At 44.1% G+C, this 144,179-nt stretch overlaps 1 protein-coding gene across 4 annotated transcripts; it reads left to right on the forward strand.

Annotated features, from left to right (window-relative positions):
• Positions 1 to 35,451: 35,451 nt before the first annotated feature.
• Positions 35,452 to 79,642, forward strand: LOC136455931 (inorganic pyrophosphatase TTM2-like). Of its 4 annotated transcripts, none has more exons than XM_066455656.1 (12): positions 35,452 to 35,766; positions 36,881 to 37,223; positions 37,556 to 37,670; positions 37,762 to 37,957; positions 38,076 to 38,189; positions 38,328 to 38,501; positions 38,927 to 39,121; positions 39,276 to 39,398; positions 39,496 to 39,608; positions 39,723 to 39,837; positions 39,944 to 40,204; positions 78,926 to 79,642. In XM_066455656.1, the coding sequence occupies exons 2-12, from the start codon at positions 36,887 to 36,889 to the stop codon at positions 79,133 to 79,135; spliced, it is 1,953 nt and encodes a 650-aa protein (XP_066311753.1). In that variant the 5' UTR covers positions 35,452 to 35,766; positions 36,881 to 36,886; the 3' UTR covers positions 79,136 to 79,642. The 4 variants fall into 4 exon arrangements, with proteins under 4 accessions (XP_066311753.1, XP_066311751.1, XP_066311752.1 ...); XM_066455654.1 differs by lacking the exon at positions 78,926 to 79,642 and adding an exon at positions 48,875 to 49,570; XM_066455655.1 differs by lacking the exon at positions 78,926 to 79,642 and adding an exon at positions 48,875 to 49,570 and having other exon boundaries at positions 35,452 to 35,749.
• Positions 79,643 to 144,179: the final 64,537 nt, after the last annotated feature.

Here is a 144,179-nt window from a genome sequence, read left to right on the forward strand (position 1 = left end):
AGTCTACCGAGGGGTATGCCCACGGTAGTAGATGAATCGATGGAGGTGCGCGTGATGGGAACTAGATGGTGACACAGAACACAAGAGACAACGATTAGGCAGGTTCAGGCCGTCAGCTTGACATAATACCCTACATCATGTATCTTTGGTGGATTGTATTATGAGATGAGATATGAAAACGAGGGGTCCCTACCCGCCTTATATAGCTCGAGGGTAGGGTTACATGTCGGTTGCATCTATCCTGATTGGTTACAAGATATGTGTTTACAAGGAATACGATATGTAGCATATCCGATCAAATCTTCCTTCGTCATCAAGCATGCTTTACGCAGTCTTGCAGCGCACACCGACCTGTGCCGTGCCCCGTGCGGCATGATCTTGTGGGCTGGGCCTCCCCTGACGACTCGGCCCATGTACAGCCGGTGAGTATCGGGGGTCATACCCCCACAGCTAATCCCCGAGCACCTTGTATCCACTGAGCAACACCGTCTTGAGCTTGTTCGAGCTGTCCAACTTGCTGGTGATCACTAGGAGCAAGCTTTCGACCAGTTTAACTGGGAGCCAAACTTTTGAAAGAAGCGTTCGAGCAGTTGATCTTGCGTCCGGGTAGTTGAAACCGGTGTCCGAGCAGTTCAAACCGTCGTCTGAGCAATTCAACTAGGAGCTGAACCGGGACTTGCTCGAAGTTGAGGTTTGTCAGAAGGATGTAAGGAGCTCAAGTGAAAAAATTTGAAGCATTCACCTTAGGTGAAGTGTGCCCACTTAGGTTCCGAGCAGCAAAGTTGGACGCTTAGCATCCCTGACTTAGTCAGCACGGAGGAACTTAGTCCCTCGTATGTGACGGTAGATGTTGAGCATCCATGCCTTAGGCAAAAAGGAGGCTCTTAGAGCCAAGCATAGAACTTGTCATCCATGACTTAGTCATGGAGGAAAACATTGTGTCCTAGAGATAATCACATTCACCGCGAGGTGAAGTGTGCCTACTTAGTCCCTGAGCCTAACAGTAGGTGAATTTTTCACGTGGTGCTAGGGTCTAAAACTGTAGACTCTAGATGCCAAACCAGTCCCTAGCTTAGCTGAGAAAAAATCAACATAGAAAAATAGTACAACCATCGCTAGATGACGTGTACACACATAGTCCCCGAGCCTGCTAGAAGATGAAAAAATAAATCTTATAGTAGGGTCAGAGAAAAAATATGTCCAAGATTTCCTAGATAAATCTGTGAAACAGTGCTTAGCACTTAAGTTCGCTTGGTGGCCCGCGTGCGACATGGCTTCAGCTGTGGATCCACTAGGCCCATTTAGCGGCCTAGTGGCACGTGGAGAATATGGGGATGGACATGGTGCGGTAGGCGCGGTTTTCCAAAAACCCTAGAAGACAAAGGGTCAGGGGTCGAATCACTATAAATCCACCGTGGCTTCGGGGCGCACACTCCCCATTTCTCCATCGCCTCATCGTCTTCCTTGCGCTCACACACGCACACACATCTCCCAATCTACAACTGCTCCACCACTAGGGTAGATCCAAACACCAAGCGACCTCCACTCCCAGATCTGTTCAATGTGCCAAAGAAAAGCCATGGGAGTTCGAAGAAGGCGGCCCACGAGGTCCATCAGGACGAGGAGTGGGTGCTGTCCATCAGCAATGAGATGGCATTTAACCAACTGGTGGTGCATGGTGTGCTGCCAGACTATGTGACGATGGGGTGGCACCTTGCGGCCGGTGAGGACTTTCCTACACCTTAGACCGACGAGTTGGTCGTGTTTGAGGATTACTTCTTCCGTGGATTTGGTGTTCTAATTCATCCCTTTCTTCATGAACTGATTGCCTACTACAGCATCAGCCTTTGCAATCTAGGCCCCAATTCCATCTTACATGTCACCATTTTCATCAATCTTTGTGAATCATACATTGGAATATGTCCCCATTTCAATCTGTTCCACCACTTTTCTGTCAAGTCAAGGGAGGGACTGGTTCTCGAGTGGTCAGGGGGGCTTATCTGTAGCTGTAGGATGGGATGGTGAGGTAGTACATCTCTATTCCCTTGAACATGAACGTGAAGTACTAGGCTTCGAAGTGGTTCTATATCAGGCAGGTAGAGCCATATGTGGCATGCGACATCAATCAGGTTCTGATGAGTAACTCTCGATGGTCGGATAGGCCTAGTTCTAATGGGATGGAGTAGGTGAGGGAGCTCCTAGGTTTGATAAACCACAAGAGGCTCAATGGAGTCATTGTGGCAACGAACTTCACCTTCCGACGGATCCAGCGCTGTAAAGAGAGGGCGCACCCTGAATTTGAGTTCTGGGCCGATACTAATAGGACCCATGAGGTGCCGAAGGAGATTGATCAGGACAAAGTCAAGCATTGGATCACGACATTGTTCAATCTCACTAGTCAATTGTCCATTAGGGATCAACAGAGGGCCTTTAGCATCGAAAACCTTCCGCCAGCGGTAAGAGTCTTCTTATGGTGTTTACTTGGTCTTTTTGTTATATAATATATTCATTTGCACTGTTGAAGATTCATGGGTAGGACCAGGCGGTGTACTTCTTGGTTGTGCCTGGCCAAATAGTCCCTAGTGTTAGACTAGCTCGGATGCTAACAAAGAGGGGTTGGAGCACCACAGAGTCATAGATGAAGATGAGGGGTTGTCGTACATCCATGAGAAGCTCCGAGGGAAGCGGGCAGCTAAAGAAGAGCCATCCTTAAAGAGGACAAAGATGGTGTGGTCCGCCTGGGGTGAGGAGGGGCCAGTTAGCATTAGTGGTTTCAGCCAGCCTTAGAGGCTGTAGATGGTTCTATTGGATTTGTTCGACGATGATAGACCAGCGGCTCTGCCACCTTCGAGCACCGAGGCACCTCCGCCAGATGTTCTAGCCGGTGTAGAGACGTAGGGGAGGCAGCAAACATGTGAAGCTATGGTGGCAGTCCCCAAGAGTGCTCAAACAACCCTAGCACTGATAGCCAGGACGGCCCCCACAGTCCCCGAGACTACGTGGGCGATGCCAGTGGTGGCGGTCGGGGCTAGGAGCTAGAGGGGCACGGAGATGCCATCTAGCTCTACTACTGGACAGGGTGGCTTAGGATGGGGGCGCTAGTTAAGAACCGTGTGGCAAGAGTCCGAATTGTAAGTTTCCCCTTTTTTGCGAAGTCTTTGCTTGATGAATTGTTTCCTTATTGTAGCGCGGAGTCAACTGAGGACCTACAGGCATTAGCCGCTGATGACGGGCGACATGTGGTAGAGCTAGAGGCTCATGATGCCAAGTAAGGTCAAGTAGGAATGGACCCAGTGAAAGGTCCTTGTTTGGTTTTGGTAATTGAGTGACAACCTAGGTGGACTAATTGTATTTATGTGAGATATACAGGTGATTAGTCCACATGTACATGTGTATGAGCAACATATGCCATGAAGGTGAAAATGGCTTGGAGATGTTGCAAAGCTCACACATGTGATGATGAAAGAGCTTAAATGCACATGAGACATGACATTGAGTCATGTGATCAAGGTGGAGAAGATCAAGATAAGACTTGGCTTGATGGACCGATTGCAAGCGTGAAGGGCAAGTCGAAGGCTTTGGAGTGATGGACCGCGTGGCGGTGAAGCTTGAGCAAGACTTGGTGCTGATGGACGATGGCAACGGTGAAGAGCAAGTAAAGTCAAGATCGATGAACCAATATGATCACGTGATAATATGAAGTGGATCATATCATTATTGATCGAGTTGGTGCATGTGTTGCATCGACATTGAAGGAGATGGAATGGAATGCGCAAGGCAAAGGTATAACCTAGGGCATTTCATTTCATCGGTCATAGGTGTGTAGAGAAGTTTATGACCGGGTTTAGAATAGATGGCCGTACTATCAAGAGGGTAAACTTGTTTGCATATCGGTCATCTAGTGCCACTCGAGTGATCTAACTTTGCATTGTCGCTAGGATCGAGTGGCGTGGCAAGTTGAGTGGCTAACATCCTTTGGGAAATGATTGTGAAAAGCTAACACACATACACATGGTGGTGTACACTTGGTGGTGTTGGCACATTTACAAAGGAGGTGGTGTTTGTAGGTTGAGATGGGATTTGGCGCTTTCGAGAAAATGTAATGCCTATTTTCTATTGCGCCGGATGCAAGTTCCTGTGGTTAGCACATTGGAGCAAGGGTGAAGAAGTTAGAAGTGAGAATGAGTTGATCACGAAGATGCTGGCGTCGGTCAACTGATCGGACGCTGGATCTGAATGCACCGGACACTAGCAGGCTGCGTCCGGTCAAGCTGACATACGATGACGTAGAAGCTGGAGTGTGACCGGACGCTGGCTGCGTCCGATCAAGTGTGATCAGACGCGTTCGGTCGAGGTTGGTACCTTACTGGAAACGACCGGACGCTGGGGTTTCAGTGTCCAGTCAAGTCAAGTGACCGTTGGAACTGGGACACGTGGCTGTCTGCGGGTGACCGGACGCTGAGGTCCAGCGTCCGATCAACACGATCGGAGCGTCCAGTCAGCCCGACTTTTGCCCAGTGAAGGGGTAACGGCTAGTTTAGCCCTTGGGGCTATAAATAGAAGTGGCCTTCGGCCATGGCTAGTGTGGAGCACCAAAGGGGACTTAGTGTCCATGCTTGTGAGTGCTTGGGAGCCCTCCATCACACATATACATGATAGTGATCATTCGATTGTGTGAGTGAGCGATTCTAGTGCGATTGCATCATAAGGTTGCATCGAGTGGCACTAGGTGATCGAGTTGCAAGCCGGTGGTGCTTGTTACTCTTGGAGGTTGCCACCTCCTAGATGGCTTGGTGGTGGTCTCTGTCGAAGCGCGCAAGAAGCTTGTGCGGCGCTCTAGAGAAGTGCTTGTGAGGGGCACTGTGCTCGCCTCGCAGGAGCCGCGAAGAGCAACTCTAGTAAAGCATGTCATTGAGCTACCCTCACTCAAGGGGTAGGTTCTTGCGGCACCCGACGTGCGGGCTTAGCGGGTGATGCTAATTAGCCACCGAACCACCAAGTGAGCGGTCGACACAACAGGGACTAGCGTGTTGGCAAACACGTGAACCTCGGGAGAAAAATCATTGTGTCAACCTTATTCTTCCCATTGGTTTGCATCCCCATTACACAAGCTTGCAATTACTTTTATACATATTAAGCTTGTGTAGTTGCTCTTGTAATTAGATAGCTTGTGTAGCTTGCTAATTACCTTCTTGCTTGTGTAGCATAGAAGTAGCTCCCTTGCGTGGCTAATTTGGTTTTAGTAACCTTGTTAGTCACATTGCTTAGTTTGTGTAACTAAGTATTTGCGCTCTCTAATTAGGCATTGGTTGCCTTGTTATTGAGCGTTGCTAGTGAGCTTAGTTAGCTTTGTGCTTTTGCTTACTAGCATGTGTAGGAGCTCTCTTATTGCTTAAAGTACTAGTGGCATAGGTTTGTGTAACCTTGCTCCTAGAATTGTTTAGGAGAGCTCTAGCTAGCCCGGTACCTTTGTTGCATAATTGTTATTTTTGCAAGGTGCTAGTGAACATATATAGTGGGGTGTAGTCTTGGCTAGACTAGTAGTTTTAATTCCACATTTGTATCGGTTAGCCAACGCGATTAAGTTTTAGAAAAGACCATTCACCCCCCCTCTAGTCCACCATCTCGACCCTTCACCCAGTCGCCCCCATTGTGGAGTAGTCACTTGCTGTAGATCCTGTTGGTCCCATTGTGGAGGAGCCACTGGCGATAGGGCCAACGTCACCTAGACACAGGGCATGCGATGAAGGTGACCTGGCAGACATGCCAGGCTATGAAGAGGTGTGGACCATAGCGGAGACATCAGCTGATCCTACCGGAGTAGGGACGGAGACCGTGGGGAATGCACCAAGTAGCGCTGCATAGGATCCGCCCATGGTTGCCAAGCAAGCGATGCCCGCGGCAACGCCGGTGATGGGGATGGGGCTCAGATGTCCTGTTCGAGCACAGCAGCGACCAAGGAGGTCACCTTCGAGGGCAGCTACTGCAGAAGTTGAAGAAATTGTTCGAGAGCCTGCACAGCCACCTCAGGTCCTCCGCACAGTTATCTGGCGTGGCGATGAGTTCGACATGCTAGAGGAGGAGGAGGCGAGCACGGAGACAAAGAGGTTGAGAGCTGACTTGTCAGCGATGATCAGCCAAATTGCAGTAAGCCTAAAGTAATATTGCGTTGATGTCTATTATAGAATGCAGTTCTTGAACATTTGCTTCTACAGAATGTGATGAAGGAGTCCGAGCAGCGCCGACGGCAATTGGAAGAGATGACCCTAGTGCTAGAGGAAAACAAAAACCTACAGGCATCAATGATTGACCTCCAGGCATGCCTGCTCTAAGAACACCACCATAGGGAGGATTTGGAAGTGAAGGTCCTGGTGTTGGAGAAGGATCATCAGCTAATGGAAGCGGAGAACCAGTCACTGGCCCAGTGGCTTAGTCATAGCACCGACCAAGAGAAAGGTATGACCTTGGATCTTGCTATGTTGATGCTCAGTGTTATAAAATGGTTGCCCATGGTGTGTAGCCCTAGAGATGGAGCTCGGACTCTCCCATGAGACCATTAGCCAGCTCCTTAAGGGAAAGGAGGAAGCAGAGGAGAAAGCCAGCAAGGTCACCGTGGATCTTGAACATAAGTTCATCATCTTGTCGTATCTGTTCTTGCAACGTTAGGAGCATGCTTAGCATACTATTGCTAGTGTGTTGTTGAATACCATTATTAGGTGTAGGTGCAGTTCAAGGTCTTTGGAGACCAGGTGAAAGCCTAGGATGACAAATTGGAGGCAGTAACAACAGGGATCAAACCCATGCTCGACTGCGATGGCTTTGCACCACCCGAAGGGGCAACATGGCTGCCTGGCGACTTGCCATCTTAGACGATCATGGATCAATGTTGGATGGTGTGGTCGGACTTCAAGGAGTTCACCCGCAGCGCTGCCCACGGAGCCATCGTCCATATGCTCGTGGTGCTACGGTCGCATTATCCTTCAGTTAAACCTAAAGTGATAATGACCGGCTTCGCCCGAGGGACGAATGCGCAGAAAATCACGAAGCTAGAAGATGAGGTAGAAGAAGAAATGGTGAAGCTTGCCAGAGATGTCGACCTATTCGGTGAGGGAAAAGACAATTTCTAGTAGATTAGGAAAAAACTTGCGTTTGAATGCTGTGTAAAAGTGCTTAGCAGCTTTTGGTGAACACTTAGTGTTATTATGAAGTTGGTGTTTATATTTAATATAAACCGTTCGAGCAGTAAGTTTGTACCTGAGTCTCCAGCCCTAGCTAGTCTATTAACCATGATGTGGAGCGCGGGGCCCATGTACGTGTAGGAAGAATAAAGCATCGCCAAGGAGCCGTTGTCGGCCACCCATAACGTAGAGGGTAGACGCTCGTGCACGTGTAGGGAGGAGCCGGAGACTGGGCCATCTCTGGGGACATCCGAGCATCAATATGACTATTCGGGGATTTGCCTTAGGATTAATCGTATGTCATCTTTAAGATGTTATACATGAGGAAAGATCGCGTAGCGAGTAATCATGGAGGCTAACAACATGAAGAAACATCAGAGCAAAAACTATATTTAATACTTGAATATGAAAAGGTACATATCTTTATGTGGAATGTTTCAAGGATAGAAATGCTAAAGGAGATCAATGTGCTAGGAGTTTGGGACATCTACTTCATCCATATTGCACAATCTATAAGACACTGGTCGGGTGACTGCCTTGATGATGAAGGGGCCCTCCCATGGTGACGAGAGCTTATGCATGCCTTCTGTCTTCTGCTTTCTGCGGAGTACTAGGTCTCCAACCACAAAGAATCTATCATTGATGTTGCGGTTATAGTATCTACATAAGCCATCGAGGTATTTTGTCGTCTGGACACATGTGACCAGACGCTCCTCCTCTAGGTGATTGAAATCATCGGCCCAAGCTCGATCAGAGTTCTCCTTGTCGTAGTGCTCCACCCTAGGTGCTCAGAAGGCGAAGTCAGTAGGTAGAACAACCTTGGAGTAGAAAACCATGAAGTATGGGGAGACACCGATGTTGTGACTAGGTTGGGTCCTTAGTCCCCAAACCACGGCTGGCAATTCCTTGAGCCATTTACCTAGGTGCTTCTGCTCCTTCTCATAGAGGCTTTTCTTAAATGCATCTAGAATCATGCTGTTGGTGTGTTCAACCTATCCATTTGCCCTAGGGTGTGCCACCAAAACATACTTGACTGAGATGCACCTTTCATCATAGAAGTCCTAGAAGTCGCTACGGTGAACGTGGACCCCAGGTCAGTGATGATACTGTTCGGTAAGCCAAACCTATGTATGATGTCGTTGAGTAGCTCAACTACCTTCTTTGTTGTGGCCTAGACAAGTGGTTTGTATTTGATCCACTTTTAGAACTTATCGATGTAGACGTAGACCCAGCAGAATCCTCTTGGCACAGGCTTGAACGGCCCGATCATATCCAGTCCCCAGCATGCGAAGGGCCAAGAAGCAGGAATCATCTATAGGGCCTGAGCTAGGACATAGATTTGTTTAGCGAAAAACTGGCAATTCTCACACTGGCGAATGAGTGCTTCTACATCGGCGATGGCTAAAGGCTAATAGAAACTAGCTCAGAAGGCTTTGCCAACTAGTGTTCTAGAGGCCGCATGATTGCGACAGGTGTCGACATGGATCTCCTTGAGTATCTTCTCGCCTTCTTCTGTGGAGACGCACTTTTGAAGTAGCTCCTCCTTAGCATTCTTGCAATACAACTTTCCCTCAACGAGGACGTAATGCTTGCTACGATGGGAGAGGCACTCTCTTTCTATGTTGTTAGTCAGGACATCTGTAGTGGTTAGGTATTTGATGAAAGGCACCCTCCAATCACTGCTTGGCCCAGGAACCACAGTGACTATCTACTCGGTAGGTGGCTTTTCTTCAATGCCTTCTTGCCCCTGCCTGATGGAAGGGGTTACATGGTCCTGGATAAACCCTCTGGCTGGAACTTCTACTCGGGTTGACCCTAACTTTGATAGCTCATCGGCTGCTTGATTGTCAGCCCGGACCACATGGAGGTATTTGATTCCGTAGAACTTGTCTTCAAGTTTCCTTATCACCGCACGCAGTAAGCATCCATCTTCTTGCTGGTGTAGGTCCAATCTTTGTTGAGTTGGTTGATGATGAGTGCAGAGTCACCGTACACCATGAGGCATTTAACACTAAGATCGAAGGCTATATGGAGACCATGCAGTGCCGCCTCATACTCCGCGACATTGTTGGATGCCCGAAAGTGGATCTGATGGACATAGCGAAGCTTGTCCCTGGATGGCGAGATGAAGTATATGCCTGCCTCGATGCTGTCGAGTGCTTGGGGTGATCGATTGGGACGAGAGTCTACATATCCGTCCACTCGGCTATAACACCCCTAGTGTTAAGCACCACCAAAACTTGATCCTATCATCATCATGCATAGTAAGCATCCTTAGTAGCTAACCATGCTTTGCATCCACTAAACACAATGTTATTTGGTAGGTTATGCAATGAATGTGGATGTAATGTGTTAAAACCCAAAAAAATCCTTTTAAGGTACTTTGTGACCTATTTTTGAATATCACTAAAATACTTGAAATTGTGCCCTAATAAACTTTGAGGTGTAAACTATGTACTTTACACTAGTGTCAGGTGTAGGGTATGAATTCAAGTCCGAATCATTAAAACTTGAGCTCCAAATTTGAAAGCAGGATTGAATTCCAGAACTTAGGCAGATTTGGCTAAGTCTTGGGATTTAGTGTTTAATTCAAATTTGAGGGTTTATTAAAATGAACTTCTCAAATAAACTTGCTCCAACCATTATATCATTGATTGGTACAAAGTTTGTGCTAACCAATGGGGGTATTGGTTGATAGGTTTGTTAGTCAATTAATCACTAAATAATTCACCAAAATAGCTAATTAACAATTTTGCTAACCCTAAAAATAGATTTCAAATTCTATCTCCAAAATTCAAAATCTCTTAATCCAGTGAGTTTTATGGGTTGAGCCTACTAGCAAAGTTGAAGATCTCAAAGAGCTAAGCAACTTTGAATCTTGAAGTTTTCAAGTTGCAATATGGAATCGAGAGCTATTGGATGGAAAAAGAGGAGAAGCTGTCCTGCTACAGTGCATGGCCAGCAACTAGCCTGCCTGTCTGCTTCACCGATGGCCACCCTCTCACGTCAGCTCCTCGCATGGAGACATGTAGCAGCTTGCATGGCAAGCCAGTGCAGGAGCTGGTGAAGCCTATAGTGACTCCCCCTCTCTCTTAAGCTCTAACGTCGTTGTTCTTTCCTTTGTCTTGCTTTCCTGCTCACTGCCGACCATCTCGACGTGCTGGCGAGATTCACCGCAACCACCGCACCACTGTCCAATTCCCCACGCCCATAGCTCTGCCTCACCATGGTACACCTTCCTAACCTGCTCGCCTCATCTCTAGCCACCATAGTCATCACTGGCGCTTATTGCTGCCACGACAGCCCACCATCACCACCGAGCTTCACCTCACCGTGGCCAGGCCACTCCAGTGAGCCTATCATCAAGCCATTTTGTGTACATGCCCTACCTTGTTGCGCTTTGCTCATCGGCTCGTTGGGTTTAGCTATAGGAGCCTAGACGCACCAGAATGCCATTATCTTCATCTGTTCACGTCGTCGGAGCCATCATCACTATCGATAGCGCCAATTGCTTCGTCTCTGCTTCAACTATCAGGACATGCAAGTCGCGATGAGCTCCTAGTCATGTAGACCATCTCTTTTTTATCTCTACCATGCTATCATCACCGGTCCATCGTCTTATCGCACGTCGTCGAGCCGCCATGCTATGGACAAGTTCATTTCTGACCGTAGCTCGATCAACCAGTAGCCATTTTTAGCCCGCGTGAGCACAAGGAAGCTATTGGTGGTCTCCCTATCGTTGCTAACCCCACCGTTGGGCATGTCCACCACATTGGAGCACCACCATGCCACCATGGCCAGCATTGAGCTCGTCGTGTTGCGTCCCTCATCTAGCCGATAGCTTAGATGGATGCGCGAGGTCGAGGAGATCGTGTAGGTGCAAGCCCCACCGTCGGAGACCTCGCCGGCGATGAGTTATCGCCGATCAATGGCGGTGTTCACCGCGGTCAGCGTAGGAACACCGTTTCGCTGACCTGGGTCCCACCTGTCAGCCTCTGTGGCTGACTGCGTGTGGGTATAAAATGATTTTTGATCTTTTTCGATTTTCAGAAAAAACATAAATATGTACTGATCTTGTTTAATTCATAGAAAAATATAGGAATGTGATAAAATCATGAAACTTTCTATGTAGCCTCTTCATGATGTGCTCTATCTAGGAAAAATATGAAAAGATGAAAATCAATAGTTTTTGTATGCTTAAAAATTACCACTTTTAATTAATAAATGTAACTTCCATGATTTTATAGGCCAAAACAATTATCTTTTAATCAAGAAAAAATTTGTGTATGCTTTAAATGCTTAGACCTGCCTTCAAAAAAATTTTGGTACTGTTTTGATGAATAAAAAAATTATCCACTTAATTCCATGCTTTAATAATTATTTAATAAATGCTTAAATGATTAGGGTTAATCATTAAATGACTTGAGTGCGATTTTGGATTGATTGTAGACCTTGGGACATAAACACCTCTGATGCTCCTTAGCAATTCAATTACTTATTGGTTGTGCTTATAATCAACTTGTTAATAATAATACTAAAATTTCTTTGTGAGTAATTAACTTAATTTACCTTGAAGGAAAGTTGTATTCAAGTTAATTAGTTTTGTTTAGTTATCTAAATCCATGCTTAGCATCTCATCATTCTAAAGCATGCATGTTTACCTACATTTAGTAATCGAGAGTGGAAGTCCATTGTTGAGCAAGACCCCAAAGTGGATTTCTTATCTGTGGATTTGGTATCTTATCTGTGGTTTCCTAAAGTGCCTGACAACCCCAACACTGCAGGCAAGCCCCAAAGCATAACCCTTTTTCTTGTGTTTTATAAATGTTATTCACTTAAGTCTTTTGGTTGATGCATTTAAGTAAAATAGGAGTTGTTTGATTACCAGTTGATGCATGCCTGCTTTGATATTTCCATACCTACCCTTGTCACCCTATTTATAATAATAGGTTAATGATGCTTAGATATGCTTAGTAATTAAAAGTTGAGCAACAAGTTGGTTTACAATGTTTTCCTAGGGAATGCCCTGTGGTTTAATAATGATCATGAGTTTAAAATAAGACCGGTCGAACTCTTTGCTTGCGTCAAGTTTGAGTCTTGACGTAGTTCCCCGCTGGGGTAGAACCACCTAATCTAATGCATCCCAGGAGTACTTGTCTTCCATTAGACACTAAGTACCCAAGAGAGGACACTAAACTATGCAGTTTCGTCGAGCACACCCTAAGGGAGAACTCAAAATTCATATTTTTCCATCAGGATCTTAAATTAGAGAATAAAGCTTACAACACTCTTAAGTCATTTCTTACATCACTTTATTATAGTACTAGACTATTACCTCAATTGATTATAACAACGGAATATAACCATGTTATCAGAATTATAGAGGAAGCAAGATTAATTTAATGACATGGTGGAGCATTAACATAGTGGACATTGTTATACAAGAAATGCTAGCAGACTTTACATCTTTTCTTATAAAAAACCTTTAGTGAGGGTTATGAATAAACACTACGATCGTAGCGTGAAAGGATTCCTCTCTTAGCCCACTAGAAGGTTTTCACACATAAGAGTCAGCTCTATGTATCCTCCGATCACCTACAATAGGAGGAATAAAACTATAAGTACTCAATTGTACTCAGCAAGACTTACCCGACATGAGGAAAATAAAAGACTCCAAAGATATGCAAGACTATCTGGCTTGTGGGTTATTGCATCTACAGGAAGCATTACTAAATGTGCATCCTTATAGTCAATTTTATTAGCAGTCATCATTAGTTCATTAACTAACCATTCTATATAAGCACCTATGCTACTTTCAAGCAGGTGGTGATCAATCAGAACCATTTTATCACCTTTCAAGTTCTAGTTCTTACTATGGTGCTAGACCATAGCCAAGTCATACCATCTCACAGAAATGGCGATTCGTGAACCAATATATCCCAGCTGGGTACCCTGGAACACATGCCCCGTTTGTACCCTAGGCACAAACAAGACCAACCCATTCCACTCCTGTCATGGGGTCTAGGTCTCCGTCCAAACTTGGACTCCAAGCCCCCACACTTGAGACCTAGTCTTAGTATGGTGCTTAGACCTCTAGCTTTCTCTGCCTCTAATCAGTTAGTCTGGAAAGAGCCAGAACCCACGACAAGAGTATAATGAGTCTTCCCGCTCTCATAAGCAAGTATGTGATCAGGATAATAAGTCTATGACCTGACTACCATCCACAGCAATGGACGGTCCTCAATCGACATAGGCAGAACAACTGTAATCCGAGCCTTGCTCGAATGCCTAACCAAGTCTAGATCCAAAGTATCATTCTACCCCGTCTCTAATTATCATTCATATCTATTACATGTGATAGTAATGTAATGACAACAATAATATCTTTTCTATCTCTTGCGGGTGACAAGTAATCACTCAACTTCTACCGAATCCTATAGCATAGCAATCTACACGATCTTGACATACTAGGAATCATTGGATAAGGATATATATATATATATATATGCAAGTGGTTTCATTCAACTCTTTAAAACTTAATGCATAAGTATAAATTAAAGTGCAGAATAATAGGGGTTATGCACCGAGGCTTGCCTGGGTAAGATATAACCAAAAGTAAGCATTCCATCACGGTGACATGATCATCAAGGCACCATCTTTTCTACTACCTCGATCGACTCTATGATCCATCATTGTTCCTATTATGATATACGTGGATGCAACACAGAGACATAAATAAAAACAACAACTGCAACTCTAAAATATGATTACGCTCCGCAAGCTAACGAGCTAGCTTAAATGACTAATGTACTAGTCTATGTATCCATATCGTCAAGTAAGGCTTCGCCTCTGGAAAAATGTTCTAGTTTTAAAATCCCAAGGTGCTTCGGCATTTTATTGATTAAACATATATTTTTGAACTAGGGCTTATTTAGCTACCTTAGCAAACTAATTATTATGGGGCTACAAAAATTAAATGAGCACCTAATAATGTTAGGAATTTACTGTGAAAGTTTTCGAGCCAATACTATCACTAATTTATCATAAAAATTCCTACAAGTTTATATCTTCTAGTATTAAGCATCTTAAATTAATTAGATAACTCCTGAAAATATTATAAAACTATGTGAACAAAATATACTAGGAGATAGATCATGATTTTAGGAACCTAACAAAATTGGTTTCACAATTTTATATTGAATTTATAAGTTTACCTTAGAAATTAAATTAGAAAATACATTAGAAAAAGGAAAGGGCCGGCAGCAACACCATCTGGCCGGACCGCCCAGCGTGGCGTGGCTACACGCGTGTCGCGGCGGCCTAGTACAACCCAAGGCCGGGGGCACCCGTGCGCGTTGGCTATTTTGCTGAAAGGCCTAGAGCTTTTAGAGATTAATACGAGTACTATGCGCACTATTCCTACCATTAGTAACTTTGCAACTAAACGCTCGGATGTTTTCACCTTTACCACGGGGAGATCCCTAGAAACCCCGCACGTGCCGACGTAGCGGCTGACAGCATAAGGAGGTTACGTCAGGCAAACTAGGCTCTCTATGATGGAATTAAGGGGCCGACCACCATCTACATCTAAACACCCAAGGATGGGTGGCAGTTAGGGACTCGGAGGCGCATTGTCGTGGGCTGCAGCGGCGAGTAGCTATCCGTGATGGCGGCACGACTGTTCTGGCAAGCCTACATACGCTCGGCAGAGTAGAAGTGGTGGATAAGCATAAGCCATGGTGCATGCTCCACTGATGGTTGAAAGCAGGGGAGTGCTGTGGTGGTCTGGCCACATGCGCCCACACCATGCGGCGGCGCTCCGAGCGCGGCACCGATGCGTCCACACTCCATCGACGAGCACCCTAGCCAAAGTAGCATGAGCACCGGATGAAGGGAGTCAAGGCGAGCTTAGGGTTATGAGCAATTGAACTGCTATCACTCCTACATGCCTTACCTCTCATCCTACCGATTTGGCGGCGCCCACTGCCGGCAGCGAGCAAAATGCCAAACTACCGGTTGGTAGTGATCGGACGGGCTTGAGGAAAATAGGGCACCTAGCTGACTACCTATGCTACCCACTAATGTGGGGAATTGTGCTGCGAAGCCCAAGCTGGGGATTTAGAAGGGGATGGTGCGCTACCGCTGCAACATCATGGCCCATGGCCCTGACTTAGTGTGGACCGGCCAAGACATGACGAGGGCATAGCCATGTGGGGACATGATCATGGAGGCAGTAACAGAGGCACATTGGTGAGTGAGGGGATAAATACAGAAACGGAACAAGCAAAAGCGTCAGGCGCAGCGCCCCATGGCGACAATGGCATGTGTACGGCAAGGCAGTGGGGGTGAGATCACAGCGCTACAAGACAACCGAGGCAGGTAGTGACTCAGCGGGTAGGTGAATTGAGCAGCGAGATGAGCGCCACGATAGCCAGATAGTGACTGTCACAGTGTTAGCTTGGCCCTGTGCATGGCTAGGCCAGCAGCGCACATGTGGCAAAGATAGTGCCACCGGACAGGGCCAAGCAGCGGCGTATGATTGTAGAGAGCGTGAACGCGGCGGTGACGCGATAGCGCCGGTAGTAGGGGCACGCCCACACGTATGATGGTGAGAAGGACAACAGCAGCACCACAACACGAGGTAGGAAAGGCGGCAGCGGGGGCAGTAGCGTGGTGACCAGTCGCTGCAAGGCGATGACAGCAGCCAACCAGGGCCGGTCATGGGCAAAAATGGCCAGACAGGCCGACCGAGCTCGGCACGGTGGCGCACAGAACATGGCCGACCACGTGACACCGAGAGGCCACGCGCGGTGACCACACGCACATGCCAAACATATGATGTGCTTGAATTTTAAAGCGCATCTAAAAACTAACCTAACACAGTTGAAGCAAAACTACCTCGACCATGCTAACGAGGGTACATCAGTCTACCATAAGGAGCAAAAACACAACCTTGACCTTTAGCTAGATTTTTTGAAATTAATTCACCAACATGGCATTGTCACACTGTTTTCAACTTAAAATGTCTTCCAAGTCTTGAGCTAAATCTGACTTCAAGTTCCATTTCCAAGCCATTAAAAATACTAGCTAGTCATATTATTTTTCTACAGCAAGAGTTGCGTTGTCATCTACAAAGTTTGTACTTCAAACCTTATTTAGGTGTCATACACATGTTCTATAATACTTTTGCTTAATAAAAATTGGTTTTCCACCCTACTTGACATAACATAAGTTATCGAATAAATTTCCATTTAACATTCTTATTGGTCATTTTAGGCTACAAGAAATTTATCAACACCTTCTATCACATGCATTACTACATAAACATGATGCTCACGTACTCACTTTGATGTAATCAACAATACCAAAACTTGCAGCTAGTGTTTAAACATTTTAGCTAGAATTTAAATGTCAAAATAGCATTGTTTTACTACTTTTCCATACTTAGAAAAGTTAAGGATTTCAGTTGTGGCTAAGTAACCATTAACTCTTTTGTTGCAATTTTTTATAGGTCTAAACCTTGTTAACTTTAACCAACAAATACTTCATGCAATAGTCCATACCTTATACTAACCCATAGGAGCAAAATATTTAAGCACCATTTAACTATTTTACTCAATATAAATCACCAAAAATGGTATTATAACAATAATTCAAGTGTTTGCCGACTTAACGAAAAGAGCTTATCTTAACGTCAAATTTGATTTTTTTGAGCTCCCAAGAGCATTAGTTAACAATATTTATTTTAATTTTTCTCAACCACGGAAGTGAGTCACATAGGATTCGCTTATCATTTCACGTGTGTTATAAATTTTTAAAACTCAAAAACTTCTTTGGCTAATCCCTCTCAGACCTAAATCTCGGTGCTAAGCAAGCTCGTAACACTAGGGATGTAACAATCTTCCCCTCTTAAAAGAATCTTGTCCCGAGATTCGAAGAATCAGAAAGGAGAAAATGCGATTACACTTTGTAGATCTGAAATTACACAGAAGGTTACACGACGTCAAACACTAAACCACGCAGGGATTTAGAGATACATGGTTAAGAGAAACCTAGTACAACCAAGGCTTAATCCAGAAGTTGAGATAGATGAGGACAATGGAGAAACAACAAGAAAATCATTATCCAAAATATGGCATATGTCCAATAGATCTAGAAATAGGAGACTGAGATCTCAAACATCGTGAAGCCTAAGACCACACTAACCAGAGATGGACTTGAACTCCTTTGACAAAAAATCTAGATCCCTTCTTCTTCTTAGATTACACAATCACCTCTAACTGGCGATCCTAGTTCCACGAATGGTGACTGGATCTCATAGCACTGCTTTGGATTTGAGGGGATGAGGATGAAGGAGAGAATAAGGGCATCTTATAGTGGCAAATGAAGGTGGGGGTGCCACGCACTAGGAGCAGAGACGGCATGGATGGGAGACACTGATGGTTTATGAGGTGAGGAAGAGGTCAGCCATGGTGCGCTCCCTACACAAGCTTGAGTGGAGGGAGGAAAAAGGAGAGGAGAGGGGGTTCGCTCGATGAGGGAGGCATGCGGACAGCCGTGTCCCCAACAGAGAAAAATAGGAGAGGGGGGTCCGGTACGAGGACGAGGGCGAGGATCGAGAGCCAACAGGATGCTGAGAAAAAGGGAAACACACAGCGCATGAGTATGGTGTGTAACACCCCAGGTGTTTGGCTTCCACATTTGCACTTGCATTTCATAAACATGAGCATCATTCATCCATTCTTGAGTTTAGAATTTGTATGAAACATGCTTTTGAAACATTGCAACATATGGTTACATTCTATGTGTGATTGTTTTAGGAAATGCATAGTGTGTAACACTCAAGTGCAACATGTGCAACACACTTTAGTGAGACATGGTTAGCTAGTACAATGCCACAAACTCATGAAACACATGAAACATGGTTTCGAAACAGAAGTAACAAAGTCACTTATTTTTCCTTGTTTCAATACATGTGATGCTTGATTTTGGTGTGATCAATGTGTGGTGTGGCTAATTATCCTCTTAAGCAACTTAGTTATACTTAGAATGTCATTAGGAACAATGTTCATGTTGATCATTTTGCCTAATTAGGTTACCAAGTCATGGTTTGACTATTGTGGACCCCTAGAGCTCCTGAGTTTGACTATTTAAAAAGTATAGCTTAGAGTATTTGCATGTCTAAGAAACCTAAAGAAAGGTTGTAGCAAATTGTATAAGGAACAAACTTTGTTTAGGAGCCAATTCATGAAAATGTGCAGAACATGCTCTAAAGGGACCCACAAGTCAGTTTTGGGGTTCAATTTGAGACTCTGAAATATTCTAAGTCATAAAATTGAGTTTCAGTTTTCTGTACCCAACTTGTGAGCATTGTAGCTCCCTAACCAAGCCGAATCAGCTCAAGCTCCAATTGGCAAAGTTATAGCCCTCGTGTAGATCTCCCACTTTGTCAATTGCACCGTAGCCTAGATCTTCACGGTTTGGAAGTTGTGGTTCAGGGAAATGGCGCTGTGAGTAGGCACATTTGATAACTGAATCAAAATTTCTGACCTGCTATAGTGTCAATCGGCAGCAGAGCTCTACCACTGTGTGGCTGCCACACGCCGTAGCTGGCCTAGCACCACTGCCCGGTGTCCTCCGCTTGAAGCCATGTCCCTCTGCCCTCCCTGCTTGCTCTCATTTACTCTCCTTCGCCTCCTCCGCTCACAGCAGCAGCACGCCGGCTCCGCCATCGACGCCGAGCAAGCGTTGTCGCCTATCTCACTTGCCACCGCGTAATCACCATCTCCAGTTAGCCCACAGCTCCACCATCACCTCCCCTAGCTCGTCCATCACACCGTTGGGCCGGTGAACTGAGGTAGTGGTCACATTTCGCCTTCCGCCGCCGTCCGAACCTCACTAGAGTGGCGCTCTCCATGGCCAGCACTGCACTGCTCTCCTTTTCCTTCCCTAGCTTCTGTCTTGTCTTCTCTATCACTCACTGATGCTTGTGTGATGATGTCACCATCCCCGTTGGTCCAGTTGGGCCAGAATGTGGCCGCGCGTCGCCATGCGCCATGGCCAAGCCACCGAGCTCTGTGGTTGGGGTGCTTAGGGGTCGGTAGAGAGTGAGGTTAGGGTACCAATCGACGCGGGAGGTCGAGGCGGTCACGTTGGTGCCATCATCATTGCCGGAGACGCTGTCGTCGGTGAGCTTCGCCGGTCCCCATCGAGCTAACCGCCGTGCTCTGTTTTATGTATCGCTGACGCATGGGCCAGCTGACATGTGGACCCCGCCTATCAGTCACTATGAATAGAAAGCCAGTTCAATTATTTCCAGTTTTGGTGTTGTTTTGTAAAATCTATATCTAGAGTTTGGTAGATCCAAATTGGGTGGTTCCAATTTTGTTAGGATCATAGTGAAGTGTAGTATTTAGGAAAAATATAACATGAACACTTGTAGTGAAAGTTTTGGATGAATTAAATAGAAACTTGAAATGTGTTTTTAAATGCATGCAAACTTGTTCAAATTTTATCTTGAGTTCCTATGCTCGAAAAATTATGAAATTTTTAGTAAGCTCTTCGTGCTTAGTAGAAGCTCTAGTAAAAATTTGAGAGTCATTGCATTTATGGTTTTTGAGTTATAGATTTTTCTTTTATCATTGAATGATCCTTGTGTGAATTTTTGTAATTTATCTATGAATCCAATGACCATAAAATTTTGTGGGGGATGTCCTAGTACCTTAAGAATGCTAGGGAAAAATATAAAATCTGTTGCTTGACACTTTTCATGAGGGTTTCCTAATTATGTTATTTTAAGCCTTTATGTCTTGTCATTTTTGTGTAGGATGTTATACTTCCTCAAATGATGTGAAATTTTTATAGTAGTCTACTTGGAGCATGTAGTACCTACTGTAATTTTTGTAGATTAAATGGTGTAGTTCTCATATATGTTTATTATTTCCCTTAATTAATTAATTAAATTAAGAAAGGCATTAAAAGAAATAAATTGGTGGTGAACACTTTACTTTCTGGTGTTCTTGTGATATGTGTGATAAGTAAGTAAAGTTGGTTTTGTCCAATTATTTGTTTGCAACATAAGTTAATAAATATTTCCTCGCATTATGTCTTTCTGGACAGTTCTCGGGACTTTACAAAGTTCTCTATGATATTTTGGTTTGCTAGAAATGTGGTGAATATAAAAGTTGTAGATAACTTATGTATCTAGCTCCTGTCAAAATTTGGTGGCAATTGGCCTAGTAGTTTAGGAGCTACAGTCATTCAAAGTTAGATCATAGTTTTGCTTGCTCTCTGTCTTGTTGGACCTGATTATGTGGTTCTGTAAATTCAACCTGGTAAAAGTTGGAATCATGCCATGAGGTCTGAAAATGAATTGTAGGCAATTTCATAAGCTTTCCAAATTGTCTTGTTGCCTATCATTTCGATTTGTAGATCTCTAGTTTTGGTCAGTTTACTATACCACTATATAAGTTCCTGTTTTGCTAAAATACGAATGATTGTGTGTGCTTAGTTGCGATGTTCTTGTTGATTGTTTAGGTGCTAGCCTAACTTGAGAACATGCTTAGGTGCAGGTGCTAGGTACTTAACTAAAGATGAGCAATTGTACATTAGGCTGTATAAACTTGGTAAGTTAAAGTGATTTGAATAGAGCTTAAGTCGGAAAATACAGATTGCAGTAAGCATGTGCATTCCCCGAGCATTTCTAACTTTGTTCATATGCATCCATGATATTTATCTTGCACATACATACAATAGGTGTGCCAGAGGGAGTGATGCTTCTGGAGTTTGAGGGAGGGAGCCAGGAGGAGGAGCCCTAGGTGCAAGCAATCGACGAAGCAGCCGCCGAGGAGGAGTTGCCCGAGTGCCCTGACCACCGTCCTTCCTCTTTCCTAAAAGGCAAGCCCCGAAGCATATTAAGTCTCCTATGTTTTTACAAATATCTTGAGTATCTTTTATCGTTGATGATGCATTAAGTATAGGAATTGGTTGAAACCAATTGTTGCATTATATATCTATCCTTGTCCAGATATCGCACTTGAATCATATTTAAGTTCAGGAACGGATTACATGCTTAGCCATGCTTAGTGCGGTAGAAGTCAGGTGATTTCCTATCACCTACGAGGTTTAGGATGAGGTGGGTCACGGTTGGCTATATTTGCTATCGTGGAAAAGAATCATGTTAATAATGAATTAAGACCGGGTGTAGTCTTGTGTAGGGTTGGACATAGTGACTCTGTCTGTGTCATTTAAGGACAGATACACTGTACGTCCTCATGTCATGTTGAACGCGGCCTAACACTTAGCTGGCCAGATAACTCATTCCGACCGCAAAGCCTAGTAGCTCGACTCAGGCTAGGAACACGAGCAGTGGCGTGCATTCTGGAGGTAGTAAGGATGTGTAGAGAGCCATTAGCATAAGTCCAAGACGGGTTAGAGTCCCGAGCAACCTTGGTAGAGTGGTTCTAAAAAGAATGCCGATCTGTTCGAACTCGTGACTCCTGAATTGTGCCAAAGGTAACTTGTTTGCGACCCTAACGGGGGAAGAAGGGTTTATGTTTAGGAATACCCCTCCAGCTGGATAGGAATCAATTCGAATCGCCGTCTCTCCTAGATAGTGAGAACTTGACTGAGCAGCGGCAACGTAGATTCAATTAATTTAACGATATGGTTAAATGGATGATGATGATAATGTTGCCACGATTTATACCTGCTATAGTTATTAATGTTTGCATCTTAATCAAATGATTGCTTAGTACAGGTGCTAATATAGATGACTTGATAATGGCTAAAAGTCACTGCTAGTTCAGGTTAAGAGTTGATCATTATTACTTATGCTTTTCCGCAAAAAGAAAGTGTCAGCTAGATCCACTTAATTAAGCTATGCATGATCCTTAGTGTCATTTGTTTTGGTTTCCGACGGGTAAGTCTAGCTGAGTACATTCTCGTACTCAGGGTTTATTCCCTCTTGTTGTAGATGACCTTCTATATCAGGGCTCCTATAAGTATTGTCTCCACTCGGTGGGTGATGAAGACTAGATCATGGGAATGATCTCTGTTTCTCTTATCAGAATGCTTTTGCGGGTTGTGATCAGCAAACTGGTATTTGTATTTGAACTCAGGTGTGTAAGTTAAACTATTTGCTTTCGCATACTTTACAAGACTTGTTTTGTAATAACGATGACTCTGAGGTGTTGTAACCTAATTGCAAACCGTCTGTGAAATATTGTAATAGATGATATGTTATGTTGAATTACTGTGATCTTGGTTGTATGCAAGTTGGTTTGAAATCCTTCATGGTTTCAGTTGACTACCGGGTTTATATGGGCTTAAGTGCGAGAATTTGATCGTTTCAGCGATTGTTTTTGTATTTGTGCTCTTATAAATTGGTCGGTTCTGTGACATGGTGGAGGCGGCATAATGCCATGGTTACACGAGAATGGGGTACTAGTGGACCCTAACACTGATGGCGTCCATAGGGCACACGGCAAGAGTGACTGGTGTGCGTAGTGTGGTCGAGCTAGACATAGGGCTTGAGACATGACATGCACTCAGGCTTTTCCAATCACTCACTACTATCCGGGGGCTAACTTTTCCTTGTTGTTCATCTTTTCCTTCCCTTTCATGTTCACAATATGCGCCAACCTTTTGTATGAAGTGAGATCGTGACATACATGCTTCCTCCAAAACCACCTTCTCTTGTTTACTTGAGGAGACACTATTTCATCAACCCAATGTGGATTTCCCGTTCGAACACCCAAATATTTCCAAGAAGAATATTTTGTATCAAGAGCGGTATGGCGGTGTAACTTGGCAAAGGTACTTGATCAACAACCTTGATACCAGCGCGTGTTGAGCAGCATCACCATGTGGTAGCTATTCCATAGGGCCCCTAGTTTCATCGTGGCACCATAAGCTATTAACCAGGCAACTATTATAACTTACATGCAATGAAGGCGGTGGGGTCATAGATCACAGAATTAGAGGAGTATTTCAAGGAAAGATTCAGACAATAAGAGTTCCTTTCGCAACAAGGGACATGGAATTTGAATCGCACAACGGATTTGATTTAAAGAGATTCAAGTGTCCTGTTGGGACATCCACAATTAGTCAATACAGTGTCCTATGTTATCCAATCACGGCTGGTCTACTCGGAATAGTAACTTCTCTTGTAACCCACTTAACGTTGCCCTTGGAAACCCTAAGCACATCTAACGAGACCTAAGGGTAGATGGAGGCAGTAAGCATAGCAAATAAATAAAATGCACATTCCAAACATCCTTATGTTGATACAACATACAGGCACTCACTCTTCCATTGTCGACACATCATTCACCTTCCTTATGACCAGACGATCTCAACAACTACGGATGAAATACAATGAAAAGATTACAATACTTGAGGACAACGACAAAAAATACCACTAACTACGAGTACATCTTCCCAAGGCAACTAATCTACTTTGTTGGACCACACATCTTCATTCTTGGGCTTGGTGTATTCTTTTACTACCCTAGCTATGGATCTGCCTCCTCTCTTGGCAGTGGCTAAGTGAGGGGAAGTAAGGGCTCTACTTCTGATACCTCTAAGGGTGGAGGTGCTGGCGATACTACAACACTAGTCCTCCTTCTTTTAGGTGGGTGGATAGGGATTCCCTCCAAGACCAAGGGATCCTGCCTTTCAGCAGCCAACGTCCTATGCTTAGCCCTGGTGATAAGGTAGGCCTCTCCTAGCTGATGGGCATGCCGATCTTTAGCCTGCTTTAGGGCTTCCAACATGGTAGTCTCATGACTCTCTGTGGTTGCCACACTGGCATGTGCTTCAGCAAGCTATACCTAGAGCATCCTAGAGAAGATCTTGGCTTCCTCGGCTTGCTAGAGGCACTTCCTCAGCTCCAAGGCTTGCCGGTCATACTGCTCATCTAGAGCAAGCAGGTACATGGTCAAGTGCACCACGGTTGGACTGTCTTCTTGTGCATCCCTCCCTTGCAAGGCCTCCATACGAGCCCTCCATACTCGTCGATCCTTTTCTAAAGGTGGAAAGAACCTCATAGGGGTACGAGCAATCGGCTCTTCATAGATCTGACAAAGGTGCCACAAGGCTTTGCGGGCCATAACTTGGTAGGTGTCGACGAAGCAAAACCTGGTTGCAGTCACATTCCAGGCTTCAGTGATGTTGGGAAGCTCCTCACTCTTTCCAATATAGATAGTAACTTCACACCACTTAGTGCCATGCTTTTCATACTCACGGCCCTCATACTCGAGATGATCTTTGACCTCGAGTTTTTGCAGGGTGGTATAAAGGATTTTGGGGAAATCCTCAGTGTTCAAGCAGTAACTGCTAACCCAGGCTCCTGCCATCCCTGGTGGGTGGTTGCAAGGGAGGATTGAGCAAAAAGCTTGTTTAAAAGGAAAAGCTAGGTGAGCTGGAGTGCACCGAGTGGTGGTATAATGGCTAGGCCAGGCCCTGCTTATTATGGCAGAGTGGTCAGTGGTCTTGGCATAGTCCACCTTCAGTTCCTACATAGAGCCGCTACAAATGAATCGATTGAATTTTTCACGCGCTCGAGGCAAGTGATGTCTGAGGCCATTAATGACTAGTATGGTTGTAGGGCAAGATCTGACAAGAACGCAAAAAGGAGTATGGGGAGACATGGGTCACGACAGGCATGAACCACAGGCGAACGCGAAGCATGAAGCCACAGTTCAACATTAATTCCCAAACAAGGGCCAGTCAGTCATGCACAATACAACTCGTGTGACAGCTATGAAGGGCACATCTAACAGCAATACAGTCACGATGACTAAGGCATTACTAGCACGACTGACTTAAATATCGTATACTATGCGAGAGTCAGTCCACTAGAGAAAACCTAGTTAAACCTATTCTGAATACTTAACCATAACAATAGGGCTACTTATATATTTCATAGTTAAACGCCCTAACTTTTTGCAAAAATAAGTTGTCAAATTTTAGTTTAGAAAAGGATTAAGCTTTATTTCCTCATTTATGCTCTAATACCACCTATGGCAAAACCATCTAATCTAATGCCTCCCAGGAGTACTTATCTTCCATTAGACACTAAGTACCCAAGAGAGGACACTAAACTACGCAGTTCCGTCGAGCACAACCCAAGAGAGACTCAAAAATCCATATTTTTCCATCAGGATAATAAATGAGAGAATAAAGCTTACAACACTCTTAAGTCATTTCTTACATCACTTTATTACAGTACCTCGATCGACTCTATGATCCATCGTTGTTCCTATTATGATATACGTGGATGCAACACAGAGATGTAAATAAAAACGGCAACTGCAACTCTAAAATACGATTATGCTCCACAAGCTAACGAGCTAGCTTAAATGACTAACATACTAGTCTACGTATCCATGTCGTCCAATAAGACTTCGCCTCTAGAAAAATGTTCTAGTTTTAAAATCCCAAGGTGTTTCGGCATTTTATTGATTAAACATATATTTTCGAACTAGTGCTCATTTAGCTACCTTAGCAAACCAATTATTATGGACCTACAAAAATTACAATGAGCACCTAATAATATTAGAAATTTACTATGAAAGTTTTAGAGCCAACACTATCACCAATTTATCATAAAAATTCCCACAAGTTTATATCTTATAATATTAAGCATCTTAAATTAATTAGATAACTCCTAAAAATATTATAAAACTATGTGAACAAAATATACTAGCAGATAGATCATATTTTTAAAAACCTAACAAAATTGGTTTCACAAGTTTTGGTTAACTACACAATTTTATATTGAATTTACAACTTTACCTTAGAAATTAAATTAGAAAATGCATTAGAAAAAGGAAAGGGCCGGCAGCAACACCATCTGGCCTGACCGCCCAGCACGACATGGCTACGCGTGTGTCACGGTGGCCCAGTACGGCCCAAGGTCAGGGCGCCCGCACGCGTTGGCTATTTTGCAGAAAGGCCCCAGAGCTTTCAGAGATTAATACGAGTACTATGCACACTATTCCTACCATCAGTGACTTTGCAACCAAACCCTTGTATGTTTTTACCTTTACCACGAGGAGATCCCTACAAACCCCGCGTGCGCCGACGCGGCGGTCGACAACATAAGGAGGTTACGCTAGGCAAACTAGGCTCTCTACGACAGAATTAAGGGGCTGACCACCATCTACAGCTAAACACACAAGGATGGGTGGCGGTTAGGGACTTGGAGGCGCATTGTCGTGGGCTGCAGCGGCGAGCAGCTATCCGTGGTGGTGGCGTGACTGTTCCAGCAAGCCTATGTACGCTCGACAGAGTAGAAGTGGCGAATAAGCATAAGTGGCTCACCGTGGTGCACGCCCCACTAACGGTTGAAAGCAGGGGAACGCTGTGGTGGTCTGGCCACATGCGCCCACACTACGCGGTGGCACTCTAAGCGCAGCATCGATGTGTCCACACTCTGTCGACGAGCACCCTAGCCAAAGTAGCGTGAGCAATGGATGGAGAGAGTCAAGGCGAGCTCAGGGTTATAAGCAATCAAACTACTATCACTCCTACATGCCTTACCTCCCATCCTACTGATTCAGCGGCGCCCATGGTCGGCGGCGAGCAAAATGCCAAACTGCCGATTGGTAGTGATCGGACGAACTTGAGGAAAATAGGGCGCCTAGCTAACTACCTATGCCACCCACTAATGCAGGGAATTGTGTTGCGAAGCCTGAGCTAGGGATTTAGAAGGGGATGGTGTGCTACCACTGCAACATCGTGGCCCATGGCCCGTGGCCCTAACTTAGTGTGGACCGGCCAAGACATGATGAGTGCATAGCCGCATGGGAACATGATCATGGAGGCGGTAATAGAGGTGCGTCAGTGAGTGAGGGGATAAATACAGAAATGGAACAAGCAAAAGCTCCAAGCGCAAGCGCGCCAAGGCAACAACGACGCGTGTATAGCAGGGCAGTGGGGGCGAGATTGCAGCGCTACAAGATAGCCGAGGTAGGCAGTGACTCGATGGGTAGGTGAATTGAGCGGTGAGACGAGCGCTATGACAGCCAGACGGCGACTGCCGTGGCATTAGCTTGGCGGCGCATGGCCAGGTGAAAGGACCTAGGATGCCGCCTAGAGGGGGGTGAATAGGCGTTTCTGAAAATTAACACCTTTAAATGTGGAAATGATTAGTAAAGGGAGTTTCCAAAATGGAAACTCCAAATAAAGAGTAGTACCACCCCTCACAAGTTAGCCATAGAGTATACAAGGTATACAGAATATATCTAGAAGCTACAACCCTACAACACAAAGTTAGGTCACTCTAGCCAGAGTCTTTTCCAACTCCTTTTCCTCCTTCCACTAGATGATTCCGAGGCGGCGGAATCGACCATTACAAACTTTTCGAGGCATACCACAATCTCTTGGGTGCTCTCCGATGATGCTTAACCATCTAGGACCGAAGAGTCCAAGAGTAACAAATGTGAATCACGAGATTGATAATATGCACAAGTGCTCAAGTGGTTGGATTGCTCTCTTTTTGAATTTTACTCAACCCACAATTTGATTTGGCAAATTTGATCAATCACTCACTAAGAGAGGGTTGGGAGAGTTGGCAAGGCTCAAAAACATATGTGTGTATTAGCAGAATCAACAGCCTCCAAAGGTGGAGGCTTGGGGGTATTTATAACCCCCTTGGAAAAACTAGCCATTTTATAGCCGTTGCAATACCGGACACATCCGGTATGACTTACACTGCGCCAACGGTAACTAAGTTACAGTGAAGTTGTGAGGCATCAGAACTCCCGATGAATGTGGGAACTCCAGACTCATGTTGGAACTCCTGACCCTCAGCAAATTTGAAAAACATGTAACTCAGTTAAAGTATGTGAGGTGTCGGGACTCCCGACTCATGCCAGAACTTCCGATGGTCGGAACTCCCGACCCTCAAGGCTTTTGAAAACTAGCCGTTGGTCTCTAGTCATGCATACCAGACACGTCTGGTATAAATACCGGACACGTTCGGTATGACCAGGATAGCAAACCCTCCAAGTCAGAACTCCTAACCATTGCTGGGACTCCCGACCATCGAAACTCCCGACTTACGTCAGAACTCCTAACGAACCAACCCGAGAACAATAATTTTACCACTGCTGGGTAAATACCGGACACGTCCGGTATCTGTCAGACCAGCAAAAATAAAGTTAGCTCTTTTGTCGCTCAAATACTCAAAACTCACATGGGTTGGCTTGAGCACTTATGAAACATTATCTATCAACATGATGCATCCCTCTTAATAGTACGACATACCTATTAAACTCAAGATCAAAGGAAAAATGAATTTATACCACTTGAGTTGATCTCTTTTGAATTGATGCCATCCCTTCCAATCTTCATCAAGTAAGGGTGCTAACATGTTGATGTTGATCTTTTCACTTGAGTATAGCCATCTTGAGCATGTGACTTGATTCCATTCATCAAATTTGAATAATCCCAAATGTATCAAGTCACTTCCATCAAACACTCCAATAGTGATTTGATCCTCCACATAAACGTGGCCATCATAGCTTGATTAGTACCTCAACTAAATGTAAGTACTTCTTTCTTCACCCTAGCTAGGTTCTTCAGCCGCCAAACCATCGCTTGCCCTTCATCCTTGCTTAGTACCTCGAAGCCTTTCCTTGCTATCTTCACCATCTCAAGCTATCAAGTCACATCTTGTGTTGAATCATCCATTCATGTATTGTTATCTTTTTCATTTCAATTTAGCAAGCTTCAATATGAGACCAATCCATATGCAATCTCTTATGTCTCATTAATTAATTCTTATAAGCTTCCTTTCACATAGAACATGGAAATCCCACAATAAATAAGCCTTTGCATGAATTCCATTTGCATTATTGTCTTGTGTTTGAACTAGATTGTTTACACAACAACACATCATTTTGGCTTTCATTAAGTACCTATGAGATAACCTATTACCTGTCCACACTTAGCAAATAGGTTAGTCCTTTAATCACATTGTCATTCAATCATCCAAAACCCACTAAAGGGCTATATACACTTTCACTAGGCCGACAGCGCACATGTGGCAAAGACAGTGCCACCGGGTAGGGCCAAGCAGCGACGTAGGATTGCAGAGAGCGCGGGCGCGATAACGACGTGATAGCGCCGACAGTAGGGGAATGCCCATGCGTTTGATGGCGAGAAGGACAACAACAATAACACAGCGCGAGGTAGGAAAGGCGGTAGTAGGGGCAGTAGCGCGTTGGCCAGCCGCTGCAGGGCGATGACAGTAGCTCGCTAGGGTCGGTCATGGCCAAAAATGGCTAGACAGGGTGACCGAGCTTGGCATCACGACGTGCGGGACACGGCCAGTCGTGCGACGCCGAGCGGCCGTGCGCATGGGCCAAACATATGACGTGCACGAATTTTAAAGCATGTTTAAAAACTAACCTAACACAGTTGAAGCTAAACTTCCTCGACCATGCTAACAAGGGTACATCAGTCTACCATAAGGAGGAAAAACATAGCCTTGACCTTTAGCTAGATTTTCTAGAATTAATTCACCAACATGGTATTGTCACACTGTTTTCAACTTAAAATTTCTTCCAAGTCTTGAGCTGAATCTGACTTCAAGTTCCATTTCCAAGCCATTAAAAATACTAGGTAGTCATATTATTTTTCTACAACAAGAGTTGCATTGTCATCTACAAAGTTTGTACTTCAAACCTTATTTAGGTGTCATACACATGTTCTATAATACTTTTGCTCAATAAAAATTGATTTTCCACCCTACTTGACATAACATAAGTTATCAAATAAATTTCTATTTAACATTCTTATTGGTTATTTTAGGCTATAAGAAATTTATCAACACCTTCTATCACATGCATTACAACATAAACATGATGCTTATGTACTCACTTTGATGCAATCAACAATACCAAAATATGCAGCTAGAGTTTAAATATTTTAGCTAGAATTTAAATGTCAAAATAGCATTGTCTTACTACTTTTCCATACTTAGAAAAGTTAAGGATTTTAGTTGGGGCTAAGTAACCATTAACTCTTTTGTTGCAATTTTTTATGGGTCTAAACCTTGTTAACTTCAACCAACAAATACTTCATGCAATAGTCTATACCTTATACTAACCTATACACGCAAAATATTGAAGCACCATTTAACTATTTTGCTCAATATAAATCACCAAAAATGATATTTTAACAATAGTTCAAGTGTTTGCTGACTTAACAAAAAGAGCTTATCTTAACGTCAAATTTGATTTTTTAGCTCCCAAGAGCACTAGTTAACACTATTTTTTGATTTTTTCTCAACCACAAAAGTGAGTGACATAGGATTCGCTTATCATTTGTCGTGCGTTATAAATTTCTAAAACTCAAAAACTTGTTTGGCTAATCCCTCTCAGACATAAATCTCGGTGCTAAGCAACTCGTAACACCAGGGGTGTTACACCCACCTGTGTTGAGACTTTCTAGTACTAGCCACATACTCCGGTAAGCCTAATACCTTGGCTATTCCATTATGTGAAAAGACAACTATGCATTGGGAGTGGGAGATGGCGAGAGTAGCATCTACCCATCCTGTGAATCTATCTAGGACAGCGCAGGGAGGTGGAGTACTGTATTCTTGGGTAGCATAGACCGGTTCACATTCTAGAGGATCCAAGTGAGGGTTGATATACGTAGGTTTGGGACCTGCGTATGTCGTGTGGTAAGGAAACCCTAGCTGGGACAAATCGATTCGAATCACCACTGCTTTTTGGAGAAGAAGACTCGATCCTCTACCCTGCATCGTAGTTAATAAATGAAACAATGATACTGATGATCTTGAGTTGCGATGAGTAAAGAAGTGGTTGCTTTAGATTAGGTGCAAACTAGAGACTGATAATGATTTAACTTGAGTTAAAACATTGAAAGTAAGGATCAATCATTAGTAAGCTTTTCTGCAAAAGTTAGTCTTGATTCTTGCTACAGACTTACCTTGATTCTCGTAAAGCCTACATATCCTTGGAGTATTTCCTTTTAGTCGGTTAAGTCTTGTTGAGTACCTTTGTACTTAGGGTTTGTTAACCCTTGTTGCAGGAGGAGAGCCATTAGTAGAGAAGTTTGTTGTGCACCCTTGGGTAGGGTGAATATCTCTTGTGTGTATTAATGTGGTACCTATCATGCTACCCTACTGCCTGGTTAGCTAAACTTATAGTTTGTAACAACTAAATGAATGATTTGTAAACTTATGGTTATAAGTCTTCCGTTGTTTACTCCAATGTAATCTATTTGTTTAAACTGTTGTAATACTGCAATGTCTTCTATAATGTGTCCTGCTCAAAAAGAAAAAGTGGATGATTCAGGTTTCCTGAGGACACCTGACAGACTACCAGAATTGTGTGGCTTACGTGTGCTTTAGTCAGAGGTTTGTGAGACAATGACAGGCACATGTGGGCCATATAATTTAGATATTTTTGCCACATCAGCAATAAAATCGATGTGCACCTATGACATGATCGTCTGTGGGGCCAAAAGTCAAGGGTGTAGGCGCCAAGCTCGATCATCCATGTAATGATGCGGCTGTTGGCTTCCTTGTTGTGGAGGATGTCGCCGAGTGGGTACTCTATAACCACTGCTATGGGGTAGGCCTCGAAGTAGTGGTGGAGCTTCTAGGATGTGATCAAAATGGTGTAGAGCAGCTTCTGGACCTAAGGATAGCGAGCCTTAGACTCATTCAGGACTCCGCTGATGAATAGACTGAGTGTTGGACTTTGTAGGCATGTTCAGCCTCTTCACGCTCGATAACAATGGCCATACTGACCACCCGGTTGGTCACCGCAATGTCGTTGAAGACGTTGGCACAATCGACGTAGGGTGATTCTGCACCGTCTCTACGATTTTCTCGACGTCGTTGGTGCCGATGACCCAGGTGATAGATTCGATCGTGAAGGTCTGGCCTGACTTGGAAAGGATCATGGAGCTTAGGAAGTGGACAATCTGGCTCGTCATGGAATCACCACACACACCCCCTACCTGGCGCGCCACTGTCAATGAAGTATGGTTGGTAGTATACCAAGGGGTATGCCCACGGTAGTAGATAAATCGATGGAGGTGCGTGTGATGGGAACTACATGGTGACACAGAACGCAAGAGACAACGATTAGACAGGTTCAGGTCGTCAGCTTGACGTAATACCCTATGTCCTGTGTCTTTGGTGGATTATATTATGAGATGAGATATGAAAATGAGGGAGGTCCCTACCTGCCTTATATAGCTCGGGGGTAGGGTTACAGGTCGGTTGTATCTATCCTAATCGGTTACAAGATATGTGTTTACAATGAATACGATATCTAGCATATCCGATCAGATCTTCCTTCATCATCAAGGATGCTTTATGCAGTCTTGCGATGCACGTCGACCTGTGTCGTGCCCCACATGGCTTGATCTTGTGGGCTAGGCCTCCCCTAGCGGCTCGGCCCATGTACAACCTGTGAGTATCGAGGGTCATACCCCCACAGTAGGTTCCACCACAAGGAACCTAACCAACTGATCTATTATCAGTTCGCCACATGCCCACATGTTGACTAAGCAAAGTGTTACTAGCTCTGTTTAGTAATGGTTATGTGCTTAACATATTGTTGAAGCTTGCACTTGTATGTTTAAATGTAAAATTGTTATTTTTATAGTTTGTGTTATGATTGTTAACAACCACCAATACCTGTGTGCTCCATTAAACATGAAAAGCGGGAGAGTATCCCTCTTTACACCCTTTTTGACTTACACTATGCTTGTGTCGCACACTAACTTGTTAGTAAAGCTTAATAATCAACTCATAAGAAAGTCATTGTCAGAGAAGATGAGAGTTGAACCTAAGAACGGTTAGTTATCCTGGTTCATCATTATGACATCTTATTCTTGTCATCTTTAAAATATCTTATTTATGCATAATTCATTGAAGCATGCATCTGCATCGATGCATGTTACTTAGGTACGATTGAGAATGGATGGATAAGCACGCGGGAGCCAAAACCAAAGAAGGTGTAACGGTGGCCCAATCCTAAAGATGGTTTGATGGGGATAATGTACTGAAGATGCTGGGTGATCACGTCCTGAAGATGAAGCAATGCTAACTTGATATAATGATGGTTTACCAAGCCCTGGTGCATGACCCCTATTTTACAAGCATTTTTTATTATGTTGGTTGTGCATTAACTTATAGAAGTTGGTTGGAAACCACCTGCACAAATGTTCTTATCCTATAGGTCTTACTAGTATGATAGGATTTGTGTAGGCCCTATGTTTAAGGATTCTAGTAGTACATGAGTAACCTGCTATTACTCAATAGGTATTATACTAATTTTACTATCATATAGTTTGGAGATGGATAATAACTGGAGACCGAGTGGGAAGTTGGTGGTTGGTGAGGCAACAAGACATGGAGGTCTTGGGTGCACTTTTAGTCCCGCCTATGTCAATTAAGGACCATTCGTTGTTGGCTATATTGGACATGTCGAATAGTGCCAAACACATATTTGGTATTATGAAGGACCAAAAAAGCCAACATACCTTTTTTGCCCTAAGTTTTGGGTTTACACTGGGCAATGAGGTAGGGCAGCAAGGTAGGTAGAGATCAGCAAACTTACGGCAGGGCCATAGTGTTTTAGGCTTGGCTCTCTCGGTTGACCGGATAGGTTCAGTCTTAGTTAGCAAATTAGAGAATGATCTACCTAATTAATGTGACCCCGACAAGGTTTGTATGGGCATATGTTTGGAATACTCTAGTTTTGGATGTACATCGATTCGAATCGCAGCAAGTATCTCTCGGTTATGAGTACCTTGATCCTTCCCCTAACATCATAGTAACAACTGAAACATGGAGATGATGATGAGGATACTAATGGAACATGATATACTCTAATTGCTTACCACATGCTTGAAAGTAGTACAGGTGCTTACCTAGACTGGTTAGTTAATGAACTTAATCATTGTGAAAACATGAAACACAACGACACACTATTAGTAACCTTCTTTACAAGAACAACTAAATAGCTAGAAAGAAAGTCCCTTGCATATCATTGAGAGTCAAGAAGTTATTCCCACTTAATCGGGTAAGTTTTGTTGAGTATATTGTGTACTCCGGATTTTATTTCTACTATTGTAAGCAATAAGTGGATGTTAGACCTAATTGATGGCGTGTGTGTATGTACCTTCTGGTGGGCTCAGTAAGGCCCGATCGTAGGCTTTAAAATTGAAAATTAGTTTAATATTTGCTGCTTTTATGAAAACTTGTTTTGTAATAACTCTGATTTGAAAACTATGAGATGTTAGAAACAGTTAAGATGTTGTAAGCTTTTTCACTTATTTATGATTCTGATGAAAACGTGGATTGTTTCGAGTTCTTCCTTTGAGTGTGTTCGACAGACTACCGAGTTTAACTTGGTCTCTCGTGTACTTAGTGTTAAATGGCTGACAAGTACACTTAGGATTAGATTAAATTGGACAGTTTTGGCACATTAAGTGTCTAAATAAAATAAATATGATGTGGGTTTCTTTTTTATTTTTAATTTAGACACATTTAGGATTTATCTAAGATGATGAGATTAAAGATGATTTATTATACTTTTTTTAGCCAACATCAAAGTTGATATTTTTTAAGCCAACGTCAAGATATGGCATTGGTATCATATAATTCTTTTGGCACGTGGTGAGCAAGCCCCCATATGTCTGAATCCTAGCTCCGTCCCTGTGCATGTCCTAATTAAACATGTACTATATGCACTAACCGCATACTAGTAAGGGGTGTTATGAACATGCACATTACAATAATATATTTGCTATGTTGGAGAAGAGGATAGTCAATAGATTCTAATTATGTTTCTCCAATAACAATTATGAAGTCCATTTAAAACTTGGTGTAGACCAATATCATCATGAAATCCATTTTTCACCTATAAAAGATAAAAACCATCTATGATCAAGTGCTCTTCTTTTGTCGTGGTTGGTTGTAATTCTTGGTTGAATACAAGTGTTGAAATATACCACATACAAGAATATCACTTGTTAGTTAAAAGAAGGTAAATCAGGCTCACACGATAGTGGTTTTGTGTGTGTATGTGAATGGCTCACACGATAGTTGAGGAAGTCAAAATGGCCCAATTCCTCCTCTCACGAAAAGATGTGTATGGGCCGCACCGTTGGCCATTCTAATTAGGGCCTCTTTGTATAGATTGCCTTTCTGGTTGGATTTCTGCAGGCTCTCACCGGGTCGTATAGCCGCTTGGTAGGCCCAAAGCGGCCCAAGGGGGCCACTCGCGGACGCCGCCCACCTCTCCCCACATCACCCTCCCCGGCACGTCGCAAACCTCGACACCACCGCCTCACGCCGCGTCTCCCCTCCTAGCGCGGCCGCTGCGGCTCCCCTCTTTGCTCGGCCGCGGGCCACCGCCGGCGTCTCTCGTCCGGTCGGTCCTCTGAGTCTCGGTTACCTGCTCCCTCTGCCGAATCCTCGGGGCCCTGCTGTCGCCACCGCGGAATCCTGCTGCACTGGCCGCAGCCGGGGAACGCGGCCTGTTGCGGGAGCCGGCGCCACCTCCTTCTCGGTGCGTCGTCACGGAGGGTATTTTCCCTTTTATTATCTCCATCTCCCTAAGGATCGGTCATGGTCATACTCGGCTTCTTTGGGATTTGGACCGTTGAGCATTCTACCGAATCTAGGTCCCCAATCCATAACCGAAACCGCCTCATGGATTCTAATCCATGGTTGCGTCGAACACCTACGGGGTTTTTGTTTTCGCTGGCGCAATTTTGCTGCACATTGAATATTTTTACTGGCGCAATTTTACTCCACATTGAAACAGGCCGATAGGGTCTTATGATACAGGTATTTAGTGGCCCTGGTATCCGTACGAAAATGCCACAACATTTGTGCAGTTTGCATGCTACCATATGACATACCCTCCTGTTGAAATTTTGCTGTAGCTAGACCAGAAAAAAAAAAGGAGAGCCGCACTGCAATTTCATGCATGTAATTCAAATGAACTTTACTTGCATGGTACTAGTAAAAATGTGGCATATTCGTTAATTTAGGGCCTGTTTGGATCACTGGACTAAAGTTTAGTCCGTCGTTGGATAATAGGCTAAACATGGACTAATTAAAATTTTCTTTTTTCTAATGAGTTCTACTCATCAATTAGCCTCTATTAGTTTTTGTTAGACCATGGTCAGTTCATTTTTAGGCCTTCTATTTGGCATCCAAAACATGAACTATATCTTATTCTCCTACTGCGTGTTTGTTACTAGTCTGTATTTGTGTGACAGTGCTGTCATACATGACCATTTATTTATTATGTGATGCCAACTGTTGCTGGGTGTAGGAGTATGTACAAGTGCACACCCATGTCCTTTACTGGGTCTGCCCCTGTTCTTCATTGGAGCTCAATTAATGCTATGCACCGAATAGCTGACCTTTCTCCCTGCATTATAGAATTTACGCTAAAAGTAAAGAAAGTAGAGAGTTACTTGAAAGTATGGTACAAAAGTTGGGGAAAGGAAAACAGTGAAAGAAATAGTGACAAGGGGCTCAGAAGTAGGAAGTATAATATCATTGGATTCCGCAGCTAGGTGATACCGACCTTAAAGCCAATCAATCTATGTTTTGAGCCTCTTAGGGAATCCCTAAATTTCCATAGCTCTTTTATATCTTTAATTTTCTCATTCCATCTGTTGTGCAGACTACAATGGATCAACATGATTCCATGGCTGACTCACCAAGGAGGCGTCATAACCTTCTGCGTGACAAGGTCCAGCTGGTGAAAAGGAAGGACTCAGATCGCTATGAGATTGTCCGCTTCCATGATCCATTGTCTTTTGAGAAAGGCTTCTTTGTTGTGATCCGTGCCTGCCAGCTTTTGGCGCAGCACAATGACGGATTAATATTTGTTGGTGTTGCTGGCCCCTCTGGTGCTGGGAAGACGGTGTTTACTGAGAAGGTGGTCAATTTCATGCCCGATGTTGCTGTTATATCAATGGACAACTATAATGACGCAACTCGCATAGTCGATGGCAATTTTGATGGTAGTCCTAATCATCAAACATTTTGCATATTGTCTTATAGTATATTTAATATGTATATGCCACTTCCTTTGCATCAACAAAATTTCTGAAAAAAAAATAAGGGATAGTTATGTTACGTATATGTTGAGCTGTGTCTCTTGCACATTTGCTCATTTGGAAACTGCATACCACTGCATTGAGGCATTGATAATGGCATGGTTATTATCTTATACTATAAGATTTATGAAGCAATGTTAGTATCAGAGCGCTCTATTATTACAAGCTGCATTCTCTAAGGTGATAATGTTTACAGCCAGAGAAATTGATATTTTAACCTCTTAAAACCTGCTCAGATCCACGTCTAACAGACTATGACACACTGCTGGAAAATATTCATGGTCTGAAGGAAGGACGATCGGTTCAAGTTCCAATATATGATTTCAAGTCGAGCTGCCGGATTGGTTATAGGTAAATAATCACTGCCATCTTTCAATATTAGAAGCTAAGGTCCGCATTTTCATCTTTCATTTTAATATCATAATTTCTTATGTGCAAACAGAACAGTTGATGTCCCTAGCTCCCGAATTGTTATCATTGAAGGTATTTATGCACTGAGTGAGAAGTTACGGCCTGTGATAGACTTGCGTGTTTCTGTCACTGGTGGTGTTCATTTTGACCTAGTGAAGAGGGTTTTAAGGGATATACAACGAGCTGGCCAGGAGCCTGAAGAAATAATTCATCAGATCTCTGAAACGGTAGGTTGAATTTTTCAACTTTAACTATAGATTTTATGAGCAGTCTTGTGGTTCATGTTAGCATGTGAATTACCTCTTACTGTAATTGGTGAGGTTTATTGAAAGATGGCATTTTCAGGTTTATCCAATGTACAAGGCTTTCATCGAACCAGATTTGGAGACCGCACATATTAAAATCGTCAACAAGTTCAACCCATTCTCAGGGTTCCAAAATCCTATGTACATTCTAAAGGTAGGCATCTCAAGATTCAAGAAAGTTCTAGAATTGTGCACCAATGACATAGTTTCAAGGACAAACTTTTTTTATGATTAACCAAGAAAATTGTTGAATTGTGCACTGCCTGTTGGTTATACTCATACATACTTGCAGTCAACAAGATCTCTAGCACCTGAGAAAATCAAGTCCGTACTTGGTGATGGTCATACGGAAAGCAACGAAGAAACTTATGATATATATCTACTTCCACCTGGTGAAGACCCAGAAGCATGCCAATCTTATTTGAGAATGCGGAATAGGGAAGGGAAATATAATCTAATGTTTGAGGTATATTGGTTTATGTTTTTTCCTATCTTACCAATGGAATTTCAGTTTTATGTTTAGTGGCTACGAATTGTACTTTTGAGTGATATTGTTGGTTGATCATGCTATGATACTACTATTGTATAAGGTTATTTGGATTAAGTCCACTCCTTAGCTGCCATGTAATTTTATTCCATACACATACTTTCCCCTGGAATCTTTGTTAGAACTTGAAATACTAGTTCAGTTCAATTTTCATTATAGTGAGATTCTAAATTTTACTTCTTTTATATTTACTTAGTCTGCTTAGTTTAACAAATGTGATCAGTCTTCTGCTGTTGGCTTAGATTTACCTGTATTTGTTTTCTATTGACCGTTGCTACGTGCAATAAACAAACTCTTGCTGGCAGCCCTAGTGTTCGCTGTCTTATGTTACTTTATGCTCAAAGGAATGGGTGACCGACAATTCATTTATCATATCACCAAGGATCACTTTTGAAGTCGGTGTACGTCTTCTTGGTGGTTTGATGGCATTGGGATATACTATAGCAGCTATACTGAAGAGAAGCAGTCGTGTTTTTTCTGATGGCAAGGCAACTGTTAAAATTGATTGGCTGGAACAACTCAACCGACACTATATACAAGTGAGTATAATTTTTGTTGTTTGGTTGATGTAGTTTCTGTCAATGTCATTGTTATCTCAATTTCTTGAGCACTATTTATTTCATTATTACTTTTTTTTTGGTCTCAATGACTATTTAAGACATGCAAATGTTATGACCTTGCTTCTTTCTTTAGGTGCAAGGAAGAGATCGGGTTTATGTTAAATTTGTAGCGGATCAGTTAGGTTTGGATGGTTCTTATATACCACGCACATATATTGAACAAATTCAGCTGGAGAAATTGATTAATGATGTTATGGTATGTATATTTTGTTAGTTATATTGCTTACATTGTATTTTCACATGTCTTCTCGTTGTTTCGCTTAGTTCATTCATTGGATCTCACTGCTATGCAGGCATTACCAGAAGATTTGAAGACAAAGCTCAGCATTGATGATGAGCTTGTCTCAAGTCCAAAGGAAGCCTTTTCCCGTGTTTCTGCTGATCGGAGAAACAAACTTATGAAAAGGTTTCATACTAACATCCTTGTTTTGAGTTTGAACAGTTGCTCCTGGAAAGTTGAATACTTGGAACTTTGGAACCTGAATAAAGTTAGCTGACTTTTTCTTGTCATGTTGTCCAGTGGCCTATCTCAATCATATTCAACGCATAGAGACAAAAGTGTTGTGAAATTGAGTAAACTGACAGACAGGAGGTTTGGTGGAGGGCAAGACCTTGAACCTCCTGCTATCGACCAGGTGACTTTTGTAAAGAGTTATAACTAGCATGACAGTTGAAAGCCTAAATGAAAACATATGTGATCGTTGACATGCAAATGTTCTGGTTTCCACTTCTATTTTATAGGGTGCTATCACCCAGCTTTCAGAACAGATATCAACATTGAATGAAAGGATGGATGAATTTACCTCTCGAGTTGAAGAACTCAATTCAAAATTTTCATTGAAGAAACATTTGCCCAGTCAGCAGAACTTAACTCTTCCAAATGATGCTTGTAGTGGTTCCACACCTACAAATCTCTTTGTCTCTCAGTTAGGCAATGGTACTCTGATACCTCATTCTTCATCGTCAAACCAACTTTCAAAGGATTCCCCGATGATAGAAGAGGTATCTCTCTCTGCCTCCTCCCTACCTTTTTTATAGCTTGTTGGAAATAGATGTAGCTGTCAACATTGTTTGAACATTAGTTTATCAAACAATTTTTAGATCAGTGTGAATTTTTAGACCTCAAATAGATCCTAATAATTTGATAAAAATAGCAAAGGGTCAGGGCTTTCATTAGTGTCCTCAAGTTAAGTGGATAAGTGGGTCACAAATTAAATCCTATTCGAGTTTATCTAGTCTGAAATAAATAAAAAAGAAGTTTTTCATTTCCAGCACAGGTAGTGTAGCAATACCGCAATGGCCAAAAACTATGTAACTATACATCTATGAATGTGAAATCATATCTGGGTTGCCAAATACACATTGTGTGAGAACAATAATTTTGGATGGTTTCATAACATAGTTTGATGTAATATTAGTATTCATGCACAGACTAACAAAATCAATGAAACTAAATATCATCTACTGCAGCAACTAGTAGATAATTGAGACTCGTATGCACCTTCTGCAACATTCAGCTGTATTGCAAGAAACAATCCCATTTTGTGGGCTCTTTCTGTGGGTCTCATTGCTGAATTCTTGGAGCTTTGGGCTGTTATATCAGAAGTAGTTCTTCGTCCCGGAGTGGAGGACCTGCATTCTTGGCGTTTTTCCAGCTATCTGCATATATTGAGTTGTTTCAAGGCGCTGTCCTTTTTGGTCCCTGGGAGAGAATTTGGAGATCATGGGCACCGGGCAAATGTCATTTTTTTATGTGGCTCGTGGGTGGTGGCTCACAACAAATGTTGGGCAGCGGATAGACTTGAAAACAGAGGTTTGCGACACCCAACCTGCTGCCCCCTCTGTGCCCAGGAGCCTGAAACGATCAACCATTTGCTGGTTGGTTGCGTGTTTGCCCAATAATTCTGGTTCTTGTTGCTCCAAAGGGTTAGGTTGGGGTTAGGTTGTAGAGCCGTTCTCCGCAGCCTATGGTCCCATCCTTTGATGATTGGTGGTCTGATGCAAGTTCCAAGGTTGATGGGGAGGTCAGACAGGACCTCAATTCAATGATCATTTTGGGAGCTTGGTCTATTTGGAACCTCCGCAACCGGTGTGTTTTTGATGGAATATCACCGAGTTTATCCTTGATCGTGGTCTAGGTTAGAGATGAGTTGAAAGTTTGGGATTTAGCTGGTGCATGTGGTATTTCCTACCCCACTGCCCTAGCTAAAAAATGTGGCACTAATATTCATGTGGCAAAGGTTCTTAATGACAGGACTCTTAGAAGCTTCCAACGAGCATATTTTTTTTTCTTCCCCGTAGATAGTGATGTCGTTGGGTACCTATACCCATTACCCAGATCCACACCCATGACAAACGGACAGGGTACGGTTGTACCCATTTGAAGCGGGTAGGGGATGGATGTACCCGTTCATGAATAGGGTACAGTGTAGGGGACCGTGACGCCTAAGAGGGGGGGGGGGGGGGTTGAATTAGGCAAATTAAAATTCCAATTCTAAGCTATGACCTCTTTTTCTAACCTTATCAAAACATATGTCAAAGATAAACTATCTAAATGTGCAACTATGGTTTTGCTAGTGTGTTGCTATCTCTACCGCAAAAGGAGTAATGTAAACAATGTAAATGCGAAAGCTAAAGAGTAAGGTAGAGATATGCAAACTCCCGTTGACGACTCTGGTATTTTTATCGAGTTATCGAGAAGCGCGCAAGCTTTCACCTAGTCCTCGTTGGAGCCCCTCGTAAGGAATCCCTCGCAAGGGCCAAGCTCTCGGTCAGGTAACTCCGTGGATAGCCCCGGGCCTTTCCCACGCGCAAGTGGGTCTCCGGTGTGCCTTCCGGCAAGCCTCTCCTGGACTGCACCCCGCCGTCTTCACTATCAAGCTTCTGATCGAAACGCCGCGGGTCTTGTTCTCTCCGGTGCACTGTGGCGGCCATACCACAAACGAGGTTGGTGTGATCTCCCAAGACTACAAACCCCTCCGATATACAACAATGGTGCGCGCAAGCACCGGGTTGTAAGAGGTATGTAAACCTCACTAAACACTAGGCCTAAACCTAGAGCAAGCGCATAAGCGGTGGTCTAATCAACTTAAGCACTTCGCAAAGTATCTACGCTAATCACCTAATGAATCACTAAGCACTATGCAAGTGGAGATCACTAAGATGGTGTATCAACACCCTAGATATGTTTCCTCATCTCCACACATTTCAAATGGCCGGTTGGGGGTCTATTTATAAGCTCCACTGAGAAAGTAGCCATTGGGGACAAAATCTCGCTTTTCTGCTACTGACCGGACGCTGCTGTCGTCCTGACCGGACGCGTCTGGTCATCCCGACCGTTGGAGCACGCGATCAACTGATTGGACGCCGATGGCGTCCGGTCACATGCCATCGAACGCGTCCGGTCGCAATTTCGCTGCTCTTGAAACCTCTCTGTACTCGATCGGACGCTGCAGTTTCTGCGTTCGGTCGATTAGCCGCCAGCGTCCGGTCAGTGCTGAGTGTGTTGCTGGGATGATGAACAGTGCCATCGGTGTGTTCGGCCACTTTCAGTCCTCAGCGTCCGGTCGCTGCTGCTGACGTCTGCTGTTACCGAGCCTTTTGATCGGAGCGTCCGGTCGCTATGGCGCCAGCATCCGGTCAGTGCTGTGAAGCTCGTTTCTTCACGATCTTGCGTCCGGTTTGGTTCTATGTTCGTGCTTGGACTTTGCTTGATATCTTGGGTCTTCTCTTGTGCTTCTAAGGTCTTACTTATGGTGTTGATCATCGGATCATCACGTCGCCTTCGTTCAAGTCACGTCTTGCATCCTATTGAACTACAAAACAATTACTTGCATATTCATTAGTCCAATTTGGTTGTGTTAGTCATCAAACACCAAAATCCAAAGTAAATTAGCCTAGGTCCATTTATCTTACAATTTTCCTCTTTTTGGTGATTGATGACAACACGACCAAAATAAGCAAATAATAAAAGTTTTGAAATTTAAAAATTATTTACTTGCTAGGATGCCACTATAAAAATACCACTTGTAAGACTAAAAGATACCAATTGAAGATACCAATTGTAAAGCTAAAAGGTACCACATGTAAACATCTTTGAAAAATTATTTTGCCCTTACAAATGTCCCCATGTGGCATTATGGATTTAAGTCTTGTTTTTTTGGTCCTACAAATTTTCCTCATTATATAGACTAATCTATAATCTACTATCCTCCATTTCTCGGATCATTACCACTTGTAAATTATTATGATCTTGCTTTTGGTCCTACAAATTCTCCCCCTTTGGAATCAAACACCAAAAAGAGAGACATTAATAGCACAAGGGAGGGTCAAACTTTGTGATCCTTTATATGTGGAGTGGAATATGTTATAAAATTTGACTCTCACATTACATAGACTAAGCTCCCCCTAAATATATGCATACATATGATGGAGAATATAGTTTATGCATAATTGGCAAATTAATGCTAAAGGTAGTGTAATCTATGTAATGCATGGAGAAAACATATAAATATCAAAGTGAAATCAACATGATGATATCGGTTTAGAAATACCACATGTGGAAACCAATTTGATTTCTACCACTTGCAATAGGTGGTGAATATTTGAAGTATGATGCTTAATTTCGGGGACTCCATTTTTCTTGCAATGAGACTACTACACATGATAAGCTTAAAATATGTTAGTCTCAAAGCATCCAACTTGTAGAGTAACCTCTCCCTAAATTTATGCACACAAGTATGAAATACTTGTAGGATACATGCACATTGATTTTAGAATCAACCATACCACTTGAAAGATGACATCATATGAATGTAAGAATCAATTTCGAAGATGATATTCGGGAGAAATTATCCATAATTTGGACTTTGGCACATAAGATATACCATGATACTTCGCTGAAAAAACAAGCCGAAACACTGTTCCGGCTGATTTATTGTGAGAGAAAAACATTGTTCCAGCTGAAAAAACAAGCTGAAAAAGACGGATTATAAGATAAGCGAACAGGACCATTAGATGAACAATTGTAAAACAAGTTATGTACCGTGCTCCTAAACAATTTAAACCATGTAGGTTTGCTCCAGGGGTTAAGAGTGAAACCAAGCAATCCTACCATAAGATATACCTACTGTATACATGGCTAAAGATATAAGCATGTAAATGTAAACCTAGGCATGAAAAGCAACTAAATGTTAATTATAAGAATTTTAATCTAGATACCAATTGTAAGAAATACCAATTGAAATAAATTACATCTAGTTACCTAATATGGGAAGGGGAATTTAGGTCCTTAGTATTCACTAACCCACTTGGCAATGATTTTGTCCATAATGATGCACTTCATAAAATGCACCCATACTTTTTCAAGTCTCCAAATTTTCTGAAGTCCATTGGACTTCTCACTTCTCTTTCGGGATCCAAACCTTTTTGGTGCTCTTCATGTTGGAAATGATTATCTTTGGCACCCAAATGCGTTTGGCCCCAATGTTGGCTTGCTTGTTCACCCTGATGGCCACTACCTTGTCATTTTTCTTCTTCAAAAGATAAGGTGTAGAGGCTTTTTTGTCCACCTTGTTGGTGTAGGTGTTGGAGAACTTGCTTATTTGTTTTTTCTCTTTCTTCTTTGCTCCTCCCCCATTTTTCACCTTGCACTCATAGGACTTATGGCCTTCCTTGTGGCATACGTAGCAAACCCCAGTTTGTCCTTCATTAAGTTTCTTCACTCCCTTAACGGTGTTATCTTGATAAAGTTGGGCTTGCTTTGTCTTGCCTTTCACTTGAGTCAAGTACTTGGTGAGGCGAGCCACTTCTTGCTTGAGTTGCCCATTCTCCATTGCAACCTCTTGTGTGCATGTATCTACAACAACTTTCTCAACACAAACTTGGTTGTACAAGGGTAAGTCTAAACATAAATCATTGCAAAAAGTAGAGGCATCCTTTTTAGCCATGTCAAAAATAGAACCTTTCTTTTTAGGTGTCTCGGTGGGGGTTGTACCGACGGCTTTAAGATTAGCAACTTTATTAGTTAGCTCATCACAATGTTTGCATATGGTTTTCATGTTAGCAAGCAAACATTATAAGCATCTTTTGAACTAGCTAACTTTTTCTTTAATTTTTTATTTTTCTTTACAAGTTGCTCATCATTAATTGTGCATTCACTTGTTGTTGCACTAGCCTCAAGGTGCTCAATTTTAGTAGATAGCTCCATATTAAGATTGGCAAAACTTTTATATTGTTCAAGCAAAGTAGCATAAGCTTGTTGTGAGCTATCTAGTTTTTCTTTTCTTTTTTAAGCTTCTTTTGTTGACTATTGCAAACTTTAGCAAAGTTAAGATTTTCTTGCATAATTTCATCATAAGAAGGCAGCACATCATCACTATCACTATCATGGTCGCTATCACTAGGGATAGATTTTTTGTTACCTCGTGTCATAAGGCACACATGTGAGGGGTTTGATGATGAGTGCTTGTGCCCTCGTCTCTTGTGATGGTCTTCTTCTTTACTTGAAGAATTATCCTATGACCTTATTGATGTCAGGGCTTTGTCTTTGCACGTCGTCTTCTTTGTCTTGGGTGTAGGCTTGTTTGGACAAACTTTCACAAAGTGTCTCAACTCGGCGCATCCATAGCATTCTGTCTTTCTTTGCTCATTTCTTTGATTGCTGAAGATGAAATCTTGAATTTGGATGGGTACACCTTTGACATTGAATATTCGAATCATCTTCTCTACCTTGTTGATAAGCTTTGTTAATCCTATTGAATGGAGCTCTTTGATAATTAGATTCAAACAAGAATACATATCACGAATAAACTTACCATCATTTATTTCAAAGGAATCATAATTTTGTTTAGCTAGACAATGTTTTTGCTCACGAACATTAGTTGTGCCGTTATGGAGCTCTTGGAGTTTTAACCAAATTTCATGTGCCATATTTAAAGTGAACACTTGGTTAAATACATCCATGCTAAAAGATTCAAATAAGTAATTTTTAGCTCTAGCATTGAAATGAATTTCTTTTTCTTCACTCTTTGTGGGTTTATCAGGATTCTTAATGGGTTTCATCCCATCACGAGTGACTCTCCAAACACCCAAATCAAATGCCTTAAGGTAACGAGCCATTATAGCTTTATAGTAGGGGAAGTTAGTACCGTCAAAGTGCGGAGGCCTAGAGGTATCCATCCCAACCACTCTAAATAGCGTCGGCTCAACGGCAGTTAAGCCAAAGATCCAAATTGAGCCAATCGGGCTCTAATACAACTTGTAGGGGACTGTGATGCCTAAGAGGGAGGGGGGGGGGGGGTGAATTAGGCAACTTAAAATTTCAATTCTAAGCTATGGTCTCTTTTTCTAACCTTAGCAAAACATATGTAAAAAGATAAACTATCTAAATGCGTAACTACAGTTTTGCTAGTGTGTTATCTCTACTACAAAAGGAGTAATGTAAACAATGTAAATGCGGAAGCTAAAGAGCAAGGTAGAGATATGCAAACTCCCGTCGACGACTCTGGTATTTTTACCGAGGTATCGAGAAACACGCTAGCTTCCCTCTAGTCCTTGTTGGAGCCCCTCGCAAGGAATCCCTCGCAAGGGCCAAGCTCCCGGTCGGGTAACTCCGTGGATAGCCTCGGGTCTTCCCCACACGCAAGTGGGTCTTCGGTGTGTGTTCCGACAATCCTCTCTCGGACCACTCCCCGCTGTCTTCACTATCAAGCTTCGGCCAAAATGCCGCGGGCTTTGTTCCCTCCGGTACACGGTGGCGGCCACACCACAAACGTGGTTGGTGTGATCTCGCAAGACTACAAGCTCCTCCGATGTACAACAATGGTGCGCGCAAGCACCGAGTGGTAAGAGGTATGCAAATCTCATGAAACACTAGGGCTAAGAGCAAGCGCATAAGCGGTGGTCTAATCAACCTAAGCACTTCGCAAAGTACCTACGCTAATCACCTAATGAATCACTAAGCACTATGCAAGTGGAGATCACTAAGATGGTGTATCAACACCCTAGATATGTTTCCTCATCTCCACACATCTCAAATGGACGGTTGGGGGTCTATTTATAAGCCTACTGGGAAAGTAGCCGTTGGTGATAAAATCTAGCTTTTCTGCTACTGACCGGACGCTGGTGTCGTCCTGACCGGACGCGTCCGGTCGTCCTGACCGTTGGAGCATGCGATCATCTGATCGGACGCTGATGGCGTCCGGTCACATGCCTTCGGACGCGTCCGCTCGCAATTTCGCCGCTCTGGAACCTCTCTGTACTCGATCGGACGCTGCAGTTCCTGCGTCCGGTCAATGCTGAGTGTGTTGCCGAGATGATGAACAGTGTCATCGGTGCGTCCGGTCACTTTCAGTCCTCAGCGTCCGGTCGCTGCTGCTGACGCCTGCTGTTGCCGAGCCTCTTGATCGGAGCGTCCGGTCACTATGCCGCCAGCGTCCGGTCAGTGCCGTGAAGCTCGTTTCTTCGCGATCTTGCGTCCGGCTTGGTTCCTATCTTCGTGCTTGGACTTTACTTGATATCTTGGGTCTTCTCTTGTGCTTCTAGGGTCTTGCTTGTGGTGTTGATCATCGGATCATCACGTTGCCTTCGTCCAAGTCACGTCTTGCACCCTATTGAACTACAAAACAATCACTTGCAAATTCATTAGTCCAATTTAGTTGTATTGGTCATCGAACACCAAAATCCAAAGTAAATTAGCCTAGGGTCCATTTTCCTTACATACAGGTTGGGTATTAACGTGGTTACCTGTTCATACCCATGGGCAATCTCCAGTCTACGGAGCGTGGGAGGCCTCCGCCGCCGATGGTGCCCGGGTGAGGCGTCTGCCCCGACAGTGACCAGCCAAGGCCTCCCACCGGTGGCTCCGTGCGGCGTCTCCTCGCCGGCTGACGTGCCCCGACGGCTCCGCATGATTCATCTTTGTTTTCTTCCCCCAAAACATCAAGCGCTAGGATAGCTCGGTCCGATAGGAGCTCAATCCGAGAGTATGGGAGTCTAATCTGGGGAGAAGATGCCAATTTGGTCTGGGAGAAGTTTGATCTGTGGTATGGGAGTCCAGTTTGGTCTAGGAAAAGTTCAATCTGTGAGTATGGAGTCCAATCCTTGATCTTCTTGAACATGTGTCTTCTTCCCCATGACCTGGACGAGCAACATGATCACAAAAATGACACGTGCGCTTCCTGTGTGGTTACAAATACTTCCTGTGAGTACGTGATGCCACCAAGCATATCATTAGCTATTATCCGTTATCCATTAGGTATGGGTAATTAAAATTTTATTGGGTATGGAGAGGGTGTGGATTGGAGAGACACCTTTTGGATGTGTATTGGGGAAAGCGCTGGCGTGCCCAGATTTTGTCCAACGGCATCGCTACCCGTAGATATGTATTGTGCAAAGCGTAGATTGAATGAATATGTACTCTTGACATTGCATAATTTTTTATGCAAGTTGTTCGGTTGTTCAATATGTTGCTATTTCGATTAGTATCTATTGTAAACCTCACCATAAAAGCATGTGTTGGTTGTGCGTATCTTAATGTAACACATTCTTTTGTACATATCCTGATTTGACATTTCAAGTTTGGTGCTTGGTTGTGCGTATCTTAATGTAACACATTCTTTTGTACATATCTTGATTTGACATTTCAAGTTTGGTGCTTTGTCTCCTATGCAGGTTATGAACATATCAAGAGGTCAGCGCCAGGTTATACATCAGCTCGACAATCTGACCAATCTGCTTCATGAGCATTTGGTCTTAACACGCCAAGCAAATACTGCCAGCAGGAACCGGGTACTGGATATTGACATGGTCATCTGTCCACTTATTTGCCTGACTGTTGCCAGTATTGGGTACTTCATGTTTAAAGGTCTCAACCGAGGCTGACCAAAGTGAGTCGGCTCAAACATGTGCTCTGAGGCTCACCATCTAGTCTAGTTTTGGCGAAACTGGAGGAAGTCAATTGTCACAACTCACAACTGATCTGCAATATCCCTGAGTCCAGATTTCATACTGATGTTCTCTCTTCTACAAGCTAAAAGGAAGACAGTTCTCAAAACTTTTTACATCAGGAAGGACATATAATAATACAGATAAACTCATATACCAGCACAAGCAACAAGGCCTTTGTTTTTTAGGGTATTACTTCCAAAAGCAGAAAATGGTGTACCAGGAGCATATACTTGTGTAACGGGTACTGGCAGTCCCCAATACCAATAAATTTTGGAGATGATAGTAAATGATGTCTGGAGAAATTATGAGAGATCGACAAGTTTTACAGAATGCCACTGTTTGTCTCGTGATTTCAGTGTAAACATTATTGTCCTGTTTGCAATGTCGTCTTTATTTATTCTCTTTGAAATGCACCACACAAGCTCCCATTCATGTTGTGCGAAATCGATCACCCGAAGCCTAACTTAATCTACTTTGGCTATTTGGTATTCGGATCTGATCTAATTACAAGTGTAGACATGCCTACTAACTTGCATTCTTGTTGCAAAAATTAATTGTGTGTGTACAGGTGTACACTACACCCATGTCCTTTGCTGGGCCCGCATTTGTTCTTCAATTAGAGCTCAATTAAAGATTCTGTGCTGAATAGCCGACCGTTCTCCCTGCATTATAGAATTTGGGCTAAAAGTAAACATCAATAACAAGTTACATGGAAGTATGGTACAAAAGTTGGAGAAAGGAAAACAGTAAAAGCAATAGTGACAAGGGGCCTGAAGCACAAAGTACAGTATAATTGGATTTGGCAGTTACTCCCTCTGTCCCATTAAAAATGTTGTTTTTTTACTTTTAGACTTCTTATTTGACTGTTTATCTTATTCAAAATTTTAGTATAAATATTATTTATTTTATTATCACTTATTTTATCATTAGAGATATTTTAATAATAATTTATTTATTTTATTATTTGCATAAAATTTTTAAATAAGATAAACGGTCAAACAAAAAGTCTAAAGTCAAAAACGATACCGAGGGAGTGGTGAGATCGGCGTCCAGCCGTGTCGTGCACGCGTCGGTGTGCATGGCCCTAGGGCTTCCCGTCCTGTTGGTGTCGGATACATGTGAGGAAGCTGGTGGTAGTATCGGCTGTCATGCCGAGCACAAGGAGAGCCAGCAAGTTGGTTGCAACCAAAGTAGATGCCGCTGTAGCTGCCCAGGCCCCGGTGCTTCTGCTCGTGTGGCTTATGAATGGGTGGAACCCCAAAAAAAAATGGGTCGGCTCAACGGAGTTGTTACACTGTTTTTTTATGTTTTAATATTGGATAGTTAACCCAACCGGTGACTCGTCATTATACACTATACATGGACGATGCTGCAGTGTTCCTCTCCCCAATATAGGAAGATGTATCGATCTTCAGAGGAATTTTACATCGATTTAGCCTAGTCACTGGTCCGGTACTCTGGTCACAAACCTTGAGAAGAGTGTGGTTGCAGCCATGCATGGGCGTTAACTTACAATAGGTATTGGCAGGCTTCCTGACAACTAGAGAAACCTTCCCTTTAAACCTTGGCTTGCCACTCACCTTAGCTCGGCTAAGGAAAATTGACCATCAATCGTGCATTGACAAGACGACCTCCAACCATGCACATTGGCAGACGAAGGTACTCACCCGAGCTGGCCAAAGCACTCGTCAAATCAGTCCTTTCTTGGCAGCAAATTGATTTTCTCACTTCGCTCGAACCACCCAACGGCATCCTCGTCGAGTAAGATAGTACTTTTGGTCAGGCTAGCGCCCGAAAGTTCGGTCAGACACACACGTCCAAACGCCCACACCGCACCTGCGCATATGAATGCTTCCGCCCGTGCCACACTCGGGCATATGCATGCTGCTGTGCCAGCCAGTACACCTACGCCTGCTTCACGTGAGGACCACGCTGCCCCTGCGCACGCCCATGTGGGAGCCACGTCTCCATCTATGCCCGCTCCGTTTCCGACATCTGCCGCTCGCACCCCCTTTTCTCCCATGCGCATGCACGCGGGTCCAGTAGCTATAGCATGTTGCTGCAGTAGGTGGGTCCCACTGCAACATGTGCAACACCAGATCTACTTTTGCAACATCTAGATAAATACTTGCAACATACGTCCCAAATAGTTGAAACACTTGCAACATACATCTGAAACACTAGGAAAACACGTGTGTAGCCAATGCAAAACATATGTAACATCTAGATGAAACACTTGCAACATACATATGAAACACATGAAACACTTGAAACATTCGCTTGCAACATATGCATGTATATGGAACATTCAGATCTACTTTTGCAACATCTAGATAAAACACTTGCAACATATGTCTGAAAATAGATGAAACATTTCGAACATACACTTGAAACACAATTGCAACATGTGCAACATCCCGATCTACTTTGCAACATCAATATAAAACACCTGCAATATACCTATGAAACATTACAAACACTTGAAACATATGCTCGCAACATGAGCACAACATCTCCTTGTGCTTGGGAGAATGGAGACTCGTCGACATGTGGAGTTCACTGGTGTAGAGCTCACCCGTGGCGCGGAGATCGCCGCTCCGATGGAGAAGGTCACGGTAGGTTTGGTGCAGAAGGTCGCGGCGGGTCTTCACACTGTGTGGGTGGAGCGTGAGCTGTGCGTGGGGGTAAGCTCTGCTACGAGTTGTGCTTGGGCGAGTTCCATCCCGGCCGTCATGAGTTGCGCGCGGGCGAGATCCACCCCGCCCACGGTGAACTGGGCAGGCGGAGCGCGAGATGTGCGCGGGCGGACTCCGCTTGGGCTACCATGAGCTGCACGTGGGTGGACTCCACCCCCGGCCACGGCGAGCTAGGTAGGCGTAGCACAAGAAGTGCGTGGGCGGCCTCCACCCCGGTCGGTCGCCGTGAGCAGTGTGGGTGTTGCACTGCGAGCTATGCGTCGGCCAAGCTCCGCCGGTGTTTGTTTTTTTTGAGAAACTGTGGTGTCTGGAGAGTTGGACGAGCGGATAGGAGGGGATCGTTTAGGCTTACGTCGCTGCTCACGAATGAATGGATGAATGGTGAATGCCCAAAGGACTTGGCACCCTAATTTTTAAAATTGGTAAAAGAAGAACAGAACCGTGCAACAAGCTTTATCCAAAAATAATTAGGTGAGAAATATTAATCCTTAACATTTACTAGCCTGCACCACTTGACTCAATTTATTCGGTTTTGGCAAAGAGCATAGAGTGTGGAATTAAACTCGACAACCCAGGACCAAATTACATAGAAGCTCACTGCATCTGGAGAATACATAGCTTGCTCATCATACTTAGCACAATTCATATGCCGTAAACACAAACTTCAACAAATTAATTAGAAAACTTGGGCACCTCTAACTTGCAAGTTCTTTGAATGGTTAGCGATACAAAATCGACTTCGGGCAGCTCATCCATCATACACCTTTTTGCCCATTGCAGATAATCAAAATGGATTTGGGATGCAATACATTCATGTACCAATGGAAATTTTCCTAGCTCTGAAGATTGGTCCAACATGGTGGCACTCGGTGGGGACATCCATAGGTTTTTCAAGTAAAACGGTAAGATTGTTGTCACTTCTTGTCACGTGACTCCTTGGTCAATGCGGTTCTCCTCGGCACAAGACTCGAACGAAAGCCTTGCTAAGCTCCACGCTTGGCTGATGATGATTACGTTCTGGCATCATTTACCTCCTTGGAGGCATCGTCGAAGAGCTCTTGTGCCATGGTGTTCTTGTTTTCTCCTTGTTTTGCTATATTTGTGGTTGTGCCACCTTTCTCCCTTACGCTGGGGCGTGTTGTTGTTTTTCATACTCGTGGATAGGCCACAAACTCGCCTATGTGCTGGGGCTGGTGTACTGGTTTTAGTCCGGTTTTTCAAAATTAACCAGACGAAAGGGGTTTGCCTCATTTTCCCAAAGAACGATGCTGTTGATTTCATATTAATGTATATTCAGGTGGGGATTATCTCTCCCCCCCCATGGCAGTTCAAAAAAAACTTCTTGGCACCGACTTTCAAGCATCAACACAAATCTCCGACGATGCTGATTACAAAGATTAAGGAAGGGGCCAGACTATAGAGTGGTGCGGGAGTCAAGCGGCTTAGAGAAAATTTTCTTCTGGCTTAGACTGTTTGCCTCTTTTGCTTTGAGGGCCTAAACCCCTCATTTAGACCTTTGTTGTATTGACTTCTTTTTCCTTTGGTACTTTTCTCTTCTCCATTAATATGTCAGTGATTTAAAAAAACTATAAAAACCTACGTCCCTAGCTCTAGATAATAAGATCATAAACATAAAAATCATGGAAACGTATGCTCTACTTGAAGATTCTGTTAATCAAATCCTAGCTCTAGATATAATCAAATCCCTTAATGAAAGATTTTGTTATACATGAAGAGCTGTCTGGGCAGCATGGAGGAGCCAACTGCCCAACTTGAACTTCTTGGGCTATGTTTTCGTCAGTATGACGTATCCACCGTGTCACAGCATGTGCTCTCATATCTTCTGAATGACGCTCTTTCTAGAGATATGAAAATGAAAAAAAAGAAAGACATGCCCGTTCGCTTGAACTTATCAGCCTGACATATCAGACATGAAATAGTGTTTTTCTCTTACAACAAATCAGCTTATCAGCCTACAACTATGGTCAATTGGCTTAAACACAATAGGCTCCAGGTTCCCTACAATCAAATATTCAGATCGCGATGCATCTAGCATAACCAAACACCAAATCAATGTCGTCCAGAAAGAGAGCTGCAATGGACTAAAGGGCATGGTTCCATAAACCATATTCAGATCCACATCTTTGGGTCAAGCGCTAATGAGATTGAATTATTCATGTGGGCGAGAGCCCCGACAGCCCAGGCATAACAACGCAATTATCAGGGACGCGCTCTACCACTGAGCTAATAGCTCGTCGCACGGGTCTCTCAAAGGGAGGTCTGCTACACCAACAAGAGAAAAACTTCACTCCTTTTTCTTTTCACATTCGATAATGATACGGTGAGAGCGTATGTCCATCCGGACACACTCATCTAGACTGCGAGACCAGCCCAGCTTGCTCCTCCTCACGGACCATCTAAAAACAAATAACTTTCTCCTCACCTCATTGCACATTTTCTTCTTATCACTGCAGCTTTGATGCCCACACCGACCGCTGAGCCGGTGCTTCCTTTGCATCCCATCCTTGCTCCTCTCCACGCCGCTCCCCAACGCCCACTTTCCACCTCCCCCACGCCCTCCTCCATCTCTATCGCATCCGAGCACCGGCGGCCGCCTTCCACCCTCTCCACCACGCTCACCGACCGCCGTGCAGGAGAGGGGGTCATCACTGGCCGGGCCTAGGCCAGGCACAAGTGTAATTGGTGTAGGATCTCTGGTTAGCCTAGAGGGGGGTGAATAGGCCTATTAAAACAAAAACTTGAACAAATGTCAAATTCGACCCGCGACACTACCGCTCCAACCTCGTGGCACTGCCGCACCTGCAGACAACTTCGAACCACAGTTTAAAAATTTATGAATAAAAAATCAGATCGGAGAAATTACTGAGCTTCCTACAGGTGTATAGGCCACAGATCGACAGCTAAAGGTTGTAGGAGAAGCACATACATGTAGATCAGCCACAAACCCTAGAAATCACCTCAACAACAATATGAAATGCAAGTGAAGTAAATCAAGCACACATTGACACAACGATTTATCCCATGGTTCAGCTCACCACTAAGGCTTGCCTAAGTCCATGTTGTTGAGGTTAGCCACTAAGGCTTAGGGCTTTGTAACCCATCCTCGTTCTCAAGTCAAGAGACTCAACTCTTGAGATGAGGGATGAGTTTACTAGCTTCAAGAGATAGTTACAAACCTCCGACGGCTGCCACATAAGTTGTCAAGCTCTAAGGGCGACGCTTTAGCCAGCTAGGAGCCAATCTCTAAGAGTACCAAACATGACTATCGGCCAAAACATGAACCAAGTGCTCTTTATAGTTGGGAAAATAGTGGATCTGCTCTCTAATCGAGTTTGGAGCCTCTTTCTCACAAGGAATGATGGGGGAAATCAAAGGGAAAGCTTGAGAGCTTGAGGGCACCAATGGAGAAGAGAGAGAGTGAGCACTGAGCAGCTTTTCGTCGGTCTGAGATGCTAGGCGCGGAAGAAGACCGTTGTGAGGGAGAGGGAGAGGGAGAGGTATAAATACCACCCTAAGCCCCAATGGTCAGATAAGTCATGGCAGTACCACGGCCTATCTGCGGCAGTGCCATTCTATGGCATAGCCGCGCTTCAGGTGCGGCACTACCGCACCAAGCCAGACAACAAAGGGTGAAAGAGTGTTGAGCTAGCTATCTTGGCTAATCTCTGAGGATGCTTTAGTGTAAGATTGAGCACTTGATTGCACATGTTAGCATAAGCATTGTGTCCCCCTTTATAGTATGGCTTTTCCTATACTCAAATTCAAAATATAAAAAGAAATAAACATTCTTCGAACTCGAAGCCGTCATCTTTTGTAATTGGGGGCTTCTTCATTATGTAGAACATCCTCATTAGTGAATCTCCTGCTTGTCATCTTGATAAATCTCATTAGTCCTCAAATTGCGTGGTCATTTTCACCAAAACCCACAATTAGGGCTTGATTGCACTTACAATCTCCCCCTTTTTGATGATTAATGACAACCCAATTAGAGCTTAAAAAAGATATGGAATATAACTAAGATTTTTTGAGCCATGGGTGTAGAGATTCCCCTTAAATGTGTGAATTGAGAGTTGAATTCTCAATTTGGCATTAGAGGCCAAGATTCACACTTTAGTCAAAGTGATGGGGCTCCCCCTATAACCATGCTCCTGTGGGGTGCTGCACACTATGTCATGTATATGAACATGATGCTAATGATAGGTTATGCACACAAGGGTTTGCTGATGCACCAAGGTGTGGCACTACCGCTCTTTAGCCGTGGCACTACCGCATAGCGGCACTGCCGGCCTTGAAGTGCGACACTGCCGTACTATCTACAATAGCATAGTTTTAAACATGCACCACACAGCAGTTTATATAAAACAAGATAATCATCCTAGCACAAATATAAGACAAGATACATCAAACAACGATACATGTCCATATCCTATACAATATAGAGTACTTAGGTAGCAAAATTACAATAAAATAGAGTTTTGAGTGACTCTTAAACTCACTTCCTAACTAACCAACTCTCAATGAATATGACATGAAGCTTCAGCAGCTGCAACACATGGCGTCAAAAAAGAATTGACCCCTCTAATTTCTCCCCCTTTGGCATAAAGCACCAAAAAGAGAAGAAAAGAGAGAAGTCAACCAACTCACTCATCTTCTTTGATGTTGTCCCAATCAACATCATCATCTCCACATGTAGCACGACCATCACCACCATCATCATCATCGTCATCGTCCGAGGACACCACAACCCTCCCTTGTCGATGGGTGGTCGAAGTGTGATGTGAGCAGTGCATAGAGCGCAAAGTAGAGCCCAAGGTCGTCTGATAGTCAAACTCCTCCTTGGTCTCCTCATCCTCCTCGGAATCTAAGAAACTAGGCAAGTCATACTGTGGAGGAGGTGGAGGTGGAGGAAGAGGTGGTAGATTTGTAGCTACACCATCTCACACTACTCCATCCGTGTCTCGTAGGCTCTGTCAGCTGCATAGGTACACCTACCAAAGATGGCCTTGATCCACTGCACCATCTTGTGCTTCTTCTTCTTCTTCCTTCCACTGCGAGAGGATTTAGGCACATCTACAGGAGAGGCAATGGTCTCACTAGCCTTAGCATGTCTAGCCTTCTCAATCTTGTACTACTCATGTAATCTATCCATGACAAACCTATAGCTAGTGACTCTCTCAATCACAAACATAAGGTAGGGAGCATAGGGCAGCCCCTTCCTTGCATCATCCATTACCACTCTAATCTCTTGCCACTTGAAGCGAGGAACATTAAATCTATCTCCACCTAGAGCAAATCTAGCAAGCATATTCCTCACATATCCATTAAGATTAGATGCAGCTCCATCCTTGGGGTATATTGTGTGCCTGATCAAATTGTTGAGAATGCAATAAAGGCTCTTCAGGCCCTTTACCTTCCCATCTGTAGCTCTACCATCAAGATACATGAATGCAATCTCTCTAACCTCAGCCCTTCTTTCATCATGAATGTATGAGAAGCCACGATGCTCCTCATCAAAACCAAGAATCTAGCAGAAGGTGATGAAGTCAACATGGTAGTGTCGACCCTCTATCATCCAATGTATCTCATCGGTGTCATACTTGTAGAAATAGGTGGCATGGAATTGAGCTAGCACCTCTATGTTCTAGTTGTACTTGAAAGCCATGATGTCTGTCAATCCAAAGTTCTTGCAAGCCTAGATTGCCCTATTGAAATCAGGATCACTCTTCTCTCAACTCCTCCCAGTCAATGTACTGCATCTTCACAATTGTTGACTTCTTGCTATTGAAGATGACTGAGGTATAGAAATTAGAATAGAAGACATTCTAAAACCTATTGTCAACACCAAGTTCCTTTGCCACCTTATATGGGTTTTCCATTCTAGCCTCTTCCACCATCTTCTACCTACCCATATAATCAATGACTGGATGCTAATGAGTGTCATTAGCCCTCTTTTCAACCACATCCTCATCATAGTCTCTGAGATAGGATGGATCAAACTCATCAAGATGTGGTGTTGTTTCCGAACATCCATTAGGAGGGATGACACGCCTAGCCCTCTCCAAAGCTTCCTCTTGCTAGATTTGCTCATCTCTACTCCCCCTGTCTCTAGCAACTCCACTAGAGCCTACTGTTCCTCTGCCATAATGAGAAAGTGGCTTTTCTCTTGGAGCATCATGCTTCCTCTTGACCCTCTACTCATCATCTCCTCTGGAGGACATCTATGCATAAGTGTAGACCCAAATAAGAAACTATATAAATGGATAGCAGAAGAACACTTGTGAAATAGTTTGAATAAGCAAGATGATTCAAATCTTGAGCTAGGGAAGCAACCTGAACAGACTTGTTTTGGGTGGTGCGGCACTACCGCACCTGGTGTTTCACCCAGATCATGACTAGTTTCTTCTTGCTTACTCAAACCACTTCTCAAATGCTCTTCTAGACCATCACACAATCTCAGAGTATTTAGGTTTAACAAATTATGGAGTCATGCTATAGATAGGTGAGGTAGCACCAAGATTAAATCAGTAATAGATATGGTGAATGAACCCAATAACTATAGAGAGTCATTGATGAAAAGCCATTTCCATTTGCAGGAAAAATCAACAGCACGCGACACTACCGCACCTAGCATGCAGCATTGCCACATAGGCTGGTGACATTTGAAAGGTCCTAATGGCTAGAGGGGGGTGAATAGCCTATTAAAAATTTCTACAACAACACTTAACAAACCGGTTAGACAATTATGAGGCGAAACAAGTGTTGTGCTAGCCTACTAAAATAGCAAGCCACCTACCACAATTCTAGTTTATATAGTTTCTATCCACACAATAGCTATGACACTACACTAAGTTAGTGTGATCTCAAAAGCTAACTAAAGAGCCACACTAACTAAACTAATAAGCTCTCACAACTAGCTACACTAAAGAGCTTGACAACTAGTTTGTGGTAATGTAAAGAGAGTGAGCAAGAATGTTATACCGCCATGTCAAGGAGTGAACCAATCAATCACAAGGATAAATACCAATGAAAACCAATCACCTCAGAATCAAATGATGAACACAATGATTTTTTATCGAGGTTCACTTGCTTGCCGGCAAGCTAGTCCTCGTTGTGGCGATTCACTCACTTAGAGGTTCACGGGCTAATTGGCATCACACGCCAAACCCTCAATAGGGTGCCACACAACCAACACAAGATGAGGATCACACAAGCCACGAGCAATCCACTAAAGTACCTTTTGGCTCTCTGCCAGGGAAAGGTCAAGAACCCCTCACAATCACCATGATCGGAGCCGGAGACAATCACCAACCTCCACTCGATGATCCTTGCTGCTCCAAGACATCTAGGTGGTGGCAACCACCAAGAGTAACTAGCGAATCTCACAGCGAAACACGAACACCAAGTGCCTCTAGATACAAACACTCAAGCAATGCACTTGGATTCTCTCCCAATCTCACAAAGATGATGAATCAATGATGGTGATGAGTGGGAGGGCTTTGGCTAAGCTCACAAGGTTGCTATGTCAATGCAAATGGCCAAGAGAGTGAGCTTGAGCCAACCAAGGGACTTAAATAGAAGCCCCCATGAAATAGAGCCGTTGTACCCCTTCACTGGGCACAACACGGGGTGACCAGACGCTGCGGTCATATCGACCGGACAAAGGACCCCAGCGTCCAGTCATGTGATGCACGTCACATGTCCCCTCTCTTTAAATACTGAGTGCCTGATCCCAACGGTCAAGTGATGACTAGACGTGCTGCTGCAAAGTGACCGAACGCTGAACCTCAGCATCCGGTCGTTTCCAGTAAGCATCCAAAACGGACACACCTAGCGTCTGGTCACTCTACGTCATCATATGTCAGACTAATCGGACTTAGGCCCTAAGCATTCGGTCAGTTTACATGCCAGCGTTCGGTCATGAGACCAAAACTACACGCCCTCTGCTACCACTGACTGGACGTGCTGGTCTAACCGAGACCAGCATCCGATCACTTACAGTGGCATCCATCTTTTCTATATAGGGTGCCGGTGGCACCGTTGGATTGTCCGCACTCAATGGGCAGACACTCCTCCGGTGAAGTTCCTAACCCTTGCTCAAATGTGCCAACCACCAAGTGTATCACCTTATGCACATGTGTTAGCATATTTTCACAAATATTTTCAAGGGTGTTAGCACTCCACTAGATCCTAAAATGCATATGCAATGAGTTAGAGCATCTAGTGGCACTTTGATAACCGCATTTCGATATGAGTTTCACCCCTCTTAATAGTACAGCTATCGATCCTAAATGTGATCACACTCACTAAGTGTCTCAATCACCAAAATAAAATGGCTCCTACCATTTATACCTTTGCCTTGAGCCTTTTGTTTTTCTCTTTCTTCTTTTCAAGTCCAAGCATTTGATCATCACCATGGCATCACCATCATCATGTCATGATCTTCATTTGCTTTACCACTTGGAGTAGTGCTACCTATCTCATGATCACTTTGATAAACTAGGTTAGCATCAATTCAACAAAACCAAACTAGAGCTTTCAATCTCCCCATTTTTGGTAATTGATGACAACCCTTTCACAAAGATATGAATTTGAAATTCAATTGAATCCATGTTGATTGTCCAAGCATATTTACTATGTGTAAAAGGATATGGACAAGTTTCATGAACCCCATATGGTAGCAATTGCTCCCCCTACATATGTACTAAGAGTTTGGATTGAAGCTTGCACATATGCTTAGATAGGATATATAGGAGACAATGTCACCAGATGATGCTAAGGTATAAAAGATGAACCTTTGAAGCATGATACCGATCGGAGTGCACCATTATACCATCCTTAGCACCATGGTTAGCTTGATACTACTTGGAAACACTTGGAAATAAAATCACTAGATAACCTATGCATGCTAGATTTTCATTTCATCATTCAAACCTATAACTAGCATACACCACACAAGCATGAATATTGAAATTTAAAACTTGTGCCATGCAAGCAAACATATGAAATGCACATTCAAATGCATTATACAAGTTCATGAGCTTGCTCCCCCTACTTGTGTGCTCAAAATTTTAATTTAATTGATCCCTTTCCTTTGTCATATCTCTCCCCCTATGTCAAATTCTCCTCCTTTGTTGTCTTTTCATCATCTTAGCACACTTAATATCTTTGTTTTTCTCACCATAGTACTAATATCTTTGTCTTTCTCCCCATAGTACTAATATCTTTGTCTTTCTCCCCCTTTGTCATCAATGACCATAAAGGTTCAAAATGTAGATAGGTTGAGATTATCAATGTCAATCAATAGGGTGAGGATCATATTCCTAAATTTGGTCCAATCTAGAATACTTGCCAAAGACATTTAACTCGGTTTGATCTAAGGACAAGCTTCTTTACATATCCAAATAAGGGTTATCTTGTACCATATTGAGTTAAACACTTAGAGCTCATTTTCTAGATCAAACACTAGGTTTACAAGCCCACAAACATGTCATATGCTACCACTAGATTAAAATAAGCATAGAAGCAATAGTGGTACCATACAATCATCAAATTCATTTGATTTTCATGAATGAGCCTATTGAATGTGAAAAGATGTCTAGATGCACTAAACATGTCCTTAGCAAGGATGTATGCCATGCCAATCAACTTTTACCTTGGATAGCTCGAAGGAGAGGCATGTCATATAAATGGGGGGTGCATCAACACATATTTGAGAAATCCAATATGTTCAACTCATTCCTTAGCTTGCAAAACCTTTTCTCATCAAATGGCTTGGTGAATATATTGGCAAGTTGATCTTTGGTGCCTACACTCTCAATGAAAATGTCTCCTTTTTGTTGGTGCTCTTATGAAATGGTGGTGGACATCAATGTGCTTTGTTCTTGCATATTGAACCAGATTGTTGGTCAACTTGATTGCACTCTCATTGTCACATAGCAATGGCACTTTCTTGAACTTGATTCCAAAGTCCCTCAAAGTGGCCTTCATCCAAAGTACTTGTACACAACAACTATCGGTGAATATGTATTCGGCTTCGGTGGTTGATAATGCAACACTATTTTGCTTCTTTGATGACTATGAAACAAGTGATCTTCCCAACAATTGACATGTGCCCGAGATGCTCTTTCTTTCAACTTTGCATCCCGCATAATCCGAGTCAGAGTAACCAACTAGCTCAAACTTTGCTCCTTTGGAATACCACAAACCAATATTTTGTGTATGCTTCAAGTACCTTAATATTCTCTTTGTAGCCTTCAAATTACTTTCTCTTGGTGATGCTTGAAATCTTGCACATATGCATACACTAAACATGACATCCGGTCTTGATGCGGTCACATAGAGTAGGCTTCCAATCATAGACCGATATAATTTTTGATCCACCATGTTGTCACTTGCATCACTATCCAAGTTACCATTTATTCCCATTGGTGTGCTAATGACTTTGCTATCACTCATGCCAAACTTCTTGATCGTGTCCTTGATATACTTGCCTTGACTCACAAATGTATCATTCTTCAATTGCTTGATTTGAAGACCAAGGAAGTAACTTAACTCTCCAATCATGGACATCTCAAACTCATTTGCCATCATCTTTCCAAACTCATCACAAAAGTCTTGATTGGTTGATCCAAATATGATGTCATCAACATAGATTTGCAATACAAATAAATCTTTTCCAATCTTCTTGATGAAAAGAGTGGTATCAACCTTGCCCATCATAAACCCTTTAGAGAGTAGGAAATCTCTCAATCTCTCATACCATGCTCTAGGTGCTTGCTTCAAGCCATACAATGCCTTCTTCAACTTGTACACATGGTCGGGCTTCTTGTCATCTTCAAAACCGGGAGGTTGCTCAACATATACTTCTTCATTGATGTAACCATTGAGAAATGCACCCTTCACATTCATTTGATAGAGTTTGATGTTGTGGACACAAGCATAGGCTAGCAATATTCTAATTGCTTCCAATCTAGCAACCGGAGCATATGTTTCTCCAAAGTCAAGACCTTCAACTTGTGTATAGCCTTGTGCTACCAATCTTGCTTTGTTCCTTACTACTATCCCATCTTGATCTTGCTTGTTTCTAAAGACCCATTTGGTTCCAATCATATTGTGTCCCTTTGGTCTCTCTACTAATTCCCATACTTGATTTCTTATAAATTTATTCAATTCTTCATGCATAGCATTCACCCAATCAACATCCTTCAATGCTTCATCTATCTTCTTTAGTTCAATGGATGACACAAATGAGAAGTGCTCACAAAATAAAGCCAATCTTGATCTAGTTTGCACACCTCTTGAAATATCACCAATGATAGTGTCCAATGGATGATCCCTTGCAACATTGGTTGGTTGGGGGATTGGAACTTGATTGTTTGCACTTGCTTGATCATTAGGTTGAGATGATGTACTAGCCACTTGATCTTGTTCATTATCATGAGAGTCACTTGCACTAGCTTGATTTGTATCATCTTGCACATTTGAGTTGGAGAGCACTTGCACTTGATTATCTTCATCATCATTCACTTGCCTAGGCCTCAATTCACCAACATCCATGTTCTTCATGGCATTTGAAAGTTGAATGCCTCTAACATCTTCTAAGTTCTGATTCTCTACTTGTGAACCCTTGGTTTCATCAAATTCAACATCATAAACTTCCTCAAGAGTACCACTATCAAAATTCCAAACTCTATATGCTTTGCTTGTAGTGGAGTAACCAAGTAGGAATCCTTCATCACATTTCTTATCAAACTTGCCCAATCTAGTGCCTTTCTTCAAGATATAACATTTGCAACCAAAGACCCAAAATATGCAATGTTGGGCTTTCTACCATTCAAGAGCTCATATGGTGTCTTCTCTTTCAATGGGTGACAATAGAGGCGGTTGCTACAATAGCAAGTCGTGTTGATAGTTTTGGCCCAAAAAGATTGACTCACATTGCACTCACTAAGTGTGGGGGTATTAACCCCTATACCCTTACGGCTAGGCTTGGGCCGGCCCGGATCAGTGGGTTCAGTCCACCAAAAGATGATGTGTGGCCCAGCCAACCTGTTCGGAGTCCCGTGTAAGGAGTCAAAACAGATTTGGCGACCAAGCAAGATCCTAGTCGGTTAGAATAGGAATCCTTATCCAGCCATGTATGGCAATTGTAACTGGCTAGGATTAGTTTCCAGATCTATAACCCTGCCTTCTGGACTATATAAGGCGGGCAGGGGACCCCTCTAAAAAACATCCCCCATTGACATACAACAATACAATCAGACGCAGGACGTAGGTATTATGCCTTCTTGGTGGCCGAACCTGGATAAAACCTCATGTCTGTCTTGCATCACCGTCTTGTTTGTGGCTTACGCATCTGTCTACCAACAATCTACTACCTTGGGCATACCCCTAGATAGACTGCCGACCATATTTCGTTGACAGTGGCTTGCCAGGTAGGGGGTATGCGTACTGCTCTCTAAGCGAACAAGACGGTCATCACCTCCGGCCCCATGGCTATGCCAAGTGGACTCATGTTCACCGTCAGCCAGATCACCTGGACCACCGGCTCCGATGACTTCATCGCCATGGCCATGGAGGAGGCATGGATTCAATCTGTGTCAACCACTACCTCACCTGCATCGGCTACGGCTCCGACCACGGTGGATACGGCTCCGACCACGATAGATCTAGCTCCGACCATGGTACATCTAGCTCTGATCATGCCCACATCATCTTCAGCCACACCGACAACCTATCATCCGCCTCCCCGCTACAAAGAGAAGCAGATCGACAACACCGACCTACTCGATTCCATTGATCGGGTCGGCACCAAACTCGCTGAAACCCTAGCTCTGGTAAGTATGATTCAAAGTCAACCTAATGAGCAGGTAACTGCTCCCCACAATAGATCTACCTGACCAGTTCAGGCCAGCCGCCCTACATGGCTTGGTACAGATCTTGTGGTCATATCTACTCTCGAAGGGCGCTCCGCTCGTCACCGTCCAGCCTCCGTGACGGGCCTCCGGCTCTCCAAGTATGAAGCCTCAATGGAGAACCACTAGGCCTAGCCCTACGGCCTGTGAAACGCTGCCTCCAGCTATGCGTATAACCTACAACGCTGCTTGAATCTGTGTTTTATGCACCGACCTCGGCCGAAGCCACGCAACTTCATCAACATGATCTAGATCGAAGATTATCAAGAAGGATCCATCCACACAGTCCAAGAGGGTGACTCCAGCTCCTCATCTAGCATCGTATCTAATACCTCCGTCCACACTGAGCTCTAGCATCACAATGATGAAGGCGTTGAATATGATCTGGATATGCCAGACCACGCCCCGTGGGCCCCACAATTCCCGTCTTTCCCGCCAAGGCGAGGGGATTTGATCAACATTGTCAGCAATGACGAACCACCAGCAGTTGGCAAAATGGAACAAGAAAGGACTGTGCGTGAGGCATGCAATATTGACCAGTTTAATCGCCGGCAAATCAAAGCTGAAGCAGAAGAGGAGGCACGACACATAAGGGTCCAGCCATGTGACCTCAACAATGCCTTCGACAGGGTGGGGGACAAACAAGTCTTCAAGACTCCAAGCGCCAATGTAGCCATCGCCATGGCGACAATGCAGTGGCTACCCAACACTCCCGAAACCCAAGCAGTTCGCGATGATATACAAGCTTATCTGACGACTGCTATGGCTCAGACCGCAGAGATGGTGAATCAAGCCTGGGCTCCATCTGTTTCAATCGAATCAAGCCATAGCCACTAATACTCAAGTCACTCACAGCCACTCAACCAACATGGCTCATGCAACAACAACCCATCAGACAACCGTCAAGGTGGAACGGTGGTCATGATGGTGGTCGGGACGACAACTGCTATCGGGAGGATAACCGCCGTGACGTTTGGGATGATAACCGCCATGATAACTGCGACAATCACCGCAATAACCATGGTCACAAGGCTAATCCAGATGGCAATCGAGATCGCCACGATGGCAATAACGATCTCTGCCATTACCTTAGTGGACGTACGTGATCTACGCGCTCGCATCAACCAAAGAGCCAACGATCGTGCATCACATGAAAGCTATCGCCGTATGGAATATGACATTGCCCACGGCCCACCGGGTTTGAAGCAGTTTACTCCACACCTTTGCCAAGTCATATGGCCCAAGAATTTCAAGCTTGAGAAACTTTAGAAGTATGACGGCAAGGAAAACCCAGAATTATGGGTCATGCTCTACGAAACTGCATGCAGATCAGCCATGGCTGACGAGCACATCATGTCTAACTACTTCCCAGTCGCTGTTGGCCATGCAGGTCACCAATGGCTGGTTAGCTTGCCGGCGAACTACTTTGATTCTTGGTAGGAGCTCAAGCAAGCCTTCATCGACAATTTTATCACTACTTGTGAACAACCGGGCAACAAGTACGATCTGTAATGGATCCGAGATCGGAAAGATGAGCCACTGTGCAAGTATGTCTGGCGTTTCTTGGAGATGCGCATCAAGGTCCCATCAATCTTCGACAACAAGGCAATCGAGGCTTTCATCACTGGCCTTCGCTTCCACGACGCCCTAAGAGACAAGCTCCTCTAGAAGAGACCTGAATCGGTCACAGCGCTCCTGGCCACCGCCAAGAAATATGCAGACGCCAACGACGCTAAGAAGATAATTATTGAAGAAGCAGCAAGGGTTCCATGCTCCGACCACCCCCCACACCACGATGATTATCGCGGCAACCATGGTCGGAACGACAATTTTGATCACCGCAACCAGCGCAATGACTCCCGCGACCACCACGACCAACGTAATCAGTGGCGTAGCCACCGTGATGATTACAGGAGCAAGCGTGCTCAGGAAGACGACGGCGAGGTCAATACCGTTAAAAAGGGTGGCAGACGTCGTAATTACGAAGACGACTATGCCAAAGCATTAAAAGGGCCCTTCCAGCTCCATCCTAAGTCAAACCGTACCATGGAGAATTGCCGCGTTCTCAAGTCTACCTATACGCTTCAATAGGCTCTGGATACATCCGACAAGCCTAACGACGCAGGAGAACAGCGCAACAAGGATAACAACGACGACGATGCAGACCCTCGTCATAAGTACGTCAAGCCAACCGATCGCGTGCACACCATCATCGGAGGCAAAGTGTCCATCAAGACCAAGCAGGAACGCAAGCTACTCGCCCGTGCTTGCTTGAATGTGGCCAACGCCGACAACCTCCTCACCGATCCATGGCTCCCTCTGTGGTCTCGCCGCAAAATCTCTTTCAGCAGAAAGGACCAATGGGCCGCAATACCTGAGCCAGGACGTTTTCCCCTAGTCCTCGATCCTTGTATCAACAAGGTCCAGTTTGATAGAGTACTGATCGACGGTGGCAGCTCCATCGATATACTATTCAAGAACAGTCTACCCGCCCTGAAGATAGCTCAGGCGGATCTCAAGCCATACGAGGCACAGTTCTAGGGTGTTCTCCCCAGACAGAGCTCTACACCTCTCGGGCAGATCACGCTACCTATACAGTTTGGGACCCCAGACCACTTCTGCACCGACTATGTCAACTTTGTGGTCGCTGACTTCGACGGCACCTACCATGCTATTCTTGGTTGACCGTCGCTCACCAAGTTCATGGCCATACCTCATTACAGGTATCTGGTGCTCAAGATGCCTACCGAGAAAGGAGTTCTAACCCTCCGAGGCAATGTGTATGTAGCTTATACCTGCGAGGATGACAGTTTCAAAATAGCAGAGGCTCACGACCTCTCTATTCGCATGGCCGAAACCATGCTCGATGCCAAGAAGACCTCGGCCGACCACCTTGGAGATCCTAGACCTCAAGGCTCCTCACAAGAACATCAAGTCCAAGGAGCACAAGGTGATCTAGCTAGTCGATGGCGATCCTAGCAGAACGGCCCTTATCGGGGCCAACTTGGATCCCAAATAGGAAGACACGCTCATCAGGTTCCTGAGGAGCAACGTGGATGTGTTCGCATGGAAACCTACTACATGCCTGGTGTACCTCGGAACTTGATCGAGCACTCCTTGAATGTCAATGGCAAGGCCAAACCTATCAAGCAGAAGCTATGACAGGTTCACTCATGACTAAAAAGGAGGCGATTAGGGTAGAAGTTACACGGCTTTTGGCAGCCGGATTTATCAAAGAAGTGTATCATCCGGAGTGGTTAGCCAACCCGGTTCTTGTACGCAAAAAGAATAATGAATGGAGAATGTGCGTTGATTACACTGATCTCAACAAACACTACCCTAAGGACCCCTTCGGCTTACCTCGCATAGACGAGGTCATAGATTCAACCGCCGATTGCGAGCTCCTTTCCTTTCTCGATTGCTACTCTGGTTATCACCAGATCGCTCTCAAAAAGGATGACCAGATCAAGACATCTTTTATCATGCCTTTCGGCGCCTACTGCTACACGACCATGTCGTTCGGGCTTAAGAATGCCTGGAGCTACCTACCAACGCGCTATACAAGCTTGCCTCAAAGACGAGATAAAAGACGACCTCGTCGAGGCTTATGTTGATGATATAGTCGTCAAAACCAAGGAAGCACATACCCTTGTTGACAACCTGGAACGCACCTTTGCAGCCCTTAACACATTCTAGTGGAAATTAAACCCAAAGAAGTGCATCTTTGGTGTTCCTTCTGGCATACTACTTGGCAACATCGTCAGTCACGACGGCATACGCCCTAACCTGGAGAAAGTCAAAGCTGTCTTGGACATGAAGCCGCCCAAGAAGGTGAAGGATGTTCAGAAGCTCACCGGGTGTATGGCCGCCCTCAGCCGTTTCATATCAAGATTAGGCGAAAAAGGATTACCGTTCTTCAAACTACTCAAAGCATCCAAAAATTTGAGTGGTCGGAGGAAGTAGACGCTGCCTTCACACAGCTGAAACAATACCTTACGTCACCTCCGGTCCTCACTGCTCCAAGAGAAGACAAAACACTGCTGCTTTACATTGCGGCTACTAATCGAGTAGTCTCCACGGCCATGGTGGTCGAGCGAGACGAGCCCGGCCACGTCTACAAGGTACAACAACCAATCTATTTCATTAGTGAGGTACTCGATGAGTCCAAGACCAGGTACCCATAGATTAGAAGTTGATCTACGCCATACTGATAACATCCCGAAAGTTGAAACACTACTTCGACGGATATCGTGTGGTGGTCATGACTGAGTACCCTCTGCGAGACATCATTAGCAACAAGGATGCGAACGGGTGCATCGTCAAATGGGCAATGGAGCTATGCCCCTTTTCCTTGGAGTTTGCAAGCCAGCACTACTAATCAAGTCTCAGGCACTTGTCGATTTCATCAGTCGAATGGATAGACTTAAGCACGCCTACCTCTACTGGAACCGATGAGTATTGGACTGATGTACTTTGACGGCTCTCTCAACATTGACTGGTGCAGGAGCAGGAGTCCTTTTCATGTCACCATCCAAGGAGCAGCTCCGTTATGTCCTCAGGATTTATTTCCCAGCATCTAATAATGCCACCGAGTACGAAGCATGCCTACATGGTTTGCGCATTGCGGTTGAGCTTGGCAGTTAAACGTCTCTACGTCTACGGAGACTCTACTCTGGTCATCAACCAACTCAACAAGGACTGGGACACAACCAGTGAGAAGATGGATGCATACTGCAAATTGATCAGAAAGCTGGAAGGCAGGTTCTATGGCATCAAGTACATACACGTGGTCTGGGACAAGAATCAAGCAGCGGATGCACTATCAAAGTTAGGATCATCCTGAGCAAAAATCCCACATGGTGTATTCGTCCAAGATCTGCTCACGCCTTCCATCGAAGAGGAAGATTCCATGCCAGACAAGCTTCTAGACCCGCAATTGGTGGCTATGGTTCTGGTGTCAAGCACCACCGAGCCCCCTCCGACCACTCGTGAGCCCAACTGGAGAATACCTTTCATCAAGTATCTAACAAATGGTAGTGGTTACACTGATCAGACAGAGAACAAGCACCTAATGCGTCGTAGTAAGTAGTACCTACTCGTCGATGGCAAGCTATGGCGCAAGAACGCAAAGGAGGAAATCTTGATGAAGTGTATAACCTAGGAGGATGGCAAACATCTCCTGGACCAAATCCACTCTGGCTCCTATGGCAATCCACACGGCCTCAAGAACGCTGGTCGGCAAGGCTTTCCGAGTAGGGTTCTATTGGCCGTCAGCAGTAGCCGACGCAGAGAAGCTAGTCCACCACTGTGAGGGTTGTTAGTTCTTCGCCAAGAGGATCCACATACCAGCACATGAGATCTAGACAATACCAGCCTCTTGGCCTTTTGCATGCTGGGGACTGGATATGATCAGGCCCTTCAAACCGGCTCCAGGGAAATTTACATGCGTCTTCATGCTGATCGATAAATTTTCTAAGTGGATAGAATACATGCCTCTAGTATAGGCATCCTTAGAAAAGGCTGTCATGTTCCTCGACTAGGTCATCCACCATTTTGGCATACCCAATAGCATCATCACTGATCTGGGTACTCAGTTCACCGAGAATGCTTTTTGGGACTTCTGCGATGAAAGGAGCATAGTAGTAAAATACAGTCTCGGTAGCACACCCTAGAGCTAATGGACAAGTCGAGCGAGGCCAATGGCATGATCTTAGATGCATTGAAGAAGAGGATGTATAGAGAAAATGACAAAGCTCCTAGAAGATGGCTCAAAGAGTTACCAGCCGTGGTCTAGGGCCTCAGAACTCAGCCTAGTCATAACACCGATGTCTCACCGTACTTTATGGTTTATGGCGCTGAGGCAGTCCTTCCAGCAGATATAGCTTTCAGATCAGCACAGGTAGAGAACTTTGATGAAGGAAGGGTCAATGAAGTACGAGAACTAGAACTAAACAGCATAGAAGAGAAGCGGCTTAATTCTTGTGTACGTATGGCCAAATACCTTGCTGTTTTGTGCAGGTATTACAACAAGAATGTTAAAGAGCGGTTCTTCGTGGTCGGGGACCTGGTCCTAAAGTGGAAGATGAACCAGGCTGGTGTCCATAAACTCGCAACCCCATGGGAGGGTCCTTTCATGATCAAGGAGGTCACACGACCAACGTCTTACAGGTTAGCTCACCTAGATGGTACTGACGTACCAAACTCATGGCACATCGACAAGCTTAGACATTTCTATGCTTAACTACTGAGATATGTACCTCTCTTGTACTTTCGATTTACTTCAATAAAGCTATTATGATTTCTCCGACCACTCTAATGTGTCACTTCGAATTTTATGGTTATTCTAACTTAGCCAGTAAAAGCCGACCACCACTCCTTCTACGGTTTTCAGAGCAGGCCCTGTCTCCTGGTTCCTCTCAACATGTGCATGGGATCCGCTCTCTACGTTATGGGTGATCAGTAGGTCCCCCTTGGTTTGACTTATCCACGTCTACGTGTGCACAGGTCATGAACCTCACACTCCGACCACATGGCAAACTAGGGCCGCACAAACTTTTTGGGATGATGTGTCGAGCAAAATGGTACAACTAAACAGAACAGTTAACATGTTCTCACTTAGTTACACCAACATAAGTTTCAAGCTTAAAAACATTTTATACAAAGCAAACAAGCTTATAATGATATACAGTTACGTTATTACAAGCTTGCCTGAAGAGGCCCAAGTTTACAATAACACAACTATTCCCTCCTTCTACTAGCTCTAAGCCTATTACATTGGCTAGGTCGGGGCACGCGGCACCTACTGCTCGCTGCTTCCGATACCCTACTCAGGGTCTTGGGGACTCTTGTGCTAGTCGAGCTGAAGGGGATGGCCCCGCTGATGCCTGGCTAGTCGAGACCGCAGGCTTCGTCGGTTGGCTTGCAACTGATGGCGTTTCCAGCTGACTTGTCGATGGCGTCCCCTATACAGGTGTTGTCCCACCTCCACACAGGTTAATGTCGCCAATTATCTTTGACTGACAGGTCTAGCTAGGCCATCCGAAGCTCCTCCGCCTTGTCTGGGTCTACCTCCTTCGGGTATCCAGCTTCTAGGCGCTTGAGATCGATCAGGGGGTAGTGGGCATGCACCATGCTTAGCACATGGGCACCCATGTACTCACCCGCCTCCTTCACGAACTCTTGGAACCATCCCCATGCTTGTCTGCATCTCTCGACCAGTCCGAGCTGGGGCGTCCTTGGCTCTTCCTCTGTGAGCGCCGGGTCGATAAGGTCGAGGACGGGCACAATGCCAGTTGCCACTTCCTGGCACCGGTTCTTCCATGTGTCCCGATCCTCGGTGGCCTCGAGGCATCTTGCTTTCCAGCCGTCACGCTCTTTGATCACGGCTTCTAGATGCCTCTTGGCATTGACTTTTAAAACTAAACACCGTACAAGACATCAAATGTAATGGCACGACAAGACAAGGCGGGCAACAGAATGAGAAAGGTGGTCTGGAATACTTACTTTTCAGTTCCTCCTTCATTTTGGTGGTGTGGTCCTAGAGTTGAGACTGGTTGCGTGCCAGTTTCTCAGTTGTCCTCCTTCAGACGACCACACTCTGCGGTCACGTGGCTATTCCCCTCTTGGAGGCGGGTTATTTCAGCTTCTAAGCCTGCATTACAGCTGTCACTACCAACAACGCAACAACACGTGTTACACACTTGCTGTGATAAAATGACAACTTACTTGTTTTTTCCCGCTCTTTGTTATTGAGCTGGCCGACCAGGTTCTGGTTCTAGTGCCTCTAGCTCTGTCCTCTCCTGGTCGGCGGCTTCAAGTTGGCGGCGCAAGTGTTCCACCTCGGCCGCCAGTTCTTTATTGTTCGCCGTGATTCCCTCAATCTGGTCGAAGCACCTCTTTCGGTACTTCGCGGTCTTCATCAAGTCCTGCATATAAACAAGCTAAGTCAGACAGATCGACTACATAACAGGGTCAAGTGGTCAAGCCAAACATACCTGGACTTCTGTCACCAGACGCTTTGCCGCCCGTTCAACTCTTAGGGTCTCTTCGACCTCTGGGATTTCTTCGTGCATAACCCACTCGTCGTTCCGCCAGCGCGACACATATACATGTTGTCGTTTATCTTGGGGATGGCCCAGGATTTCTTCTACTTCGTCCTCTTCGGCCTCTTGTTCAGGGGGCGGCGCTGGTCTAGAGTCTGCAGTCTCCGCGACCACCATGGCTTTCCCACGAGCCGTAGCATCGGCTAGCGTGCTCTGTGCCAACCCCGGTTGCTGCTCCTCGGCTTGGACTGGTTCCCTTGGCACCAAGGTACCTGCTTCAGCAGGGTTTGTGCTCGGAGCACTTGTACTTTGCTCGGCTGTCTTCTCGACCAGCTGCTCGGGACTGACGTCTGGTCGCCCGTCTGCTGAGGTTCCGGTGGAATTTCTTCTTCAGGTTCCTCCACAACTGGCCGCTGAGCAGCTCTTTCCGCCAGTACTGGCGAAGCCATGCCGCATCCGGCTAGCTGGTCGGGATTTTCGGTGGACGCCGACCTGATACACCAGGGAAAAGTTCAGAAGACAATAATATTCAATACAAATTATAAGCTTACATCAAAGTTACAGATACTTACAGCTTGGAAGCACTGGAATGACGTGGCGAAGGAGCGTCTCTTCGATCGCGCCTGCTCCACGTGCTCGGTGGGTTCCACCGGGTCTTTTCCGATGACCGGTACTGGCGCCGGGGTTTGATGCTCGACACTTCCCTCGCTAGTCCTCTGTGTTGCAGTGGTCGGTGATGCGATCACTGCTGGCACAGAGGAGCCACCCTGCTCCGTCGACCCCATTTGTCTCCTCCTCTTTCGAGGGACGAGCCGGAAGATGTCCGCATCCTCTGCTTCGTCGTCTGAAAGGGGGAAGATGGCTTGGCGCCGTTTGTTGGCAGCCAGGCCGCTTGCCAGCAGCTCTGGTCGATGCATCCTCCACAACCTCGAGTGCCGCCCAGTGGACGTCTTCGGTCCTGGCGCTGGTCTGGGCGGCTGGGCCGGCAACTTGCGGCCAATCCACACCAGGGGGCGGAGACACGAACACTGCTGCCCGGTCACGACCATTACTCTGAGAAACATAAAGGAGACAACAGTCAATTTCTTGTTACAACATGATTCTACAGGTACAAGGAAGTATCATTTACCTTTGGGGGAGGTCGGGCCAGCTTGAAGGCGTGCTCGATGTCGTTTAACCTGACATAATTGGGATCGGCCAGGTTGAATAGCTCCCCAATCCTGGCCTTGACTTCTATCTTGTCGAGCGCCTCTTTCCTGGTCCTCGTTGGATCTGCGCTTCCCTGGTACTCGAAGCCAGGATGTACCCTCTTCTGGCAGGGCTGGATCCTTCGGCTGATGAAGTTCCCGACCATGCTTGGACCATCCAGCCTTCCCCACGGGATCATCCCGAGCAGTTCTGCGATCTGCTCCAAGTTCTCGGGCTTCTCCGACCAGCTGTTCTTCTTCTCCGGAATCAACCCCACGTCGCACAGGGTGATTGTGTTCGGCTCTTCGCGGATGTAGAACCACTTCTTGTACCATTCGTCCAGCGAGGTGTTCCTAGGGGCAGTGCAAGTACTGGGCTTTCATACCGTCACGCAGATTGAGGTAGACGCCTCCGGCTATCTTCGAGCCGCCGCTCCCTTTCTTCCGCAGACAGAACAGGTGGCGAAAGAGGTCGAAATGGGGCTGGAAGCCACCATAGGCCTCGCAGAGATGGATGAAGGTGGAGACAAGAAGAATCGAGTTGGGATGCAGATTGCAAATCCCAATCTCGTAATACAAGCAGAGACCCTGAAGGAAAGGGTGCACTGGAACCCCAAAACCCCAGTTTGAAGAAATCCTCGAAAACCACAATCTCACCTGGTTGTGGATCGGGGAAGCTTTCTCCTTCCGGCGCACGCCATCCCGCGAGTGCCTTGTTGTGGAGCACTCCCATGGCGACGAGGTCTTCGATGGTCTGCTCATTGCTCCGCGACTTCCACCACTCCTTCGCCATGACTCCGCCTTTCTTCTGGGCGTCTCTCTTCGCCATTAATCTGTCCTTACTAAGGGGGTGGATGCGGTGGCGGGGGGATTGGTGATGATTTTCGGAGGAATAGGGTTCGGCGAGGAGAAGAAGAAGGTTGCGGCGGCGAATGACAATGGGGATCGGTACAAGTAACTTACCAGGTCTATATTATAAATAACAAAGAGCTCCGTCGTTTCGTCCGCCCGAGATTCTTGGGAGACGTGCGCACGCGCCGCAGACAGTTGTTCACACAACCTCGAGATCTACGCCAATAAACGCGCCCCTTCGTTACCAGTGTACGCGCCTCTTCGTTGATAGTGTAAGAGGGCCCACACTGACGCACCTCCATACAGGTGCCAAGCGACTGTTTGCTAGAAAAGAGCAAGAAGACAGGGTGCCGCACTATACCCGTCTGCTTTTTTGACCAGACGTGTCAGACTGGACTTGACAGAGAAAGGAGATAAATAAATACACCAAATAATAATACAAGCGGCGTTCGTATTTTCGCTGCATGTCTTGTGCTCAAGGATGGATCAGACTACTACAATGCTCGGGGACTACCCAGACCACTGCCGTGCTCGGGGACTAGCCTAGACCACTGCCGTGTTCGGGGACTGCCCAGACCACTGCCGTGCTCGGGGATTGCTTCGACCACTGCCGTGCTCGGGGACTGCTCCGACTACTAATGTGCTCGGGGACTGTCCCGACCACTGCTCGGAGAATGGTTCTCCTCGGCTACATGTGATTTGTACTCACATACAGTTGAGAGACATTTATTTAGACCTTGCTACAAGGCTCCTACTTCGCCTTCCAGCAAGCTCGGGGACTACATCGGTACGATGCACCTGCCGGTGCATCTCGTTTTGCTTGCACGACGATTGGATTCTTAACTTCAGTAGAAATTCTTTTTTAGACCCTGGCACCACGTGCCTGCGTCACCTACTACCAGGCTCGGGGACTAAGTGGGCACACTTCACCTTGCGGTGAATGTGTTTATTTAATCGACCCCTATGCTTTGAATGATTGTAAGGATTACTAAAGTGCTCGGGGACTATCCCGACCACTGCTCGGAGAATGGTTCTTCTCGGCTACATGTGATTTGTACTCACATACAGTTGAGAGACATTTATTTAGACCTTGCTACAAGGCTCATACTTCGCCTTCCAGCAAGCTCGGGGACTACATCGGTACGATGCACCTGCCGGTGCATCTCGTATTGTCTGTACAGCAATTGGGTTTTCAACTTAACTGGGAATTCTATTTAGACCCTAGGCACCACGTGACTACGTCACCTACTACCAGGCTCGGGGACTAAGTGGGCACACTTCACCTTGCGGTGAATGTGTTTGTTTTTCGACCCCTACGCCTCTGATGTTCAAGGACGCTACGCTTCAAGACCACTTACATTTCTTTTCAGAAATACAAGTGGGCACACTTCCTAGGACGGAAATCTTTTTCTTTTTTCTTAAGAGCACCATACATTCTTCGGACAACCTATTTCTCCGGCGACGACGGTGGTCAGAGATGTCAAGGACTCGAGCCTTACTTGTCGGAGAAGGTTAAAATGGCGTGTCGCAGCATAATACATGGTGCTCGGGGACTAGCTGTGGGGGTATTAACCCCTATACCCTTACTGGCTAGGCTTGGGCCGGCCCGGATCAGTGGGTTCGGTCCACCAAAAGATGACGCGCGGCCCGGCCAACCTGTTCGGAGTCCCGCGTAAGGAGTCAAAACAGATTTGGCGACCAAGCAAGATCCTGGTCGGTTAGAATAGGAATCCTTATCCGGCCATGTATGGCAATTGTAACTGGCTAGGATTAGTTTCCAGATCTGTAACCCTGCCTTCCGGACTATATAAGGCGGGCAGGGGACCCCTCTAAAAAACATCTCTCATTGACATACAGCAATACAATCAGACGCAGGACGTAGGTATTACGCCTTCTTGGCGGCCGAACCTAGGATAAAACCTCGTGTCTGTCTTGCGTCACCGTCTTGTTTGTGGCTTGCGCATCTGTCTGCCGACAATCTACTACCTTGGGCATACCCCTAGGTAGACTGCCGACCATATTTCATCGACACTAAGCATAGACCTTGCCATATCAATGAGTGTTCTATTCTTCCTCTCAACAAGGCCATTTGATTGTAGAGTGTACTTGGCCAAGAATTGATGCCTAATTCCAAATTCATCACACAACTAGTCATCCACTATCACAAAACCATATTTGTTACCACCAATGCTAGTGTATTGTGTTGGCCCAAACAAGTCCATGTGCAATAACTCAAATGCTTTACTAGTGCTCATCATGCTTTTCTTAGGATGGGTGTTTCAAACTTGTTTTCTGGCTTGACAAGAGCTACAAAGCTTATCCTTTTCCAACACATCTTTCAAGCCTCTAACCAAGTCATGCTTAATTAATCAATTCAATTGTTTCATTCCAACATGACCAAGACTCTATACCATAACCAACCCATGCTAGACTTAGTGAACAAGCATGTAGATAATTTAGCTTCACTAGCATTGAAATCAACCAAGTATAGATTCTCGTATCTAAAGCCTTTGAAGATCAAATTAGAGCCATCTACACTTATGATCTCTACCATCATCTACCCCAAATATACATTTGAATCCAAGATCACATAATTGAGCCATGGATAGCAAATTGAAGTTCAAACTCTCTACTAGCAACATGTTAGATATGCTCATGTCATTGGATATTGCAATCTTTACCAAGCCCTTTGACCTTGCCTTTGCCATTGTCACCAAATGTGATACTATCATAACCATCATTGCCATTGGTGTTGATTGAGTTGAACATTCTTGTATCACCGGTCATGTGTTGAGTGCACCCACTATCAAGAATCAAATGCCTTCCTCTGGCTTTGTAATTGACCTATAAAAGAAGATCAATTCTTTTAGGTACCCAAACTTACTTTGGGTCTTGAAGGTTAGTCACTAAGCTCTTTGGTATCAAATGGCTTTCTTCTTTGAGCCCATCCATAGTTTACCAATGAACTTAGCCTTTACACCCTTTGCACCCTTAGTAAGCATATAAAAAGAATCAAGCTTAATGGTGGATACATTAGCATTTTTGCTCTTGTTTTTGCATTCATGCTCTTTATGACCAACTTGCTTGCAACTAGTGCAAAACCGACCATGTTTCTTCACAAAACTAGTCTTGTGAGGAGCAAAAGCGCCTTGCCTTTCTTGGGGTATAGCCTAATCCCTCTTTGTAGAGAGAAGCTCTTTTGGCTACCCAAGCACATAAGCAAGTGGTCCTCACCACCATAGGCCTTAGCCAAGGTGTGAGTTAGCTTATTGACCTCCTTGAGGGTCTCATTTTCAACCATTAGTGAGGCATCATAAGTGAAACCATCACTACTAGATAAGGTGGAAGTAGAAGTACTACAAGAAGGATTAGTGAGAGCAATAATGATAGGCATAGATAATGATTCATCAATTATATCACAGGTTAAGCCTACATTGCAAGTTTCAACATGCTTCTTTTTATTTTGCTCATCAAGAAAAAAGGAATGAGCCTTTTCAAGCTTTTTGTGAGCCTTGCCAAGCTTCTCATGGGCTTCCTCTAGCCTCTCATGAGATGCATTGAGCTCATCAAAGGCTTGCTTAAGGGCTTTTAGTTCCTTACGCAAGCTTTTGCATTCCCTTCTCTTGATGTCAAAGTGTTCTTTAGCATCTTCTAGCATGTCAAATAGTTCATCCTTAGTAGGTTCATCATCATCACTATCACTATCACTTTCATTTCATTTTCATTATCATGTTCCTCATCACAAGTTTGTACCTTAGTGGCCTTAGCCATGAAGCATGATGGAGTGTCGAAGAGAGAAGGCTTCTCATTGATTGCAATGCTTGCAAGTGCCTTCTTCTTGGTGGTCTTGTCATCATCACTATCATCATCATCACTTGAGGAATCATCACTACCATAAAAGCATGTGTTGGTTGTGCGTATCTTAATGTAACACATTCTTTTGTACATATCCTGATTTGACATTTCAAGTTTGGTGCTTGGTTGTGCGTATCTTAATGTAACACATTCTTTTGTACATATCTTGATTTGACATTTCAAGTTTGGTGCTTTGTCTCCTATGCAGGTTATGAACATATCAAGAGGTCAGCGCCAGGTTATACATCAGCTCGACAATTTGACCAATCTGCTTCATGAGCATTTGGTCTTAACACGCCAAGCAAATACTGCCAGCAGGAACCGGGTACTGGATATTGACATGGTCATCTGTCCACTTATTTGCCTGACTGTTGCCAGTATTGGGTACTTCATGTTTAAAGGTCTCAACCGAGGCTGACCAAAGTGAGTCGGCTCAAACATGTGCTCTGAGGCTCACCATCTAGTCTAGTTTTGGCGAAACTGGAGGAAGTCAATTGTCACAACTCACAACTGATCTGCAATATCCCTGAGTCCAGATTTCATACTGATGTTCTCTCTTCTACAAGCTAAAAGGAAGACAGTTCTCAAACTTTTTACATCAGGAAGGACATATCTACCAGCTTACAAAGTACTAATAATACAGATAAACTCATATACCAGCACAAGCAACAAGGCCTTTGTTTTTTAGGGTATTACTTCCAAAAGCAGAAAATGGTGTACCAGGAGCATATACTTGTGTAACGGGTACTGGCAGTCCCCAATACCAATAAATTTTGGAGATGATAGTAAATGATGTCTGGAGAAATTATGAGAGATCGACAAGTTTTACAGAATGCCACTGTTTGTCTCGTGATTTCAGTGTAAACATTATTGTCCTGTTTGCAATGTCGTCTTTATTTATTCTCTTTGAAATGCACCACACAAGCTCCCATTCATGTTGTGCGAAATCGATCACCCGAAGCCTAACTTAATCTACTTTGGCTATTTGGTATTCGGATCTGATCTAATTGCAAGTGTAGACATGCCTGCTAACTTGCATTCTTGTTGCAAAAATTAATTGTGTGTACAGGTGTACACTACACCCATGTCCTTTGCTGGGCCCGCATTTGTTCTTCAATTAGAGCTCAATTAAAGATTCTGCGCTGAATAGCCGACCGTTCTCCCTGCATTATAGAATTTGGGCTAAAAGTAAACATCAATAACAAGTTACATGGAAGTATGGTACAAAAGTTGGAGAAAGGAAAACAGTAAAAGCAATAGTGACAAGGGGCCCTGAAGCACAAAGTATAGTATAATTGGATTTGGCAGTTACTCCCTTTGTCCCATTAAAAATGTTGTTTTTTACTTTTAGACTTCTTGTTTGACTGTTTGTCTTATTCAAAATTTTAGTATAAATATTATTTATTTTATTATCACTTATTTTATCATTAGAGATATTTTAATAATAATTTATTTATTTTATTATTTACATAAAATTTTTGAATAAGATAAACGGTCAAACAAAAAGTCTAAAGTCAAAAACGATACCGAGGGAGTGGTGAGATCGGCGTCCAGCCGTGTCGTGCACGCGTCGGTGTGCATGGCCCTAGGGCTTCCCGTCCTCTTGGTGTTGGATACATGTGAGGAAGCTGGTGGTAGCATCGGCTGTCATGCCGAGCACAAGGAGAGCCAGCAAGTTGGTTGCAACCAAAGTAGATGCCGCCGTGGCTGCCCAGGCCCCGGTGCTTCTGCTCGTGTGGCTTATGAATGGGTGGAACCCCCCCAAAAAAAATGGGTCGGCTCAACGGAGTTGTTACACTGTTTTTTATGTTTTAATATTGGATAGTTAACCCAACCGGTGACTCGTCATTATACACTATACATGGACGATGCTGCAGTGTTCCTCTCGCCAATATAGGAAGATGTATCGATCTTCAGAGGAATTTTACATCGATTTAGCCTAGTCACTGGTCCGGTACTCTGGTCACAAACCTTGAGAAGAGTGTGGTTGCAGCCATGCATGGGCGTTAACTTACAATAGGTATTGGCAGGCTTCCTGACAACTAGAGAAACCTTCCCTTTAAACCTTGGCTTACCACTCACCTTAGCTCGGCTAAGGAAAATTGACCATCAATCGTGCATTGACAAGACGACCTCCAACCATGCACATTGGCAAACGAAGGTACTCACCCGAGCTGGCCAAAACACTCGTCAAATCAGTCCTTTCTTGGCAGCAAATTGATTTTCTCACTTCGCTCGAACCACCCAACGGCATCCTCGTCGAGTAAGATAGTACTTTTGGTCAGCCTAGCGCCCAAAAGTTCGGACAGACACACACGTCCAAACGCCCACACCGCACCTGCACATATGAATGCTTCCGCCCGTGCCACACTCGGGCATATGCATGCTGCTGTGCCAGCCAGTACACCTACGCTTGCTTCACGTGAGGACCACGCTGCCCCTGCGCACGCCCATGTGGGAGCCACGTCTCCATCTATGCCCGCTCCGTTTCCAACATCTGCCGCTCGCACCCCCTTTTCTCCCATGCACATGCACGCGGGCCTAGTAGCTATAGCATGTTGCTGCAGTAGGTGGGTCCCACTGCAACATGTGCAACACCAGATCTACTTTTGCAACATCTAGATAAATACTTGCAACATACGTCCCAAATAGTTGAAACACTTGCAACATACATCTGAAACACTAGGAAAACACGTGTGTAGCCAATGCAAAACATATGTAACATCTAGATGAAACACTTGCAACATACATATGAAACACCTGAAATATTCGCTTGCAACATATGCATGTATATGGAACATTCAGATCTACTTTTGCAACATCTAGATAAAACACTTGCAACATATGTCTGAAAATAGATGAAACATTTCGAACATACACTTGAAACACAATTGCAACATGTGCAACATCCCGATCTACTTTGCAACATCAATATAAAACACCTGCAATATACCTATGAAACATTACAAACACTTGAAACATACGCTCGCAACATGAGCACAACATCTCCTTGTGCTTGGGAGAATGGAGGCTCGTCGACATGTGGAGTTCACTGGTGTAGAGCTCACCCGTGGCACGGAGATCGCCGCTCTGGTGGAGAAGGTCGCGGTAGGTTTGGTGTAACACCTCGGGTGTTTAAATATTAAAATCTGACATGTCATCATATGCATTGCAAAGCATTTGGCATTTGGTGAAACTTTGAGATGCATACACTGATACAAGTTTATATTTATGTGGTATGTGTTGCAATGTATTGCTTGACTTAAGTTCAATGTTTGTTTGGATTTGGAATTTTTCCAGAAAACCCCGCTTTTCAACATTTAAACCCTACCCTGAAAATCCATTTTAAAATCTAAGCATATTTTGGGGTTGGGCCCAAAAGCAAAAGTGTAGAGCTTGGCAAGTTATACAAAGTTTGTTTTTGGAGTTTTTCAAGTTGTTTAGAAAATTTTTGAGTAAATCAAAAAGGCGTAATTCGGTAAATTTCCCTATTCAAATTCAAAAGTTCATTTCAAAATCTAGACCGAATTAGGAGATGGTTATAAAAGCAAAGTTGTAGAACTTTTGATTTTGAACAACTTTTATTTTTGGAGATTTTTAAGTTGTTATGAAAATTTGGGAGTAATTTGTGAATTTTGGCGAATGGCAAACTTGTAATTTCGATGATCAGTGTTCACCGCTCAAAGCTACACCGGCGGCGACCTTCGGTTTGCTTCCAGGCATGGTCGTGGCCGTCTTTGGCGTCGCGCTGGCACGGTGAAGGCCACAGCGCAGCTTCCTTGCGCTTCTGAGCTGCTCTATTTAGCCCAGGCCGTCGCCGTTGGCCCCGTTCTCTTGCTCTGTTTTCCCGACGCCACCGCCATAGCTCCGGTGAGCCCGCACCGTCTCCCTAGCGCCGCAGTCGTCTTGGTAAAGGCCATTCCAGTTCCATCTTTCTCCTGCGCATCCACCCAGCCAACTGTGGTCGGCTGATTTTGCCAGGAACTCGCTGACCACGCTCTTCTTCCTCGCGGCCGACAGAGTCCCCGTCGAGCGAGCGCCGTCGTGGCCAGTACTCTACGGTGAGCTTCTGATCTCGGGAAGCATTGTTTCAGCTTCTCCGTGATGTCGTGGTGCTTAATATCTTGTTGATTGCTCGTTTTGTCCACCACAGCCACTGGAACACCGCCGTCGCCATTGCTCGCACCGCCGTGATCGCTGTGAACGCCGCCCCACTTCACCGTTGCTTCTCCGGCCTTAATTCTTGCTTGAACGTGTTCGTGGTGAGCTACTGAATCTTCCCATGCCCTCTGTTTCCCCGTTTTCAGCTTCGTTTCACCGGCGTAACGTCGCCGAGCCACCGCATCCTCCATGGCCGACGCCAAGCTCGTAACTCGTAGTAATTCGTCTAGCTAGCGCCTTCAGTCGATGCGCTGGGATGTTGTAATACTGCAATGACTCTGTAACGTGATCCTACTCGGAAATCATGGATGATTCGGGGTTCCTCGAGGACACCCGACAGTCTTTTTAAGTTATTGGAAACATATGCATAAATGTCAAAGGTCGTCGGACAGTGACATGTGCATGTGGGCCCTATAACTTAGGAGGTTCTACCACAGAATGGTATCAGAGCGATCGTTACAAGGTTTTGTTGTATTGTTTTACAAAAACTTCAAAATGATTTGGATGACTAAATTTAACTTGGTAATTTAGTCCAAATTGCTTCTGGCTTATCTTATTTTTTTCTCACCATTCCCTATTTGATTAAAAAGGTTTTTGTGTGGTGGAGTAGTAATTATACTATGCCCTATATAAAAATAAATGTTGTTTATGTGCATTATAAATTTTGATGTTTTTGTTCGTAAGAACGATTCATGCATCAGGAATAATTCACTTGTTACTTCCTTCACCTCTTAGTCTGGAGTTAAGCAGTGAGTCTGGTTTGAGGAATGTAATCCATCTTAGCTACTTTCTAGATTTTGATCAATGGTCTTACTTGGATTAAACTGGCTTCCTACAGTATGGCTCGTGCCAAGATGACGCCCCGTAAGTCAACCAGACCCAAAGGAGTTCCTCGTCACCAACTTGCCCCTAGAAATGATGGTGCTAGCAGTAGCAGTTCTAGGCCTGATCCCCAGGCAGAGATACAGAGGATTTCTGCAGAGTTAGCACAATCTACTAGAGATAGGGCTTTGGATGTTATACAAATAGGTGAATTACAGGGTCAATTGAGGCAGCTCACCACCGCGCATAGGAACTACGAAAGTATGTTAGTTCATACGGTGGAGGGAAGAAATGAAGCTTGGCACAGGGAAAATGTAGCTAGAGCTAGAACTCATGAGCTAGAATTCTATGTAGAAGATTTAGAAGAACATAATACATATCTACATGAGGAAGTTCATAGGCTTAGCAATCTACTGAATCCGAATCATGAGCCTCAAGCTGATGCCATGGACCCCGGTGTCATCCTTGCTGATGATGATGCATCGGGAGAGGAAGAAGAAGAAGATCCTGAAGAATTAGTAATGATCAATGAAAGCGATGATGAAGGCGGTAATAATTCCGGAATGGATACCGAGCCTGAAGTTTGAAGAAATTGAGGAAAAGAGTAGAGTTGTATAATAGTAGCTCTAGTTAAGTTAAGTAGTTTTGTTCTCGTACTCGTGGGTTTGTTTGTACATTAGTAAACTCCTTGTAATGTGTCTAGAGTAAGCTTGGTACAATTCAATAAAGACATGTGAATAAAGTTTGATTTGTTATGACCAGATGCGTCGTACGCGGGGTTCGTATATTCCTGGAACTTCACAAGATGAGGATGGTATTCCAGATCCGCCACCAGTTCCAACCAATTTAGCTGATGCTATAACCGCACTTGTCAATGTGATGGCTGAAAATTCTTGTTTGCTTCATGAGATGGCCCAGAGTAATTAGAATCATATGTACGGAAACCGTGGATGCCACCATAACCGACAAGAGGCTACATATGTTGATTTCACAGACACAAGACCCCAAGTGTTCACCAAGGCAGATGAACCATTGGAGGCTGATGACTGGCTTCGAACCATGGAGCAGAAATTTGACCTTATCCCATGCACGGAGTATCAGAAACCTACGTTTGCCGCCCAACAACTTAGAGGAGCAGCAAGTGCTTGGTGGGCAAACTTAGTGGCTATGCAACCTGCTAGTATTCCAATAACTTGGGCTGAGTTTCGTACTGCCTTCAGAGCCCATTATATCCCTGAAGGAGTGATGGCTATGAAGCTAGATGAATTCCTTGCTTTGAAACAAGGAGATCAAACCGTGATGCAGTATGTGGGAAGATTTAATCATCTGTCCCAATATGCATCCGAACATGTCAATACTGATGCCAAGAAGAAGAGGTGGTTTATGAGAGGCCTGAATACCAAGTTGCAGACTATGATGACCACTTGCACCAATGTTACTTACCATGAGGCAGTAAATATTGCAATTGCTTCAGAATCAAAGTATCGGCAACATAAGGAGCTCAAAAAGAAAAAGAGTGTGCCGTCTGGATCTTTTTGTGGAAATCAGAAGAGGCAGAGGGTGATTTATCATCCAGTACATCATAATCATCCTCCTTATCGTCCGCCGCAGTTTCAAGCTAGGCAACAGTCAAATGTCCGTCCTGCTATAACCTATCCGAGTTCACAGTCAACCAATGCTCCTGGTGGCAATGCTCCAACATCCCAGGGTCACAACTATCCGTGTTACAATTGTGGAAGAACTGGTCATTTCTCTAGGGAATGTCCATATCCTAAGCAGGCTAATCAAAATTATCAGAAGGCCCCTGCTAATCAACAACAGGGTCAGGCACCAAACAAGAACCTTAATCAGAATACTCAGAAGGGCAAAGATGAGAGAAAGATAGGACGGGTGTTCTCTATTCAAGCTGGAGAAATTCCGGAAGGGGAGCCAGTGATGATGGGTATGTTTCCTATTGCCAATCACCCTGCAGTTATACTTTTTCATTCTGGCGCATCGCATTCATTCATCAATAGAACATTTGTCGTGAAGCATGAAATTGCAATTGGGGCAACTAAGGAAAGTTTCTTTATACAGTCACCCGGGGGACGTCTGTGTACTAAGAAAATGGTATACCAGGTACCCGTAAAACTGGGTGGGCATATTTTTCCCACTACCATGATTATCCTTAAGGATCAGGATATAGATGTAATTTTGGGAATGAATTGGATGTATCAGCATAAGGCTGTTATAGATGCTTTGAATAGGACCTTATGAGTGAATTTGCCTGATAGTAATTCTCAACTTCTTATCCAACTTCCAACCCTAAGAAGATCAGTGGGCAAGATTTGTGCAACTACTATCAAAGAGATTAGAGATATTCCGGTGGTGTGTGAATTTCCGGATGTGTTTCCTGAAGATTTACCCAGTCTACCACCTGATAGGGATGTACAGTTTAATATAGAGTTACAACCTGGAACAGCTCTGATTTCTCGGAGAGCTTATAGGATGCCACCTAAGGAATTGGCCGAGTTGAAGACTCAGTTACAAGAATTGATTGAGAAAGGGTTTATCCAACCTAGTTCCTCACCTTGGGGATGTCCGGCAATTTTTGTGAAAAAGAAAGATAAGACCCTGAGGTTATGTGTTGACTATCATCCGTTGAATGAAGTGACCATCAAGAATAAATATCCATTACCTCGGATAGATCTGCTTTTTGATCAATTGGCCGGAGCCAAAGTTTTCTCCAAGATAGATTTAAGATTAGGATATCACCAAATCAAGATAAAGCCTGAGGATATTCCCAAAACGGCGTTTACCACAAGATATGGATTATATGAATACTTGGTAATGTCTTTTGGTTTGACAAATGCTCCAGCTCATTTTATGTATCTAATGAACTTAGTATTCATGCCTGAGCTAGACAGGTTTGTAGTGGTGTTTATTGATGACATTTTAGTATATTCCAAGAATAAGAAAGAACATGCGGAACATCTCAGAATTGTTCTGACCCGTTTGAGAGAACATCAACTATATGCCAAGTTCAGCAAGTGTGATTTTTGGCTTAAAGAAGTTCAATTTCTTGGACATGTCTTATCAGTCGAAGGAGTTGCAGTTGATCCAAGCAAAGTGAAGGATGTGCTTAATTGGAAATCGCCAACCACAGTTCATCAAGTTTGGAGTTTTCTGGGTTTGGTGGGATATTACCGCCGGTTTATTCTAGATTTCTCAAAAATATCAAAGTCCATAACTAAATTGTTGAAGAACCAAGTTAAGTTTGTCTGGTCATCAGATTGTGAGGAGGCTTTCCAGACTTTGAAGAGACTGTTAACCACTGCACCAGTATTAGCCCAACCTGACATCGAGAAGCTGTTTGATGTTTATTGTGATGCTTCAGGTATTGGTATCGGATGTGTATTGATGCAAGAAGGTCGAGTCATTGCTTATGCATCCCGGCAACTTAAGCAACATGAAGAACATTATCCGACTCATGACTTGGAGTTAGCAGCTGTGGTTCATGCTCTAAAGATTTGGCGGCATTACCTACTTGGTAATACATGTCATATGTATACAGACCACAAAAGCCTAAAGTATATCTTTACTCAGTCAGAGTTGAACATGCGACAGAGAAGATGGTTAGAATTGATTAAGGATTATGACTTGGAAGTACATTATCACCCCGGTAAAGCAAATGTAGTTGCAGATGCCCTCAGTCGCAAAGGTTATTGCAATTGTCTGACAGTGAGAACAATGGGTTTGAATTTATGTCAAGAAATAGAAAAGTTGAATGTAGAAGTAATTCAACAAGGAAGTTTGACCAACATAATTGTTGAAGCCACTATTCGAGATCAAGTTATTGCTGCTCAGAAGGAAAACAAGGGTATAGCCCATATCAAGGAAAGAGTCAAGAATGGAAAAGCGGAATGCTTTAGTATTGACAATGAAGATGTGTTGTGGTTCAAGGATCGCCTGGTGGTACCAAAAGTTCCTGAGTTGCGGCAGTCAATTCTAGATGAGGCACATGCTACTAGGTTATCTATCCATCTGGGAAGCAACAAGATGTACCATGACTTGAAGCAAAGATTTTGGTGGACTAAAATGAAAATAGAGATTGCCAGATATATAGCAAAGTGTGATACTTGTCAAAAGGTGAAAGCTATACATTTGAGGTCTGCTGGTGAATTACAACCATTACCTATTCCATCTTGGAAGTGGGAGGACATAAGTATGGATTTTATTGTTGGTCTACCCAAGACATCAAAAGGATTTGACTCAGTATGGGTTATTGTAGATCGACTCACTAAGTCAGCACATTTTCTTCCAGTTAAGATAATATATCCTACGATCCAATATGCCAAGATGTACTTAGCAAGAATCATGAGTTTGCATGGAATACCCAAGACTATTGTGTCAGATAGAGGTACACAGTTTGTCTCCAACTTTTGGAAACAATTGCATTCTTCATTGGGTACTAAACTTCTGTATAGTATAGCTTATCATCCGTAGACTGATGGACAGACGGAAAGAGTCAATCAAGTACTTGAAGATATGTTAAGGTGTTGTGTCCTTAACTATTTCAATAAGTGGGATGAATGCTTACCTTTGGCTGAGTTCTCATACAACAATAGTTATCAGGAAAGTATTAGAATGGCTCCATTTGAAGCACTCTATGGTCGTAGATGTAGGACATCATTGAGTTGGTCGGAACCTGGAGAAAAAAGATTCTTTGGAGTTGACCTTGTGAAAGAAACAGAAGACAAGGTTAGACAAATACAGAGTAATTTAAAGATAGCTCAGTCCCGCCAAAAGAGTTATGCAGATAGACGACAGAGACCATTGGTATTCAACAAAGGAGATTTTGTATATCTGAAAGTATCACCAATGAAGGGAGTTAACCGTTTTGGTGTTAAAGGAAAGTTGGCACCCCGATACATTGGACCATATCAAATTTTGGAAAGGTATGGAAAAGTGGCATATCGCTTGCAATTACCTGAACATCTTACAGCTGTGCATGATGTGTTCCATGTTTCTCAATTGAAGAAGTGTCTCCGAGTGCCTGAACAGAATATTGAAGTTGAAGGAGTGGAACTAGAACCGGATTTAACTTATTCCGAATATCCTATCCGAGTGTTAGATCAGAAAGATCGTGTTACTCAAAGATGAACAATCAAGTTCTATAAAATACAATGGAATCAACATTCAGAAGAGGAAGCTACTTGGGAATCAGAAGACTACTTGTTAGAAAAGTTTCCAGAATTTCTAGCATCAATATAGAATAGACTAATGTTAGTTGAGCTCGGTTGCTACAAGTTGTGTTTTGTAAAGTAACCTCAGCTGTTTTATGGACAGAGTTTGTATGTGTTCTCGCGACACATTTCCTTTTCCATTACTTACCCTATGGCTTTGAATCTCGGGGTGAGATTTTTTTTAGGGGGAAGGATTGTAACACCTCGGGTGTTTAAATATTAAAATCTGACATGTCATCATATGCATTGCAAAGCATTTGGCATTTGGTGAAACTTTGAGATGCATATACTAATACAAGTTTATATTTATGTGGTATGTGTTACAATGTATTGCTTGACTTAAGTTCAATGTTTGTTTGGATTTGGAATTTTTCCAGAAAACCTCGCTTTTCAACATTTAAACCCTACCCTGAAAATCCATTTTAAAATCTAAGCATATTTTGGGGTTGGGCCCAAAAGCAAAAGTGTAGAGCTTGGCAAGTTATACAAAGTTTGTTTTTGGAGTTTTTCAAGTTGTTTAGAAAATTTTTGAGTAAATCAAAAAGGCGTAATTCGGTAAATTTTCCTATTCAAATTCAAAAGTTCATTTCAAAATCTAGACCGAATTAGGAGATGGTTATAAAAGCAAAGTTGTAGAACTTTTGATTTTGAACAACTTTTATTTTTGGAGATTTTTGAGTTGTTATGAAAATTTGGGAGTAATTTGTGAATTTTGGCGAATGGCAAACTTGTAATTTCGATGAACAGTGTTCACCGCTCAAAGCTACACCGGCGGCGACCTTCGGTTTGCTTCCAGGCATGGTCGTGGCCGTCTTTGGCGTCGCGCTGGCACGGTGAAGGCCACAGCGCAGCTTCCTTGCGCTTCTGAGCTGCTCTATTTAGCCCAGGCCATCGCTGTTGGCCCCGTTCTCTTGCTCTGTTTTCCCGACGCCGTTGATCTCACCGTCGGTGAGTTTGCGCCGGTCAGCGCCGTCGTCGTCGTAGTCAACATGCGGGAGGTAGAAGATGACAGGTGGGGTCACCATGTCAGTGACTCAACGTTCAAAATGAATTTTTCTATTTTCAGATTTGAATGAATAGTGTCTGTTTTTGTTATTTTTGTGTAGATTTATTTAGAGCTCCAAAAATTATAAAATTTTTTTGAGTGACTTCTCTGTGAGGTATAGTATTTAAGAAAAATATGAAATAATGTTTTTCAGTAATTTTTAAATGTGATAAAAATTGCTCAATTTATTCATAAATGGATTTCCATGATTTTTCTAGGCTTATTTATTTATCCAAAAATTATGAAATTTGTTTTGCCACTTAGTTAACATGTAATGAACATGTAATAAAATTTTGAGCTCAAATAGAATAAGTTGATTTATTTCATAATTTTGAATTAAATAATTAATTCATAAAAGCAAATAGTAACCTTTAATGATTTAGGTTTTTGTTTGGACTTTTGGATTGAGTAATGACCTCGGGTCATTTGTTGTTAATGATCCTTGGCAGTTGATGTATGTGTTACGAAAAAGATTTAGTTTGTTTGACTTGCAACTGTACCGCGAAGGAAAGTTGTATTCAAATTATTAACTTTGCATCCATCATCGAGCATCATATTTCGTATTCCGCATCATGTTAAACATGGCATTGCTATTACGTGTAGTGAACGAAGGTGAACACGTGGTAGTTAATCAAGTCGTGGAAGAAGTTTATCCGTCTGTTGAGGTCGGATCGAATACTTGTGAACCGTCGCAGGAATCAGACTTTTCCGTCAACGAAGGCAAGCCCCGGATGCATACAACCCTACCTTGTGTTTTACAAATTAATTTTGCTTTTGCTTTCTGTTACTGCATTAAGTGATTAAGAGTTAAGTAAAAGCCTAATTGGTGCATTACCACCCTTGTTATTCCATATTTACCATATTACCTGTTTTAAACTCGTATATGTCTAGTTTTGCTTAGCTATGCGTAGAACGATGAAAGTCGGGTGACTACCTGCCACCTGCTAGTTTTAAATGGAACATTGGTCAATATTGTTAGCATGTGATATGGGAATGTGGAGTAATAAATCTAGACCGGGCGGACTCGGTGTGTGTGAGCCACAAGACATGGAGGTCTTGTGAGCGGGTTCTTTCCGCTTGTGTCGATTAAGGCACGTCCGTTGTTGAATTGTATGAGGTGAGAATTTGTAGTACTAACCACATACTTCGGTAAGCCTGAACTTGGCAATTCTATTACGAGAATGGCTACTCACGCACTGGGAGTGGAGAGATGGCGGGAATAGCGTGTACCCTCGTGGCTGGAATGTGGCCGGATTTGAGGTGTGCTGTATTCTCGGGTGGCGCGGACCCGTTCTTGTTTTAGAGGATCCGAGGGTAGGTTGATATATGTGAGTCGGGGACCTGCATATGTCGTGTGGTCTGGAATCCCCAGCTGGGCTTAATCGGTTTGAATCGTCGTTGCTCCTCGGTTATGGAGACTCAACTCACTGTTCATCATCGTAGAATTAATAACCGGAACTTGAATAAGGCTTGTGAAGGTGCTGAATATGAAGTTTCATGATCTCAGTGCGGATCGTGTCAGCTTTGTATATAATCCTTGAGAAGTTTTCTATATAAAGAATGTTGTTAAAAGAGCTTTTACGCAAAAGAACTTTGATCATTGTTAAAGCTATACCTTGAATCCCTGAGCCTGCATTACTGAGTTTATCAGTTAATATTTCGGATAAGTCTTGTTGAGTACTTTCGTACTCAGGGTTCGTTGACCCCTTGTTGCAGGTGAGCCTCATGAGCAGATCTGTTTTGGATCGTGCTGCATGACTATCGTTCGTTCTGACGATGAGAAGTAATGTGTGATCCTTGGGCAGGATGTTTATTTTGTGTGTTATGTATATATTAATTATGCCACTCCACTACTACTATGGTTTGTAATAATTAAAGAACTTAGTTTGTAAGGTTTGAAATAACTGGTTTGTAAACTATGTTATCGTAAGACTTCCGCTGTTTTTACTCTGGTTTTGATATTTGAATAAATGTTGTAATACTGCAATGACTCTGTAACGTGATCCTGCTCGGAAATCGTGGATGATTTGGGGTTCCCCGAGGACACCCGACAGTCTTTTTAAGTTATTGGAAACATATGCATAAATGTCAAAGGTCGTCGGACAGTGACAGGTGCATGTGGGCCCTATAACTTAGGAGGTTCTGCCACATTTGGTGCAGAAGGCCGCGGCGGGTCTTCACACTGTGTGGGTGGAGCGTGAGCTATGCGTGGGGGTAAGCTCTGCTACAAGTTGTGCTTGGGCGAGTTCCATCCCGGCCGTCGTGAGTTGCGCGCGGGCGAGATCCACCCCGCCCACGGTGAACTGGGCAGGCGGAGCGTGAGATGTGCGCGGGCGGACTCCGCTTGGGCTGCCGTGAGCTGCACGTGGGCGGACTCCACCCCCGGCCATGGCGAGCTAGGTAGGCGTAGCACAAGAAGTGCGTGGGCGGCCTCCACCCCGGTCGGTCGCCGTGAGCAGTGCGGGTGTTGCACTGCGAGCTGTGCGTCAGCCAAGCTCCGCCGGTGTTTGTTTTTTTTGAGAAACTGTGGTGTCTGGAGAGTTGGACGAGCGGATAGGAGGGGATCGTTTAGGCTTACGTCGCTGCTCACGAATGAATGGATGAATGGTGAATGCCCAAAGGACTTGGCACCCTGATTTTTAAAATTGGTAAAAGAAGAACAGAACCGTGCAACAAGCTTTATCCAAAAATAATTAGGTGAGAAATATTGATCCTTAACATTTACTAGCCTACACCACTTGACTCAATTTATTCGGTTTTGGCAAAGAGCACAGAGTGTGGAATTAAACTCGACAACCTAGGACCAAATTACATAGAAGCTCACTGCATCTGGAGAATACATAGCTTGCTCATCATACTTAGCACAATTCATATGCCGTAAACACAAACTTCAACAAATTAATTAGAAAACTTGGGCACCTCTAACTTGCAAGTTCTTTGAATGGTTAGTGATACAAAATCAACTTCGGGCAGCTCATCCATCATACACCTTTTTGCCCATTGCAGATAATCAAAATGGATTTGGGATGCAATACATTCACGGACCAATGGAAATTTTCCTAGCTCTGAAGATTGGTCCAACATGGTGGCACTCGGTGGGGACGTCCATAGGTTTTTCAAGTAAAACGGTAAGATTGTTGTCACTTCTTGTCACGTGACTCCTTGGTCAATGCGGTTCTCCTCGGCACAAGACTCGGACGAAAGCCTTGCTAAGCTCCACGCTTGGCTGATGATGATTACGTTCTGGCATCATTTACCTCCTTGGAGGCATCGTCGAAGAGCTCTTGTGCCATGGTGTTCTTGTTTTCTCCTTGTTTTGGTATATTTGTGGTTGTGCCACCTTTCTCCCTTACGCTAGGGCGTGTTGTTGTTTTTCATACTCGTGGATAGGCCACAAACTCGCCTATGTGCTGGGGCTGTTGTACTAGTTTTAGTTCGGTTTTTCAAAATTAACCAGACAAAAGGGGTTTGCCTCATTTTCCCAAAGAACGATGCTATTGATTTCATATTAATGCATATTCAGGTGGGGATTATCTCTCCCCCCATGGCAGTTCAAAAAAAACTTCTTGGCACCGACTTTCAAGCGGCTTAGAGAAAATTTTCTTCTGGCTTAGACTGTTTGCCTCTTTTGCTTTGAGGGCCTAAACCCCTCATTTAGACCTTTGTTGTATTGACTTCTTTTTCCTTTGGTACTTTTCTCTTCTCCATTAATATGTCAGTGATTTAAAAAAAACTATAAAAACCTACATCCCTAGCTCTAGATAATAAGATCATAAACATTAAAATCATGGAAACGTATGCTCTACTTGAAGATTCTGTTAATCAAATCCTAGCTCTAGATATAATCAAATCCCTTAATGAAAGATTTTGTTATACATGAAGAGCTGTCTGGGCAGCATGGAGGAGCCAACTGCCCAACTTGAACTTCTTGGGCTATGTTTTCGTCAGTATGACGTATCCACCGTGTCACAGCATGTGCTCTCATATCTTCTGAATGACGCTCTTTCTAGAGATATGAAAATGAAAAAAAGAAAGACATGCCCATTCGCTTGAACTTATCAGCCTGACATATCAGACATAAAATAGTATTTTTCTCTCACAACAAATCAGCTTATCAGCCTACAACTATGGTCAATTGGCTTAAACACAATAGGCTCCAGGTTCCCTACAATCAAATATTCAGATCGCGATGCATCTAGCATAACCAAACACCAAATCGATGTCATCTAGAAAGAGAGCTGTAATGGACTAAAGGGCATGGTTCCATAAACCATATTCAGATCCACATCTTTGGGTCAAGCGCTAATGAGATTGAATTATTCATGTGGGCGAGAGCCCCAACAGCCCAGGCATAACAACGCAATTATCAGGGACGCGCTCTACCACTGAGCTAATAGCTCGTCGCACGGGTCTCTCAAAGGGAGGTCTGCTACACCAACAAGAGAAAAACTTCACTCCTTTTTCTTTTCACATTCGATAATGATACGGTGAGAGCGTATGTCCATCCGAACACACTCATCTAGACTACGAGACCAGCCCAGCTTGCTCCTCCTCACGGACCATCTAAAAACAAATAACTTTCTCCTCACCTCATTGCACATTTTCTTCTTATCGCTGCAGCTGTGATGCCCACACCGACCACTGAGCCGGTGCTTCCTTTGCATCCCATCCTTGCTCCTCTCCACGCCGCTCCCCAACGCCCACTTTCCACCTCCCCCACGCCCTCCTCCATCTCTATCGCATCCGAGCACCGACAGCCGCCTTCCACCCTCTCCACCACGCTCACCGACCACCGTGTAGGAGAGGGGGTCGTCACTGGCCGGGCCTAGGCCAGGCACAAGTGTAATTGGTGTAGGATCTCTGGTTAGCCTAGAGGGGGGTGAATATGCCTATTAAAACAAAAACTTGAACAAATGTCAAATTCGACCCGCGGCACTACCGCTCCAACCTCGTGGCACTGCTGCACCTGTAGACAACTTCGAACCACAGTTCAAAAATTTATGAATAAAAAATCAGATCGGAGAAATTACTGAGCTTCCTACAGGTGTATAGGCCACAGTTCGATAGCTAAAGGTTGTAGGAGAAGCACATACATGTAGATCGGCCACAAACCCTAGAAATCACCTCAACAACAATATGAAATGCAAGTGAAGTAAATCAAGCACACGTTGATACAACGATTTATCCCATGGTTCAGCTCACCACTAAGGCTTGCCTAAGTCCATGTTGTTGAGGTTAGCCACTAAGGCTTAGGGCTTTGTAACCCATCCTCGTTCTCAAGTCAAGAGACTCAACTCTTGAGATGAGGGATGAGTTTACTAGCTTCAAGAGATGGTTACAAACCTCCGACGGCTGTCACATAAGTTGGCAAGCTCTAAGGGCGACGCTTTAGCCATCTAGGAGCAAAGCTCTAAGAGTACCAAACACGACTATCGGCCAAAACATGAACCAAGTGCTCTTTATAGTTGGGAAAATAGTGGATCTGCTCTCTAATCGAGTTTGGAGCCTCTTTCTCACAAGGAATGATGGGGGAAATCAAAGGGAAAGCTTGAGAGCTTGAGGGCACCAATGGAGGAGAGAGAGAGTGAGCACTGAGCAGCTTTTCAGTCGGTCTGAGATGCTAGGCGAGGAAGAAGACCGTTGTGAGGGAGAGGGAGAGAGAGAGGTATAAATACCACCCTAAGCCCCAATGGTCAGATAAGTCATGGCAGTACCACGGCCTATCTGCGGCAGTGCCATTCTATGGCATAGCCGCGCTTCAGGTGCGGACACTACCGCACCAAGCCAGACAACAAAGGGTGAAAGAGTGTTGAGCTAGCTATCTTGGCTGATCTTGAGGATGCTTTAGTGTAAGATTGAGCACTTGATTGCACATGTTAGCATAAGCATTGTGTCCCCCTTTATAGTATGACTTTTCCTATACTCAAATTCGAAATATAAAAAGAAATAAACATTCTTCGAACTCGAAGCCGTCATCTTTTGTAATTGGGGGCTTCTTCATTATGTATAACATCCTCATTAGTGAATCTCCTGCTTGTCATCTTGATAAATCTCATTAGTCCTCAAATTGCGTGGTCATTTTCACCAAAACCCACAATTAGGGCTTGATTGCACTTACAATCTCCCCCTTTTTGATGATTAATGACAACCCAATTAGAGCTTAAAAAAGATATGGAATATAACTAAGATTTTTTGAGCCATGGGTGTAGAGATTCCCCTTAAATGTGTGAATTGAGAGTTGAATTCTCAATTTGGCATTAGAGGCCAAGATTCACACTTTAGTCAAAGTGATGGGGCTCCCCCTACAACCATGCTCCTGTGGGGTGCTGCACACTATGTCATGTATATGAACATGATGCTAATGACAGGTTATGCACACAAGGGTTTGCTGATGCACCAAGGTGTGGCACTACCGCTCCTTAGCCATGGCACTACCGCATAGCGGCACTGCTGGCCTTGAAGTGCGACACTGCCGTACTATCTACAATAGCATAGTTTTAAACATGCACCACACAACAGTTTATATAAAACAAGATAATCATCCTAGCACAAATATAAGACAAGATACATCAAACAACGATACATGTCCATATCCTATACAATATAGAGTACTTAGGTAGCAAAATTACAATAAAATAGAGTTTTGAGTGACTCTCAAACTCACTTCCTAACTAACCAACTCTCAATGAATATGACATGAAGCTTCAGCAGCTGCAACACATGGCGTCAAAAAAGAATTGACCCCTCTAATTTCTCCCCCTTTAGCATAAAGCATCAAAAAGAGAAGAAAAGAGAGAAGTCAACCAACTCACTCATCTTCTTTGATGTTGTCCCAATCAACATCATCATCTCCACGTGTAGCATGACCATCACCACCATCATCATCATCATCATCGTCCGAGGACACCACAACCCTCCCTTGTCGATGGGTGGTCGAAGTGTGATGTGAGCGGTGCATAGAGCGCAAAGTAGAGCCCAAGGTCGTCTGATAGTCAAACTCCTCCTTGGTCTCCTCATCCTCCTTAGAATCTAAGAAACTAGGCAAGTCATACTGTGGAGGAGGTGGAGGTGGAGGAAGAGGTGGTAGATTTGTAGCTACACCATCTCACACTACTCCATCCGTGTCTCGTAGGCTCTGTCAGCTGCATAGGTACACCTACCAAAGATGGCCTTGATCCACTACACCATCTTGTGCTTCTTCTTCTTCTTCCTTCCACTACGAGAGGATTCAGGCACATCTGCAGGAGAGGCAATGGTCTCACTAGCCTTAGCATGTCTAGCCTTCTCAATCTTGTACTACTCATGTAATCTATCCATGACAAACCTATAGCCTAGTGACTCTCTCAATCACAAACATAAGGTAGGGAGCATAGGGCAGCCCCTTCCTTGCATCATCCATTACCACTCTAATCTCTTGCCACTTGAAGTGAGGAACATTAAATCTATCTCCACCTAGAGCAAATCTAGCAAGCATATTCCTCACATATCCATTAAGATCAGATGCAGCTCCATCCTTAGGGTATATTGTGTGCCTGATCAAATTGTTGAGAATGCAATAAAAGCTCTTTAGGCCCTTTACCTTCCCATCTATAGCTCTACCATCAAGATACATGAATGCAATCTCTCTAACCTCAGCCCTTCTTTCATCATGAATGTATGAGAAGCCATGATGCTCCTCATCAAAACCAAGAATCTAGCAGAAGGTGATGAAGTCAACATGGTAGTGTCGACCCTCTGTCATCCAATGTATCTCATCGGTGTCATACTTGTAGAAATAGGTGGCATGGAATTGAGCTAGCACCTCTATGTTCTAGTTGTACTTGAAAGCCATGATGTCTGTCAATCCAAAGTTCTTGCAAGCCTAGATTGCCCTATTGAAATCAGGATCACTCTTCTCTTAACTCCTCCCAGTTAATGTACTGCATCTTCACAATTGTTGACTTCTTGCTATTGAAGATGACTGAGGTATAGAAATTAGAATAGAAGACATTCTAAAACCTATTGTCAACACCAAGTTCCTTTGCCACCTTATATGGGTTTTCCATTCTAGCCTCTTCCACCATCTTCTGCCTACCCATATAATCAATGACTAGATGCTAATGAGTGCCATTAGCCCTCTTTTCAACCACATCCTCATCATAGTCTCTGAGATAGGATGGATCAAACTCATCAAGATGTGGTGTTGTTTCCGAACATCCATTAGGAGGGATGACACGCCTAGGCCCTCTCCAAAGCTTCCTCTTGCTGGATTTGCTCATCTCTACTCCCCCTGTCTCTAGGCAACTCCACTAGAGCCTACTGTTCCTCTGCCATAATGAGAAAGTGGCTTTTCTCTTGGAGCATCATGCTTCCTCTTGACCCTCTACTCATCATCTCCTCTGGAGGACATCTATGCATAAGTGTAGACCCAAATAAGAAACTATATAAATGGATAGCAGAAGAACACTTGTGAAATAGTTTGAATAAGCAAGATGATTCAAATCTTGAGCTAGGGAAGCAACCTGAACAGACTTGTTTTGGGTGGTGTAGCACTGCCGCACCTGGTGTTTCACCCAGATCATGACTAGTTTCTTCTTGCTTACTCAAACCACTTCTCAAATGCTCTTCTAGACCATCACACAATCTTAGAGTATTTAGGTTTAACAGATTATGGAGTCATGCTATAGATAGGTGAGGTAGCACCATGATTAAATCAGTAATAGATATGGTGAATGAACCCAATAACTATAGAGAGTCATTGATGAAAAGCCATTTCCATTTGCAGGAAAAATCGACAGCACGCGACACTACCACGCCTAGCATGCGGCATTGCCACATAGGCTGGTGACATTTGAAAGGTCCTAATGGCTAGAGGGGGGTGAATAGCCTATTAAAATTTTCTACAACAACACTTAACAAACCGGTTAGACAATTATGAGGCGAAACAAGTGTTGTGCTAGCCTACTAAAATAGCAAGCCACCTACCACAATTCTAGTTTATATAGTTTCTATCCACACAATAGCTATGACACTACACTAAGTTAGTGTGATCTCAAAAGCTAACTAAAGAGCCACACTAACTAAACTAATAAGCTCTCACAACTAGCTACACTAAAGAGCTTGACAATTAGTTTGTGGTAATGTAAAGAGAGTGAGCAAGAATGTTATACCACCGTGTCGAGGAGTGAACCAATCAATCACAAGGATGAATACCAATGAAAACCAATCACCTCAGAATCAAATGATGAACACAATGATTTTTTATCGAGGTTCACTTGCTTGCCGGCAAGCTAGTCCTCGTTGTGGCGATTCACTCACTTGGAGGTTCACAGGCTAATTGGCATCACACGCCAAACTCTCAATAGGGTGCCACACAACCAACACAAGATGAGGATCACACAAGCCACGAGCAATCCACTAAAGTACCTTTTGGCTCTCTGTCGGGGAAAGGTCAAGAACCCCTCACAATCACCATGATCGGAGCCAGGAGACAATCACCAACCTCCACTCGATGATCCTTGCTGCTCCAAGACATCTAGGTGGCTGGCAACCACCAAGAGTAACTAGCGAATCTCACAGCGAAACACGAACACCAAGTGCCTCTAGATGCAAACACTCAAGCAATGCACTTGGATTCTCTCCCAATCTCACAAAGATGATGAATCAATGATGGTGATGAGTGGGAGGGCTTTGGCTAAGCTCACAAGGTTGCTATGTCAATGCAAATGGCCAAGAGAGTGAGCTTGAGCCAACCAAGGGACTTAAATAGAAGCCCCCATGAAATAGAGCCATTATACCCCTTCACTGGGCACAACACAGGGTGACCAGACGCTGCGGTCATATCGACCGGACAAAGGACCCCAGCGTCCAGGTCAGTGTGATGCACGTCACATGTCCCCTCTCTTCAAATACTGAGTGCCCGATCCCAACAATCAAGTGATGACTAGACGCTGCTGCTGCAAAGTGACCGAACGCTGGACCTCAGCAGTCCGGTCATTTCCAGTAAGCATCCAAAATGGATACACCTAGCATCCTGGTCACTCTACGTCATCATATGTTAGACTAATCGGACTTAGGCCCTAAGCATTCGGTCAGTTTACATGCCAGCGTTCAGGTCATGAGACCAAAACTACACGCCCTCTGCTGCCACTGACCGGACGCTGCTGGTCTAACCGAGACCAGCATCCGGATCACTTACAGTGGCATCCATCATTTCTATATAGGGCGCCGGTGGCACCGTTGGATTGTCCGCACTCAACTGAGCGGGACACTCCTCCGGTGAAGTTCCTAACCCTTGCTCAAATGTGCCAACCACCAAGTGTATCACCTTATGCACATGTGTTAGCATATTTTCACAAATATTTTCAAGGGTGTTAGCACTCCACTAGATCCTAAAATGCATATGCAATGAGTTAGAGCATCTAGTGGCACTTTGATAACCGCATTTCGATATGAGTTTCACCCCTCTTAATAGTACGGCTATCGATCCTAAATGTGATCACACTCACTAAGTGTCTTAATCACCAAAATAAAATGGCTCCTACCATTTATACCTTTGCCTTGAGCCTTTTGTTTTTCTCTTTCTTCTTTTCAAGTCCAAGCATTTGATCATCACCATGGCATCACCATCATCATGTCATGATCTTCATTTGCTTCACCACTTGGAGTAGTGCTACCTATCTCATAATCACTTTGATAAACTAGGTTAGCATCAATTCAACAAAACCAAACTAGAGCTTTCAATCTCTCCATTTTTGGTAATTGATGACAATCCCTTTCACAAAGATATGAATTTGAAATTCAATTGAATCCATGTTGATTGTCCAAGCATATTTACTATGTGTAAAAGGATATGGACAAGTTTCATGAACCCCATATGGTAGCAATTGCTCCCCCTACATATGTACTAAGAGTTTGGATTGAAGCTTGCACATATGCTTAGATAGGATATATAGGAGACAATGTCACCAGATGATGCTAAGGTATAAAAGATGAACCTTTGAAGCATGATACCGATCAGGAGTGCACCATTATACCATCCTTAGCACCATGGTTAGCTTGATACTACTTGGAAACACTTGGAAATAAAATCACTAGATAACCTATGCATGCTAGATTTTCATTTCATCATTCAAACCTATAACTAGCATACACCACACAAGCATGAATATTGAAATTTAAAACTTGTGCCATGCAAGCAAACATATGAAATGCACATTCAAATGCATTATACAAGTTCATGAGCTTGCTCCCCTACTTGTGTGCTCAAAATTTTAATTTAATTGATCCCTTTCCTTTGTCATATCTCTCCCCCTATGTCAAATTCTCCTCCTTTGTTGTCTTTTCATCATCTTAGCACACTTAATATCTTTGTTTTTCTTACCATAGTACTAATATCTTTGTCTTTCTCCCTATAGTACTAATATCTTTGTCTTTCTCCCCCTTTGTCATCAATGACCATAAAGGTTCAAAATGTAGATAGGTTGAGATTATCAATGTCAATCAATAGGGTGAGGATCATATTCCTAGATTTGGTCCAATCTAGAATACTTGCCAAAGACATTTAACTCGGTTTGATCTAAAGGACAAGCTTCTTTACATATCCAAATAAGGGTTATCTTGTACCATAGTTGAGTTAAACACTTAGAGCTCATTTTCTAGATCAAACACTAGGTTTACAAGCCCACAAACATGTCATATGCTACCACTAGATTAAAATAAGCATAGAAGCAATAGTGGTACCATACAATCATCAAATTCATTTGATTTTCATGAATGAGCCTATTGAATGTGAAAAGATGTCTAGATGCACTAAACATGTCCTTAGCAAGGATGTATGCCATGCCAATCAACTTTTACCTTGGATAGCTCGAAGGAGAGGCATGTCATATAAATGGGGGGGGGGGGTGCATCAACACATATTTGAGAAATCCAATATGTTCAACTCATTCCTTAGCTTGCAAAACCTTTTCTCATCAAATGGCTTGGTGAATATATCGGCAAGTTGATCTTTGGTGCCTACACTCTCAATGCAAATGTCTCCTTTTTGTTGGTGCTCTTATGAAATGGTGGCGGACATCAATGTGCTTTGTTCTTGCATAGTTGAACCAGATTGTTGGTCAACTTGATTGTACTCTCATTGTCACATAGCAATGGCACTTTCTTGAACTTGATTCCAAAGTCCCTCAAAGTGGCCTTCATCCAAAGTACTTGTACACAACAACTATCGGCGAATATGTATTCGGCTTCGGTGGTTGATAATGCAACACTATTTTGCTTCTTTGATGACCTATGAAACAAGTGATCTTCCCAACAATTGACATGTGCCCGAGGTGCTCTTTCTTTCAACTTTGCATCCCGCATAATCCGAGTCGGAGTAACCAACTAGCTCAAACTTTGCTCCTTTGGAATACCACAAACCAACATTTTGTGTATGCTTCAAGTACCTCAATATTCTCTTTGTAGCCTTCAAATTACTTTCTCTTGGTGATGCTTGAAATCTTGCACACTATGCATACACTAAACATGACATCCGGTCTTGATGCGGTCACATAGAGTAGGCTTCCAATCATAGACCGATATAATTTTTGATCCACCATGTTGCCACTTGCATCACTATCCAAGTTACCATTTGTTCCCATTGGTGTGCTAATGACTTTGCTATCACTCATGCCAAACTTCTTGATCATGTCCTTGATATACTTGCCTTGACTCACAAATGTATCATTCTTCAATTGCTTGATTTGAAGACCAAGGAAGTAACTTAACTCTCCAATCATGGACATCTCAAACTCATTTGCCATCATCTTTCCAAACTCATCACAAAAGTCTTGATTGGTTGATCCAAATATGATGTCATCAACATAGATTTGCAATACAAATAAATCTTTTCCAATCTTCTTGATGAAAAGAGTGGTGTCAACCTTGCCCATCATGAACCCTTTAGAGAGTAGGAAATCCCTCAATCTCTCATACCATGCTCTAGGTGCTTGCTTCAAGCCATACAATGCCTTCTTCGACTTGTACACATGGTCGGGCTTCTTGTCATCTTCAAAACCGGGAGGTTGCTCAACATATACTTCTTCATTGATGTAACCATTGAGAAATGCACCCTTCACATTCATTTGATAGAGTTTGATGTTGTGGACACAATCATAGGCTAGCAAGATTCTAATTGCTTCCAATCTAGCAACCAGAGCATATGTTTCTCCAAAGTCAAGACCTTCAACTTGTGTATAGCCTTGTGCTACCAATCTTGCTTTGTTCCTTACTACTATCCCATCTTGATCTTGCTTGTTTCTAAAGACCCATTTGGTTCCAATCACATTGTGTCCCTTTGGTCTCTCTACTAATTCCCATACTTGATTTCTTATAAATTTATTCAATTCTTCATGCATAGCATTCACCCAATCAACATCCTTCAATGCTTCATCTATCTTCTTTAGTTCAATGGATGACACAAATGAGAAGTGCTCACAAAATAAAGCCAATCTTGATCTAGTTTGCACACCTCTTGAAATATCACCAATGATAGTGTCCAATGGATGATCCCTTATAACATTGGTTGGTTGGGGGATTGGAACTTGATTGTTTGCACTTGCTTGATCATTAGGTTGAGATGATGTACTAGCCACTTGATCTTGTTCATTATCATGAGAGTCACTTGCACTAGCTTGATTTGTATCATCTTGCACATTTGAGTTGGAGAGCACTTGCACTTGATTCATCTTCATCATCATTCACTTGCCTAGGCCTCAATTCACCAACATCTATGTTCTTCATGGCATTTGAAAGTTGAATGCCTCTAACATCTTCTAAGTTCTAATTCTCTACTTGTGAACCCTTGGTTTCATCAAATTCAACATCATAAACTTCCTCAAGAGTACCACTATCAAAATTCCAAACTCTATATGCTTTGCTTGTAGTGGAGTAACCAAGTAGGAATCCTTCATCACATTTCTTAGTCAAACTTGCCCAATCTAGTGCCTTTCTTCAAGATATAACATTTGCAACCAAAGACCCAAAATATGCAATGTTGGGCTTTCTACCATTCAAGAGCTCATATGGTGTATTCTCTTTCAATGGGTGACAATAGAGGCGGTTGCTACAATAGCAAGTCGTGTTGATAGTTTTGGCCCAAAAAGATTGACTCACATTGCACTCACTAAGTGTGGGGGTATTAACCCCTATACCCTTACGGCTAGGCTTGGGCCAGCCTAGATCAGTGGGTTCGGTCCACCAAAAGACGATGTGTGGCCCGGCCAACCTATTCGGAGTCCCATGTAAGGAGTCAAAACAGATTTGACGACCAAGCAAGATCCTGGTCGGTTAGAATAGGAATCCTTATCTAGCCATGTATGGCAATTGTAACTGGCTAGGATTAGTTTCTAGATCTGTAACCCTGCCTTCTGGACTATATAAGGCAGGCAGGGGACCCCTCTAAAAAACATCTCTCATTAACATACAATAATATAATCAGACGCAGGACATAGGTATTATGCCTTCTTGGCGGTCGAACCTAGATAAAACCTCGTGTCTGTCTTGCATCACTGTCTTGTTTGTGGCTTGTGCATCTGTCTGCCAACAATCTACTACCTTGGGCATACCCCTAGATAGACTGCTGACCATATTTCGTCGACAGTGGTGTGCCAGGTAGGGGGTATGCGTATTGCTCTCTAAGCGAACAAGACAGTCATCACCTCCGGCCCCATGGCTACGCCAAGCGGACTCATGTTCACCGTCGGCCAGATCACCTGGACCACCGGCTCCGACGACTTCATCGCCATGGCCATGGAGGAGGCGTGGATTCAATCTGCGTCAACCACTACCTCACCTGCATCGGCTATGGCTCTGACCACGGTGGATGCGGCTCCGACCATGGTGGATACGGCTCTGACCACGATAGATCTGGCTCTGACCATGGTACATCTGGCTCTGATCATGCCCGCATCATCTTCAGCCACACCAACAACCTGTCATCCGCCTCCCTACTATAAAGAGAAGCAGATCGACAACACCGACCTGCTCGATTCCATTGATTGGGTCGGCACCAAACTCACTAAAACCCTAGCTCTGGTAAGTACGATTCAAAGTCAACCTAATGAGCAGGTAACCGCTCCCCACAATAGATCTACCTGACCAGTTTAGGCCAGCCGCCCTACACGGCTTGGTACAGATCTCGTGGTCATATCTACTCTCGAAGGGCGCTCCGCTCATCACCGTCCAGCCTCCGTGACAGGCCTCCGGCTCTCCAAGTATGAAGCCTCAATGGAGAACCACCAGGCCTAGCCCTACGGCCTACAAAATGCTGCCTCCAGCTATGCGTATAACCTACAATGCTGCTTGAATCTGTGTTTTATGCACCGACCTCGGCCGAAGCCACGCAACTTCGTCAACATGATCCAGATCGAAGATTATCAAGAAGGATCCATCCACACAGTTCAAGAGGGCAACTCCAGCTCCTCGTCTGGCATCGTATCTAATACCTCCATCCACACTGAGCTCCAGCATCACAACGATGAAGGCATTGAATACGATCTGGATATGCCAGACCACGCCCCGCGGGCCCCACAATTCCCGTCTTTCCTGCCAAGGCGAGGGGATTTGATCAACGTTGTCAGCAATGATGAACCACCAGTAGTTGGCAAAATGGAACAAGAAAGGACTGTGCGTGAGGCACGCAATATTGACTAGTTTAATCGCCGGCAAATCAAAGCTGAAGCAGAAGAGGAGGCACGACGCATAAGGGTCCAGCCACGTGACCTCAACAATGCCTTCGATAGGGTGGGGGACAAACAAGTCTTCAAGACTCCAAGCACCAATGTAGCCATCGCCATGGCGACAATGCAGCGGCTACCCAACACTCCTAAAAACCTAGGCAGTTCACGATGATATACAAGCTTATCTGATGACTGCTATGGCTTAGACCGTAGAGATGGTGAATCAAGCCTAGGCTCCATCCATTTCAATCGAATCAAGCCACAGCCACCAATACTCAAGTCACTCACAGTCACTCAACCAATGTGGCTCGTGCAACAATGACCCATCAGACAACCGTCAAGGCAGAAACAGTGGTCATGATGGTGGTCGGGACGACAACTGCTGTCGAGAGGATAACCATCATGACGTTTGGGATGATAACCGCCATGATAACTGTGACAATCATCGCGATAACCATGGTCGCAAGGCTAATCCAGATGGCAATCGAGATCGTCACGATGGCAATAACGATCTTCGCCATTACCTCGGTGGACGTGATCTGCGCGCTCACATCAACCAAAGAGCCAACGATCGTGCATCCCATGAAAGCTATCGCCGTATGGAATATGACACTTGCCCATGGCCCACCTGGGTTTGAAGCAGTTTACTCCACACCTTTGCTAAGTCATATGGCCCAAGAATTTCAAGCTCGAGAAACTTTAGAAGTACGATGGCAAGGAAAACCCAGAATTATGGGTCATGCTCTACGAAACTGCATGCAGATTAGCCATGGCTGACGAAGCACAGTCATGTCTAACTACTTCCCAGTCGCTGTTGGCCATGCAGGTCACCAATGGCTGGTTAGCTTGCCGGCGAACTACTTTGATTCTTGGTAGGAGCTCAAGCAAGCCTTCATCGACAATTTTATCACTACTTGTGAACAACCGGGCAACAAGTACGATCTGTAATGGATCCGAGATCAGAAAGATGAGCCACTGTACACAAGTATGTCTGGCGTTTCTTGGAGATGCGCATCAAGGTCCCATCAATCTTCGACAACAAGGCAATCGAGGCTTTCATCACTGGCCTTCGCTTCCACTGACTGCCCTAAGAGACAAGCTCCTCTAGAAGAGACCTGAATCGGTCACAGCGCTCCTGGCCACCGCCTAAGAAATATGCAGACGCCAACTGACGCTAAGAAGATAATTATTGAAGAAGCAGCTAAGGGTTCCATGCTCCGACCACCCCCCACACCACAACGATTATCGCGGCAACCATGGTCGGAACGACAATTTTGATCCATCGCAACCAGCGCAATGACTCTCGCTGACCACCACGACCAACGTAATCAGCGGCGTAGCCAGCCGTGATGATCACAGGAGCAAGCGTGCTCAGGAAGACGACGGCGAGGTCAATATCGTTAAAAAGGGTGGCAGGACAGTCGTAATTACGAAGACTGACTATGCCAAAGCATTGAAAGGGCCCTTCCAGCTCCTATCCTAAGTCAAACCAGTACCATGGAGAATTGCCGCATTCTCAAGTCTATCTATACGCGTCAATAGGCTCTGGATACATTCGACAAGCCTAACGACGTAGGAGAACAGCGCAACAAGGATAACAACGATGACGATGCAGACCCTCGTCATAAGTACGTCACGCCAACCGATCGCGTGCACACCATCATCGGAGGCAAAGTGTCCATCGAGACCAAGTAGGAACGCAAGCTGCTCGCCCGTGCTTGCTTGAACTGTGGCCAACGCCGACAACCTCCTCACCGATCCACTGGCTCCCTCTGTGGTCTCGCCGCAAAATCTCTTTCAGCAGAAAGGACCAATGGGCCGCAATACCTGAGCCAGGACGTTTTCCCCTAGTCCTCGATCCTTGTATCAACAAGGTCCAGTTTGATAGAGTACTGATCGACGGTGGCAGCTCCATCGATATACTATTCAAGAACAGTCTACCCACCCTGAAGATAGCTCAGGCGGATCTCAAGCCATACGAGGCACAGTTCTAGGGTGTTCTCCCCAGACAGAGCTCTACACCTCTCGAGCAGATCACGCTACCTATACAGTTTGGGACCCCAGACCACTTCTGCACCGACTATGTCAACTTTGTGGTCGCTTGACTTCGACGGCACCTACCATGCTATTCTTGGTTGACCGTCGCTCACCAAGTTCATGGCCATACCTCATTACAGGTATCTGGTGCTCAAGATGCCTACCGAGAAAGGAGTTCTAACCCTCCGAGGCAATGTGTATGTAGCTTATACCTGCGAGGATGACAGTTTCAAAATAGCAGAGGCTCACGACCTCTCTATTCGCATGGCCGAAACCATGCTCGACTGCCAAGAAGACCTCAGGCCGACCACCTAGAGATCCTAGACCTCGAGGCTCCTCGCAAGAACATCAAGTCCAAGGAGCACAAGGTGATCTAGCTAGTCGATGGCGATCCTAGCAGAACGGCCCTTATTGGGGCCAACTTGGATCCCAAATAGGAAGACACGCTCATCAGGTTCCTGAGGAGCAACGTGGATGTGTTCGCATGGAAACCTACTGACATGCCCTGGTGTACCTTAGAACTTGATCGAGCACTACTTGAATGTCAACGGCAAGGCCAAACCTATCAAGCAGAAGCTACTGACAGGTTCACTCGCGATAAAAAGGAGGCGATTAGGGTAGAAGTTACACTGGCTTTTAGTAGCCGGATTTATCAAAGAAGTGTATCATCCGGAGTGGTTAGCCAACCCGGTTCTTGTACGCAAAAAGAATAATGAATGGAGAATGTGCGTTGATTACACTAATCTCAACAAACACTACCCTAAGGACCCCTTCGGCTTACCTCGCATAGACGAGGTCATTAGATTCAACCGCCGATTGCGAGCTCCTTTCCTTTCTCGATTGCTACTCTGGTTATCACCAAATCGCTCTCAAAAAGGATGACCAGATCAAGACATCTTTTATCATGCCTTTCGGCTGCCTACTGCTACACGACCATGTCGTTTGGGCTTAAGAATGCCTGGAGCTACCTACCAACGCTGCTATACAAGCTTGCCTCAAAGACGAGATAAAAGACGACCTCGTCGAGGCTTATGTTGATGATATAGTCGTCAAAACCAAGGAAGCACATACCCTTGTTGACAACCTGGAACTGCACCTTTGCAGCCCTTAACACATTCTAGTGGAAATTAAACCCAAAGAAGTGCATCTTTGGTGTTCCTTCTGGCATACTACTTGGCAACATCGTCAGTCACGACGGCATACGCCCTAACCTAGGAGAAAGTCAAAGCTGTCTTGGACATGAAGCCGCCCAAGAAGGTGAAGGATGTTCAGAAGCTCACCGGGTGTATGGCCTGCCCTCAGCCGTTTCATATCAAGATTAGGCGAAAAAGGATTACCGTTCTTCAAACTACTCAAAGCATCCAAAAAATTGAGTGGTCGGAGGAAGTAGACGCTGCCTTCACACAGCTGAAACAATACCTTACAGTCACCTTCCGGTCCTCACTGCTCCAAGAGAAGACAAAACACTGCTGCTTTACATTGCGGCTACTAATCGAGTAGTCTCCACGGCCATGGTGGTCGAGCGAGACGAGCCCGGCCACTGTCTACAAGGTACAACAACCAATCTATTTCATTAGTGAGGTACTCGATGAGTCCAAGACCAGGTACCCATGCAGATTTAGAAGTTGATCTACGCCATACTGATAACATCCCGAAAGTTGAAACACTACTTCAACGGATATCGTATGGTGGTCATGACTGAGTACCCTCTACGAGACATCATTAGCAACAAGGATGCGAACTGGGTGCATTCATCAAATGGGCAATGGAGCTATGCCCCTTTTCCTTGGAGTTTGCAAGCCACACTATAATCAAGTCTCAGGCACTTGTCGATTTCATCATCGAATGGATAGACTTAAGCACGCCTACCTCTACCTGGAACCGATGAGTATTGGACTGATGTACTTCGACGGCTCTCTCAACATTGATGGTGCAGGGAGCAGGAGTCCTTTTCATGTCACCATCCAAGGAGCAGATCCGTTATGTCCTCAGGATTTATTTCCCTAGCATCTAACAATGCTGCACCGAGTACGAAGCATGCCTACATGGTTTGCGCATTGCGGTTGAGCTTGGCATTAAACGTCTCTACGTCTACGGAGACTCTACTCTGGTCATCAACCAACTCAACAAGGACTGGGACACAACCAGTGAGAAGATGGATGCATACTGCAAATTGATCAGAAAGCTAGAAGGCAGGTTCTATGGCATCAAGTACATACACGTGGTCTGGGACAAGAATCAAGCAGCGGATGCACTATCAAAGTTAGGATCATCCTGAGCAAAAATCCCACATGGTGTATTCGTCCAAGATCTGCTCACGCCTTCCATCGAAGAGGAAGATTCCATGCCAGACAAGCTTCTAGACCCGCAATTGGTGGCTATGGTTCTGGTGTCAAGCACCACCGAGCCCCCTCCGACCACTCGTGAGCCCAACTGGAGAATACCTTTCATCAAGTATCTAACAAATGGTAGTGGTTACACTGATCAGACAGAGAACAAGCACCTAATGCGTCGTAGTAAGTAGTACCTACTCGTCGATGGCAAGCTATGGCGCAAGAACGCAAAGGAGGAAATCTTGATGAAGTGTATAACCTAGGAGGATGGCAAACATCTCCTGGACCAAATCCACTCTGGCTCCTATGGCATCCACACGGCCTCAAGAACGCTGGTTGGCAAGGCTTTCCGAGTAGGGTTCTATTGGCCGTCAGCAGTAGCCGACGCAGAGAAGCTAGTCCACCACTGTGAGGGTTGTTAGTTCTTCGCCAAGAGGATCCACATACCAGCACATGAGATCTAGACAATACCAGCCTCTTGGCCTTTTGCATGCTGGGGACTGGATATGATCAGGCCCTTCAAACCGGCTCCAGGGAAATTTACATGCGTCTTCATGCTGATCGATAAATTTTCTAAGTGGATAGAATACATGCCTCTAGTATAGGCATCCTTAGAAAAGGCTGTCATGTTCCTCGACTAGGTCATCCACCATTTTGGCATACCCAATAGCATCATCACTGATCTGGGTACTCAGTTCACCGAGAATGCTTTTTGGGACTTCTGCGATGAAAGGAGCATAGTAGTAAAATACATCTCGATAGCACACCCTAGAGCTAATGGACAAGTCGAGCGAGCCAATGGCATGATCTTAGATGCATTGAAGAAGAGGATGTATAGAGAAAATGACAAAGCTCCTAGAAGATGGCTCAAAGAGTTACCAGCCGTGGTCTAGGGCCTCAGAACTCAGCCTAGTCATAACACCGATGTCTCACCGTACTTTATGGTTTATGGCGCTGAGGCAGTCCTTCCAGCAGATATAGCTTTCAGATCAGCACAGGTAGAGAACTTTGATGAAGGAAGGGTCAATGAAGTACGAGAACTAGAACTAAACAGCATAGAAGAGAAGCGGCTTAATTCTTGTGTACGTATGGCCAAATACCTTGCTGTTTTGTGCAGGTATTACAACAAGAATGTTAAAGAGCGGTTCTTCGTGGTCGGGGACCTGGTCCTAAAGTGGAAGATGAACCAGGCTGGTGTCCATAAACTCGCAACCCCATGGGAGGGTCCTTTCATGATCAAGGAGGTCACACGACCAACGTCTTACAGGTTAGCTCACCTAGATGGTACTGACGTACCAAACTCATGGCACATCGACAAGCTTAGACATTTCTATGCTTAACTACTGAGATATGTACCTCTCTTGTACTTTCGATTTACTTCAATAAAGCTATTATGATTTCTCCGACCACTCTAATGTGTCACTTCGAATTTTATGGTTATTCTAACTTAGCCAGTAAAAGCCAACCACCACTCCTTCTACGGTTTTCAGAGCAGGCCCTGTCTCTGGTTCCTCTCAACATGTGCATGGGATCCGCTCTCTACGTTATGGGTGATCAGTAGGTCCCCCTTGGTTTGACTTATCCACGTCTACGTGTGCACAGGTCATGAACCTCACACTCCGACCACATGGCAAACTAGGGCCGCACAAACTTTTTGGGATGATGTGTCGAGCAAAATGGTACAACTAAACAGAACATTAACATGTTCTCACTTAGTTACTCCAACATAAGTTTCAAGCTTAAAAACATTTTATACAAAGAAAACAAGCTTATAATGATATACAGTTACGTTATTACAAGCTTGCCTGAAGAGGCCCAAGTTTACAATAACACAACTATTCCCTCCTTCTATAGCTCTAAGCCTATTACATTGGCTAGTCGGGGCACGCGGCACCTACTGCTTGCTGCTTCCGATACCCTACTCAGGTCTTGGGGACTCTTGTGCTAGTTGAGCTGAAGGGGATGGCCCCGTTGATGCCTGGCTAGTCGAGACCGCAGGCTTCGTCGGTTGGCTTGCAACTAATGGCGTTTCCAGCTGACTTGTCGATGGCGTCCCCTATACAGGTGTTGTCCCACCTCCACATAGGTTAATGCCGCCAATTATCTTTGATGACAGGTCTAGCTAGGCCATCCGAAGCTCCTCCGCCTTGTCTAGGGTCTACCTCCTTCGGGTATCCAGCTTCTAGGCGCTTGAGATCGATCAAGGGGTAGTGGGCACTGCACCATGCTTAGCACATGGGCACCCAGTGTACTCACCCGCCTCCTTCACTGAACTCTTGGAACCATCCCCATGCTTGTCTGCATCTCTCGACCAGTCCTGAGCTAGGGGTGTCCTTGGCTCTCCCTCTGTGAGCACCGGGTCGATAAGGTCGAGGACGGGCACAATGCCAGTTGCCACTTCCTGGCACCAGGTTCTTCCATGTGTCCCGATCCTCGGTGGCCTCGAGGCATCTTGCTTTCCAGCCGTCATGCTCTTTGATCACGGCTTCTAGATGCCTCTTGGCATTGACTTTTAAAACTAAACACCATACAAGACATCAAATGTAATGGCACGACAAGACAAGGAGGGCAACAGAATGAGAAAGGTGGTCTGGAATACTTACTTTTTAGTTCCTCCATTTTGGTGGTGTGGTCCTAGAGTTGAGACTGGTTGCGTGCCAGTTTCTCATTGTCCTCCTTTAGACGACCACACTCTACGGTCATGTGGCTATTCCCCTCTTGGAGGCGGGTTATTTCAGCTTCTAAGCCTACATTACAGCTATCACTACCAACAACGCAACAACACGTGTTACACACTTGCTGTGATAAAATGACAACTTACTTGTTTTTCCCGCTCTTTGTTATTGAGCTGGCCGACCAGGTTCTGGTTCTATGCCTCTAGCTCTGTCCTCTCCTGGTCGGCGGCTTCAAGTTGGCGGCGCAAGTGTTCCACCTCGGCCGCCAGTTCTTTATTGTTCGCCGTGATTCCCTCAATCTGGTCGAAGCACCTCTTTCGATACTTCGCGGTCTTCATCAAGTCCTGCATATAAACAAGCTAAGTCAGACAGATCGACTACATAACAGGGTCAAGTGGTCAAGCCAAACATACCTGGACTTCTATCACCAGATGCTTTGCCGCCCGTTCAACTCTTAGGGTCTCTTCGACCTCTGGGATTTCTTCGTGCATAACCCACTCATCATTCCGCCAGCACGACACATATACATGTTGTCATTTATCTTGGGGACGGCCTAGGATTTCTTCTACTTTGTCCTCTTTAGCCTCTTGTTTAGGGGGCGGCACTGGTCTAGAGTCGCAGTCTCCACGACCACCATGGCTTTCCCACAAGCCATAGCATCGGCTAGCGTGCTCTATGCCAACCCTGGTTGCTGCTCCTCGGCTTGGACTGGTTCCCTTGACGCCAAGGTACCTGCTTCAGTAGGGTTTGTGCTCAGAGCACTTGTTCTTTGCTCGGTTGTCTTCTCGACCAGCTGCTCGAGGACTGACGTCTGGTCGCCCGTCTGCTGAGGTTCCGATGGAATTTCTTCTTTAGGTTCCTCCACAACTAGGCCGCTGAGTAGCTCTTTCCACCAGTACTGGCGAAGCCATGCTGCATTCGGCTAGCTGGTCAGAATTTTCGGTGGACCCTGACCTGATACACCAGGGAAAAGTTCAAAAGACAATAATATTCAATACAAATTATAAGCTTACATCAAAGTTACAGATACTTACAGCTTGGAAGCACAGAATGACATGGCGAAGGAGCGTCTCTTCGATCGTGCCTGCTCCACTGTGCTTGGCGGGTTCCACCGGGTCTTTTCCGATGACTGGTACTGGCGCCGGGGTTTGATGCTCGACACTTCCCTCGCTAGTCCTTTGTGTTGCAGTGGTCAGTGATGCGATCACTGCTGGCATAGAGGAGCCACCCAGCTCTGTCAACCCCATTTATCTCCTCCTCTTTTGAGGGACGAGCCAGAAGATGTCCGCATCCTCTGCTTCGTCGTCTGAAAGGGGGAAGATGGCTTGGCGCCGTTTGTTGGCAGCCGACCGCTTTCCAGCAGCTCTAGTCGATGCATCCTCCACAACCTCGAGTGTCGCCCAGTGGACGTCTTCGGTCCTAGCGCTGGTCTGGGCGGCTGGGCCTGGCAACTTGCGGCCAATCCACGCCAGGGGGTGGAGACACTGAACACCGCTGCCCAGTCACGACCATTACTCTGAGAAACATAAAGGAGACAACAGTCAATTTCTTGTTACAACATGATTCTATAGGTACAAGGAAGTATCATTTACCTTTGGGGGAGGTCGAGCCAGCTTGAAGGCATGCTCGATGTCATTTAACCTAACATAATTGGGATTGGCCAGGTTGAATAGCTCCCTAATCCTAGCCTTGACTTCTATCTTGTCAAGCAGCCTCTTTCCTGGTCCTCAGTTGGATCTACGCTTCCCTGGTACTCGAAGCTAGGATGTACCCTCTTCTAGCAGGGCTGGATCCTTCGGCTAATGAAGTTCCTAACCACGCTTGGACCATCCAGCCTTCCCCATGGGATCATCCCGAGCAGTTCTGCAATCTGCTCCAAGTTCTCGAGCTTCTCCGACCAGCTGTTCTTCTTCTTCGGAATCAACCCCACATCGCACAGGGTGATTGTGTTCGGCTCTTCACGGATGTAGAACCACTTCTTGTACCATTCGTCTAGCGAGGTGTTCCAGGGGCAGTGCAAGTATTGAGCTTTCATACCATCATGCAGATTGAGGTAGACGCCTTTGGCTATCTTCAAGCCACCGCTCCCTTTCTTCCGCAGATAGAACAGGTGGCGAAAGAGGTTGAAATGGGGCTGGAAGCCACCATAGGCCTCGCAGAGATGGATGAAGGTGGAGACAAGAAGAATCGAGTTGGGATGCAGATTGCAAATCTCAATCTCGTAATACAAGCAAGACCCTAAGGAAAGGGTGCACTGGAACCCCAAAACCCCGTTTGAAGAAATCCTCGAAAACCACAATCTCACCTGGTTGTGGATCGAGGGAAGCTTTCTCCTTCCGGCGCACATGCCATCCCGCGAGTGCCTTGTTGTGGAGCACTCCCATGGCGACGAGGTCTTCGATGGTCTGCTCATTGCTCCGCGACTTCCACCAATCCTTCGCCATGACTCCACCTTTCTTCTAGGTGTCTCTCTTCACCATTAATCTGTCCTTACTAAGGGGGTGGATGCAGGTGGTGGGGGGATTGGTGATGATTTTTGGAGGAATAGGGTTCGGCAAGGAGAAGAAGAAGGTTGCGGCGGCGAATGACAATGGGGATCAGTACAAGTAACTTACTAGGTCTATATTATAAATAACAAAGAGCTCTATCATTTCATCCGCCTGAGATTCTTGGGAGACGTGCGCATGTGCCACAGACAGTTGTTCACACAACCTTGAGATCTACGCCAATAAACGCGCCCCTTCATTACCAGTGTACACGCCTCTTCATTGATAGTGTAAGAGGGCCCACACTGACACACCTCCATACAGGTGCCAAGCGACTATTTGCTAGAAAAGAGCAAGAAGACAGGGTGCCGCACTATACCCGTCTGCTTTTTTGACCAGACGTGTCAAACTGGACTTGATAGAGAAAGGAGATAAATAAATACACCAAATAATAATACAAGCGGCGTTCGTATTTTCGCTGCATGTCTTGTGCTCAAGGATGGATCAGACTACTATAATGCTCGGGGACTACCCAGACCACTGCCGTGCTCGGGGATAGCCTAGACCACTGCTGTGTTCGGGGACTGCCCAGACCACTGCCATGCTCGGGGATTGCTTCGACCACTGCTGTGCTCGGGGACTGCTCTGACTACTAATGTGCTCGGGGACTGTCCCGACCACTGCTCGGAGAATGGTTCTCCTCGGCTACATGTGATTTGTACTCACATACAGTTGAGAGACATTTATTTAGACCTTGCTACAAGGCTCCTACTTCACCTTCTAGCAAGCTCGGGGACTACATTGGTACGATGCACCTACCGGTGCATCTCGTTTTGCTTGCACGACGATTGGATTCTTAACTTCAGTAGAAATTCTTTTTTAGACCCTGGCACCATGTGCCTGCATCACCTACTACTAGGCTCGGGGACTAAGTGGGCACACTTCACCTTGCGGTGAATGTGTTTATTTAATCGACCCCTATGCTTTGAATGATTGTAAGGATTACTAAAGTGCTCAGGGACTATCCCGACCACTGCTCAGAGAATGGTTCTTCTCGGCTACATGTGATTTGTACTCACATATAGTTGAGAGACATTTATTTAGACCTTGCTACAAGGCTCATACTTTGCTTTCCAGCAAGCTCGGGGACTACATCGGTACGATGCACCTGCCGATGCATCTCGTATTGTTTGTACAGCAATTGGGTTTTCAACTTAACTGGGAATTCTATTTAGACCCTAGCACCACGTGACTACGTCACCTACTACCAGGCTCGGGGACTAAGTGGGCACACTTCACCTTGTGGTGAATGTGTTTGTTTTCGACCCCTACGCCACTGATGTTCAAGGACGCTACGCTTCAAGACCACTTACATTTCTTTTCAGAAATACAAGTGGGCACACTTCCTAGGATGGAAATCTTTTTCTTTTTTCTTAAGAGCACCATACATTCTTCGGACAACCTATTTCTCTGGTGACGACGGTGGTCAAAGATGTCAAGGACTCAAGCCTTACTTGTCGGAGAAGGTTAAAATGGCATGTCGCAGCATAATACATGGTGTTCGGGGACTAGTTGTGGGGGTATTAACCCCTATACCCTTATGGCTAGACTTGGGCCGGCCCGGATCAGTGGGTTCGGTCCACTAAAAGATGACGTGTGGCCCGGCCAACCTGTTCGGAGTCCCGCGTAAGGAGTCAAAACAGATTTGGCGACCAAGCAAGATCCTGGTCGGTTAGAATAGGAATCCTTATCCGACCATGTATGGCAATTGTAACTGGCTAGGATTAGTTTCCAAATCTGTAACCCTACCTTTCAGACTATATAAGGTGGGTAGGGGACCCCTCTAAAAAACATCTCTCATTGACATACAACAATACAATCAGACGCAGGATGTAGGTATTACGCCTTCTTGGCGGCCGAACCTAGATAAAACCTCGTGTCTGTCTTGCGTCACCATCTTGTTTGTGGCTTGTGCATCTGTCTGCCGACAATCTACTACCTTGGGCATACCCCTAGGTAGACTGCCGACCATATTTCATCGACACTAAGCATAGACCTTGCCATATCAATGAGTGTTCTATTCTTCCTCTCAACAAGGCCATTTGATTGTAGAGTGTACTTGGCCAAGAATTGATGCCTAATTCCAAATTCATCACACAACTAGTCATCCACTATCACAAAACCATATTTGTTACCACCAATGCTAGTGTATTGTGTTGGCCCAAACAAGTCCATGTGCAATAACTCAAATGCTTTACTAGTGCTCATCATGCTTTTCTTAGGATGGGTGTTTCAAACTTGTTTTCTGGCTTGACAAGAGCTACAAAGCTTATCCTTTTCCAACACATCTTTCAAGCCTCTAACCAAGTCATGCTTAATTAATCTATTCAATTGTTTCATTCCAACATGACCAAGACTTCTATACCATAACCAACCCATGCTAGACTTAGTGAACAAGCATGTAGATAATTTAGCTTCACTAGCATTGAAATCAACCAAGTATAGATTCTCGTATCTAAAGCCTTTGAAGATCAAATTAGAGCCATCTACACTTATGATCTCTACATCATCTACCCCAAATATACATTTGAATCCAAGATCACATAATTGAGCCATGGATAGCAAATTGAAGTTCAAACTCTCTACTAGCAACATGTTAGATATGCTCATGTCATTGGATATTGCAATCTTACCAAGCCCTTTGACCTTGCCTTTGCCATTGTCACCAAATGTGATACTATCATAACCATCATTGCCATTGGTGTTGATTGAGTTGAACATTCTTGTATCACCAGGTCATGTGTTGAGTGCACCCACTATCAAGAATCCAATGCCTTCCTCTGGCTTTGTAATTGACCTATAAAAGAAGATCAATTCTTTTTAGGTACCCAAACTTACTTGGGTCCTTGAAGGTTAGTCACTAAGCTCTTTGGTATCCAAATGGCTTTCTTCTTTGAGCCCATCCATAGTTTACCAATGAACTTAGCCTTTACACCCTTTGCACCCTTAGTAAGCATATAAAAAGAATCAAGCTTAATGGTGGATACATTAGCATTTTTGCTCTTGTTTTTGCATTCATGCTCTTTATGACCAACTTGCTTGCAACTAGTGCAAAACCGACCATTGTTCTTCACAAAACTAGTCTTGTGAGGAGCAAAAGCCGCCTTGCCTTTCTTGGGGGTATAGCCTAATCCCTCTTTGTAGAGAGAAGCTCTTTTGGCTACCCAAGCACATAAGCAAGTGGTCCTCACCACCATAGGCCTTAGCCAAGGTGTGAGTTAGCTTATTGACCTCCTTGAGGGTCTCATTTTCAACCATTAGTGAGGCATCATAAGTGAAACCATCACTACTAGATAAGGTGGAAGTAGAAGTACTACAAGAAGGATTAGTGAGAGCAATAATGATAGGCATAGATAATGATTCATCAATTATATCACAGGTTAAGCCTACATTGCAAGTTTCAACATGCTTCTTTTTATTTTGCTCATCAAGAAAAGAGGAATGAGCCTTTTCAAGCTTTTTGTGAGCCTTGCCAAGCTTCTCATGGGCTTCCTCTAGCCTCTCATGAGATGCATTGAGCTCATCAAAGGCTTGCTTAAGGGCTTTTAGTTCCTTACGCAAGCTTTTGCATTCCCTTCTCTTGATGTCAAAGTGTTCTTTAGCATCTTCTAGCATGTCAAATAGTTCATCCTTAGTAGGTTCATCATCATCACTATCACTATCACTTTCATTTTCATTTTCATTATCATGTTCCTCATCACAAGTTTGTACCTTAGTGGCCTTAGCCATGAAGCATGATGGAGTGTCGAAGAGAGAAGGCTTCTCATTGATTGCAATGCTTGCAAGTGCCTTCTTCTTGGTGGTCTTGTCATCATCACTATCATCATCATCACTTGAGGAATCATCACTATCCCAAGTGACCACATATGAACCACCCTTCTTCTTCTTGAAGGTCATCTTATCCTTCTTCTCTTTCTTTTCCTTCTTGTCCTTCTTCTTGTTCTTCTTGTTGTCATCATCGTTGTCGTTATTGTATGGACATTGAGCAACAAGATGATATTTGCTTCCACATTTGAAGCACCATATTGACTCTTTCTTGTTCTTGGATGTAGATTTCTTTCTTCTAGCATGGTACCCTTTCTTCATCATGACCTTGCCAAATTTCTTGACAAAGAGAGCCATCTTCTCATCATCATCATCATCCCATGAACCATCATCTTCACTTGATGTTTCTTGCTTTGCCTTGCCCTTGGATGATGTGGCCTTGAATGCCACACTCTTCTTCTTCTCATCTTTCTTCTCCTTCTTTTCTTCCTTCTCATCATCATCTCTATATGTATCATCGGTCATTATATCTCCCAACACTTGGTTTGGTGTCATGGTGTCCAAACCACTCCTCTCTAGAATAGTGACCAATGTGCCAAATCTTGAAGGCAAACATCTCAAGAACTTGTGGGAGAAGTCCTTTGTCCTTCACCTCTTCTCCAAGTGCTTTGAGATCATTGACAAGCACTTGAAGCCTATAGAACATCTCTGGCACACTCTCATCCTCCTTCATCTTGAAGCTTGCAAACTTCTCTTTGAGAATGTATGCCTTTGCACCCTTCACGGCTTGAGTGTCCTCAAATGATTCTTCCAACTTCTTCCAAGCCTCATGAGCCATCTCAATATTCTTGATTTGCTCAATTGTTCTCTCATCAATTGCATCATGAATGGCACTTAGAGCAATGTCATTGCTTTGGAGAAGTACTTCTTCGGCCACGGTGGCATTGTCTAGATCATTAATCTCAATTTTGGTTTCTACCACCTTCCACACTTTTCTATTGATTGACTTGATATGTGTGGTCATCTTTGATTTCCAATATGGATAATTTGTGCCATCAAATTGGGGGTGGATTCTTGGTGTTGTTGATTTAAGCTATTTTTACATAGAAGGTTGTTAAGCCTCAAAACACGGTGACCTCAGCTCCGATACCACTTGAAAGGTCCTAATGGCTAGAGGGGGGGTGAATAGCCTATTAAAAATTTCTACAACAACACTTAACAAACCGGTTAGACAATTATGAGGTGAAGCAAGTGTTGCGCTAGCCTACTAAAATAGCAAGCCACCTACCACAATTCTAGTTTATATAGTTTCTATCCACACAATAGCTATGACACTACACTAAGTTAGTGTGCTCTCAAAAGCTAACTAAAGAGCCACACTAACCAAACTAACAAGCTCTCACAACTAGCTACACTAAAGAGCTTGACAACTAGTTTGTGGTAATGTAAAGAGAGTGAGCAAGAAGGTTATACCACCATGTCGAGGAGTGAACTAATCAATCACAAGGATGAATACCAATGAAAACCAATCACCTCAGAATCAAATGATGAACACAATGATTTTTTACCGAGGTTCACTTGCTTACCGGCAAGCTAGTCCTTGTTGTGGTGATTCAATCACTTGGAGGTTCACGCGCTAATTGGCATCACATGCCAAACCCTCAATAGGGTGCCGCACAACCAACACAAGATGAGGATCACACAAGCCATGAGCAATCCACTAAAGTATCTTTTGGTTCTCCACTAAGGAAAGGTCAAGAACCCCTCACAATCACCATGATCGGAGCCAGAGACAATCACCAACCTCTGCTCGATGATCCTCGCTGACTCCAAGCCATCTAGGTGGTGGCAACCACCAAGAGTAACTAGCGAATCTCCATAGCTAAACACGAACACCAAGTGCCTCTAGATGCAAACACTCAAGCAATGCACTTGGATTCTCTCCCAATCTCATAAAGATGATGAATCAATGATGGAGATAAGTGGGAGAGCTTTGGCTAAGCTCACAAGGTTGCTATGTCAATGCAAATGGCCAAGAGAGTGAGCTTGAGCCAGCCATGGGACTTACATAGAAGCCCCCAAGAAATAGAGCCATTGTACCCCTTCACTAGGCACAACATGGGGTGACCGGACACTCCGGTCATATCGACCAGACATAGGACCCCAGCGTCTGGTCGTGCGATGCACTGCCACGTGTCCCCTCTCTTCAAATACTAAGCGCCCGATCCCAACAGTCAAGTGATGACTGGACAGCGCTGCTGTGAAGTGACAGGACACTAGGACCTCAGTGTCTGGTCATTTCTAGTAAGCATCCATAAACTGAAAAGTCATGATGCTTTGACCTGGACACACCCAACATCCGGTCACTCTATGTCATCATATGTTAGACTGACCGGACTTAGGCCCTCAGCGTCTGGTCAGGTTTACGCGCCAACATCCGGTCATGAGACCAAAACTAGCATGCCCTCTGCTGCCACTGACTGAACGCACCGGTCCAACTGAAGACCAGTGTCCGGTCACTTATAGTGACATCCATCTTTTCTATATAGGGTGCCAGTGAAGTTCCTAACCCTTACTCAAATGTGCCAACCACCAAGTGTATCACCTTGTGCACATGTGTTAGCATATTTTCACAAATATTTTCAAGGGGTTAGCACTCCACTAGATCCTAAATGCCTATGCAATGAGTTAGAGCATCTAGTGGCACTTTGATAACCGCATTTCGATATGAGTTTCATCCCTCTTAATAGTACAGCTATCGATCCTAAATGTGATCACACTCACTAAGTGTCTCAATCACCAAAACAAAATGGCTCCTACCATTTATACCTTTGCCTTAAGCCTTTTGTTTTTCTCTTTCTTCTTTTCAAGTCCAAGCACTTGATCATCACCATGGCATCACCATCAACATGTCATGATCTTCATTTGCTTCACCACTTAGAGTAGTGCTACCTATCTCATGATCACTTTGATAAACTAGGTTAGCACATAGGGTTTCATCAATTCATCCAAAACAAAACTAGAGCTTTCAACATTCCACCCATGAATCTTTGTTTTGATTCAATACATCCATCACACCCACTTCTAATCTAATCATGCTATCACTAGAAGCCAATATCCAACACCAAATGAACTCCATTGCATAGATCAAGGAAGGTTTAGGGTTTCACCTTTCTAATCGTGGATTGGAGAGGAAATAGATGAAACCGCTCCACCCAAGAGTAGCAGCGGTGGCCGGATGAAGCATAGGAGGTCTAGCAGCCGGTGCGGCACCTGCCGGGGCATGGCAAACAACCAAGGTGATGGCGTAGCGATGCGAGTGTGTGAGGAGAGGAGAGAGTGGTGCATCGAGGTGAAAGGGGAGAGAGAGGAGTTACAACAGCCTAGATGGGGATAAGAAAGAGAAATGGGCCCTGCAGTAACTGGCCAGTTGCGGCCCAAAATGCTAGGTGCATTTCAAAATGTGGCATTGCCGTGGCCTATACGCGGCACTACCGCTAGAGCGGCAGCTGCCATGGTGAAAGCTCTAGTTTGGTTTTGGTGAATTGATGAAACCCTAAGTGCTAACCTAGTTTATCAAGTGATTATGAGATAGGTAGCACACTTCAAGTGGAGAAGCTAATGAAGATCATAACATGACAATGGTGATGGCATGGCGATGATCAAGGGCTTAAACTTGAAAAGAAGAAAGAGAAAAACAAAAAGCTCAAGGCAAAGGTATAGTTTGTAGGAGCTATTTTATTTTGGTGATCAAGACACTTAGAGAGTGTGATCACATTTAGGTTTGATAGCCATACTATTAAGAGGAGTGAAACTCGTATCAGAATGCGGTTATCAAAGTGCCACTAGATGCTCTAACTCATTGCATATGCATTTAGGACCTAGTGGAGTACTAACACCCTTGAAAACATTTGTGAAAATATGCTAACACATGTGCACAAGGTGATACACTTGGTAGTTAGCACATTTGAGCAAGGGTGAAGAAGACAGAGGAGATGCCAGCGTCGATCAAGTGACCAGACACTGGATCTAAATGCACCAGACGCTGACTGCCTACGTTCGGTCATGCTGACTTAGCGGTACAGTAGCTAGGGTATATCACCGGATGCTAGGCTGTGTCTGGTCAAGGTGGACCGGAACGTGTCTAGATGAAGAAAAACGGATTTAGACCCTTATTGTACTCGACCGGATGCTGAGGCTCCAGCGTCCGGTCAGTTTTGCCAGAGCATCCGGTCAGCACTTAGCCGTTGTGATCTGACGATTTAGTTTTAACTCAGAGTGACACGTGGCATAAATCAGTGGACCAGACGCTGAGTCCAGGGTCTGGTCAGTATGACTGGAGCGTCCGATCAGAGCGTAGTGTACCCAGTGAAGGGGTACAACGGCTCTATTTCATGGGGGCTTCTATTTAAGCCCCATGACCGGCTATGGCTCATATCTTTGGCCATTTTCATTGACATAGCAACCTTGTGAGCCTAGCCAAAGTCCTCCCATTCATCTCCATCATTGATTCATCATCATAGTGAGATTGGGAGTGATCCATGTGCATTGCTTGAGTGATTGCATCTAGAGGCACTTGGTGTTCTATTTTGTTGTGGATTTCGCTTGTTACTCTTGGTGGTTGCCACCACCTAGATGGCTTGGAGCAGCGAGGATCGTTGAATGGAGGGTGGTGATTGTCTTTGGCTCCGATCATGGTGATTGTGAGGGGTTCTTGACCTTTCTCCGGTGGAGCACCAAAAGGTACTCTAGTGGATTGCTCGTGGCTTGTGTGATCCTCATCTTGTGTTGGTTGTATGGCACCCTATTGAGGGTTTGGCATATGAAGCTAATTAGCGCATGAACCTCCAAGTGAGTGAATCGCCACAACAAGGACTAGCTTGCCAACAAGCAAGTGAACCTCGGTAAAAAATCATTGTGTTCATCATTGATTCTGAGGTGATTGGTCTTCATTGTTATTCATCCTTGTGATTGATTGGTTCCTTCATCTACACGGCGGTATAATCTTCTTGATCACTCTCTTTACATTACCGCAAACTAATTGTCAAGCTCTTTAGTGTAGCTAGTTGTGAGAGCTTGCTTGCTTGGTTAGTGTGGCTCTTTAGTTAGCCTTTGAGAGCACACTAACATAGAGTAGTATCATAGCTATTATGTGAATAGATACTATCTAAACTCAAATTGTAGTAGGTGGCTTACATTTTGAGTAGGCTAGCGCAACACTTGCTTTGCCTCATAATTGTCTAACTATTTTGTTAAGTGTTATTGTAGAAATTTTTATTAGGCTATTCACCCCCCCTCTAGCCATTAGGACCTTTCAAGTGGTATCAGAGCCAAGGTCACTGTTATTTGAGGCTTAACAACCTTCGGTGTTAAAATGGCTCAAATCAACAACACCAAGAAGCCGCTCCAATTTGATGGCTCCAACTATCCCTATTGTAAGGCCAAGATGACAACTTATATCAAGTCAATCAATAGGAAGGTTTGGAAGGTGGTAGAAACAAAAATTGAGATTGAAGATCCGAAGAATCCCACCATGGCCGAAGAAGTACTTCTCCAAAACAATGACATTGCTCTAAGTGCTATTCATGATGCAATTGATGAAAGAACATTTGAGCAAGTCAAAAATATTGAGATGGCTCATGAGGCATGGAAGAAGTTGGAAGAATCATTTGAGGGCACTCAAGCCATGAAGGGTGCAAAGGCTTACATTCTCAAAGAAAAGTTTGCAAGCTTCAAGATGAAGGATGATGAGAGTGTGCCGAAGATGTTCCATAGGCTTCAAGTGCTTATCAATGATCTCAAACCACTTGGAGAAGAAGTGAAGGATAAAGACTTCTCCCACAAGTCCTTTAGATGCTTACCCTCAAGATTTGGTACATTGGTCACTATTCTAGTGAGGAGTGGTTTGGACACCATGACACCAAACCAAGTGTTGGGAGATATAATGACCGATGATACTTATAGAGATGATGATGAGAAGGAAGAAAAGAAGGAGAAGAAAGATAAGAAGAAGGATGAGAAGAAGAAGAGCATGGCATTCAAAGCCACATCATCCAAGGGCAAAGCAAAGCAAGAAACATCAAGTGAAGAAGATGAATCATGGGATGATGATGATGATGAGAAGATGGCTCTCTTTGTCAAGAGATTTGGCAAGTTCATGGTGAAGAAGGGCTACCATGCTAGAAGAAAGAAGTCTTCATCCAAGAATAAAGAAGAGTCAAGAAGGTGCTTCAAGTGTGGAAGCAAAGATCATCTTGTTGCTCAATGCCCATACAATAGTGACAATGATGATGACAACAAGAAGAACAAGAAGAAGGATAAGAAGGAAAAGAAAGAGAAGAAGGACAAGATGGCATTCAAGAAGAAGAAGGGTGGTTCATATGTAGTCACTTAGGATAGTGATGCTTCCTCAAGTGATGATGATGATGATAGTGATGATCACAAGACCACCAAGAAGAAGGTTCTTGCAAGTATTGCCATCAATGAGAAGCCTTCTCTCTTCGAATCTTCATCATGCTTCATGGCTAAGGCCACTAAGGTACAATCTTGTGATGAAGAACATGTTGATGATAACATGAAAATGAAAATGATAGTGATAGTGATGATGATGAACCTACTAAGGATGAATTATTTGACATGCTAGAAGATGCTAAAGAACACTTTGACATTAAGAGAAGGGAATGCAAGAGCTTGAATAAGGAGGTAAAAGCCCTTAAGCAAGCCCTTGATGAGTTCAAAGCAACTCATGAGAAGCTAAAGGAAGCCCATGAGAAGCTTGGTAAGGCTCACAAAAAGCTTGAAAAAGCTCATTCCACTTTGCTTAATGAACAAGATAAAAAGAAGCATGTTGAAACTTGTGATGTAGGTGTAACTAGTGATTTAATTGATACATCACTATCTATGCCTATCGTTGTTACTACTACTAACCCTTCTTGTAGCACTTCCACTTCTACCTCATCTAGTAGTGACGGTCTCACTTGTGATGCCTCACTAGTGGTTGAGAATGAGAACCTTAAGAATGAGGTCAACAAGCTCACTCACACCTTAGCTAAGGCTTATGGTGGTGAGGACCGCTTGCTTATGTGCTTGGATAGCCAAAGAGCTTCTCTCTACAAAGAGGGATTGGGCTACACCCCCAAGAAAGTCAAGGCGGTCTTTGCTCCTCACAAGACTAGTTTTGTAAAGAACAATGGTCGGTTTTGCACTAGTTGCAAGCAAGTGGGTCATAAAGAGCAAGAATGCAACAACAAGAGCAAAAATGCTAATGTATCCTCCATAAAGCTTGATTCATGCTATATGCTTACTAAGAGTACAAATGGTGTGAAGGCTAAGTTCATTGGTAAACCATAGATGGGCTCAAAGAAGAAAGCCATTTGGGTACCAAAGAGCTTAGTAACTAACCTTCAAGGACCCAAGCAAGTTTGGGTACCTAAAAAGAATTGATCTTCTTTTATAGGTTAATTACAAAGCTAGAGGAAGGCATTGGGTTCTTGATAGTGGGTGCACTCAACACATGACCGGTGATGCAAGAATGTTCAACTCAATCAACACCAATGGCAATGATGGCTATGATAGTATCACATTTGGTGACAATGGCAAAGGCAAGGTCAAAGGGCTTGGTAAGATTGCAATATCCAATGACATGAGCATATCAAATGTGTTGCTAGTAGAGAGCTTGAATTTCAACTTGCTATCCATGGCTCAATTGTGTGACCTTGGATTTAAATACATATTTGGGGTAGATGATGTAGAGATCATAAGTGTAGATGGCTCTAACTTGATCTTCAAAGGTTTTAGATATGAGAATCTATACTTGGTTGATTTCAATACTAGTGAAGCTAGATTATCTACATGCTTGTTCACTAAGTCTAGCATGGGTTGGTTATGGCATAGAAGGCTTGGTCATGTTGGAATGAAACAATTGAATAGATTGGTTAAGCATGACTTAGTTAAAGGCTTGAAAGATGTTGTGTTTGAAAAGGATAAGCTTTGTAGCTCTTGTTAAGCTAGCAAACAAGTTGGAAACACCCATCCTAAGAAAACCATGATGAGCACTAGTAAAGCATTTGAGTTATTGCATATGGATTTGTTTGGGCCAACACAATACACTAGTATCGGTGGAAACAAATATGGTTTTGTGATAGTGGATGACTACACTAGATACACATGGGTATTCTTTCTAGTGGACAAAAGTGTTATATTTGCAACATTCAAATCATTTGTCAAAGGCATTCACAATGAGTTTGAAACAACCATCAAGAGAGTTAGAAGTGACAATGGTAGTGAGTTTAAGAACACTAGAATTGATGAGTTATGTGATGAATTTGGAATTAGACATTAATTCTCGGCCAAGTACACTCCACAATCAAATGGCCTTGTTGAGAGGAAGAATAGAACACTTATTGATATGGCAAGGTCTATGCTTAGTGAGTACAATGTAAGTCAATCTTTTTGGGCCGAAGCTATCAACACGACTTGCTATTGTAGCAACCGCCTCTATTGTCACTAATTGAAAGAGAAGACACCCTATGAGCTCTTGAATGGTAGAAAGCCCAACATTGCATATTTTTGGGTCTTTGGATGCAAATGCTATATCTTGAAGAAAGGCACTAGATTGGGCAATTTTGACAAGAAATATGATGAAGGATTCCTACTTGGCTATTCCACCACAAGCAAAGCATATAGAGTTTGGAATTTGGATAGTGGTACTCTTGAGGAAGTTCATGATGTTGAATTTGATGAAACCAAGGGTTCATAAGTAGAGAATGAGAACTTGGAAGATGTTAGAGGCATTCAACTTTCAAATGCCATGAAGAACATAGATAAATTGAGGCCTAGGCAAGTGAATGATGATGAAGATGATCAAGTGCAAGTGCTCTCCAACTCAAATGTGCAAGATGATACAAATCAAGTTAGTGCAAGTGGCTCTCATGACAATGAACAAGATCAAGTGGCTAGTAATCATCTCAACCCAATGATCAAGCAAGTGCAAGCAATCAAGTTCCAATCCTCCAACCAACCAATGTTGTAAGAGATCATCCATTGGACACTATCATTGGTGATATTTTAAGAGGTGTACAAACAAGATCAAGATTGGCATCATTTTGTGAACACTTCTCATTTATGTCATCCATTGAACCAAAGAAGATAGATGAAGCTTTGAAGGATGTTGATTGGGTGAATGCTATGCATGAAGAATTGAATAACTTCACAAGAAATCAAGTATAGGAGTTGGTAGAAAGACCAAAGGGACACAATGTAATTAGAACCAAATGGGTCTTTAGAAATAAGCTAGATCAAGATGGGATAGTAGTAAGGAACAAAGCAAGATTGGTAGCACAAGGCTATACACAAGTTGAAGGTCTTGACTTTGGAGAAACATATGCCCCGGTTGCTAAATTGAAAGCAATAAGAATCTTGCTAGCCTATGCTTATGCTCACAACATCAAGCTCTATCAAATGGATGTCAAGAGTGCATTTCTCAATGGTTATGTCAATGAAGAAGTATACATTGAGCAACCTCCCGGTTTTGAAGATGATAAGAAGCCCAATCATGTGTACAAGTTGAAAAAGGCATTGTATGGCTTGAAGCAAGCACCTAGAGCATGGTATGAGAGATTGAGGGACTTCCTCCTCTCTAAAGGGTTCACAATGGGCAAGGTTGACACCACTCTTTTCATCAAGAAGATTGGAAAAGATCTATTTGTTTTGCAAATCTATGTTGATGACATCATATTTGGATCAACCAATCAAGACTTTTGTGATGAATTTGGAAAGATGATGGCTAATGAGTTTGAGATGTCCATGATTGGAGAATTGAGTTACTTCCTTGGTCTTCAAATCAAGCAATTGAAGAATGGTACATTTGTGAGTCAAGGCAAGTATATCAAGGACATGATCAAGAAGTTTGGCATGATTGATAGCAAAGTCATTAGCACACCAATGGGAACCAATGGAAACTTGGATAGTGATGCAAGTGGAAATATAGTGGATCAAAAGTTGTATTAGTCTATGATTGGAAGCCTACTCTATGTGACCGCATCAAGGCCAGATGTCATGTTTAGTGTATGCATGTGTGCAAGATTTCAAGCCTCACCAAGAGAAAGTCATTTGAAGACTACAAAGAGAATATTGAGGTACTTGAAGCATACACCAAATGTTGGTTTGTAGTATCCCAAAGGAGCAAAGTTTGAGCTAGTTGGTTACTTTGACTCGGATTATGCAGGATGCAAGGTTGAAAGGAAGAGCACATCGGGCACATGTCAATTGTTGGGAAGATCACTTGTTTCATGGTTATCAAAGAAGCAAAATAGTGTTGCATTATCAACCGCCGAAGCTGAATACATATCCGCCGGTAGTTGTTGTGCACAAGTACTTTGGATGAAGGCCACCTTGAGTGACTTTGGAATCAAGTTCAAGAAAGTGCCATTGCTATGTGACAATGAGAGTGCAATCAAGCTAACCAACAATCCGGTTCAATATGCAAGAACAAAGCACATTGATGTCCGCCACCATTTCATAAGAGATCACCAACAAAAAGGGGACATTTGCATTGAGAGTGTAGGCACCAAAGATCAACTTGCTGATATATTCACCAAGCCATTGGATGAGAAAAGGTTTTGCAAGCTAAGAAATGAGTTGAACATATTGGATTTTTCAAATATGTGTTGATGCACCCCCCCCCACTCATATAACATGCCTCTCCTTCGAGCAATCCAAGATAAAAGTTGATTGGCATGGCATCCATCCTTGCTAAGCACATGTTTAGTGCATCTAGTCATATTTTCAATCTTATTAGGACCTTTCAAGTGGTTCTATTTTATTAGGCTCATTCATGAAAATCAAATGATTTTGATGTCCATATGGTATCACTATTGCTTCTATGCTTGACTTGATCTAGTGATGGCATATGACATGTTTATGGGCTTGTAAACCTAGTGTTTAATCTAGAAAATGAACTATAAGTGTTTAACTCAACATGGTACAAGATAACCCTTATTTGGAGGTGTGAAGAAGCTTGTCCTTGGATCAAACCGAGTTAAATATCTTTGGCAAATGATCTAGATTAGACCAAATTTGGGAAAATGATCCTCACCCCATTGATTGACATTGATAATCTTGACCCTATAAGTAATACTATCTATATTTAGAACCTTTGTGGTCATTGATGACAAAGGGGAGAGAAACAAAGATAGTAGCAAAATAGTGAAAAAGGGGGAGAAATATCATAAAAGGAGAGAAACATAAAGATATCTTGATATATGACATCGGGGGAGAGATGTGACAAAGGAAAGGGATCAATTAAAATTTTGAGCACACAAGTAGGGGGAGCAAGCTCATGAACTTGTATGGTGCATTTGTATGTGCATTTCATATGTTTGCTTGCATGGCATAAGTTTTAAATTCAAAATATCCATGCTTGTGTGATGTATGTTAGTTGAAAGATTGAATGATAAAATGAAATCACTAGATAACTTTCATTTCCAAGAAAGTCTTTACAAGTGGTATCTTTCCAAAGTATGTTTCCAAGTGATATTGAGCTAACAATGGTGCTAAGCATGGTATATTGGTGCACTCCAATTGGTATCACGCTTCAAAGGTCCATCTCTTGTACCTTAGCATCATTTGGTAGACATTGACTCATATATTTCCTATCTATGCATATGTGCAAGCTATAATCCAAACTCTTAGCACATATGTAGGGGGAGCAATTGCTACCATTTGGGGTTCATGAAACTTGTCCATATCCTTTTACATATGGTAAATATGCTTGGGCAAGCAACATAGATTCAATTGAATTTCAATTCATATCTTTGTATAAGGGTTATCATCAATTACCAAAAAGGGGGAGATTGAAAGCTCTAGTTTGGTTTTGGTGAATTGATGAAACCCTAAGTGCTAACCTAGTTTATCAAGTGATCATTAGATAGGTAGCATACTTCAAGTGGAGAAGCTAATGAAGATCATAACATGACAATGGTGATGGCATGGCGATGATCAAGGGCTTAAACTTGAAAAGAAGAAAGAGAAAAACAAAAAGCTCAAGGCAAAGGTATAGTTTGTAGGAGCTATTTTGTTTTGGTGATCAAGACACTTAGAGAGTGTGATCACATTTAAGTTTGATAGCCGTACTATTAAGAGGAGTGAAACTCGTATCAGAATGCAGTTATCAAAGTGCCACTAGATGCTCTAACTCATTGCATATGCATTTAGGATCTAGTGGAGTACTAACACCCTTGAAAACATTTGTGAAAATATGCTAACACATGTGCACAAGGTGATACACTTGGTAGTTAGCACATTTGAGTAAGGGTGAAGAAGACAGAGGAGATGCCAGCGTCGATCAAGTGATCGGACGCTGGATCTGAATACACCGGACGCTGACTGCCTGCGTCCGGTCACGCTGACTTGGTAGTACAGTAGCTAGGGTATATCACCGGATGCTGGGCTATGTCCAGTCAAGGTGGACCAGATGCGTTCCGGACAAAGAAAAACGGATTTGGACCCTTACTGTACTCGACCGGACACTAAGGCTCCAGCGTCCGGTCAGTTTTGCCAGAGCATCCGGCCAGCACTTAGCCGTTGTGATCTGATGATTTAGTTTTAACTCAGAGTGACACGTGGCATAAATCAGTGGACCGGACGCTGAGTCCAGGGTCCGGTTAGTATGACCGGAGCCTTCGATCAGAGCATAGTGTGCCCAGTGAAGGGGTACAATGGCTCTATTTCATGGGGGCTTCTATTTAAGCCCCATGGCCGGCTATGGCTCATATCTTTGGCCATTTTCATTGACATAGCAACCTTGTGAGCCTAGCCAAAGTCCTCCCACTCATTTCCATCATTGATTCATCATCATAGTGAGATTGAGAGTGATCCAAGTGCATTGCTTGAGTGATTGCATCTAGAGGCACTTGGTGTTCGCGTTTCGTTGTGGATTTTGCTTGTTACTCTTGGTGGTTGCCGCCACCTAGATGGCTTGGAGTAGTGAGGATCATTGAGCGGAGGGTGGTGCTTGTCTTCGGCTCTGATCGTGGTGATTGTGAGGGGTTCTTGACCTTTCCCCAGTGGAGCGCCAAAAGGTATGGATTGCTCGTGGCTTGTGTGATCCTCATCTTGTGTTGGTTGTGCAGCACCCTATTGAGGGTTTGGCATGTGAAGCCAATTAGCGTGTGAACCTCCAAGTGAGTGAATCACCACAACGAGGACTAGCTTGCCGGCAAGCAAGTGAACCTCGGTAAAAAATCATTGTGTTCATCATTGATTTCGAGGTGATTGGTCTTCATTGTTATTCATCCTTGTGATTGATTGGTTCCTTCATCTACATGGCGGTATAATCTTCTTGATCACTCTCTTTACATTACTGCAAACTAATTGTCAAGCTCTTTAGTGTAGCTAGTTGTGAGAGCTTGCTTGCTTGGTTAGTGTGGCTCTTTAGTTAGCCTTTGAGAGCACACTAACATAGAGTAGTATCATAGCTATTGTGTGAATAGATACTATCTAAACTAGAATTGTGGTAGGTGGCTTGCATTTTGAGTAGGCTAGCACAACACTTGCTTCGCCTCATAATTGTCTAACCATTTTGTTAAGTGTTGTTGTAGAAATTTTTATTAGGCTATTCACCCCCCGCCCTCTAGCCATTAGGACCTTTCACGCGGCACAGGCGCGGTACTACCACATCCCGCAACAGTGAAAATTTAGCTGCAACTAAATAGCTCTATATATATAGGATATGGACACATATCACTAGCATATTATGATCATCAATAGATAAACATTACAAGCAATGATCATAGCATGCTAGTTCTTTTCATAAATCATTTTCAAGCACTAGAATTTAAACATTTGCAAACCTTTTACTTATATACTAGATGATCAAGCAAAGGTGTGCTACAATTCAAACCATGTTACAAGAATCAAGTTTATTTAGCTCACTATGCAAAGCAGAAAACCTTGACTCATCAAGAGGCTTAGTGAAGACATCGGCTAGTTGTTTTTTGGTGCTCACATGGCGAATTTTGATATCTCCTTTGGTTTCGTGGTCTCTCAAGAAATGATGTTGGATGTGTATATGTTTGGTTCTTGAGTGGCTTACGGGATTGTTTGCAAGCTTTATGGGACTTTCATTATCACACAATAATGGGATTTTCACTTCTAGAAATATCCACTTCTATGACAAAAATCTTAATGAAGAATCCGAAACCACCATAGAAGAGCGCTTTTTATGATGAATATTTCTGTTTCATCATAGATCAGTGGTGATGATCCTGCAACCCTCCCTTTCTATGATGAAATTAGGCATCATCACAAAAAACATCATAGAAGAGCGTAGGGTTTCATCATAGATCACTCGCGTGACTTATCTGTGATGATCTCCTTTAAAACTATGATGAACATGGCTTCGTCATTGAACTAATTACATATTTGTGATGAACAATATTTGATCTATAATGAATAGCTTTGTCATAGATCTCCACATGGTACTTTCTCCATCCAACGTGTACCTATGAAACCTATAGTTACTCATCCATGACGCTTGCAATTCATCATAAAAGTCTCCCGCTCAATCATATCTCCATATGATGTGTACCTATGGGACCCTTCTCCATCCGACAGTGTACCTATGGGACCTGCAGTTACTCATCTATGATGCTTGCAATTTGTCATAAAAGTCTCCACTTGGTCCTTTCTCCATCTGACGTGTAGCTATAGGACCCTTTAGCATCCGACCTATGGGACCCGATAGCTTATGTGTCACGTGTACCTATGGGACCAGTTCTCCATCTCTATCTGACCTATGGGACCTGACGGCTTTGCATGTCACATGTACCAGTGGGACTTGATGGCTCATGTGTCACGTGTACCTATGGGACCTTTCTCCATCTCTATCTGACCTGTGGGACCCGACTAGCTTGCGTGTCACTAGTACCTTTTATGCTGCCGGGGTCAAATAAATTCAAAAAAAAACTTAATGCCTAGGAGTCAAACCTGGGACCTAAACAAAGGAATGCACTGGTCTTTACCATTGCGCTAGATGCCTGGTTATATTGACATGTCTTTGGAGTCATTATAGTATTACATTCTCTGTGTGGATGCCCTATAGGTTGACCTATATTGGATATTTCCCCTTCAAGTGGAAACAAATATGTGCTCGTTAAACTAGCGGCGGTGGCGGCGAAGGATCCTCGATATGCTATGGTGGCTCTGATGTCCTTTTGGAGGCTAGGTGGTGGGGCTTGTCAGTGGAGCGTGGTGGCATTGGTGTTAGTGTCCGTTGTGTGCTGCGGCAGAGGCGATAGATTCGATCCATGGGTCTCCTTTCTCGCCTTTTCCTATTCGCTTCACTGTTTTGGTCCTTGCTTGAACATGAGGTATACAAGAAATATTCTAGCATTGGAGATGTGGTTAGGCCAATGATATGATGATGAAAAGAACTAGGAGGTGGCACTAGTTGGTTTTCTGCTGATGTCTTGGTTTTCTGCATATATTTAGTTTTGTTACTGTAAATGCCTATGTGCATCTAGGCCTGTTAATTGTCAAGTGCTTGCTTGATTATACCTATCTGTCTAGGCAAACAAACAAGCCATTGCTTCTACCTTCAAAACTATTATAATTGTCATCCTCTTAATCTTTGTTTGTCTCCTAAGCTTTGAGCTCATGTACTGATTGTAAGTGTGATGGCTAGACTTGATTTAGCTAGAATTGTAATGGTTACAGCTATATTAACTGCTACTCTAGTTTGAGTTATATCTATCTATGTGGTGCTACTCTAAATTTGTTTGAGGTCATACCATAAAAATTGTTAATGGTTGTTAAAGTTACACTTTGGTATGAGTTGTGGACTTCACTATTGGATCTTTGTTTGATTATTTTCCTCTTCGGTGATCTTATTACTGAGCAAGCTCACATCCTACTACACATAGACGAAATGGATGAGGCCCCCAACAAGAGGAACGCACTGGCTAGCCTCACAAACAATGCCGCTATCAAGATCCTCCTCCACCTCCCCACCCACTCCTTGTTCTCCTACAAATGTGTTTATCGCTCCTAGAATAGCCTCATCTTGGACAACTATAAGTTGATGCCCCAGACTATGGCTGGCTTCTTCTATGATGGATTCTACAACCAACAGAACTTTATTAGCATCTCTGGCATTTACCCCTCCTTATTCTTCTTTCCCTTCACCATGAACAATGTAGCTATCTTAGATTGATGTAATGGCCTCATCCTTTGCTGGTGCCTTAGGGCTAATGGATACCGCTATGTCGTCTGCAATCCGACAACCTAGAAGTTCAAGGAACTATCGCCTAGAATCCATTCTGTAGGTGGGGCTCGATTAGGGTTTGATCCGATAGCCTTCTCACACTTCCATGTGTTTGAATATATGGAGGAGAATGGTCAGTGTGTGGGTGTGGACATCTACTCATCTAAAACTTCAACATGGATCTTTAAGGAATCCAAATGGGGCGAGAAGGCTCAGTTGACATTTTCAAAATAGGAACTGCGTTTCTTAATGGTTGTCTGCACTATATTGGGTTCTATGATGGTTATCGTCGTATACTTGCTGTGGATATGGAGGAAAATTCCTAATTGGACACGTGGTTTTTCACGCGCCTTCTTTCAAAATTAGGGTCACTTGTGTCAATGTACTATTGGTGGTCACAATATGTCCAAGCTTTCAATCTGGATCCTTAAAGTCTATGGTACTAATAACAAATGGACATCAAAGCACACTATTAGCATACGTAAGTTGGGTAAGTTTTATTTTCAGTCGTGCTATAGAACGGTTATAGTTCACCCAGAGTGGAATTTGATTTTCTTTGTTGGGGTTGTGGTGGAAAGCACAGTCATCGCATATAACATGATAGTAGAAAAGTTTATGTTATCCCTACACATTACATTCAGTATGGTAGATGTGACATCCTACCAAAATGAAAGGCAGACCTACCAATCTTCTTTGTGTTCCCTTGTTCTCAAAGTTGGAGTCAATAGCAAAGTACTAAATAAAGCTGCATTTGATGTATCTCTTTGTCATGACATGTTTAAATGGATCAATGTTGTTTGATTGTCTATGCATATGTTCAGTGTTGTTACTATAAATGCCTATGTGTAACTAGGCCTATTAATTGTGAAGTGCTTGCTTGATTATACCTATCTATCTAGGCAAATAAATAGGCCCATTACTTCTGCCTTCAAAACTGTTGTAATTGTCATCCTCTTAATCTTTGTCTGTCTCCTATGGAAGAAGCTCTAAGCTCATGTACTGATTGTAAGTGTGATGGATAGACTTGATTTAGCTGGAATTGTAATGGTTACAGCTCCATTAACTGCTACTCTAGTTTGAGTTATATATATCTATGTGGTGCTACTCTAAATTTGTTTGAAATCGTACCATGAAAATTGTTAATGGTTGTTAAAGTTGCACTTTGGTATGCATTGTGGACTTCATGGTTGGATCTTTGTTGGATTATTTTCCTCTTTAGTGATCTCATTACTGAGAAAGCTCTCATCCTACTACACATAGACGAAATGGAGGGAGGCCCCCAACAAGAGGAATGCACTGGCTAGCCTATGGACGGTGCCTTTGTTGAGATCCTCCACTGCCTACCCACCTGCTCCTTGTTCTCCTATAAATGTGTCTATCACTCCTAGAACAACCTCATCTCGAACAACTATAAGTTGATGCCTAGACTATGGCCGACATGTTCTACAATGGATTCTATGGCTAATGAAACTTTATCAGCATCTCTGGTGTTTACCCCTCCTTGTGCTTCTTGCCCTTCACCATGAATAATGTAGTTGTCTTAGATTGATGTAATGGTCTCATCCTTTGCTGATGCCTTGTGGCTGATGGATACCGCTATGTCGTCTACAATTCGGCAACCTAGAAGTTCAAGGAATCACCGCCTAGAATTCATTCTATTGGTGGGGCTTGATTGGGGTTCGATCCGATAGCCTCCTCGCACTTCCATGTGTTTGAATATATGGAGGAGAATGGTCAGTGTGTGGGTGTGGACATCTACTCATCTAAAACTGTAGCATGGATCTTTAAGGAATCTAAATGGGGTGAGAAGGTTCAGTTGACATTTTAAAAAATAAGAACTATATTTCTTAATAGTTGTCTGCACTATATTGGGTTCTACGATGGTTACCATCATATACTTGCTGTGGATATGGAGGGAAAGACATGGACAAAAATTCCTAACTGGACGCATGGTTTTTCACGTGCCTTCCTTCAAAATCAGGGTCACTTGTGTCAATGTACTATTGGTGGTCGCAATATGTCCAAGCTTTCAATCTGGATCCTTGAAGACTATGGTACTAATAATAAATGAACATTGAAGCATACTATAAGCTTGTGTAAGTTGGGTAACTTTGATTTTTAGTCATACTACAGAACGGTTATAGTTCACCCAGAATGGAATTTGATTTTCTTTGTTGGGGTTGTGGTGGAAAGCGCAGTCATCGCATAAAAAATGGACAGCAGAAAAGTCCATGTCATCCCTACACATTACGTTCAGTATGGTAGACATGACATGCTACCAGAAATGAAAGGTAGACCTACCAATCTTCTTTGTGTTCCCTTGTTTCTCGGTGTTGGAGTCATTAGCAAAGTACTAAATAAAGCTGCATTTGATGTATCTATCTGTCATGACATGTTAAAATGGATCAATGTTGTTTGATTGTCTATGCATATGTTTAGTGTTGTTACTGTAAATGCCTGTGTGCAACTAGGCATGTTAATTGTGAAGTGCTTGCTTGATTATACCTATCTGTCTAGGCAAATAAACAGGTCCATTGCTTCTATCTTCAAAACTATTGTAATTGTCGTCCTCTTAATCTTTGTCTGTCTCCTATCAAAGAAGCTCTAAGCTCATGTACTAATTGTAAGTGTGATGGATAGACTTGATTTAACTAGAATTCTAATGGTTGCAGCTCCATTAACTGCTACTCTAGTTTGAGTTATATATATCTATGTGGTGCTACTCTAAATTTGTTTGAGATCGTACCATAAAAATTGTTAATGGTTGTTGAAGTTGCACTTTGGTATGAGTTGTGGACTTCACTGTTGGATCTGTGTCAGATTATTTTCCTCTTCAGTGATCTCATTACTGAGGAAGCTCTCATCCTACTACACATAGATGAAATGGTGGAGGCCCCCAACAAGAGGTACGCACTGGTAGCCTCACAGACGATGCCGTTGTCGAGATCCTCCGATGCCTTCCTACCCACTCCTTGTTCTGCTACAAATGTGCCTATCACTCCTAGAACTGCCTCATCAAGGACTATAACAACCATAAGGTGCTGCCCTAGACTCTGGCTGGCTTCTTCTACGACACCGACCAAGGCCATCGATGCTACACCTAGAGTCACCGATGAACACCCATCCTTGTCCTTCTTTCCCTTCACCTTGGATAATGTAGTTGTCTCAAATATATGCAATGGCCTCATCCTATGCTAGTGCCAAGGGGCTAATGGATTATACCACTATGTCGTCTGTAATCCAGCAACCAAGAAGTTCAAGGAACTACCACCTAGCATCCATTCTGTTGGTGAGGCTCGATTGGGGTTCGATCTGACAGCCTCCTTGCACTTCCATGTGATTGAATATATAGAAGAGGAGCAGGATGATGAATGCAAGGGTGTGGACATCTACTCATCTAAAATTATAGTATGGATCTGTAAGGAATCTAAATGAGGACCAAATACATGTGTGACAATTGAGAGATGAGAAGAAATGAGATCATTAGAACTGTGTATCTTAACGGTTGTCTACACATTATGGGGTACTCAGGGTTTTACCCTCAGATACTTACTGTGGATATGGAGGGAGACACATGGAGGAAAATTCCTTGCCCACGTGGTTCTTCACCCTCCATCGATCAAGCTCAGGGTCACTTGTGTGTATGTACTGTTCATGGTCGCAATATGTCCAAACTTTTAATCTGGATCCTTGAAGACTATGATACTAATAAATGGACATTGAAGCATACTGTTAGCATCCTAAAGGTGTTTGCACAGACTAACATTGAATTTAGTTATTACTCGTACTACGATGTTAATGAGTACTACTCAACGGTTCACCCAGAATGGAATTTGCTTCTCTTTGTTGGGGTTGGGGGGAAAATGACATCGCCGCATATAACATGGACAATAGAAAAGTTCATGTCATCCCTACACGTTATAGTCAGTTTTTGAAATGTGGCATCCTACCAGAAATCAATGGCAGACCTTACTATCTTCCTTATGTTCCCTTGTTCTCAGAATTGGAGTCATTAGTAGAAGATTAAATAAAGTTTCATGATGTATCTCTCTGTCATGACATGTTTAAATAGATCAAGGTTGTTTGATTGTCTTGGATGGATGTTGTCATTATTTTGCAGCAACTTTAACTTGTTTGTAATGTAAGCTAAGGTTTATGCAGTGTGTACCATGAATATTATTAATAGTTAAAGTTGTGTTTTGTTTAGATGCAAGCTCACCTTCTTTAGATGCAAGGTAACTCTCCTCATAGAACACAGACAACCAAACACCTTCTCAACAAGTTACATCCGCTTGTGCAACCTAAGATTCAGTATACCAAACATAATCTCAGCTAAGCTTGCATCCACAGCTGCAGACAACCAAACACCCTTCACAAACCAAAGACATTAGTTCCTATTCTTCATATATCCTCCTAGCTAGTAGGAAACAGAGCATTCCAAATCTAACATATTGATGACCACTTCAATACAACATAATACATGATTCCAAATCCAACAACCAGAACACAACAAAGAAAAAATATGTTCAACTTTTGTTGCAGGTTCTACATCCTGAGTTTTAATGCTTTCTTGTCACCTCCGCCATTTGAGTGGCCTTCGCTTCCTTCCTCCTCTTCATCCTCTGAGTCCATTAGCCTCACTTGGATCATGCCTAACTTTTTCAAACCCTCAAGATACTGTCGTTGCCATACATAGTAACCACAGAGTTTTGGATACTGCACAAATTTGTTTAAAAAAATTAAACCAAGAGTACTTTTGTCAGCTATGAACAAATGCACTCAATTTGCTATGACTTTCAAATGTACAGATGACACTATATACTATCCTATGAGATGAAATGTATAGCAGGTAGACTTTCTTACATGTGCAGTACAAAATTCAACAACTATGCCTCCTTCGTTCTGCAATAGATGGAGGCGAGACTTGTCCAAAAAAATCATTGCTGCATGGTTTGTTGCATTAGACCGAAGACACTCATCCTACTACTACTACTACTACTACTGAGACATGTCTAATGAGATCAAAAGACATCGTACCTAAGCAATAATTCTACTCGCAGCTGTCCGATGAGATCAAATGAACGACGTTCGGACTTTCTTGCGTGTGCACTAAAATGTGAACAGAAAGAAACATGTAGATCAGAAAGAGAACTAGAAAACTCCACATTTCTCGGTAATCTGATACATCTCATGCACCCAGTTGCCCACCCACCGGGTAATCTAAACTGTGTCATCATTGAGAGTTCCCACGCTAATTTGCAGAGGGTATTTAAGAACTACTATTGTAACACCCGCTCGGCCACCTCCTCCACAATCAACATAAGTTGATTGCACCGCTCCGCCTCTCTAGCCCTTCATCTCATTGCCATCCACACGCTGTAGTTCCATCCACGCAAACACTGTAGCTCCATCCACACCGCCATGTGAGCCCTCAGTTGGCCTCCTCATGTTCAACACTAGGCCTCGGATGGCTAGTCACAACCTCAGCTGGGTCCTGGGCGTGCACATGCGCTTTAGGGACATGTACTTCATCGTTACGGTGGAGGGAGAGTTGGCACTGGCTCCCACCACCGTTTGACATCTCCACTATGCCAGCCTCGATGTGATCACTGAGGCGCTTGAGGAGCTACAGTTGCACACACCGGAGGCCCACCCCCCTAGAAGCAACCAGCTCCTCGACTTTGACTACAGGAGGTTAGAGCGCCAGCTTGGCCCCTTCCTAGGACCCCAGCCATCCCAAGAGGACCTGTGCCACCTCACCTTCTCGTTCACCAAATGTCATGGCATAGCTTGCTGGAGGAGAGCCACTCTCTCTAGAATACCTCATCTAGAGCGCCCCAACAACGCTCTTGTTCAGTCTCCACAACAAAGCAGAGATCGATGGCCATCCTTTGGCATAATGCACGCCTTCATCCCCCGCGAATGACGGATTCATGGGGATGACCGAATATGTCATGGAGTCTATCCACAACCTCCTCATAGGAGAATCAGAGTCACCCTCTGGCTCTGACTCTAGCAGGGGGAGTCATCACCCCTCTTGTTAGTGTTTCATGGTAGGTACCCCCGAGGGACACATTGAAAGCATCCATGAAGAGGAGGCTACTCCGATGAATGTTCTCGACAATGAGGTTGAGGGGGACACAGTGGCCCCACCTCACATGTGGGTGGAGCAGCTGAAGGCCTGACACCAAGAGCTCGAGGAAGCATGACTCTAGCTTGAGCAGGAAAGTGTGGAGCTCGATCTAGAGATCAAGCACCACAGAGACGGTGGGCGCGCGCGTGCCATGGCCCACGACATAAACTGGAGGATCATCACAGAGGATGAAGGCCTCCCACACTTTGCTCGGGCGAGCTAGAACATCACTGTTGTGGCGGCCTTGCTCCGTGGGCTTCTGGGACCCACGACGCCCGAAGATCATTGGGCCCACCATGAGATTCACACGCTGCTCGAGCATGCAGTGGCACCATAGGCCAAGAACTCGTTGTCTTGGCGATACAAGCTCAATGCTAGACAGCGCACGCCCTCAGAGCGACCCAACATGGACATGTCAGTCCACTAGGTGCCACAAGGCGGTAGGCTGCGCACTGCGGTCCCAGTGCATTAGCATCTCAGCCATAACCATGACGCATGCGACACCCTCGACGCCCGTAGATGCACCCATGATGACCCAAGAGAAGGAGCTAGCCATGGCTATCACCCTCATCATGGCAGATACTATGATAGTGGCGAGGACCAAAGCCTAAGCCCCTAGCCTGCCTGGGGCCTTAGGCCTTCGACCGACATATCCTCAACGTTCGTCTTCCCCCTAAGGTACCGACCACCAGCCAACATCCTAAAATACTCTAGGGAAATGAACCTCGAACTATGGCTCAAGGATTATCGGCTAGCCTACCAAGTCAGGTGGAGTGGATAATGATGATTTCATTATCCGCAACCTTCCATTGTTCCTAGCCGATTCGACTGCAAACATGGTTGGAACACCTTCCGCCCAATAGAATCCTAAGTTAGGTGAACCTAAAAGAGAATCTTTGTGGAGAACTTCTAGGGCATGTACAAATGCCTTGGGAACCCATAGGATCTCAAGAACTACCGACAAAAGGCTGGAGAAACCCTTCATGGGTACATTCAGCGCTTCTCCTGGTAGTACAACAAGCTGCCTAACGTCGCCGACGCCGATGTTATAGGAGCTTTCCTATCTAGGACCACCTATGAGTCCTTGTTCATAAGCTAGGATGTAAGGGCCTATGAACCACCAAGGAGCTCCCCGACATTGCCACCAGCCATGCCTCGGGTGAGGAGGTGGTTGGAGCAATCTTTGATCACCTCAAGGGCAAGGTGAAATAGGATGAGGACACCGGTGAAGGTTCCTCCAACCATCCCATCAAGAGGAAGAACAAGCAATGGCATGAGGGCTCACTCATGGCCACCGCCAACTGTAGGGGGGTCAGATGCCCACGGAGGGCACCCCAAACCACTTCGAGAAGCTACTCAAGGGGCCTTGCCCGAACCATGCCTTCCCCATCAAGCATCTATACAAGGATTGTGACCTCATGAAGTGGTTCTTGTCCAAAGGCTCCAACAAAGGGGAGCACGGGAATGACCCTGACCAGACCATGGACGACACCGAGGGGAAGGACAGTGGCTTTTTGATGCTGAATGGCTAGGGCATGATCTTCAGAGGGTCAGCAACCTATGACTCCAAGCACCGCTAGAAGCTCATGTGCCGCAAGGTCTATACGACCAAGCCAGCCACACCTACCTTCCTTCGATGGTCGGAGTCTACCATAACCTTTGACCAGACCAACCACTCGGAGAGTGTCCTGCAACCAGGGAGATACTCGCTTGTGGTCAACCCAATCATTGACATGAAGCGGCTCAACAAGGTACTGATGGATGGAGGTAGCGGTCTCAACATCATGTATGTCAAGACGCTCGACGCTATGGGCATCAACCAAGCGTGCATCCAACCGATAGGAGTGCCCTTCCATGGCATCATGCCTGGAAAGCAGGCCATGCCACTTGGGCAGAACGATCTACCCATCACCTTCAGGGGTCCATCCAATTATAGGATAGAGACCCTTACCTTCAAAGTTGTTGGGTTCCATGGAACCTACCACGCCATCCTGGGACAACCATGCTATGTGAAGTTCATGGCCATGCCCAACTACACCTACCTAAAGCTAAAGATGCCAAGCCTAGGCGGGGTCATCACCATCGGCACCTCCTTCCAGCGTGACTTTGAGTGTGAGGTCAAGTGCTACGATCATGCCACGACAATCATCGCCTTCAGAGAGCTCACAGCCATTATGATGGAGGTCACTAAAGAAGCATCTGACCCCAAGCGGTCGGCTAGGTCTTTTGAGCTAGTGGAGGGCTACAAGGAGGTCCTCATAGACCCCGACAATCCCTTGGGCAATGTGGTGCGCATTGGCACCACGCTTTCCTCCAAATAGGAAACCACGCTCGTTGGCTTCCTCTACGCCAACAGAGACATCTTTGCATGCAAACCCTCGAACATGCTAGGCATTCTGAGGAAAGTCGCCAAGCATGAATTAAAGATCCACCTAGGCTCCAAGCTGGTGAAGCAGCGCCTGCGTCGCTTCGACGAGAGGAAACGTAGGACCATCGGCGAGGATATCACGAAGCTTTTGGTAGCCAGGTTCATCAAGGAAGTGTACCACCCCAAGTGGTTAGCCAATCCTGTTCTTGTACAAAAGAAGAGTGGGAAATGGAGGATGTGTGTTGACTACAAAGGTCTCAATAAAGCATGCCCAAAGGATCTATTTTCTTTGCCACACATAGACCAAATAGTCGACTCTACCTTAGGTTGCAAAACCCTTTGCTTCCTTGATGCGTACTCTGGGTACCATAAAATCGTGATGAAAGAGTCCGA

The sequence above is a fragment of the Miscanthus floridulus genome, chromosome 6 (genome assembly GCF_019320115.1).
Source record: "Miscanthus floridulus cultivar M001 chromosome 6, ASM1932011v1, whole genome shotgun sequence".
NCBI lineage: Eukaryota > Viridiplantae > Streptophyta > Magnoliopsida > Poales > Poaceae > Miscanthus > Miscanthus floridulus.

Coding starts and splice junctions, on each gene's coding strand:
- LOC136455931 (XM_066455656.1), top strand. CDS start 36,887: ATGGATCAACATGATTCCATGGCTGACTCACCAAGGAGGCGTCATAAC. Junction 37,671..37,761: donor AGCTGCCGGATTGGTTATAG/GTAAATAATCAC, acceptor ATGTGCAAACAG/AACAGTTGATGTCCCTAGCT. Junction 40,205..78,925: donor ATTCCCCGATGATAGAAGAG/GTATCTCTCTCT, acceptor TCTCCTATGCAG/GTTATGAACATATCAAGAGG.